Source organism: Excalfactoria chinensis, chromosome 2 (assembly GCF_039878825.1).
Source record: "Excalfactoria chinensis isolate bCotChi1 chromosome 2, bCotChi1.hap2, whole genome shotgun sequence".
In the NCBI taxonomy this organism is placed as follows: Eukaryota; Metazoa; Chordata; class Aves; order Galliformes; family Phasianidae; genus Excalfactoria; species Excalfactoria chinensis.
Genome location: NC_092826.1, coordinates 89,825,435 through 89,943,563, shown reverse-complemented (window position 1 = coordinate 89,943,563; position 118,129 = coordinate 89,825,435). Strand labels below are relative to the sequence as shown.

Genomic DNA, 118,129 nt, shown 5'->3' with positions numbered 1-118,129 from the left:
GTAACCAGCAGGCAAAGTTCTGAGATGGTAAATCCTCAATCCACTGAACTCAAGCTAGTGTGTTGTCTTGATCTGGTGAGTTTTTCCCTGGTGGCCACAAACATGGTAGATGTGCGTGACCCTGTGTTTAACCACATTTCATATGTCTAACCATATATTTTTGCCCCAGATTTTTTGTGTGTGGATAGTCCAGTCCTGGGTGGCCCACCGTGTAATCCAAAGAGTGAGTCCCTGGTACACAGCCCAACTATGTGCGGATATTCAGGATACCATCACCAGCTTTCTTGGTTATAACCATCCACATGGCTCGTAGTTCTGCCCATTGGCCACTTTGACTATCCCCCTCTCCAAAACAGTTTCAGTGAAGAGACAGTATGGCACTGCTCTCCACTTGCTTGGATTACCCTTTCTGGACCCATCCATATACCAGGCATCTTCAGAAACTGAATATTTTCATTCCTGAACCAGACTCTTCTCTGGTGGAAGGGCCATTGTCTCTTCTGTTGCATTGCTGTGAGAAGTCACTGGGCCTAGGATCATCTGGAACTCTTTCAGCAGTGATGGGGACAGACTACTACTCCGGCTGAGATAGGCAACCTGTTGTGCCACTGCTCGTACTTGGGTCACCCCTGCCTTAGAAAGGAGGGTCAGACCTTCAGATGCTTGGTTTACTGGCTCCATTGCCTGTAGTGCAGAGTAGGCAGCCGATAACTATTTCAACCATACTGTACCTCTCTTCTGCTCCATGCCAAACCTGAGACCAGAACACAACTGGGGTTCAAATGGAATTTTGGTGCTGCCACAGCCAAAGCCGTCCTGAATTACATGGACATCTAGTTCAGCTGGAAGGGTAGGATTGAATATACCCAGTACTTGGTCCTGTTTAACAGCTAGTTTTGCTTGCTGGAATGCCTTTATCTGTTCTCCCCCAGTCTCATGTTTGGCCTTTCTTTTTGAGTCATGACAAAGGCCTCAGCAGCTGTGCTAAGTGGCGTATAAAGGAACACCAGTACCCCACTATACCCAAAAGCGCTTGCAGCTGTCTTGGCACAGTAGGGACTGGGAATGCCTGCACCTTGTCTATCATTGCACTGGGTAGTACTTTGGACTTTCCTGACCAAACTACTCCCAGAAATTTAACAGCTGTTATTTGTGAACGGCTGTTTTCAAGGATGAAGTACAGGAGGAGTAAGATTTCACCAAAAATCCTGAGGAACACCTTGAGAACTCAAATAGTGCTACTGTGCTGCCACCAGGGCTGCTGCCATCATCACCTTAGGTGAAAGCTGGAGTTGAAACAGTAGGTTTAGACAATCTGAAGTAGATGCAAAAACAAACTGGAAAGGCAGAATAAGCTAAAGTTGGTGTCTAAATTTAACATATGATGCATCAGGCATTGGTACTATAGGCAATACCAAAACCAGCATGCATGCTCTGTTGAAGGCAGCAGCACCTTAGTGAAGCAGGGCATCAAGAAGGGGAGAACTTCTCTTTCTGTTGGGTTCTGTCTGCTAAGGCAGAACATCCAGAAAAAAAGGTGGGAGCATGTGGCTCACGGAGCAGCTGGGAGACTGTTTATGGGACCAATAAACAGAAGCTGATCCTCAGGTGCCAAAAAGACTTTTGAGATCCAGAAGAAATTGAAATGCTGCAACTGAAAGATACTGAATTGACTGCAAACAACCCCACTGAAAACTGTTCTGCTCAAATTAGTACTTATTTAAACTAGAAACAACAGTTCATCCCCAGTGCATTATTTGAAAAGACCAACAAGAACATAACAGTGTTTGCTTCTTTTATTATGGAAGATATAAAAATGCAGGGTGTAGTGAAGCTATCATTAGAAGTTTAAACTTCTTCTGAACCAACTTTCTATTTACATTCACAAAATTCCCCAAGTGGAACAATATCAAATGTAAAAAACACATTATCAGAATATACCATATATACAAGTTCAGAGATTTCATACCTCTGTTACTCTATAAATGACTGTAACACAAGTTCTACCTCCTTTACACAAGTATTTAATATTAAGTTGATGAAGTTACTCAAGGAAAATAAAGCAGAATCTGGCCAAAATTCTGCTATCTGAACAGCTTCTTTACAAATATACTACAAAACAATAGAGCCGAGTTTCAGCCAAGCTCAATCTTCTGCTGTAATGAAATGCCCATGCTCCAAATTGAAATATCTTCTGATTATTATTGACATTAAATCAGAAGTGTCTTGGAAATCAAAACCATACTAGCTTTCAAGATCACTGATGAGTTATGCAGGCCTTTTTATTTCTTTTAAAACTCTGCCCTCAAGCAAAAAAGCCAAATAAAACAGCTGAGTTTGCTTTGTGTGATCAGACATTCTGTTAAGAAGAAGATACCACTTCGTATTGTTCTTAACTGGAAAGAATTTCTGCTTTGCAAAGTAAGGCACTTCATGTCTTCAGACAGGACCATTTAACTGTTTTAGTGTAGATCCATTTTACACAAAGAACTGACTTCAGCTAAGCCACTTGTGACTGCAGAAGGGACGCTGTTAAGAACTGTTGCTCTCCAAGCATGGATGACCCCAACAATACCCACTGGATTGCTTGAACCCAAGTCACACAGTGAATATATGGCTGCCAGCTGCACACCCCATGGAACATCTGCAAAGAGTTAACACAAATTAGCTTCTATCAACTTGAATATGCAGGGAAACTGTTAGTTCAAAAACTGGAATAAAAACATTAACAGTTGAGATGTCTACAGCCTGCAAGAAGCAAGAAGACGATCTGCACAAAAATTCCTTAGCATCTCATTTTATACTTGCATTTTCCATTTCTCTGAATTCACTGGGTTTTTAGCATTCAATGGACACAAAGGATTTGAGCATCCAGTAATTGTACTCTAGTTCAGGGTGATCAAACTCTATGAAAACAAACAGATTTACACAGAGACAGAAAAAGACACTTACAGATGTGTCCATCCACTTATGTGGAAAAGCCTGAGACTCAAGAGAGAAGCTGTAGGTCAAATAATTCCCTCACAGCAGTGAATGTTTCACAGCAAAATGAACTTAATATTGAGAATAACAGTACTGCACATCTCTGATGCTCTTCCTGCCTCACTTTGTCTCAGTCAAGAATTTAGAACCATATGAGCTGCTCAAGTAGCAAACTAACTATTCTTGCTTGCATCAAAATGAATCAGCTGGTACGTTGGATAATTTCAAGTTGTCTGAAAATACCTCTGAGTAGCTCCCTGACTGAAAAAAATACTAATAACCAGGCTTCATTATCTTTGGAAGAGCCGAGGACACAAACTGAAACCTGTTTGTACCTTACTAACATAAAACTGTACAAGCAGGCTGTTTTGGCATGAATGTTCTAATTTGTGCTCATTTCTGTTTCTTGCAGATTTTATATTAAAGTTCTTCTGAACAGACATTACCTTCCTCTTTTGCATGCCGTACAAAGAGTCCAATTACAGAACTAATATTCTTCACAGCAGAAAGATATCCTTCCTTCAAACCTATTTGTCCCAATCGACCTGAAAAAAAAAACAAAAAACCCCCAACAAAATAAAAAACCAAGAACCTCCCTCTTGTTATTGCATCTGTCTTGGAAACAGCAGTTGTCCTAATCCTCTTCTGACTACAGATCCTGAGGTATTTTTCATGCAGTTGGACAGAATAAAACTCTCGAAGAATGCAACTTCTGTTAAAAATTATGTAACTAAAAACATCTACTGGAAACCAAAGTTCATCTGTTTACACCGAATGCCATCCAGAGAGCTGGATACAAGAGCAAATTAAGAGCAAATTAAGGAATTTAACTTAGCAAGTGGTAAAGCCTTATTTTGTATACTTTGTTATAAAAACATATAGCTACCAAGGATATGTTTTTATTTCAAATACATAAAACATGTATTTATATGATATTTACTATCATGAAATCATAGTAACATCTCTCAGAACCAAAGTACATGCTTTTCACAGGCTGACAAACAGAAAATATCCAGATAGGATTGTAACAACTTGTCTCCTAAGATGAAAACTTTTGAAGGAAATTTTTTAAAAAATCCAGGAAAATGCAAAAATACCTCAAAATACTTTCCATGCTGAACTGATATATTTTTCAAGGACATACATTAAGCAGAAGTTCAAACAAAAATTTAGATTACTTACCAATTAGCCTGAGCGTCAATGCTACAATACTATCAGGAACAGATTGTGCAGTTTCATGGTCTTTTCTCTTCTTTATCCATTTATCCATAGAAGGCCAAAGCACTTTGCTGTGAAAGAGGAACTGATTTGAAAATTTGATATTGCATAAGGGGGTCATATTTATATAACAACAAATGATTCTTCTGCTTACTGTGGATTTCCCTAACTCCATTTATATCTTTAATTCACAGAATCATAGAATGACCTGGATTGAAAAGGACCTCAAAGATCACCTGGTCTCAACCCCCTGCTATGTGCAGGGTCACCAACCACCAGATCAGGCTGCCCAGATCCACATCCAGCCTGGCCTTGAATGCATCCAGGGGTTGGGTATCCACAGCCTCCTTGGGAAACCTGTTCCAGCGCATCACCACCCTCTGTGTGGAAAAAATTTCCTAGAGAGCAGAGTGAGGGGAAGAGTAAAGCCCATCTCTAGACAACTTTATTCTGTGCCACTTTAATTTCCCATCTCCTGGAAAGCATGTTTCTCTGTGTCCATGGAAGAGTGAGACAGAGGCAAAACAGACAAAAAGGCAGCAAAGCCATCACTACTAAGCCGCATTCAAGAAATGTTTTGATGTTGTATTGAGGGACATGGTTTAGTGGGAAACATTGGTGATAAGTGTATGGTTGGACTGGGTGATCTCAGAAGTCTTTTCCAACCACGATGATTCTATGATTCTAATATCTAACTTAAACCTCCCCTGTCTTATTTCAAAAACATTCCCCCTTGCTCTGTCACTATCCTCCCATGTAAACTGTCACATCCCCTCCTGTTGTTATGCTCCCTTCAAGTATTGGAAGGCAGCAATGAGATCTCCCCAAAGCCTTTTCCTCTCCAAGCTAAACAAGCCCAGTTCTCTCAACTTTCTCCCTATGGGAGAGGTACTCCAGCCCTCTGATCATCTTAGTGGTCCTCCTCTGGACTTGTTCCTAGAGCTCTGCATCTTTCTTGTGCTGAGGGCCCCAGGCCTGGATGCAGTACTCCAGATGGGGCATCACAAGAGCTGAGTAGAAGGGGACCTCCCTCTCCCTGCTGGCCACCCCTTTTTTAATGCAGCCCAGAACACAATTGGCCTTCTGGGCTGCAAGCATGCACTTCTGGCTCAGGTCCAGCTTCTCATCCACCAGGACCCCCAGGACCTCCCAAAGTCACTTCATCTTCAAGGGAGATCTATGCTCCAAGCTTCTACAAATCTCAGTAACGTAAAGAAAGTTTTAAACCCAAATAGTATAATATAAGTTAACTTCCTGAAGGAATCATTCCTGTTCAGAGCATTAACTCTGCCTGTCTACTATTTCCTTGCAACATTCTGCATCTCTACATAAAGTCGTGAGGCTACTGCACTGACTTTTTACATCTGTATTTATATATGAGTTGTACACCACACTACTTTCAAATGTCAAGATATTATACAAGTTTCTTATATCACTGAAACAATATGTTACAAACAGGATCTAATGCTTGTTTTGGGAAAAAAAAAAAAAAAAAAAGGTTAAAAACACAACCAAAAAACAAAAACGAACAAAAACCCACCAACCAAACAACAACAAAAAAAAAAACAGGTAAAAATACTTCAACAAACTGCTTGCCACAATACCTTATAACACTGTCATGTGTCCAATCCCATTTAAGGTGAGAGCAAAGTAAATCAATAGCAAATATGTACTGCCAAGCATCTTCACTCAGATCTTCTCCATACTGCTCATTCAGCTGAAATTCTACCTTTGGACATGACTGCATTTCTAAAAGCAGGTTTGAGACCATAACACCAGCATCTAAAGATGAACCCTGGAATTGCAGAAGTTTATTACCTTAATGCATGAAAAGTTAAAACCCAGAACCATACTCTTTACAAATAATAGATTCTGACTATGTACAGAAACCAATGGAGACATCTCACACCAGAAATTCAACTTTTGAGCTTCAGTTAACACAAACAAAAATACACCGAACTAGTATCTTCTAGTTTTCAGTATTCTTCTTGATGCTTTTAATAAGAGCATAGTAAACAAACATGACCACAAAGCATTCTCTTCCCTCTGCTTCCACAATTAGGACATTTTTATTTCTCCTGACAACACCTTAAGGTGAGAAGAGGCCTTGTCCAGTGTAAGATTACACCAGCCATGCTCACTTCGAGATTTAGGAAAAAAATAAATAAATATGATGCTGAAATTTGTTACTGATTATTTTTCATTAGGGTTTAATTTCAAAGCAAGTACTTTCAATATCTGAAGTAATAATGACTGAAAATACATCATGTAAAATTAATCTGCTAATTAAAAAGCTAGGGTAAGGAAATTTAAAGACAAAGATCCTTTGAAAACCTTAAGAAATAAGACAAAACATCTAGGCACATAACATGAACATACTGGCTGCTTAATTTCTTAGTGCATAAGATCATACAAATGGGGGTATTCTGCAATGTCACTAAAATTGGTGTACTTCAACTGGGAACAAAATCTCTATGCTATACAAGCTTTTCTGTCATACATAGGGTCATTTTATTACTGAGATCATAAAATTACAGAAGGCTGGAGAAGACCTCTAAAATGATCAAGTCCAATCATCCAACCAACACCACCATGCCCATTACACCACATCTTTAAGTGCCATATCTACACTTTTCTTGAACATTTCCAGGGACAGTGACTCCACCACTTTCATGGGCAGCCTCTTCCAATGCTTGACCAGTCTTTCAGAGAAATTTGAACTAACATCCCTTGAATCTCCACAGCACAGCTTGAGGCCATTACCTCTCACCCTCATTTCACTACAGCTTCCCTTCACGTACATAAGTGACTCTGAAAGTAGTGCCTTCTATTTAGTGCCATAGAAAGTACAACAGATACAAAGAGCACAATGCTACAGTTTGATGGAGCAAGTTCTCAGCAACAAAACACTGTTCTTCCAACATCGTCACCACCATTAGCTATGCATTTTCACCAGCAACGACCAAAACCTGTTTGCAATACTCATAAAAATCTGCATTCACGTAGATGACTCACTGTTGCTGTCATTATTGCTGAAAGGCATCATCCACCATCTCACTGTGCTAACTGTTTGGCTTCCATAAACATTCAGTAAGTATCAATGAATAGTGATGTTCCCTGTCGCATCCAATAAAGGATGGAGATTCTCCTTGGCCCTTCTATTGCTATTCACTTATTCGTAACAGTTTTTGCTCTCTTTTACAGTGATGGACAGCCTAGTTCTAGCCAGGCTTTTACCTTTCTAATCATTATAGCAATATCCTTGTACTCTTCCTGAGTTGCCTAACCCTTCTTCCAAAAGTGGTAAACTTTCTTTTCCCCCTTTAGTTCTCAAAGAAAGCTCCAAGTTCTGCCAAGTTGGTCTTCTTCCCTTCCAGCTTGTCTCAAAGCATGTGATTGTTATGTATGTGATTTTTTATAACACACTGTCAACCGTGAACCAATGAAAATTTCCCCCTGTATTTCCATCTAGGAAAAAACAACCTTGCAGAAAGGTTGATGTGATTAGCTCTCATCAGTAGAAGCTCATGAGATTGTTCTCCCCAGTTGCAGCAGCTCTCATATTTTATGGAGCTCCAAGCAATGAAGTACGTAGTGAGAGTATACAGAATTAATGGTTCCAGGGACATTTACCGAGGCATATCTATATGTATCTCTACTGGCATAAGACTGAAAGCAATAACCTAACAAAAAGGAGAGTACAATTTCTTTGCAAGTGGGGATTGTAATTCTGCTTAACTCTGACTGAACTCTGATGTATAGCTTTGCGATACATCTTAACAAAAAAGAAACATGCACAAACCACATCCACAACCTCCTATCTCATTCCACTTCAAGCCTGTACCAGAACAGAGCATTTATAGGGGTTGTAACTCTACTCTTACCATACCAAAAAATACATGCTTTTCCAGTGGATATAACACACAAAGGCCACGCTGATAACTGTAAACCTACTTGTAGTTTTGATGACAGATATCAAACAACAAGCTTAGGACTGAGAAAAGGATAACTATGAATCAAGATTACTTTTTTCACTTGGTGTTTTACAGAACTATAGCTCTTCCACCAAGCAAGCCTGTTATTAACACTGGACTTCATAACTACTAGGGCACGAGCTTTCAAGCAAACACCCAACCTTATACAAATTCCTAATCCAAAAGCAAAGCATCTCCAGCTTCTCATCTGCATGATATAAATTTGCTCCTACTAATATCAAGGATGACCCAGTTTTTTCACTTTGCAACATTCCTTTTAGGATGGCAATATGTGCCTACTTAAAACTGACAGAAATTAAATGACTTGCCCAGGATTACACATGAAGTTCTGTCAGGCTTGAACTTCATTGTAACTGCTTGTGAAATTAGGTTTGTCAATATTTTTGGGGGGCAATAAGTGGTTACTTACAGCATACCTCTCAGAAAGACCACAAGTAACTGTGATAAACAATTACCAATTCCAATAAAAGACCGACAAGCTCAATACATACTGAAAGAAAAGAATATTCCACAAAGTAAACCAAACAAAAAATGACCTAAAGGAACATGGGGAAAAAAAAAAAAAAAAATCATGGTTCCACAGAGGCATACAATTCCCTAGTCCAAGAACACTTCAGTTAAAGTATAAAATTGATGTTTACCTTAAATGCTTAATATAGGAATTAGTAATAATATGGAAAACAACAAAAAAAAAAAGTGTTGTGTTTTTATAGGGCTTAGATAACCACAAAAAGAAAAACTTAGGTAGCATTAGTTGTGCAATTTTACAAACTCCGTAGGAGATTCACTGAGCATCTTCACACCGTTCACCAGAAGCTTCTTTGTTTCATACAGCCTGCAAGAGGAACAAAGCAGATGAAAACTGATACTCTTAGTGAAAGAGTTACCTGCTCCCAGCTGAGATAGGCATTCATACAGGCCAGGACGCTGTCATTTGCATTCTGCCTGATAATTAATTGCATAGCTTTGTTTATTGCACCTTGGAAGAAAAATATGTCAGGCCATATATTTGTGATGAATAAAATCAACTTCACTGAGTCTGGAAAGTCTAAAAAGAAGAAAAAAAAGATAACAACATAAGTTTTCAACATTTATTAAAAGCAAATTAAAAGTATACTCAGATATTAAAAGCTAGGACACTCTATAACAAGGTAACAAGGAAAAAAGGCAGAAGTTACTTAACAACTGCAGTCCAATGAAAGGGAGTCATACTGTCACACCTCAGACCTTTCCTCAAATTGGGATGGGAAGGGGGGAATCAAACAAAAAAGCCACCTATACCACTGTAATTGTTTGGGTTTTTTTTAATCTTTCCAAAAAGAGTGTTTTAGTCAGTAGGCCACCCATGGCTTCACCAGACTTGGCTGAGTAACAATAGTGACCACAGATCTTTTGTCTTTTAAGCTTTGTCTTCTTTTATTCTTCTTAATGCTGTTTAGTTCACTAATAGAGTGGTCTTGCAACACAGAAAGTGGATTCCTTTATGATGATGTTAAATTGGAACATGTACTCCAGAATCCTGCCTAGTACGCAGGAATCCTAGAAATGGATACTCAGATCACTGAATCAAGCCACAGGTAGTCAAGAAAACAAAAAATAAAAAAGAAGAAGAAAAAAGGAAGAGGATGACAAGAACAGCAGAGGGGAGTTATTTAATGCAGAATAGCTGAAAGGAGAACATAACAGAAATGGATGGAAAGGAAGTCAAGAGAACAAATGATGCAAGTCTAAAAAGGTAGTATTGACTACTTATAGTCAAACTGACAGATGTATTGAAGAAACATAGCTCACTCTTATAATGCCAAGTTTCTGACAAGAATTAACAAGTGAAATTATATTGACGAGAAAGCCTCAAAATGAATGCATTGGTAATCAAATCAAAATAAATTCTGGATGCCATCTACAGCATGGGAGAAAAGATTATCAGGAGTAGCCAACACAGGTTCATCAAGAGGAAATCATGACCATGATAGCCTTTTATGATGGCATGAGCAGCTGGGTAGATGAGTGCAGAGAAGTTTGTGTTGTCCACCTTGATTTCAGTAAGGAGTCAGTAAGACACTGACTCATGTAACATCCTCACAGGTAAGCACAGGAAAAATGGGGACAGATGACTGGACAGTGAAGTAGACTGAGAACTGGCTGACTGGCACAGTTCAAAAGGTTGTGCTCAGCAGCATATTCTAGTTGGAAGCCTGTAGCTACTTGTGTTCCTCATACAGTCAGTACTGGGTCCAGTCTTGCCTAACATCACCATCAGTGGATGAAGGGATAGTGTACCCCCAAGCAAGTCTGCTAATGATACAAAGTAGGGAGGAGCAGCTGACACACAAGAATGCTATGTTGGCATGCTGTGAGACCTAGACAAGCTAGAGACCTGGGTGGAAAGGAACCTGATGAGGTTCAAAAAGAGCAAGTCCTGCACTGGGTGAGCAACAACTGCAAGCATTAATATAAATTAGGGACTGACCTACTGGAAAGGAGTTCTGCAAGCCCAGGTGTCCTGGCGGATAACAGGTTGACCAAGACCCAGCAGAGTGCTCTTGTAGCTGAGAAGGACAGTGATGTCCTGGGATGCATTAAAAAGATCTTGGCCAGCAAGCCAAGGGAGGTTCTCCTCTCCCTCTACTCTGCCCTGATGAGACCACATGTGAAGTACTGTGTTCAGTTCTGGACTTCCCAGAATCTCCCCTGAGCCTCTGGAAGGGGAGACAAGAAATTACTAGAGAGTGTCCAGTGGAGGGCTAGGAAGATGACTAGCGGCCTGGAGCATCTGCCTTATGAGAAAAAGCTGAGAGACCTGTGACTGTTCAGCCTGGAGAAGACTGAGAGGGGATCTTAATCAGTACTTATAAATATCTAATGGATGAGCAAGACCAGGCTCTTTTCAGTAGTGCCCTGTGATAGGGAAAGGGGCAATGGGCACAAACTGGAACACGAGGTTCCATATGAACATGAGGAAAAACTTTAGCTTCAAGGTGAATGAGCACAGCAGAAAGCTGCCCAGAGAGGCTGTGGAGTCAGTCTCCTTCTCTGAAGATTGTTAAAACCCACCTGGACACTTTCATGTGCAACCTACTCTAAGGAACCTGCTTTAGCAGGAGGGTTGATGATGTCAAGAGGTCCCTTCCAATCCCTATGATGATGTGAAATTAATGAAAAAACCCTCAAGATATGTTTATAACTCTTCATATTCAAAATTAATAATAAAAACACAAAACATACACAATAGGAATTGATGTAATTCTAAGTAAAGAACAGAAAGTCACTCAACACAGTTTGTATTTAGCTACCGAAGTGCAGATCTTACTTCCTCATCCCCCCAAAAAAAGTGAACTTTAAGAAATTTGTAAGGGCCTACAAAAAGGTAAAGTACCAAGATAGTGCAGAAGAGAAGGCTTAGTTGTTAAGTTAGACTAAGAAAAAGTAAATGTAAATGATTTTTGACACAGTAGAGCAATAAAACAAATAAAATGAAAAAATAGAAGGATGACGACTGACGTTGATATAAAGAAAAGGTAGGTAAGAAAACAAGAGTTACAAAAAAGAAAAAGGAAAAATACTTAAGAACAGAATAAAATCATAATCCTTATTTTAAAACAACAGTTGTAGCATTTAGCCCTGCAATGCACCCCAGTGTTTTTGTTTTTTTTTTTAATCTGAATTTTGCACGCAGATACCAATATACTGTTTTGGATCTCCACATGGTCACAAATTTTGAAGTTAAGTGAAGCCCCTTCAAGAGCTACTACAGTTTTCAGCTAGTACAGTGATACTATTTACATGTAATTATCTTTGTTACTTTACTACTCATGATAATGGGAACAAATGCAGAAAAACAAAAAACAACAATCAAAACCTCTCAACCAAGCAAGACTTAGGACAATACATGATGACAAAACATTAAGGAGGGCATGTTACATACATGCACTGGTTTTGATCTAGGTGTTGTTGTCCAACTCCTAATACTGTTTTAAGCCAAAGCATGTTTTGATTAAAAAAAAATAATAATAATTTTAGATATCAGTCCTTATGCAGTAAAAACAATAATAAGCAAAAAGTAGAAAATCATCCTGGCATCACAGTATCATTTTGGAGATGGAAGGGCAAAAAATGAAAGCACAAAGTATTTATTTGAAAAATGAGTTTATCAGTATGAGTGCCAAGCTGAGACACAGAGATACAAAGGTAGAGGAACTGAGTAAATTTCTGCTAGAATGGTCTATATCTATGTACTGTAGATGAAAGGTCTAAAGAAAGCACTCCTTCCACAGAAGGATTTTTCTTTTTTTAATATTCACTTTTACAGATAATCATTCTGGAACATTACAGTATGGACACATCGCATTGTCAAAAATACAAGACCACCAAGGCACACTATACCTTCTTTCAGTAAGCTATAGCAGAAGAGGCGGGCTCTTTCCAAATCTCCCAGCTGTTGACAAATTCCAGTATAAACTCGACAAAGAGCCTGATTGAAATTGTAATTTGAGGCTGTTTTCTGAGCCTTAAGCTTACTGAGAATAACATGCAGCAGCGACTCTGATAAATGCTATAAGGCATAAAAAATAGTTATTAGACTGTATTATATTTGAGAATGTTTATTAACATCAGAACATGACAAGAGAACTACCTGTAAGAGTATTGTTTGCATATATATTAAAATACACATAATTAAATCAGAGGGAACCAGCAAATGAAAGAAGAAAAGTGAGTAGAAACTTCCCTGAATACACATGCCTTTAAAGGATACAGAATGGGACTACTCTTCTTTAAAAATGAATTGTGTAGTTGTTTGCATATTATTTGTAGTTGTTTGTGTATATTGTGTAAAGATTATCTTCCGTAAACAGAAAGTGAGGAGAGCAATAAAGAACCCCAGTAACTTAATGAGAGTGAACGGAGCATCCTAACTTGGCTGCTCCCAGAGCTGCCTCGGGAAGACAAGCAGCCCATGGTTCAGGTGCAAGTTTTACCAGATTATTCAAGCAGAGGTACTCCACAGATCATCTGATGTTCCCTTAAGGGAAGTAGGGAGTGAGGTCTAACTGTCTACAGGGATATGAAATACAAGACAAGAAGAATAGAAGAAAATTTGGATTGTGCAAGACTTACTAGGAGACATTTAGAGTGCTGAAAATATGCAATAGAATTGAGAAGCTTAGGAACCAGTGCTGGAGAGGCCTTGAGTTTAGGATGGGAACCCACAGACATCAAAAGCCTGAATGGTGGCTTCTGGAGAAACCAGAAGTCCAACCATGTGTGAATCTGAGGGTCAGATTCTGGTAATGTCATAGGTCTAGCTACTGCAGCAATATGCATTCTTTTGTACCATTCTATAAGTTAACATGCACAAGACCATGTGTTTAAGGATGCCTCACACAAGAGGGGAGAAATATGAGCCACCTATTAGACAGACTAAATGTCTAAAGCTAACTACAGAATGGACCCAAATTGTGTGGGTGTTTACATTGTATGTGCATCCACCTATGTAGGTTGCTCTGATGCCTTCTATTTATCTCCACGGAAACAACAAATACAAAGAGCACAATAACACTTTGACAGAGCAAATTCTCAGCTACAAAGTGCTATTTTTTTTCACCATAGACACAACCATTAGCTATGAATTTTCACCAGCAATGAACAAGAGTCTGCATGCTGCCCTCATAAAGATCCATACTGGTGGAGATGAACTTTGCTGTCACCACTGCTAAAAGGCACCATCCACCACTACTTGGCCTCCATAAATGTTCAGTAAGCACTGGTGAAAGCCAGTGTGTGCAATTTTTTCCACATAGAGGAATTCAATTACACATCTTTGCTTCATATGCAGTTCCACATCAGATATCATTTTGTCATACTGCCCCTCTGCTGCCATCTGTCACACAGCAACAAAATTTAACAGAATATTGGCAGGAAGGATCAACCTCTACAACCTTACCACAAACAACTGCCCAAACATCACTACCTCTCTGGGCAGCCTACTCCAGCACCTTGCTACACTCTCAGTGGAAAAACTTATAGAAGTTTATATGTATGACTATCTTTCAACATTACACTTTCCCATTACCAGTTGCCTGAACAATGGAAAACTCTACTACTACATACTCCTTCATTTGCATAGCAGCCACTACTAAAATACAAAACTCAAAATGATGCTACTTACCTTGTTTTTTATACCAAATTCATTGACAACTTCTTTCTCTTCATCTCTCATTACTGGAATCTTTGAGGTACTGCCCAAATGACTTTCAATTACTGGTAACAAGTCAAAGCAGGATTCAGCAATTTTCTTCAATGCCAAATCAACTTTCTCACAGCCTGGATCAATGATCTCCTTTACTGGTAAAGATGTTTCTAAACTGGAACTGTGTGTTGAATCACTGATGTCACAGCTCTCGTCATCAAAATTCTCTTCTACTTCAGAGATCATATTTTGACTATTTCTGATAGCAGCAATATCAGTGGGCTCCAGTTTTGGTGGTTCGCTGTCTAACCTCAGCCTCTTTGCACTTTTAGGCATAGGTACTGGCAATAACGTCCTTTTTTCAAGAAGACTCGATGAGCTTGAAATCAATTGCTGATTTTTCATATTTTTGTCTTGATCTTTCCTACCATCAGATTTCAGATTGCTCCCAGTTTTAACAAAAGCAGTTGATGTAGATGCTATTGTTTTGAAACCACCTATTTGAGCCACAGGTCCTGGGGAACTCTGGCTATCTGAAAGAGCACATAGATTAAGCTGAATATTGCCTTTTAGAATGTTTAGCGTCCTTGCCCTTGCAGATAGCTCTGGATACATAGTGTCCAATATTTTCACAGAGTTCTCCTGAGGAGCAACAGGAGCAGCACCATCAGCTGCACACAGAGGAAGTCTTCCTGGGACAGGAAGTGCATGCTTTGGAATGGAAGTACAAAATTGCAAAGGTGAGGAGAGAATCCTTTTACCTACTGTCATTTCTGAAGGTGACGGAGAGGAAAACAAAAGGGCAGATTTGACTGTTGGTGTATCTGTCAAGGGAGACATCAGAGGAGGAACAGGGGATTCATGTAGTGGTGATATCAGTTCATCAAGAGGGGAAAGCAAAGAGGATCGATCAGCTGAAGACATTACTGAGCCCATAGAACGTGTAGTAGCTCTTGGAGGAGTAGCAATCAAAGGCAGTAGGAGGGGAGGCAGAGGAGGACCCATCTCTTGCCTGATTTTATTTATTGTCTCAGATAAACATTTTGTAGGCATAGAAGTGTCAGCATTTGCAACAACTGGCTCAGTTACCTTAGCTTCAAGAGAGCTTGCTTTTCTTTTACCTTGAAACAGTTTTTTTGATAGCCTGCCATGCATTACTTGGACAGCTGTCTTGGTTGAAACACTCAAGACTTCAGATTGTTCTTGCCCTTTGCAATTCAATTTATTGGTCTTTTTAAGAGCAACATCCACACTAGACTCTGACTGCAGCATACGCAAGTCCTCAAATACCATCTTTTGTGGCTTAGAAGCCTGACTAACCATTTGAGAATCACAGTTTATGTCAGATGGGGATGGATTTGCAAAATACTTAACAATAAGGTTTTTTCTATCACTATCCAGAAAGTCCTTCCAAGTTGTACCACTAAAACAAGAGGGATGTAACCCATCTAACATTACATTAATGTTATTTTCTCCCGAGTTGCAAGCAGAGCAATTTTGATTACGATTATATTCTTCAAAAGTTGAAATGTCCATATCAACACTGTGCGGTAATCTTTGCACATTTGACTCAAACTTCTTAGAATAATTTTCTTCTATGAAACTGCCAAGTTCTAACATTCTTGTATTTAATTTACTGTGTCTTACAGCTATTTTGTAAGCTTCTGAGAATGTGGTTAACATCTGGCATAGTGGAAGTCTACTTTTTGAAGCACTCAGCATCACAGGGCTTCCTTTGGATGTCTCAGTTTTTAACAAATCTTCCCTACTGTCACTCATCCATCCAGTTATGCTATTATCTACCCTGAATTCACTAGCACCATCAGTATTTTCAGAGGCATCTAATGTACATCCTCTTTTCAAAGCAGAATAGTCTTTAGGATAACCCTCCTCAACCACAACTGTCTTCTCACTTGCCTCATTTGGAGAGGAGCCTATTTCACAATGTATATCCATATCCATTACTGCATCTGGTTTTAGACAACTGTCTGTCGCTGTACTTCCTGAGTGCACTGTAGAATGAAATTCATGCGGTTGGTCAACAGCATCAGCGACTGCACCACCTTTCATAGCATCCACTACAATTCTTGTTGATGCTCTCAGTTCCTTTCTGAACATGCATTCAGAACATTTCACACAACTGACGTTTTGTAGAGGACAGTCCTTCTCCTTAGATTCATTACTCTGTTCTGCAATATCAAAAGCATTTTTAGAACTTTTAATGCTATTTTCCTCAAATGCCTCAAAACAATTCAACCCTTCGCTTTTCCCCCCAGCCGTTAATGAACAAGTTCTAGAAGAATCTGTCCTAGCCTCCCGTGTAAAAATCTTGCATTCTGATTCTTGACAAATACTGTTTTGAAAGGTTAAAGTATTCTTTTTATGAGAGTCTGCATGCAGGATTTGTAATTCAACAGATGTCTCAGGTTCTTTATCTACTGGCAGCTCCTTCTCTCCTGGAACTTCCCCTTCATTTTTGTGCACGTACTTCTCAGAGCAGGAGTCCAGTTCTTTGCATATGTTAACCTTTTTAGTAGATATGATCTCAGCATCTTTCTTAAAGCCTTCAAAAGAACAATTAAATGCACTGCTCACAATGCAATTTTTGTCTCCTTTTTTTTCCCATGTAGGGGAAACATCAGAATTTTCTGTTAAATCTGTTTCAACAACTCCGGCAACTTTCTGAAGACTGAAATTCAGATCACTAGGCACTGCAGATTCCAAGCCATTTCCCACTTGAACAGGGAAACCTGTTTCTTTTGAGTTTATACAGTCTGTCTTCAAGTCCATTTGAGAACACAGAGCAAAGCCACTATTAAAATCCATTTCTGAAGAAGGCTGTTCAACAATCACTGAAACATTATCTTTCTTCACAACATTCTTCTCCTCCTCACATGAACTGGGACAAGCCTCAATCAACAATTCCTTGCTTTGCCTGTTGAATTCTGCTTTTGTTTCATCACATTTAGTATTTGTAGCTACCAAGACCTGATTCTGAGGTTTTCCAAATTGTGTTTGAGAAGTAAGATTGCTTTCTACTAAGACAGATTGGATGGCATCCACTTCTTCTAACAGTTTACTGCTTTCCCCTATAAAATCTTCTTGATTAACTTTGAATTCAGTCTTTTGAGATTCAATCACTATGAAGTTCTGAGTTGTAGACAACCCACATTCTAAGGTACTAAACAGATTTTCAGGCTGTTTAATTTCACCATTTCTTTCTGTAAAATCCAGCACAGACGATTCACACTTCGCTATGCTGCTTTCTGCATCAGTAATGCATGCCACCTTTGGAACCTCAGGTATACTTTCCAAATCTGACTTCCCTTGGAAAAAATTACTATAACTTTCTTCCTGATGATTTTCACCTTTTAAATCTTCTCTTCCCTTCTCATATAGTAGTTTTCCATTTTGTGCACTATGAAGTAGGCCTGATGATTCAGCTATTTCAAGAACACTTTCTTTGTTCAATTTCATAGTTGGTTCAGCAGATTTGGGTTTGATTATATTTATGTCTTGAATTCTGAGCTGTCCATCATCTTCTGGAAAGGCCGATGAAGCATTTCCCACCACACATACTTTTTTGTGTATATCATCCGTATGCAGCGCATGTTTGATTCCTTCAACAGCAGACACAGGTAAGTAACACTGAGAGACCTGATCTGTCTTCAGTTCACGTTTTCTGACTATTTCACGCTTTAGTGTATGTATGCATTTTTTCTCCAGTATCTTTTCATTGTCACGTCTTATTTCAGAGCACTGAGAGCAAACAGAAATCTCAGTAGATTCAGTGCATTCATCTGTCTCCATAACTATTCCCTCACCATCACACTGTATTATTAGGCTTTCAGGACACTTGGCTTTACAGAAAGATTCAGATCTACTGAAATTGCACAGTACATTTTCAGAGAGCTCTCTCTCATTGTTAGGCTCTGCACAGAGCCCTTGCATCTGTACTGCAGCTGTTGCTTCCTCTCCAGTTACCACTTCTTTTATATTTTCCTCAACATTATCTACCATATTAGTTAACTTTATTGCATCCTTGCATTCATTTTCAACTATCTCACTCTCTATCAACATACCAGATTTCTCCTCAGAATCTTTTCTTTGAAGTACAAGGTATTGCTCAGAAGGCAAATGAGTAACATTTTGGGAAATTGACACTGCCTTAGGAATTTCTCTTTCATGTTCCACTTTCATTAACTTCCCATACTTTTCATGTGTACCATCATAATCACCAGTTCTGACTAAGATCGCCTTCTCCTCTGTTTGCTCAAACTCACTACATCTTTCTATTTGATTTTGAAGGTTGAAACTGTGTAGCATAGAATGCATTGAAGAGGCCCTTTCTTCATCGTGTATCTCCTTGATATCTCCTTTCCATTCTTCGTTGGTTTCTAATTCACATGCTGTTGCTTCCATTTGATCTCTCTTCATCATTTCCATATTCTCAGAATTCTCCTCCAAACAGTCTCTGTTAGACTCTATATTTGTAATTGAAGTTGCAACTTCACATTGTTTTGTATTTCTCTCCTCTTTGATTAATGTCTCTGGGCCAATATGAACAATCTTTTCTGTTCTACTCGAGTTATGTGAAATTTCTGCATCAAGACTATGTCCATGTGGTTTGTTCCATCTGTTATATTCCTCATTCAGTTTGAATAAATTACAACAATTTTGAGGTTGAACTTGGTCTTCTTGTAAAACACACTCCACTGCAGAAGCAGTGCAATCAACTTCTTCATCACTAGAATCTGTGAGTTCTCCAAACAAAACATCCTTTAAGGAAAAATACAAAGTTAGTTTTCATTTTTAAGAGCTCTACTTTTCTGAGCAAACACACCAATGGCCCTAGCATGCAGTGGTTTTGAGAGATTAGGCTGACCAGCAGAATTACATCTTTCTACATCACTGTTCTTCACAATAAACATATTTGTGAAAATGAAAATATGAAAGCATATTTGTGAAAATGTATACTTTTTTGCTTACCAAATCCGATTCCAAGATTACTTAAAAGTAATTATTAAAATATAACAATTAATTTAAAATAATTTAAAATAACAATTTGAGTAATACATGGCCAACTTCACTTAAATATACTTCAGAAAATTGCCTTTTGCAGCCTTCTACAAGCAGTATGCTAGAATGTGAAAAAATACGCATACAAATCCAAACACTCAGAAATCATTTTAGTGTAGGAGTAAGCAATACTGGTATTCCAAAAAGCCCAAGAATATCAACTTGTTATTTCTGTTGTAATTATATGACCAAGTTAATGATGAGTTGTCAGACATACCCTCGAACTTACCTGTGTAGCTACTGGTGAAAGCTGTACTGGAGAAAGTAGAGCAGGGAGAGGCCTGACCCAGTTCAATATATCCATCACATTCCCACCTTGGCCTTTTTGTTCCTGATCAGAAAAGGCTGAACTACTGTGTGTTCTATCCCTCTGTACTATTGCATCTATAGCATTATCCTCACAGCCTTGCAAATAATCTTCAGTAGCCTTGTTCTTGAGACAGTCACTTCCAAGAAGCTCAGTATTCATTTGAAATTGCAGAGCTGTTACAGAATTTTGCTTTCCAGCACTTCCTATTGAAGAATGCCTAGGCAGTGTTTTGCCATCACGCTTCCCAATTTTTCGGCGGGTCTGCGCTGCTTCTAAGAGACAAAAACATTGTTAAGAAATTATGACATTCTTCTTCCCCATTTTTTTTATACAGTTAATACAATAAGACTGCATTATCATCTTTTCAAGTGATACTCTCATAGATGATTAAAAAGAAAGACTTAAGATGACTTCCAGAAACATTTTTCTCATGTTTCCATGAGATCACATTTTACTATTCACTAATAGCCTTTTTCTCATGAATAGGCTATATGTATGTACAAACCCAAAAAACACTTTCTGACTTTGATCATTAAGACTATTTTCTCTAGGTTTTCCTACCAGAAATGGCTATACGAGGGTTGCAGTGAAGGTCCACACAGTCCAACAATTTATTTCCAGTTTTAGCCCAATAACTGATCTTCCAGAAAAGCAAGATAAGCATGCAGTAACATTCCTTATTCAAGCTCTAACTTTCTGCTTAAAGCAATCTGCAGCTTTGAGCCAGAAGCTGTGCTTTCATATTTAAAGCATAATGTGTAGGTCAATTATATACTGCTATAAACAGAATTCTTACCACACACCTAGCTTTATGATTTAATACACATGTTTTTAAAGCATTCATTCTTGAAATTTCAGTTTTCGGTCTATTTGTATAATATTCTGTCTTTAGTGATGTGACTTAGTTTAAACTGAACCCTTAAAGAAAACCCTCCTAGAAGAGAGGCAGTTAGTTTTATGTTTGTTTTTTTGTAAACATACCTATGCAAAAATGAGTTTGTAACACTCATAAAGATACTAAGAGGGTGAGAACTCTTCCAAGATAAAGACAGTTACACCAGTTTATAAAGTTATTCTAGCAGCAAGCAAGAATGCACAAATGCTCTCTGCGGTTCTCTCCATTATAGCTTTGTTTTGTTCCTTTTCAAACCACATAATTTATTATTACACAGTAACCCATTTTTTATGTATGCAGATAAAAGATATTGCCCTATAAAGGCCTAAACAGCAATGACAAAGAACTCAAAATACTGATTATAATTGTGGTAAATAGTTTTAACAATGGAAAGATGGCCTGGTTTTATTAAATTTAAATTTTATGATTCTACAACAAGAAACACTGATCTCTGATAAAAGCATAAAAACCAACAATCTCAAAAAATCCAGTGCTCCTCATGAAACTAGAACCCAATCTGTAGGATTTTCAATTCTTATATAATATTTGCTTTGGTGTTTGTTTTTGTTTGTTTTTGTTTTTTAAAATAGCACACACGCTAATATTACTGAACACAGCAACAGCAGTTTCCAAGCAAAGAGATAAAGCCTGTTCCCTGTACATCCATGTACCCACTCCATTACACATGCACAAAATGGTTTTGAACAGATTTATAGACTGATTTCATTGGCACAACTTCTCTCCTTCTAGAAAAGCAAGAAATAATGCTGTGCTTCGTTATTGCTGCAGCTGTTTCTCCACTGCTAGAACTTATACTGATACTCGTCAAGCAGCACAACTGGTAGTACCAGATAAGAAAGTACTAATTCAATTCCAAAGGTGAAAATGGTCCCCCCGAGGTCTGTCTCTCAACAACCTCTAAGCATGTTCTGATACATTGACTCTTCCTAATACTTCCATATGAATTTCTGCATTATACACTACCCAGTGCACTACGTACTATACAACTTAATATAATATAATATTAAGGTAGGAATATGAGAGGTGTGTTCTGACTACATCGATTATCAGCTGCTTTGACTAATTCTAAGAATTCAATTTCTGAACTGTAGCAGTAGATTAAAAGTCAGTTTTTGTGTACAGGAGCATTTCAGCCCACCTGGCTGTAAAATCAAAATTGGCAATGGTTTTCAAATATTCTAATCACACATGTATTCGATCGAGCAATCTCGAAGTATTTGAGCTCAACCAAAAAGAGTTACACAAGTAGTACCCAATCTGATGATGTTCCAGTATGGCTAAAATCAACACACTTGTATGTTAATATATTCACATTTACTGGAACCTACCTTCTGTAACAAATGGTGTTCTTTTCCCGGACCGTGTCTTGTCCTGAGCAGAAACTGAATAAAAAAGTTACAAATATATTTGTCCTAATTAAAAAAAAGAGACAGCTTCAAGAGAATTTCAAGGCTTTGTAGGCCATCTTACCCAAGATGGGATCATTTTCCTGCTTCTTTCCTTTCTCTTTTGCACTGTCAATGCACATCCAGAGTTCTTCCAACAAGAACTTTACTTTTTCTGTTAAATGAAACATTTTTATAAAGTGAGGAAAAATTGCTTGGAGAACCAAGAATTTGTTTTTCTGTTCTTACATGAAACAGACATCTCTATAACAAAATACACAAGAACATCAAGAAAACTGGGCACTCCAAAGAATATTAAATTAAAAATTAAACTATGAGATTGGATCCCAATTTATTACAATCCAAGAGGCAACAAAATCCTACCAAGACTTACAAGCTCTGACAATGTCTATCTTTTTCATAATAGTTTGATTTTGCCAACAAATTTCATATACAAGTACTGCAAAACAAGAAATAGAAAATAGAAGTTATTCTTTTGCCTGAAAATTGCTTTCAAAATATTCTAAGCAATTAAAAAAAAAAAAAATTAAAAGAATTTAAAAAAATCAATGCTAGTGTTTTTAGAAGTGAAAAAGTACAAGTTTGTCCTCTTATCTCAGTACTTTAGAGGAAGTTTTGAATGTGTAACCTTCATTTTGAAGTTAGGTTTGGATAATTTACAGGAAAAATATTTTAGATTATTAGAAAAAAAATCATAAAGCTTATCAGTTGGATAAGACAACTGTTTATTGTGGATTTCTACTTTAATTTAGCAGAGCGTCTCGCATGGTTACAGACTGCACTTCTATCTTGTCTCTTTTGCCAAGCATACTTCCCCTATGATCTGGATGATTTTCAAAAATAACGGAATTGTTTCTATTTTTCTTACTGTTTGCTTTGATTTCTAATTGCAAATCAATCTGCCACACACTACACATGGGAGTACATGTAGTCATTTTAACAAATCAAGTATCTTCCTTATTGCAAAACTGAAGGTAGTCTAGCCATCTATTACATTATTCCCCTCATCAATATAACATATTTCTATCAATCAACAACATCTGCTCTTAAAACAATTCTGCCATTCTCTTAACTATGTGCCACCCCGAGAAGTCCAAATGCTCTTTAAAAAAATAATAAAAATAAAGTAAATTCAGGAAGGAAAATAAACAAATCTCTATAAGGCATAATATTCATAATGGTTTGGTCTGCACAAAGAAGTATCTTGCAAAAACCTTACCTTTGTCTATATCTGTTGCAAAGCCTTCATTTGAACTCTGGGTCTCTGCATGTTTAACTGTTGAGAAGTGGGGAAAAAAGAAAGTGTTCAAATGAAACATTACCACACAAATCTGAAGGTCATAAAAGTTGAATACATACCCTTCCTGCACTTCTCTTTAAGTACACCATCAAGTTTTCCCTGTAAAAATTGAAAAATATTAATTATTCATGCAATATACTGGCTTTGGAGACCAGCTCTAAATTAGACTGAAAGCTAAATCCACATTTCAAACGTCATACTTCATTTTGAACATTTACAATCTCTTAAAACTGCTGTTTATTTGTTCATTATCTCCACATGTCATTACACTGTTTCAATGTCTGTATTATGAATAATTTCCTTATCTTCTTCCCAGAAAACTCAAAAAGTTGGATTGACAAAACAGGAAAGTTATACCTGTGCCTTCTTTAACTCTTTTTCAAGTTTTTTCTTCTCAATTTTCAGTTGTTTTAAGTCTTGTGAATGCTTTGTTGCAGCCTCTTCAAAAAAACAGAATCAAAATTCACGTTAAATATAAAAACAAAATAGTTAACTAATTACATTTATACAAGTTACCAATTTGTAAATCACATTATGAGGAAAAAACAGACAGTGTGAAATAAAAATCTACCCAAGTTACATTTTAGCACATTAATACTTCAAACTTAATGTACAATTCATGTGCCTGATTATGTTTTGTCTGCACATTTAATATTAAAGGGAAAAAATTAAGAATGAAGTGAGTGCCTTTTCATCTGCTTCATTCTGTAATTTAGAACAGAGGTTCTGGCTTAATGGTGAAAACACTACAGCCAACTGCATTAGAAAAATGTAGATAAGCATTACCACAGATAGTGCAGACAGATGTAGATAAGAATGCTGTAACTCTCAATGTCCAGCATAAACCTTCGGAGAGTGCAGAATCACAGAATCACAGAATCACAGAATGACCCGGGTTGGAAGGGACCTCAAGGATCATGTAGTTCCAACCCCCCTGCCTAGCAGGGCCACCAAACATACGCCTTTACTAGATCAGGTTGCCCAGGGCCCCATCCAACCTGGTCTTGAACACCTCCAAGGACGGGGCATCCACAACCTCCCTGGGCAGCCTGTTCCAGGACCTAACCACTCTCCTAGTAAAGAACTTCCCCCTAACATCCAACCTAAATCTTCCCTCTTTTAACTTAAAACCATTTCCCCTAGTCCTGCTATTATCAGCCCTTTCGAAGAGTTTACTCCCCTCCTGGGAGTAAGTTCCCTTCAGGTATTGAAAGGCTGCAATGAGGTCACCCCGCAACCTTCTCTTCTCCAGGCTGAACAAACCCAACTCCCTCAGCCTGTCCTCATAGGGGAGGTGCTCCAGCCCCCTGATCATCTTCGTGGCCCTCCTCTGGACCCTTTCCAAAATCTCCATATCTTTTTTGTACTGAGGGCTCCACACCTGGACACAGTACTCCAGATGGGGCCTCACAAGAGCAGAGTAGAGAGGGACAATCACCTCCCTATCCCTGCTGACCACCCCTCTCCTGATGGAGCCCAGGATCCCATTTGCCTTCCGGGCTGCCAGAGCGCACTGCTGGCTCATGTTAAGTTTCTCATCTATTAGGACCCCTAGGTCTTTCTCTGCCGAGCTGCTCTCAAGGACAACTCCTCCCAGCCTGTACAAGTGCCTGGGGTTCTTCCGGCCCAAGTGCAAAACCTTGCACTTTGCCGTATTGAACCTCATTAGGTTCACCCAAGCCCAGCTTTCCAGCCTGTCAAGGTCCCTCTGAATGGCATCCGTTCCCTCCACCGTATCGACTGCACCACTCAGCTTGGTGTCATCAGCAAACTTGCTGAGGGTGCACTCCATTCCCTCATCGATGTCATTAATAAAGATGTTAAAGAGCACCGGTCCCAAGACAGACCCTTGAGGGACACCGCTCGTTACCGGCCTCCACCTGGACATAGAGCCATTGACCACCACCCTCTGTCTGCGGCCTTTCAACCAATTGCTTATCCATCTAGTTGTCCACCCATCAAATCCACTTCCCTCCAATTTGGAGATGAGGATGTGATGGGGGACCATGTCAAAGGCCTTGCTCAGGTCCAGGTAAATGACATCGGTCGCCTTCCCTTCGTCCACCAACGCCGTCACTCCATCATAGAAGGCCACAAGATTAGTTAAGCATGACCTTCCCCTGGTGAAGCCATGCTGGCTGTCTAGGATCACATGCTCGTTCTTTATGTGATCAAGCATGTTGTCCAGGAGGATCTGTTCCATAATCTTCCCAGGCACGGAGGTGAGACTCACCGGCCTGTAGTTACCCGGGTCCTCCCTGCTCCCCTTCTTGTAAATGGGAATGACGTGACCCTTCCTCCAATCATCCGGGACCTCACCTGACAGCCACGACTTCTCAAATATGATGGAGAGTGGCTCAGCAACCACCTCAGCCAGCTCCTTCAGGACTCTGGGATGCACGCCATCTGGCCCCATAGACTTATACTCATTCAGTCTAAGGAGGCAATCTCGGACTTGCTCTACCCTTACAGTGGGGAGGGATTTACCTCCTTGGTCCCCACATAGAGGTATGGGGGTGCAAGACTTAGGGACGTGAAAAAGACCAGAATCCTGGCCACCAGTAAAGACTGAGGTGAAGAACTCATTCAGCACCTCAGCTTTCTCTTCATCTGTTGAAGCCATTTCTCCTTTTAAATTTACCAAAGTAGGTACGTCCGTTTTGGCCTGTCTCTTCTGGCCAATGTACCTGTAGAAGGTTTTCTTATTGTTTTTCACGTCCCTCGCCAAGTTCAGTTCTGCCTGCGCCTTGGCTTTCCTGATCCCACGTCTGCAAATCCGGACGGCATCCCTGTATTCTTCCCAGGTGACACAGCCTTGTTTCCAGAGCTTGTACACCCCTTTCTTCACCCTCAGTTCTGTCAGCAGGTCTTTGCTGAGCCATGCCGGTTTTCTACCTCTCCTGCCCACTTTCTTAATCAGGGGAATGGAGATCTCTTGTGCTGCCAGGAGGGCATCCTTGAAGAGCAGCCAGCTCTCCTCAACGTCCTTGTCTTTGAGGGCAGCACGCCAGGGGATCTTGGCCAGCATTCCATTGAGTAGCTTGAAGTCTGCTCTTCTAAAGTTCAGCGTCCTGGTCCTGCTCTTTGCCAGGCCCACATCACTTGAGATCACAAACTCAACCAGGGCATGATCGCTGGAGCCCAGGCATCCTCCAACCTTGACGCCTCTGATGATCTCCTCAGCGTTGGTGAGCAGCAGGTCCAGCAACGCTTGACCTCTGGTCGGTCTGTCCAATACCTGAACCAGAAAGCTATCATCAATGGATTCCAAGAGCCTTCTGGAGCTCTTGCAGCTCGCCGTGTGGTTTTTCCAACAAATGTCCGGATGGTTGAAGTCCCCCACCAGGACAAGAGCCCGTGAGCCAGACGCCTCACGCATCTGGAGCAAGAAAGCCTCATCAGCAGCCTCCCCTTGATCAGGTGGCCTGTAGTATACCCCTAATACCAGCTGACCTTTATTAGTCCCACCTCTAATCCTAACCCACAGGCTCTCAACCTGTTCTTGACTGTTTTTCATGGGGAGCTCCTCACAGTTTATCCAATCTCTGACCTAGAGAGCGACTCCCCCACCCTTCCTACCTCGCCTGTCTCTCCTAAAGAGTCTATAGCCATCGATGGCAGTATCCCAATTGTGGGAGTCATCCCACCATGTTTCTGTGATAGCAATAATGTCATAACTTTCAGAGTGCATCACAGTTTCCAGTTCCTCCTGCTTGTTACTCAGGCTCCGTGCATTAGTATAAAGGCACTTCAGAAGGGCAGAAATAAACAGTTGCATGGCAGGTAAACAGGGACTGAATTTGAGGTTCCTGGGGAAATCCACAAGCAAGAGAGATACTCAAGAGCTTGATGAAATATCAGCTCAATGATTTATACACAGAGAGCAGAGACACATGGAACTTGTCTTCTGATCAGATCAGGTCACAGAACACAGCAAATCAAAAGCAAGCACGCTGAAAGGCAGCTCAGATGGCAGTCCAATAAAAGTAATTATAGGGACAGAAAAAATCTGGATTGATAAAACATACCAAACACAAAAAGAACAAATCAAACTGGAAAAAAATGCAAAGTTCCTCACAGTATTTTGTTCTAGCTCTACCAGAATTTGCTTTTAGAGTTGGAGGGTTTAAAAAACACGCTGCATTTTAGAAGAACTTTAAAACATTAATATAAATAAAAATAATGTAACTATATTCCACATCAGGATTTGGAGGGTTTCTAAAATTAAGATCCAAGTCACTCGGTTTGTTGTGGCTAGCTAACAAAACTTTATGTTTTAATGTACACGGAAATTCAAATTGTACCCATGTGTGCCACATAGGAAAATGTTTGCCTTGCAAACAGTTCATCAAGGAAAGTATTGGAATGTTTTAAGCATATCAACTCTCCGCCAGCAAAAAAAAAAGAAGGGAGAGTATGAGGAGGGGAAAGACTGCAATGAGAAAAAAACAACAACAAAAAGCAACAATCAAATTGGTAGAACATTTTAAATTTAAAGAAAGTGCCAGGAGCACTACATATTGAAATATGAATATAAACATTGTCTAGATGAATCCTGCCAAGGTTATTGGTGTGCTGGAGCACAAGCTTTATCATCGCTAGGATCCCTAGTTCAAGGAAATTGATCCAATTAGCTTGAGAAGAAGCAGTTTTGAAGGGAGTTAAGAGCAATTTTTCTATACCTACAATGTCTCAAGACAATGGAACCACTCTATTAGGTAGTGCACAGTGGAAGGAAATACGTGCTTCTAACTGAATAAAGAAAATGATTTTTCACCATGAGAGCTGTCAGGTAGTGGATCAGATTGCCTGGACAGGCTGGTCAACCTCCATTCTTTGATGTTTTCAAGTTCCCTTCTAACTTACTCTAGGTCACGAGCCTACAATACCCTACTGAAAACATCCTGCAGATGTAATTCAGAGACTAAGCATCACACTTGCCTTGCTCTCTGGGACTTCAGAATTAGTGTTTTTCTTTTAACTTTTCCAATTACCTCTTTGGGTACCAAAAAGAATTAAAAGACAGAATACGACAACAACACTGGTAACACAGCATAAAAAGTTACCTTCAAGTTTCTTCACTTTTGCTTCCAGTTTCTTTCTCCTGTTAAAAAGAAGGCATTAATACATAATTTTGTATACAACTACACTGCATGAAAAATCACCAGAAAATAAATACAGACATTTCAGAGAAAACCTACTTCATAGACTTCAGGCCTGTGTCCCTGAATTTGAAAGCTTCAATCAGTGACACGCTGCTGACATTCCCAGATCAACAGATATATCTGTAACAGCAACAGTTTACTTACGAGAGCCAGTCCACTAATCCACGTATATAAATATACATTCCACTAAAGCTTTGAGCAAAAGAAAGTACTCTAAGAAAACTGGCTTCAGCTTTCTGCACTTCTGGGCACACAGTGCTGTGTGGGGTCTTGGTTGGTAAGGTTTTGGAAGCAGGGTGGGGTAGCCTCCTTGAGAAAAGAGTAGTTCCAACCAGCTCCAAAACAGATCCACTGCAGACCATAGCTGAGTTTATCAGTGACACTGGTATCATCTCCGTAGCAACATACTTAAGTAAAAATAAATAAATAAATAGAAGTTCTCCCCAGTGCAACCCAGGATTCTTCTGAATTGCTTACAGCCTACTGTGTTGCTTTCCCAGCAGACATCTAGGTGGTTGAAACACCCCAATGAGATGAGAACCTGCAAGTACAATGCTTCTTGTAGCAGAAACAAAAAGTCCTGGTCAACAGACTCCCCTTGATCAGGCAGCCTGCAGAAGACCCCATCTACCAGACATCCTTTCTGTAGGTCCAGTCCTTAATTGTCATCTACAAGCTCTTAGCTTCTTTGTGGCTGTTGCTCAAGCAACACTTTACAATCCATCTCTTTCTTAATGTAGAGCAACACCACTCCCCCTCCTGCCCTGCCTATCTCATCTAAAAAGCTTGTAGTCCTCAATTGCAGTAATTCACTTGTGCCATTTATCCCACTCTGTTCCCATTATAGCATCAAGATCATAGTTTTCTAACTGCACCATGATACACAACTCCTCCATCTTGTCTCCTGTGCTATACACATCGGTGTAGAGGCACTACAGCCGGGCTATCAGCTGCATAACTTTCTCAGAGTAGCCCTCCCACATTCACTTGGAACAATCCTGAGGTTTTTCTCTGCTACTTCCTAGAGCAATAGTGTTCCCTGGCTCTTCTCTGTCATTCAAAAAATATAAACCCTTCCTTTCCTGAATTAATTTAAAAGCTCTGCTATCAAGTTCAGGCAAAATACTGCCCAGAATACTCTTGCCACACTTGGTCACTTGCATTTCATCTGACATTGACAGACTGGTCTCTCAAAGCTGCATTCAACATCATAGAACCCAAAACCCTGAAAGCAACACCATCCACGCAGCCAGTCATTCATCCAACCTCTCTCTCTCCTTCCTGGGTCTCAGTCTCCAAATTAGAGGATAGAGAACACCACCTCTGCTCCCAGTCCCTTCTATATCTCTCTGAGAGACATAAAATCTATTCTGTGGACTCCTTATTCCCCTTGATGAATCCATGGTGACTAATCCTAATGATTTTCTCATCACAAGTCTGGAAAAGATTTCCAGGAGTAGCTGGTCCACTAACTTTCTAGCAATCAATGTGAGGCTGAGAAGCCTGTATCTCCCTGGGTCCTCCTTCTTGCCCTTCCTGAAGATAGAAGAGACAAACATGGGACAGGACATAAATCTATATTTATGTCAGCATATTGAAGTCATCAGTTTTCTTCTGAGACAGTGTCAGCAGTGGTGTTGCTACTCTCTGCTGCTTAGATAGGAGGCTACAAATTCCTTCAATCTTATATATACAAAAGAAGAGCCGTCTGGCAGAAGTGAAAACAGCAAGTGACAAAAATATTAGTCAGCTATGGCACACTGTTGTGTTTGAGGCTATCCATGTGTTTCACAAGGCATGTAAAGGTACAACATTATTTCATAGGAGAAAAACTGACAGTCCCTTAATTGTCTCTGTGGATCTTCATTGGAACTCTCTCCAGCATGCTCGTGTCTGTATTGTACTGGGGTGCACAGGACACACTCCTACAGGTATAGCCTCACTAGTGCTAAAAAAAATAATAAAAAATAAAGAAAAAGGGAAAAAAAAAGGAGGGAGAATGTCTTCCCTAAATCTGTTAACAACACAAAATTAACGCCAGTTTACAAGGAAGAAAGAAGTAACCAGTGAAGTCCCAGTGGTACGTATGCTGAAATATATCAGAAATAAAAGTTGTCAAGAAAAAAAACAACACCAAAAGAGTCTTTTATAATTAGACAGCAAGCATTAGTGTTGATAAATGCAAAGTGATGCACATGAAGTAAAGTTACAACTACAAATTCACAGCATCTAGCTGTACACAAGCTGATCTCCTTTTAAGATCATCAGTGCTTTCCATACAACACTGACAATTCACTGTTCCCAGCCACAACTGATTTAATGCTGGGAGTATGAGTTAAAGAGCAGTAAAGACAAATTCTTTACAGAGACAATAAACACTTAAGCTTCAGCTAAGGAAGCCTGTGAGTGACTGGTTACTTTAAGAACAAATTCCGGGAACTACCAAGGCACTGTTGCACAGTGTCATATACTACATGAGCAAAAATGACTTCTCTGCTTTCTGGGGCCACATCCTTTTTGTTTATTTCCAGCCACGATAGTTCAGTGTCTGCTCAACTACTTGCTTACAATAATTGTTTATAAAAGCAAATTACACCTATAATACCTGATAATGATTTATGCAATGGGCCCAGATGCTTATCAAGACAGGGAAAATGGATGGCAATAAGAAAAAAACAACCAAGAAAAAGAACCACCTAAAGCAGAGATATTACTTTCTTCTCCAACTTCATCTTGCTCTTAAAATCCTTCACTAAACAACTACCAGAAGCCACTTCAAAACAGAGTACTACATAATCTAATATTACTTTCTAGAGTATTTGCTATGCAGTTTAAGACAACTCTCCCATCAACTCCCTGTTCTACCAAACTACAAGCATTAACATGTTAGCAAAACGAAAAAGGTAACCAGGTAAGGTACAAGATCAAGATCTGGAAGAATAAGTGGAAAAGAAAGGTGGAAAAATACCAAAAATATCACTTACGCAGCATCACTTTTAACTATTTCTTCTTTAATTCTAACACATTCCAGTTGGCTCTCCTGATAAATCTTGAGAGAACTCTGGAAAAAAAGAAAACTTTATTAAAGCATGTCCTTCCTGGGTGGGGGGAGGGTGGGGACGTGGAGAAAAAAATGAAAGTAAAAGCATAGCAGACATTTTAGCTATTCTAGTGAGAACTGTTGCATAGCCAAAAAAGTATACTCAATAAGAAAAGAAGCACACTGAAAGGTCTCCCATGCACTTAAAGAGCAAAAGCTGTAACAAAAAAAGAATCTATCTTCTGAGCATATATATCCAACACCTCATCTGGATAGGAACTCAAAGCTGCAGTTGAGAGCAAAGCTAACATGCACCACTCACATAACCTGGCATTTGCTCTGGAAAAGCAATCAGGAAGTCAGCTATTGTGCACAAGACACTTGAGCACAGGGAACATGCTGGAGGAGTTAAAGGCATGTGCATGCCTACCAGGCTATGATGTCACTAGCATCGCTAAAATGTAGTGAAATGACTCTCATGACAGGAACGTAGGAATAGATGAATTATATACTCTTTAGCAAAGGCAGAGGAGATGGTGTCGTCCTCTTACATCAATGACCACCTGAGCTCCACTGGGGGATATATGAGAAGCTGACAGAGAGCTAATAGGATAGGGTTAAAGGGAAAGCAGGGGAAAGAGATATCATAGTGGGCGTCTGCTACAGGCTGCTTGATCAGGAATACCAAGTGCATGAGGGCCTCTATAAACAGATAGGAGCAGCTTCACATTCATAAAACATGGTCCTCATAAAGAACTTCAACCACCCTGATGTCTGTTGGAGGGACAACACAATAGGGCACCAGAAATTGAAAAGCTTCCTGGAATATACTGATGATAACTTCCTCTTCCAAGTGGTACAAGAACCCACAAGAAAAGGTGCTATGCTGGACCTCATTCTCACCAATGAGGAGAGGCTGGTGAGTAACACTAAGGACAAGGGCGGGCTTGGCTGCAGAGCCCACAAAATGGTGGAGTTCAAAATTCTTAGGGTGTCAAAGAAGATGCACAGCAACCTTGCTACTTTGGACTTCAGGAAAACAGACTATGAACTTTTGAGGGAACTGTTTGGCAGAGTGACATGGGAGAAAGTCCTGGAAGGAAGAGAGGCCCAAGAAAGCTGATTGGTATTCAAGGACCAGCTCCTTCAAGCTCAGAAGCAGCACATCCTGAGAAAATGGAATGCAGGCAAGAATGACAGGAGGCTTCTGAGGATCAACAAGGAACTTCTGGACTTTATTAAGCTCAAGAAGAAAGCCTACAGGGAGTGGAAGCAGGAACGGGTTACCTGGGAGGACTACAGAGAAGTTGATCGAGCAGCCAGAGATCAGGTTAGAAAAGCAAAAATCTAGACAGAATTAAATCTAGCCAGGGACATAAAGGGGAACAAGAAATTCTACAGGTATATCAGTGGTAAAAAGGTCAGGAAGGACGCGTGCCCTTTCTGGAAGGAAACTGGAGACCTGGTCACATGGGATACAGAGAAAACTGAGGTGCTCAATGATTTGTTTACTTCAGTCTTCACTGGCAAGGGCTCTAGCCACACCACCCAAATGGCAGAAAGCAAAGGTAAGAACTTAGAGAACAAAGACCTGCCTTGCTGTAAAAGAAGATCAGGTTTGAGACCACCTGAAGAACTTGAAGGTGCACAAGTCCATGGGACCAAACGAGATCCATCCTCAGATTCTGAGGGAACTGGCAGATGAAGTTACCAAGCCATTATCCATCATGGCAGCCTGGTGAAGTTCCCACTGACTGGAAAAGGGGAAACATAATCCCATTTTAAAGAAGGGCTAAAAAAGAAAATCCAGGGAATTACAAGCCAGTCTCACCTCTGTGCCTGACAAGATCATGGAGCAGATCCCCCTGAAGGCCTTTCTGAGACACAGGAAAAATAAAGATTAGGTGTTTGGTGGTAATCAACATAGCTTCACCCAAGGGGAAGTCATGCCTAACAAACTGGATGGCCTTTTATGATGAAGTTATGGTGTCAGTGGATAAAAAGCAACTGATGTAATCTCCCTGGACTTGTGCAAAGCATTTCATGCTGTCCCACATGACATCCTGGTTGTCAAATGGGAGAAAAATGGATTTGATGGATGGACCACCCACTGGATAAGGAACTGGCTGGGTGGTCACACTCAGAGAGTTGCAATCAACAGTTCAATGTCCAAGTGGAGACCAGTGATGAGTGGTTTTCCTCAGGGATTGGTGTTGGGACTGGTGTTATTTAATATCTTTGCAGGCAAGGTGGACAGTGGGATCAAGTGCACCCTCAGCTAGTTTGTGGACAACAGAGTGGTGCAGTTGACACAGCAGAGGGATCTGGACAGGCTTGAGAGGTGGGCCCATACCAACCTCATGAAGTTCAACAAGGCCAAGTGCAAGGTCCTGCAACTGCGCTGGGGCAATCTCAAGCACAGATACAGGTTGGGCAGAGAATGGCTTGAGAGCAACCCTGCAGAGAAGGATGTGGGAGTGTTGGTTGATGGAAGATTCAACGTGAGCCAGAAGTGTGTACCTGCAGCCCAGAAGGCCAACCGTATCCTGGATTGCATCGGAGTAATCAAACCAGCAGCTCGTAAGAGGTGATTCTGCCCCTCTGCCCTTGTGAGTCCCCACCTGGAGTACTGTATCCAGTATGAGATCTCCTGACATAAGGACGGCATGGAGATGTTGGAGCAGGTCCAGAGGATGGTCACAAAGATGATCAGAGGGCTAGAGCAACTCCCCTACAAGGACAGGCTGAGAGTTGGGGCTCTTCAGCCTGTAGAAGAGAAAGTTCCAGGGCGACCTTTCAGTGGCCTTCCAGTACTTGATGGGAGCCTACAGGAAAGCTGGGGAGGGCAGGTAGTGACAGGATGAGGGAAAATTGTTTTAATCTGAAGGAGGGCAGATTTAGACTAGATATTAGGAAGAAATTCTTCATTGTGACAGTGGTGAGACACTGGAACAGACTGCCCGGAGGGGCTGTGAATGCACCCTTCTTGGAAGCACTTGAATCCAAGCTGGACTGGGCTTTGAGCAACCTGGTTCAGAGGAAGGTGCCCCTGCCTGTAGCATGGGTGTTGGAAATATAATCTTTAAGGTCTCTTCCAACCCAAACCATTCTATGACTCTATTAAGGCTTGCTGAGAGAAGACAAAGATTAAATGCAGATCTAACGCAGAAGAAAAACTACATAGAGCAACACAAAAAATGTTATTTCCCTACAGGCAAAAACGAAAACACCAAAAAACTCCCAAACAAATCCTAGAGCTCTGAGGTGTTCTTTTTTTTGTTTGCTTGTTTTCTGGCAGAAATAATAGTTAATGTCTAGTAAATAAGTGTACTTTGAGGATTTGAACAGTTAAATTTTCTTCTGCAGAATAATTAGGTAAGAGGCAGGAAAGAAGTCAGGAATAAACCCAAGTAGCTAATAATGTAGAACCATACATTCAAAACTGTAAAACAAACAAACAAAATACTAATTAGTTCAGACAGATTCTTTGCATCTTTTTAATAGTATAGTTTAAGAAGAATTCAGTAATCTAGTAATCCAACCTAGAATAGAAAAGGAATTTGAATATAATTCCTCCTTTCCTAAATAATAACAACCAAATAATATGATTTAAAAAAATAATAATCATAGAGCAAAAGTTCAGGTAGTTCCTACCTGAAACTTGCTGCCATTTATTTGATTTCACCTAAAACCAGAGCTCCTTGTCCCAACAATCTAGCAATAATTGGGCTCATTACAATTTGACTCACCAAGATAAGTATTAAATGTTTGCTTCTCTCAACAGACTAAGTGCAAGTTATTTAAACCTTACAAGCACACCTTTTTCTCTTCCAACTCTGCTTTCAAGGAACCCAACTCCTTCTGACCCTTTTCCAGAGGCAGGATTTTCTGTAGCATCTGCTCCACTTGACAACGTAGAGCAGAGATCTCCCTGAAACAGGAAATATAATTTAAATTATAAAAAATTCCAAAATTGTACAGGTACTTTTAAAACTAATTAATCAGATCAAGCTTACCTTTCAGCAAATTGAAGCTGTAATCTCTTGTTAAAGTAGACATTTAAGATAGTTCATTCTACATCTTGAAGTATATTTCAGTCCAATCACCACTTGCAAAACAAAATCTAATGACTTCCAACCAACAAGCAAACATTTCATTTTGCAAGTCTAGCATCAAAATTCACTTCAACGTGTTTTAACTGAATAAGCAGAACTTTTTTTTGAAAAAAATGAGTAATTCTCAGCAATGCAGATTTGAAGTAGTTCATATATTAGACACAGACAGATAGTTTTGAAGCCCCATTCATTTTTTTAAGTCCACCAAGTCTGCTCTTTACTTCAGAAAGGCATGCTCTCTTCACTTAAGCCTTAAATAAAAAGGCTCAGGCCCTCTTGTGAGAAATGTTAATATACCACCTCCGTGAAGACACTAATAGAAAAATAAAGGATATCAGTGCATTTCTGTTGATACTCCGTCAGCAAATGGCTGCAAAAAAAGATAAAAAATATTATTCATAAAAGTCAATTACACTATTCATTTTCTAAACTGATTTTAACAACACATCCTAAGATACTTTTCCTTTTACTTTATAAACAAGTGCAAAAAACAGATGCTCAGTTTCTGTTTTCAGATAGAATTCGATATTACTCCTTGATTTCATTAAGCCATTCAAATCTCAAATCAGACTTCCAGAAATTGAAAAGAAAATACAACCAAACTAATAATTACATAAACTTACATTTTAATCACATACAGTGATTAACTCTTTACAGCTTTTATAAAAAAAATAGAAAACATACAATTTGGTAAAGCAATGTGTATGCATTTGTGTGTTTATCACAAAATTAAGCCCTAGTTTTCAAACTTAATATCTTCCAGGGAAAAAACACACAAACGGAAGAAAAACAGTTCAAAAGATTCTATGGCTTTAATCTTTATATTACTATTATCCTAGAAGTCTTAAGTATGTAAAGGCTACTCTGACCAGTGGACAGCATCAGGAGAGCTATTTTATCCTTTCTTCAAATTTAACAGTTTTTACGAATGGAGAGAAGAAAGAGCAAGAATGAGAAGTACAGTGGCAGTTATTCCAGAGAGACCACCATTACTTTCTCATGCAGCAGGTAAAGACCCATCAAGTCAGCCAAACAAATAAAGGGGCTGAGTTGCAAGTAGACAGAGCAGAGGTAATTCACATAGCAAAGGAGTGCACAGGCAAGAAGGAGGAGGACACAAAGTCTGGACATAGGAAAAGTTCTCTATGGGAGCACAGAGAGTTTAGAAGAAAAGGGTCTCAAAGTAAAGTGGCAAGGGCTCTCTTAAATGTCTTCTGGAAACTAGATTAGCTAAAGCCTGATTGACATGTATCTGGAGAACAATAATAAGAAACGAACCATTGTAATTAGGAGATAAAGCAAGTATATCTGGCCATGGTATGGAGCATCACAAAACATACCATGGTACTTTCATACAATTTTACACTGATGGTTGTTGAAAAGTGGGGGAAATGGTCCCAGAAGAGAAAGCAAACTATAAGAAGCATTTTGAAATGTTATTGTTCTAACCATTTTACAGCATCACTACACATTCTGGTATTTAATTCCAGCAGCATTTCACATCTCAATGCTAGGATGAAGTTTTCCTGGAAAGGTTCTTATACATCTGTGCTCGGCTTTCAGTTCTCACACGTGGTTAGCAATCTATAAAAAATCAATAAATCTCTTCAAAGAGCTTTCTCTGATAGCTACCTATTCAGAATAATAATAAAAAAATCCTACAGAACTACACAAAACATCCTTGGTTTTTGCTTTCATTTTTTTTACAAAAGACATTTTAAGGTATAAAGACGCCTTCAAATCTAGATTTCAGATTCGTTACTGAAGAAGTTTCTTTTACTTTGAGAGTTTATTGTTGCGCATTAAATGAACATCTACATCCCATAGATCATATCTGGTTTGTTAGTTAAGAATAGCAAATATATATACACAGTACACAGGATGCACACTTGTACTTACTCGCCATGAATCATTTTTTGCTTCAGTGCAACTAATGCAGCTACATATTCATTTATGTTCTGTAAGGAAGAGTATCAAGCTGGTAAACATGTTTCATTCCCAAAACAGTACCATGCACTGTAAATGACTCCTAATCTGACTAGGAATGCTTTACATTGCAAAATAATCTGCCTTTTTAATTTTCTCTTATAAAACAGCTTACTTATTTACTAAAAAAATATTAAAGCATACATACAAATATGCATTAAGAATGCAGACTCACACATGAAAATATGTATAAAGAGGAAAAAAAGTTCTTTAAGCTTTGCACAGTAGAATATGTAGAAAAATCATCATAATTTATCTCTCAAAATCAAATTAAACTCGGGAAGAGTATTTTGAATAAACTATACCTAGTTCTTTTCAGGCTACAAACATCCCAGATACATGATTCATATCAATTCTAGGTGCACCTGAATGATCTGTCCCACTCTATGAACTCTCAGCAGCGTCTTCCTCCCACTTAAAGGGGAAACAAAGACCGTTCAAAGAGTCATACTACATAACGTTCTTGCAAAGGCAAATATCTTTCTTCCACTGCATCGAAGCAACCTCATAAGGATACTAGAAATTCACTAGGCGTCTCTAGCCGAACTGCAATTCAACTGCAACGACAGGAGATATTTTTCTACCAAAAACATGCCGCATTTCGCTCATTTAAGCTCGCTTCTGCTGCTACCTTACCAGAACCCGTATGCCACATTCACTATCCGAATTCACGCTGCCCCAGAAGGGATGTGGAACCCAGCGTTCCTCACCCCACAATGGCCCGGCCTACTCCCACGACCGCGTCCTTAAGCAAAAACCCTGCCCAAGCGCTCCAGCGCTACACGGACCACAGATCATGGCTACCTGCTGGAGAACACCACAGTTCTTGCAGGGCACGGCGGCGGCGGCAGTCCCCGCTGGCGGCAGCTGTGTCTCCCCAGGCATCATAGTCCCTGCCGCGCCCAACGCCCCGCGGATCCACCGCCCCCCGTGCACGCCTCCCTCCGCACAGCTCCGGCGGCGACGCGGATGAAGCGTCACGAGCCGCGCCGCCACCTCGACGAGGACCCGGGAGTGACTGCGACGCTGCCTGACTGGTGGCAGCGAAAAGACGGAATATGGCGTCCTCTAAAGCGGGCGTTCGTCGAAAGGGCCCGGTGAACAACATCGTGGCACGGACTGAGGAACGGTGCTATTTTGGTTTTTCGATACGTGCATTCCTGCGCCGCGCTGCTGCCGTTCGGGCGCGAGTGTAGCCGCTGTCAGCGCAGGCGCCGATGTGGAGAGGCCTTTTTCGCCTCGCGAGAGAAGGAGGTTGGTCGCTGCAAGCTACAAGATGATGATTTTATTTAACTCGTGTTTTTCAGCTATAAGAGGAAACAGATGCTGTCCATAAGGGGAAGCAGAGAAAAGCTGTTTTCTGCTTTGCCTCCGCAGGTCTCCATCCATCCTTCTCCTAGCTCTCCTTTTTTAGGGCTTTCTGATGAGGTTGTTTGATTCAGCACAGGCCAAGTTCCTCATTGGTCTCAGACACCACCTCCTGACTCATACAACAAATAGTAGAGATAAGGGTCTAAAGTTCATTTTCAGGAGTAGTGATTCGTGCATAACAGAAGAAATAAAAACAGAAGAAACAGAAGAAAGTAGCAAAGTGATCATGTATCTAACAATAGTTAGGCTAATCATCAAAAATACAAATCCAATTTACAAGGTTAGTCCCAATCTGTGCCAGCCATTTTCCTTACCTGGTAAGTCCCAAAGACTGTAAAAAAGTGGCAAACCAGCATCTGTGAGGAAGCCCCTTGAATCAGACCTTTGGTTAGGGTGATTGGAACAGTTCAGAAGTCTGACCATTTTTTTCATCTTAGCACGAGCTTCTACAGAGGTGGTGGCATTATGAATAGCAATACATTACCCCTCAGCCAAGTTTAAGATGCTGCATATTTATTTTCCATTTGCACCTGTGCCCAGCAATACTCCATTCCAGATGCAGCACCCAGCATTCTTCTTTGTCAACTTTTATGCCATTAATTTTGTCCAATGCATCTGGATCCCTCTGCAAGTCTTCTCATCCTTCCAGGGAGTCAACAGCACCTGTCAACTAACATGCTGAGGATACATATCACTCCTGCATCCTGATTATTGATTGAAGATTATGTTGAAGAAAACTAGCACTAGAATTGAGGCACTGGTTGTCAACTCATAGCTTCATTCTTTAAATGCCTTTCAATAGAACCTAGGGTAATTTCCATAACTTTACCAGATACTGAAGCTAGACTAACAGTTTTCTAGTTTCCTTGGTCTTTTCTCATGCTGTTACTGTAGATCAATAAAACACTGAGTAGATCACAGTATCATAGTATCGTGCGAGTTGGAAGGGACCTTAGAGATCATCGAGTCCAACTCCCGGGATTCGAGCCTTTCTGTGTAGCAGAGCAGCATTTCTGCCACTTGCGGCACAGGGGGGATTCAAACCCTGGGTCTCTGGTGTTGCAAGCAGCACCTTACACCACTGTGCCACCAGAGGCACATAGATGAAGCTGGTCAGAGCAAATAAGGTTTATTAATGCATCCATGACATGGAGAACTTTTCTGTGTGTCCATGCTTAGATCTTCCTAGTCCAGGTATTAAATGGACTTACCCAAGGTGAAGCCTTACTGGACCTGGAACTCACCACTGTGGAGGAGGGCATTAGAGAGATTAAGATTGGAGGCAGCCTGGACTGTAGTGACCATGCCCTTATGGGGTTTGTGATCCTGAAGAATGCAGGCCTGGCAAAAACCAGAGTCAGGACCCTGTGCTTCAGGAGAGCAAACTTCTGGCTTCTCAAGGATGGGATCCCCTGGGAAACTGACCTTAAGGGCATCAGGTACAGAACAGAGCTGGCAGCTCTTTAAGGACACCCTTCTGAGAGCACAATGGCTCTCCATCCCCCAGCAGAAGAAGTCAAGCAGGAGAGGCAGGTGACTGTCATGGCTGAGCAAGGGCCTGTAGCTTACACTGAGGGAAAAGAGGGAAATGTTCGGGAAGTGGAAGCGGGGATGTGTACCCTGGGAAGAATACAGGGCTATTGTCCTTGTTTGTAGAGATAGGATTGGGAAAGCCAAGGCACAGATAGAGCTGAACTTGGCAAGGGATGTGAAAGATAAGAAGGGTTTCTACAGGTACACAGGCAGGAAGAGACAGGCCAAAGAGAGTGTTCCCCCTCTGATAAAAAGTAATGGAGAGCTGGCTTCCTCAGACATAGAAAAGCTGAGGTATTTACAAGTGCTTTACCTCAGTCTTCACAGGTGGTCAGGCTTCCCATATCTGCCAAGACCCTGAACCTCTAGATGAGGGCATGGGGAGAAGATTCCATCCCACTGTAATAGTGGAACGTGTCTGAGACCTCCTCATGAAATTGAATCCATGTAAATTCATGGGGCCAGATGATATTCATCCTAAGGTTCTAAAAGAGATGGCTGATGTGGTTGCTGAGCCTCTCCCCATCATGTTTGAAAAATTGTGGCTGTCTGGTGAAGTCCCTGGTGACTGGATAAATTAGCCCCATTTTTAAGAAAGGGAGAAAGGAAGACCTGGGGAAGTACAGGCTGGTGAGCTTCACCTCTGTGTCTGGAAAGATCATGGAGCAGATCCTCCTAGAAGCCTTGGTAAGGTGCATACAAGACAAAAAAGTGGTCTGAGACAGCCAGTATGGCTTCACCAAGCCTGACCAATCTGGGGACCTTCTGTGATGGAGTGACAGCACTGGTGGACAAGGAAAGGGTGATGGGTGTCATCTTCCTGGTCTTCTGCAAGGCCTTTGACATGGTCCCTTACCTTGTCCTTCTCCCTAAATTGGTGAGGTGTGGATTTGAAGGATGGACTGTTCGATGGACAAAGAATTGTTCTGTGTCAGAGTGGAGGCCAGTCACAAGTGATGTCCCTCAGGGATTGTTCTTGGGACTGGTGCTCTTTAGCATCTTCATCAGTGATGCAGATGATGGTATCAAGTGCACCCTCAGAAAGTTTGCAGATGACATCAAGATGAGCAGTGCCATCGATACACTGGAGGGGAGGGGAGCCATCCAGAGTGACCTGGACAGGCTGGAGAAGTGGGCCCATTAAAACCTAATGAGGTTCAACAAGGCCAAGTTTAAGGTGCTGCACTTGGGCCAGGTACTTATAAGGACTGGGGGAAGATCTTGAGAGTGAACACTTGGGTGTCCTGGTAGACAAGAAGCTGGACATGAGTCAGTGGTGCATGCTTGCAGCCCAGAAGACCAACTGTGTTTTGGGCTGCAGTAAAAAAAGAGGTGGCCAGCAGGGAGATGGAGGTGATTGTCCCCCTCTACACAGGTCTTGTGAGGACTTATCTGCAGTACTGCATCCAGGCCTGGGGTCCCCAGCACAAGAAAGATGCAAAGCTCCCAGAACATGTCCAGAGGAGGGCCACTAAAATGATCAGAGGACTGGAGCACCTCTCCTATGAAGAAGGGTTGAGGGAGCTGGGATTGTTTAGCTTGGAGAAGAGAAGGCTTTGGGAAGACCTCATTTTTGGCCTTCCAGTACTTGAGAGGAGCATATAAACAGGAGGGGGAATGACTGCTTACAAGGGTTGAGTAGTGATACGACAAGTGGAAATAGTTTTAAACTGAGGTCTAGGTTAGATATTAGAAAGAAGTTTTTCACTCAGAAGGTGGTGATGCAGTGAAAAGGGCTGCCCAGAGAGGTTGTGGATGCCCATCCCTGGAGGCATTCAAGGCCAGGCTAGATGTGGCTCTGGACAGCCTGGTCTGGTGGTTGGCAACCCTGCCCATGGCAGAAGGGGGTTGAAACTAGATGATCATTGTGGTCCTTCTCAACCCAGGCCACTCTACAATTCTCTGATCTTCCAAAGATGAATAGCAATTCTATTACTAATATCATGTGATATTAGCATACTAAGGTAACACTCCATCAGTATACTTTCATTCAGTTTCTGATTTGTTTGGGTTATCAAGACCCCCATATTTGTTCTGACCAGGTGCAGTTTAAACTTGACATTTTAATTTATTCAGTCCTGCTTAGCCAGCTATACTGCAAACAGTCTTTTATTCAACATCAACTCTGAGAGGGTCAGTCCTTAATTTTTTTCCTCTCTTTATGCTGCTCTACAAGTTACAGGTCTCTGTTACATCCCCACTTACATACACTTTTTTTTTTTCCAGAAGATTTGTAAGTCATATTCTGTACAGAAGCCATTGCATTCTTTTAATTCTCTTTTTCTTGCCCTTTCTTGAACCTTCCCCCATTTTTCTTTTGAGATGGGGGATTAGGCCACGTTTGTGCACAATTTATCAATTTATGGACTGTCTTGATGTCTTCTCTATTTTATTTTTTGCTCCTTTCTTACAAGTCTTTTCTTTCACACTACAGAGAAGATATATATATTTTTTTTCACAGAGAAGGAAGATATATTTCACAGAAAAGATATTTGCATACAACTATCTGTAATAACTGTTGCAATAGGTGAGGGTTGTTCTATTTTAAATGTGAAGTTAGGACTGTTTCTTCCCATGTGCACTCCTTTACATTTAGCTTTCCTGGATTCCATCTATCATTTTTTGCCCAAGTACTCCTAAGACTTTTCTGATTGTAGTTCTTCTCAGTCTGCCTACAGCTCTCTAAAAAATATCATACCACAAACATACTTTGACACTGCTTCCAGATCCTTGGCAAATGTGTTGCACAATTAGGTTCTGGAATAATCCACGTGGGTCTTTACTCTTGAATCCCTTTTATTGTGGAAATGGACTACTGACTCCTACTTTCTTATTTCCTGCCTTTTAACCAGTTATTTCTGTAGTTACTTGTTTCCTGGTCGTGTAATTTTTAAGAGCTTTTAATGAATGATCTTTTGAAATACCTTCTGAAAATCCATGTTCAACTTTATCTCTCTTGGCCACAAGCTTATCGACTCCTAAGAATTTCATTAGAGATGTAAGGCAGTTCTTCCCTTAAGAAAAGCCATTTTGACTTATTCCCATCTTTAAGCATACACCTGCTAATTCTAATCTGTCATACAGTTTTTGTTAAATTCCCTGCCATAGACATCAGACCTGTAGTTTTCCAGATTTTCTTCTGGCATCCTTTTAAAAAATTGACATTACAGTTAACACATCCCATTCTCCTGCTGCCAAAGCAGTTTTATATTAATTGCTGTGTATGAAAGTTTGTAGTTTGGCCTTGAATTATTTAAGAACTGTTCAGTATATGAAATCTGGTCCCTATGATTTGCTACTATTCATTTTGCTTATATGTTCAGTATCCTCTCATAGCGACCCTTCCGAGGCAGAACCCCTGGTGAGTCTCCCCATAAATAAGAGTCTGTCTTTGGAATTTCATCTAGCTCTGCTGTACTGAAAGCAGATGTAAATAATTACTTTAGACTTTGCATTACTTTTCTCAGTATGCTCCTTTAAATTTCTTTCAGTTTTCCTGATGGCACAGACTATCTGGTAAGCTTCCAGAGCCTGAAGTGTTCTAGAAGGCATTTATTATTTGATTTCATGCCTTATGCAATTGTTCCTCAAACCCCTGTGGCCTGCCTCATGGCGTGGTTTACATTTCATCTGTCAGAAATTAGGATTCTATTTTCAATTTTAGACCCAAATTTATCTTTTGGAGGGATGCTTCTGAAAAGCAGTCCATAGCAACAGGCTCCCTTGTCTCTGCTGCTTAACCACCACAAGTTCCTTTTCCCCTGATAAACATTTGCTCTGAGTCTCCAAAACGGTATCCTTATAGTCTCCCTGTTGCTACCAGTTATTTTAGCTACCCCTCTATGCAATTTCTTCAGTTTTAGGTAGTTTGTTTTGTTTTGTTTTGTTTTGTTATTTTATTTTATTTTTTTCTTATTTTTAATGAACACACATATCGGTGGACTTTTTTTGGCAGTCTGTAAGGGTCTTATGTAATGAATGAAAAGTCAATAGAAACATCTCTGTGCTGCTCTCTCTGTGTACACAGCACCTTAGAACTCTTGATTTGCCTTCTGGAGGGACACACATTACTGAATCATACTGCTTCTACTGAATCATATTGCTTCTTGCCATGGGGATTATGACCTCAAAAGCATTTGGAAACACCTAAGAAGAGCTTCTTTGAAGTGTAGGGACTCCAGTAGATCCTTTGCACAAGAGGATATTGGATTTATGCAGGAGACTTACACCGCAACTGAGTGGCTGGAGCCTATTTAATCTTTCTCACCAAAATCTCAGCTTCTTGGTAACCTAGTTCTGATCATGTCAAGGGATTTCCTTCCTTCTTCTTCCTCATCTCTACATCATTTTCCCCCTCACCTCCCAGTGGAAATGCTATTCACCAGGACCCCTGAAGCATATAGATCTGTGGCTGTCAGGGTCTCTAGGGCATCTTCTCCTGTATTCCCTTACCATCCTGGAGGTGTGTCTTTATGGATTCAACACTAACTTATAAAATCAACTGCCAGGTCTTGAGAATCCTCAAAGGGTGATTTTCTCTCCTATCTTGAGCTGCTTTAAAATTCATGCTCACACCCTTAGTATCTGCTGGTTACCTATGTTGCAGGTATGCTTGTTCCTACATTGTCTGATCTTCACAATTTGGCTTGATTTCTGGTTTGAGCTGCCCTCTTGCTACAGGTTTGCTGTCATTCTGGATTGTTGCCTGAACTATAATTGAATATTATTATTGAAATTATTTTGCTCTTCTTGCTTTTGTATTGTGGAATTTGCTGACTTCTCAGCTTTCAGCTCTACGTTCATAGAATCACAGAATGGCTTGGTTTGGAAGGAACTTCAAAGATCATCTAGTTCTAACCCCACTACCATGGGCAGGGTTGCCACCCACTGGATCCAAGTGCCTATATGTTCCATGTGGAGCAGTGTGTCCCTGCTGCTTCCTGACAGTCATACAGGTCAGTTGGCCAAAAGTAGTCACTGAGAAAAGATACGAGTAATAAATGGCACAGGGAAGGAGAGAGAAATATTAAAGGAAGATGAAGTACAAAAACACATATATGTTTCAACCAAATAAGTTTTGATGGGATGATCTGTGGGAGATGGAGAGGTCAGCTTGGCCTTGTTGAATGTCAACTGTTTGATAATGAGGCTCTGGAAAGCAGACAGAAGGTCTGAATAAACAGGGATGTTTTGTACCTAGGCATAAGATAAACTCTCTGCTGATTATGAAGACTTGTTATGGAACTTGCTTGCTTTCTAGCCAATGGATTGTTAGTGGAAATTTACTGAATGTGTGTGTTAGAATATAAAAAGGCTTGCTTAGAAGAATGAGAGAGAGAGGTACTGCATTATGATCATAACCATCACAGCAATAAAGAAATTTTCCTGGCATGAGAACCCTGCATTGTGTTGCTAACTCATGACAAAGATCCTTGCTCCTATCCTTGCACTGAAAGGAAGAAAAGATGAGGAAAAGATAAAAAGATGATTTTGGCCAAGCTAAAGAAGAGAATAAAATCACATGCCTGTACAGAAATGCTGGACGATTGTCAGGCTATCATGAGTGAATGGAATTTGCCCAGTGCAAAATTAAGGAAAATCACAACACAGACCTGCTGAGATAAAAAGGTGTAATCAAGGAAAATGTGTGTTGACCTAGTAACTGACATTTTTGCAGCAGGACACATAGGTGCAAATTATTGTAGTGCTATCCATACCACAACTGTACTTTTTGATGGTAACCAAAGAATGTACACTGAAGTGGTAGTGCTCTAGCATATACGTAAAGTGGTATGTAGTAGTTCTGTGTGAATGTCCAGATCATGTCTGTATAGTAGTGAGGGAGAAGAACATGAGTCAGAGGTCTACCTCAAGTTTCTTGTCAGCAGTAGGAAGACCATGCATTACCTCTGAAAGGATGCATTAAGCCTGCTGCTGCCGTATGGTCTTCTTTGTCAGCTTAGGTGAGACAAACACTTACATAAAGCAAAACATTTCATATTGTATTTGTAATCCAAGCACATAGTAGCATCTTCATAAGGTTGTTGCTGTAGGGGCTTGTGTGCTTTCTTTGTAGCAGTGGCAGGAGTCTGGGCTGCATATCAGTGACTAGAGTTTCTGCAAAAGAAGACCACACTTTCTTTAAGACCTTTGAAGCCATGAACTTTGAAGACTAGGATGGGAAGAGCTATTCTGCAAATGGAACTTTGATCTGAGAATTTCATGCTAGGGCTGCAGAGAACGGAATGCAGACTATACCTCAGACGACGTTCCTCAGAGGTGCCATTTTTCTGAGCTGCAGTTGCTATGGTACTCTGAAGTTACTCAGTATCTGAAAAGATCAGCAGCTTTGTAAGGACTCCATAGCTAGCTACATTGCAGTGGTAAAACTATAGAGCTGCTCTGCAGACGTACTGTAACCATGACACTGTAAACCTCTGCAGGGAGGTGTGAATCATACAATGGTTATGTTCGTGTTGAACGCTGCAGTATGACAAAGCATGTAGTTCTATGGGGTAATCGTAGCTGGAGCATTACAAGGTTTGTCTGCAGCACGGACTGTATTATGGAAATCCACTTGTAGGCTTTCCAGCAGAAGCTAAAGTTCCAGCACACATTTGGGACAGCAAGTACATGCCACTACCACCTCCATGCAGGACACAGTAGATAGCCAGATGCTGTATTCCTACTTTACACTCTCTTTCTAGAAAAAAACACCTCTTTTGGGCACCGAGCCCAAAGCAAAGGACCATTCTTTTCCTTCCCTTCTGCTTGACCAATAGACTCTGAAACACAGACGGTAAAGGGAAGGGCCACAGCTGTGAAGCTCATCGCCAAGCAAGCAGCCAATTTACTGCCAGCACTAGCATTTCTTTGTTGTTATCACGTTTCCTTTTTTCCTAGCTTTCAACCTCAAAACTCCCGATTTTCTCTTTATTACAGCCCGCTTTGCCCTGCGTACCTGGAAGACCGCCCGGCCCCGCCCTTGAACTAGCGCTCCCCCCAGTCCCCCGGCCCCGCCCTCAGCCCTTCGCACCACCCCCTTCTCGGTCGCTCGTGCCCGCCTCTTCAGTGCGGCTGCGCGTGCTTAGCGCCGCTCAGCCGAGGGGGAGTTGGCGGCGCTTGGACGCGTGCGCGGCCGCCAGGAAGCTGGACCTTGGGGTGGGGGCGGGAGGAACGCGTTGGCATGGCGGAGGCGCGGCCCAATACAGGTAAGTGTGGTTATCGCCTTCGGGCGAAGTCGGGGAACGGGCTGGTGTGCTGAGCTGGACGCGGAAAGGAGGAACGCGCATCGCTCTGCGGTAACGTTCGTGGGCAGAGGGCAGAGCTGCGGTGTTGGCAGCCGAATGCCGGCAGTCAGGGGCGTCTGGGCTGGGGCACCACCTGTTGTTACGTGCCGCCCGCCCGCACCGCAGCGTTGTTGACTCCGCAGTGCTGAAGGTGGCCGGGCTGTGCGTGTTCCGCAGGATGTGCTAGGGAAACTTTGGCCAGGAAGAAATATGTGAGTTTCAAGTATGTGACGAGCAAACGGGACCCCCCCCCCCCCAAAAAAAAAAAAAAAAAAAAAAAAAGCAAAAAAAACATTTGATTTCTGAAAAACTTACCGCTTCTCGGAGACCGCCATTATCCCCCCTTCGCGCCCCGTGCTTACCATGCTCTGCAGAGGGCGGTGCTACTGACCTGCTCTTGTTTCACAGGCATTTATAAGATTGTGGTATTCGGGGTGTTTCCGTGTAGAGCCTTGCAAGGGTTCAAGAGATGTCTAAGGTGCGTGCTGCTGGTGAGCTCTCGTCCTCTCCAGTGCCCTATGGGTGACAAAACAGAGCACGTGCCACGTGGAGGGGGGGGTTTAGGAACCCAGCCTGGGGTGGGATTGAATGCCACAAGTAGAAGAAATTGTTTCCGATGCTGGCTTTTAAGTTGCGGGATCAGATTAACTTTTTATTTGCTGGATGTGGTTGCTGTGGAAGTAGAGCAACCCTTCAAGATGCATGTTCTCGGCTAGTATTTAATGACCTGTAGCGTGTTATGGGCACTTAGTACTAGAAAAATTCTTATACAGTTGTGTCTTGGGTATGTAAATAGAAACTGTGTGCCTGGAGACATTCATGATATTTACTGCTTTCATCACATCTTCTGTTTCTCTTGTGTTCTGAATAGACTTCTCAGTTAATCAGTATGGCTTTGGGCTCGCTTGATGAGCTAACTCCTCTCACTGTTAATGAAATTTTTGTCAAGTACAGAGTGCTGGACTTGAATGGCTGGGGATGAAGAAAAGAATACAAGTCTCTGCTTTTGCAGCACCCTTAAGTTAGATCAGATTTAGCATATCATTACTTTATATTTCAGATACTAACTTTAATCTTTTCTGTTCTTAGCACCCGGGCTGTGGAGAGGGAAAAATAATCTGAGTTCATTTTTGATATTTTGAAAATGGGCCCACAGCCTTGTGGGAAGTGAAATAGCCTGTGATGTGGTTTGGAGTGTAGTGTTTGATAGATTCCATTTATATATCTTTCCAGCCCTGTGCATCTAGAAGGCATATCCCAAATTAGACGCTATAGTATTTAATGGTCATTATAGATTTCTTCCCCATGAGTAGCTGCTGTTGCTTTTGAATGTAGCTTAGTGCTTTTACTTTCACAATGGCAACTAGTTCTGTTTTCTCGTACGGCATAGTATTAAAATAAAGGTATCAGGAGGTCCGTTAAAGTGCTGAACATATTATAAAGGTGAACAGGAAGTGAAAACTCAATGCACTTAGCCTGTAGGAAAAAAATGTCCTGTAGTAGATACTGTTAGACTTTTGAGGTTGTATTTCTCATCCCAACTTAATATTTCTCCTGTGTCGTCTTCAAATGGACTGGACAAAACGTCATCTTCCATTTAAAATGTGGATGCATTGAATTTGGACAAAAACATAGCAACACACAAAAACACACTTTGGGTGCCAGCTGGCTGTCAAGCAGCTCTGCAGAGGGGAATCTTAGCTTATTATCTATAGAGGTCTCTACGAGCCAGAAATGAAGACTTGCTTCGAAGGTGACAAACAGTAACCCCAACTACCTTAGAAAGAATGTTGCCAGCAGATCAAGGAAGATGATCCTTTCTCTCTACTCAGCACCCATGTGGCAGTGTCTGGAATGCTGCATTCATCTGTGAGCTCCCTGTACAAGGAAGGCAAAGGTTTACTGGAGACTCACATCCAACATAGGGCCATGGAGTTGAAGGCATTTGAGCATTTTCATAAGAAGAGGGTCTGACAGAGCTGGGTCTGTTCAGTCTGGAGGAGAGAAGGCTTGCACAGAGGGAGTAAAGAATATGGATACAAATTCTTCTGAGTATTATTGAGTGAAAGGCTAGGCGGTAACAGGTAAAAGTTGATGTAAAATCTTGTCTGAACACAAGAAAAAGTCTTTTTAATGTGTGGGTTATCAAACCCTAGAACACGTTGCAGAGAGGCTGTGAAATATATATCCTTGGGGGGACACTTGAATCATGATAGGACAGTTTGAGAGGAGTGCTTGGGCTGTCGATGGTCTGGAGAGTTTCTTTCCAACCTCAACTATTTAGTAATTCTATGATAATGATATTTTGTGTGTTATTCTTTCTCAAATTTCTATTAAGAATTGTGGGAAGGGAGCATATCTCATTATTAAATCACAGAATGGCCTGGGTTGAGAAGGACCACAGTGATCATCTAGTTTCAACCCCCCTCTGCCATGTGCAGGGTTGTCAACCACCAGACCAGGCTGCCCAGAGCCACATCTAGCCTAGCCTTGAATGCCTCCAGGGATGGGATATCCACAACCTCTCTGGGCAGCCCTTTTCACTGCATCACCACCCTCTGAGTGAAAAACTTCCTTCTAATATCTAACCTACACCTCCCCTGTCTCAGTTTAAAACCATTCCCCGTTGTCCTGTCATTATCCACTCATGTAAGTAGCTGTTCTCCCTCCAGTTTGTACACTTCAGGTACAGGAAGGCCAAAAATGAGGTCTCCCCAGAGCCTTTTCTTCTCCAAGCTAAACAATCCCAGTTCCCTCAACCCTTCTTCATAGGAGAGGTGCTCCAGCCCTCTGATCATCTTAGTGGCCCTCCTCTGGACATGTTTTGGGAACTCTGCATCTTTCTTGTGCTGGAGGCCCCAGACCTGGATGCAGTACTGCAGATGAGTCCTCACAAGATCTGTGTAGAGGGGGACAATCACCTCCATCTCCCTGCTGGCCACCTATCACAATTGGAATGAACAGTGAGTTTTGGACAGGCAGTTCATTTTGTATGAAAATGGATTGCCTTTCTTGATTCTTTAAGCCTGAAACAATGTAACTGCTACTGAAGAAGAAATTCAACTGTCTGTCAATCTGCTCCTTCTCTTGAAATTATAGCATGCTGTAGGTGAATACTGTTACATAAAATGCCCCAAGAAGACAGAAAATATTAAGGTGACTGTTCTGGGGGCGTTAAACCTCTTCCTCACAAATTGGAAAGCCTGAGAATTTCCATAATGTGCTATTTGTGGTGGGTTTTATTTTGTTTTCCTGCTGCAGTGTAATACAGGTGCTATAAAATCTGCATGGACTGTTTTCTTTATTGCATGTACATTGAGTTCAGCTGATCAGACTGGAGATTTTGTATCTGGATACGTGCAGATCTGAAACAAGTAAATGTATAAACACTCTGTATTGTCATTGTCTTTAGATATAATTATTCTTTCAGAATTCTAATTGTTTTAATTTCAGGATAGATGTGTTTAGTTTACTTGGACTTCTGGGAGTGAGGATATAAGCAGAATTTGAAATGACTAGTAATTGCTGAATTGGCTGCTGAATTTTGTGGTAGATACTTTTCTTCAAGGCTGTTTGTCTCCACTTACAGATAGTGCTAGTACACTTGACCGCAGTTGAGGACGATGGTGTTCAGTCAATACAATAATGAGTAATTATGGAAGGAATATATCTTGCTTGAAACCAATACATATGAGCACAATATTAGTAAGCAGAGTGTTCTAGTTGTGTGCTAACATATTTAAGCGTTGGGAGGATCTTTGAAAATTTCTACTTCTATTATATTTTCTGTCTTTAGATTAAATTCGGTATTCAGTAACTATAGACAGTTAGCCTCACCTTCATCCCTGGAAATGTGATGGAACAACTTATCCTTGGTACTGTCTCTAGGCATTTTAAGGATAAAAAGGTTGTTAGGGACAGTCAGCCTATCTTCACCAGGGGGAAGTCATGCTTAACCAACCTGATAGCCTTTTATGAAGAAGTAACCAGGTGGATAGATGATGGTAAAGCAGTGGATGTGGTCTGTCTTGATTTCAGTAAAGCATTTGATGTTGTCTCCCAAAAGCATCTTTACAGCTAAACTGAGGAAATGTGGTCTAGACGATTGGGTAATGAGGTGAACTGGCTGAAGGAAAGAAGACAGGGAGTTATGGTCAGTGGGACAGAATCTAGTTGGTGGCCTGTGTCTAGTAGAGTCCCGCACAGAGGTCAGTACTGGGAGCAGTGCTATTCAGTGTATTCATCAATGATTCAAATGAAGGAATAGAGTACACTATCAGCAAGTTTGCTGATGACACAAAACTGGGAGGAGTGTCTGATGTGCCAGAAGGCTGTGCTGCCATCCAGTGAGGCCTAGAGAGGCTGGAGAGTTGGACAGGGAGAATGTAATGTAAATGTAAAACATATCAAGGGCAAGTGTAGAGTCATGCATCTGTAACCTCATGTACCAGTATAGGTTGGGGATTGAGCTGTTGGAGAGCAGCGTAAGGGAAAGGGATCTGGGGGTCCTGGTGGACAGCAGGATGGCCATGAGCGAGCACCATGCCCTTGTGGCCAAAAAGGACAGTGGCACACTGGGGTGTATTAGGAGGGATGTGGTTAGTAGGTCGAGAGAGGTTCTCCTCCCCCTCTACTCTGCCCTGGTGAGACCACATCTGAAATATGGTTCCAGTTCTGGGCCCTTCAGTTCAAGAAGGACAGGGAACTTCTTGAGAGAATCCAGCACAGAGCCACAAAGATGATTAGGGGAGTGGAGCATCTCCCTTATGAAGAGAGGCTGAGGCAGGTGGGTCTGTTTAGCTTGGAGGAGACTGAGGGTTGACATTATTACTGTTTATAAGTATGTAAAGTGTGAGTGTCATGAGGATGGAGTCAGGCCTATCTCAGTGACATTCAATGACAGGACAAGGGTTAATGGGTGCAAGCTGGAACGCAGGATGTTCCAAATAAATATGAGGAAAAAAACTTCTTTGCAGTGAGGATAACAAAACGCTGGACCAGGCTGCCCAGAGAGGTTGTGGGGTCTCCTTCTCTAGAGACATTCAAAACCCACCTGGATGCATTCCTGTGTGACCTAATCCAGATGTTCCTGCTCTGGCAGGGGGGTTGGACTAGGTGATCTTTTGAGGTCCCTTCCAATCCTTGACATTCTGTAATGGTCATTTCTTCTTTGCTCACCTCAAAACTTTGGAGATCTTAGTGGATGACAGTACAAACAGATGTACAGCTTCCTACTGCTATTAATACAGCTTTACCCCAGACCCTGATATCCTTTTCTATTTTACCTCTGCTGTGTCCTTTGAGGAGCCTCTATAAGCCAAACCCACAGAGCAGTGACCTGATAGCACAGGAGGAGTTCATTGTCTGCATTATCATGTCGCTTGGAAATTACGAGTGCTTGTCTAGTCAATGATCAGAAAGACTGGTACTAATCAGAGTAGTATGTTTAGTTTCAATTTTGTGTTTACCTGAAACATCAGAAGGGAAATCTGTGTGTTTTTTTTTTTGTTTTTTTTTTTTTTTTTTGGTTTGGTTTGTTTTGGTTTGGTTTGGTTTTTTTTTTTCCTCTCTTTGCTATCCAGGAGGTATAACTGAATTTAGGAAGAGAAGTACCACCTCTGAAACCTAGAATCTTTTGGCCATTAGGTTTTTGGTTTTGCTTTTTTTTCTGACAGGATTACTTGTATATAGCTTTTTGTTTTGCATGTTTATTCATGATCATCTACTTAATACAGCATCTGCAAGATGCATTAAATCACCTTGTGTAATGTTTCTTCAGTTTACTTTAGCTTGCTGAAAGTATGAAACTTGGATTATTGTATGGACTATTAGCTCTGGGTATTTCTTTTTTTCATGGAACTTCTGTGGATGTGTATGTAAGTATATCAGAAGATATTTGAGTCATTGTTAGTTATTGATTATTGTATGTGTGTGTATACTGCTGTTTCTGGTCATGACAGAGCGAGATCAGTTGTACTTGATAGAATTTACCACTTACATGCAATTATTAAAATAACTTAAAAGCTGGCAGTAAGAATAAGATTTCTATTCATGGATAACACATCATCTTTTTATATTACTCATATTTTTAGAGGTGCATCTAAGTATCTGGCTCCTGGTTTCCCATCTGTTTCTTCAAACTTATATATTATTTGGGAGATGCTTTTAAGAGCACCCATGCAGTAGAGAAATGTTTGCTAATGTTCAGACATGATGTCCTGTGTCTGTGCTCAATTGCCTCTTGTTATTTCTACAGTACCATTTAATAGAGCTTATCTCTGTCCTTGTTACACCCACCCTTCAGGGCTACACTGATGAGCTCTAACTTGAGCTCAAGTGTCTGAGCTCTCTCAAAGGTGGACGGTACTCCAGACCATTCATCATCTTCATGGTCTTTGGCTGGACTCTCTGGTATGTTCAAGTCCCTCTTCTACTAGGGATCCCAGAACTGAAAACAGTATTCCAGGCATGGCCTAATCAGTGCAAAGTAAAAGGGGAAGGGTCACTGCTGTCCACCTGCTGGTAGTAATTTGCCTACTACAGCCCAGAATACTGTTAGATTTCATAGGGGAAAAAGCACACCGCTGACTCATGCCCAACTTGGCATCCATCAGGACCCCCAAGTCTCTTTCTGCAAAGCTACTTTCCTGCTGGTTGGCCCTTTGTATGCCTTAGTGCCTGGGGTTGTTCCCTTCGGAGATGCAAAACCTCTTGCTTCCCCTTGTGAAATTACTTGAAATTCCTGTCAGCCTGTTTCTTCAGCCTATTGAGGTCCCTCTGTGTAATAGTGTGACCCGGTGGCATATCAGCTATTCAGTCAACTATTCCCAGTTCTGTGTCACCAGCTCCATCATAGGATCTGAACTGGACACAATCCTTACCCCTGGAGTACACTCCTTGTTTGTGATCTCTAGATAGACTCTGCCGCTGATCACCACCCTGTTTGCCTGTCCTTTCAGGCAGTTTTCAATACTTCTCACTGTTTGCCCATCCAGTACAAACATCAGCAGCTTGTCTGTAAGGGTTCTGTGAATGACAGGCCTTATATAAGATGGTATATTCTGCTCTTCCCTCAATTGCCAGGCCAGTCATTTCATCATAGAAGCTAATCAGGTTGGTCAGGCATGACTTCCCCATGATGAATCTGTGGTAAGTATTCCTGATGCTTTGCTTGTCTTTCCTGTGCTTGGAAATCTTTTCCAGGATCAGCTCTTGCATCATCTTCCCAGGAACTGGGGAGAGGCTGAGCAGCCAGTATAGCAGAAATTCTAAGTCAGGGTCTGAAACAGTGATTGAGCACCTGGTGGGAAGGCAGAGCCAACCCAGGGGAGCTCATGTGCATACAACGTAGCTGAGTGACTGGAAGGGGTAGAGCCTTCTCAGATCTCATATAAGGTTTGGCAGTGGAGGCAAAGGTATCTCGTTGGAGATCCCTGCCTACCTGAGGCTTTCCAAGGGTAAGCAGCATTTTTCCCTTGTTTCTGTGTCCACGGCTGCTGCATTTGGGCTTATATTTATTTGCTGCAACCTAGGAGTTTGCTACTCTTCTATTATTGCTGTGCTTTCAATTGCATTATAGGGTTGTGGCATATAGTTTTGTGTCCCTCTTCTTGAAGATGATAGTGATGTTTGTTTTCCCTCTAGTCTCCTGGCACTTCTCCAAATTACTGTGATTAATCAAGGATTAATGAGAGTGGCTTCACAGTGACATCAGGGAGCTCATTCAGCACTTTTGTGTGCATTCAGTCAGGGCCCATGGAAGTATACATCTTGCCTGTTTAAGTATTTCCTGCCTTTATCTGCTTCCCTTGAGCATGGGTTCCTTGCTGCAGTTTCTCTGTCTTGTCTCAAGGAGCAGGGATTCCAGAAAGCAAGTCTTTGTAGTAAAGACCAAGGTCAAGGCTTTCAGTACCTCAGCCTTTTTTCTGTCCTGTGTAATAGGTCTTTTCCTGTTGTTCAGAGGTAGGTATGCATTTTCTCTAGCCTTCCTGTTAACACCTGTGTACTTATGGAAGCCCTTCTTGTTGTCTTCTCATTCTGATGAGATTTGATTGCACTTTGGATCACTTAAGTTTCCTAACTTCATCCCTGAATGTTTGGGCAGTTTATCTGTGCTCCTTCCAAGGGTTGCCTGTCCTCACTTCCATCTTCCTTATACTTCCTTTTTGTGAGCACCTTGTACAGCTATGCGATCTGCCTGGCATTTCTGGACTTACCTTGATCTTAGAGGCCCTGATTCCTGAATGTCCCTGAGCTTTCTTGGACTTATTTTCAGGGCTTTATTCCACAGGACTCTTACAAGCAGATCCTTGAAGAAGTTGAAATCTGCTGTCCTAAAGTCCAGAGCCACTATTTTGCTTTTCACCCTACTTGCTGTCCTTAGATTCACCGAAGACAAGATTGCCTTTGGCCTTTCCGTTGCTAAGAAGACCCTTTGAGTGGAGGATGTGGATCACAATTGATCTTGACTGGATTTCTAACATAGGTCTCATTGTTTGGTGCATAAAAACGACAAAAGAAGTCCTCTCCTTTAGAAGAGTGGTTCATTTTTGTTGTGTCAGTATGTGGCTGTCCAATTTTTGGCTTGCCTGGGCAATACTGAGTCTGCAGGAATTGCTGATTATGAAATATGTGGTATAGTTAATGCATGTATGTCAGGGACCTTTAGGTCCATGACGGAAGAATGATCCTGATGATGGAGCTAAGTATTCTGACAGTTTTAAGGGAAGTGATGTTTGCAGCTACAGCCATTTATTTTGTTTTGTAGGGAGCTGACCTTGCTAGTTTATCTTGTTTTGCAAGAACTTGTTTAAAAGCAGGTGTTTCACTTGGGTTCCGTATCGTGTGCTGGACATGAGGATGCAGCATGCAAGATGGGGGTAGGGGGGGTTGGAAAAGCACACAAAAAAAACCCCTGCAGACCCTGGAGAGGATAAATCAGGAGGGAAGTTGTGGTGATTGAGTGAGGAAAAGTACGATTTGAAGCAGGGGATGCCCTGCTGACACTACCTATTGAATCCACTGCCAGCATGTTCCTTCACTTACTGGTGTTTCATGTCTCTCAAGGTAAATAATAATGTGCTTGCTTAGGGAGCTTCTGTTTTACCTTACTAGGGTTCATATTGCTCTTGCTTAGGGAGTTCTGCTTGCCACTTACTGGGGTTATCTAAAGTGAATGCCTGTGTGTGTGCCAAATAAAACTCATAATCCTCTGTGCTGCCTTGATTGTGTGCTTGCTTGCCTCTGCTTCTGAGACACCTTGCCTCTCAGATCCAAGAATGCCCTGAAATACATGTGTAACATGTATTTAATTTAATGTTCTCATAAAAACACATTAAAAACAGAGCAACAAAAACTTAAAACAAGTGGGATTTATGACCCGTTTCTGTGAAAACTGAATAGGTTTGGTTCAGTGGAAGTAGTTGCAGTTCTTAGTCAGTTCTCAAACTTGTTCATCAGAGATTTTTGATGGCATTTTACTTGTCCTGTGTTTAATCCATAAGAACATTCACAAATATTTTTACTACCAAAAAAGAGATGGCATGAATAAGGCATGATTGTTAAGTGAGGGGTATTTTTCTCTGTTAAGATAGGTCTTAAAAAAGTCTATTAAAGAGACATGACAAAGTATTTTGTTCAGTTTATGTCAAATTAAAATAGGGCAGCAAATATGTTATGAAATTGATGATTTTTTACAGCCTTCGCAGGATTATGTTTAGCCAGCACATAAAAATGCATGCAGTTATTTGTCTCAACTTTATCTTGCCACAGTTTAATTCTAGTATTGTTATGGTTTGAAACATAGCACAGATGAGTTTCACCTTGAAACACACGTTGATTAAGCAAGTAGTCAGATGTACCAAAAATGAAAAATGACTCACAGTTTTAGTGTTTTCAGTTGTGGCACAAATTTTCCTTCTTATTCCATAAATGGCTTGACTTCATTTCGCAACCTGTCCAAGCTTTGGGCTTCCAGCTTTTCTAGGCTTGTCATAATTTAGATGGAGACAGCCATCTTAAAGTCAGAGAGAGACTTTAAGACTTTAAGACTTACTTCTGGAGGGGTGTCCAGTCTTCCTAGACCCCTTTATTTGACAGGTCTGAATTCTGAGTAGATCAACATCCACCTTCAGGACGTTGAAAGTAGCAATTTTACTGGACTTGACCAGGACTCTTGAACTCTACTATTTTGTAGGTCATTGCTATCTTTGTTTGAAGACAAGAGAATCTGTATATCTCAGCTATAGTTTCTAAAACTTATTAGTAATTGTCCTTTCTAGTGTGGAATTGTTTAGGCCTCGGCCTGTATGGTAATCTTATTTTTAAGGGATGTTTATTTTTTAAGTCTTCTTCTGCCTTTATTATTTGTACTTTTTAGGTGCGTTGAATGTGAACCCTGATGCCGATGATTCCATTTCAACAGAAAGACTACCTACAGATATCAATTGGATGAAGAAAGATAGGAAAGAATGTAGTAGGAATCAGAGTAGAAGAAGTTTATTATGTCCTAGTCTGCCTGAAAAAGTTACAGATTATGGAAGCTCTTCCACAAAGCATTATGATGTTTATAATCCAGAAAGTCGGTATGGGAATTCTGAAGACTTTCACCAGTATTTTGGTACCAGTAGAAGTTCAAGGAATCGCAGCTTTCAAAGTCAGAGGTGGCACAGATCAAGGAATGATACCACATGTACTAAAAGTAAGGTAAGACAAAGCACTACAGAAGCAGCTGCATGTCCTGGAATTTCAGATGCTGCAAAGCTACCTGGAAGAAGAGCGCCTATTAAAGGATACAATGAATTTATCTCCTCGGAGAGTGACAGGGAAGTAGCTAATGCAGATAGCAGAGGAGCGAAGCCAAAGAAAACACACCTCATACATGCATCTGGAAGAGGTTTCAGGGAGAAGGGAAAGCAAGTACATGAGCGAGAAAAAAGAATGAGCTCTAAACAGAAAGTAGAGCTTTTTGAAAATGTTCCATCTTTGGATTTGACTCAGTCAGACTCTTCGGAATCTTCTGCTGGAAAGGCATTCAGTGAGGCACCAATTGGTAGTGGGGATGAGCAGAAAGGCTACAATTATGTACACAAAAGATATCCCCGAAAGCCTATGTGGAATAAACCCCTGATAGAGAAAGATTATCAGAAGAAACATGATTCTCACCATAGCAAAAATACAAAAGTGGGTAAGAAGTCATCTTTTGCTTATACTCCAAAAGACAAAAATGAGAGGAAGAAAGAATTCTCTGATCACAAAAATGATGAGAATGTGACCAGTGAGATCAGAAATGAATTGCTTGAGTCCACCAGATGTAATGGAAGAAAGTTCTTGCTAAAGGGGGATCAAGTACCTTCCCTTAATTTCAGCTGGACCCAGTACTGGAAAAAGCAAAGTGATATACCAAAAAACAAAGAAACTCATACAGGTAACCTTTATAAATTATCTTGTACTCAAGTATTAAAGATTCAGTCTTAAGTAGTTTAATCTGTCATCAAATTTGACTAGTTGATGCTGCTTATTATTTCACATGAGCTTAGTATTAGTATTTGGGTAAATGTGGGATTTCTGATTAGGCGGGTGGTTTGTAAGTTTAGTAGAGAAGAACATGTATGTTATTAAATATTTTTCTACTCCCAGACTGCAAGTGATGGCCCATCAGGCATCACGTTTAAAGACAAAAAAAATGTACATGGAAGGGTTCTGAACATTGAGTCTTGAGAAGAGCAGTAGTTGTGAAATTCACTTTTACATAATTCGTCTCCTGTTTTATGTAAGAGCAGGAGCATCTCAGGACAACTGTGTTCTGTTTGTAACTTTTTTCTTGCTATATTTTTTTTAATGGTAGTATGAAAAATTAATTAGAAATAGAGAATACATCTGACTATTTTGATTGCATTTGATAATGGAAAGTGCACTCTTAGCTTTTTGCTCCCTGGTTGGATTTTGTGTCAGCTCAAATGGTTAGGAACATAAAAGATGAAATGTAAACCATTTGAGTTTCTTCAATGCCACAGTCTGGTTTTTGTTTCGCCCAAGTTCCCTGGTCATGCTCTTAGACAAACTTATGAGTGCATTGAGAAAGTCCTGGTGTATGCATGGGTTCCTATTTCAGATGCAGTAACGAAGAAGAGAGGTTTGTGTCCTTTTCCTGTTGAACAAATGTTGAAATGTATATTTAATTCATTGTTGCAAAGCATCTCAACCTGATCTTCTGCTGATTAGAATGATAGAGATGCATAGACTAATTTTTGCTACCTTAACTAAGCTGTTGAATCTTGTGATTTTGCTTCTCAGCATCTCTTTTCTTTCAGAGCTTAGAAAGTAATAGCATAATCAGGAAGTGTAAGTTGACTCCAGTAAGAGGCTCTCATCTCTTGAGAGATGCTCAAAAATCAGAAGTTTCCTTGATCCTTTGTAATGTTAAAAATATGCAGGAGCCTGATGATCTACTTGAATCATTAAATGAAAGATGTCTCAGTCTTTCTCCCGGAATTATTCTTAAATGAGAAACATGTTATGTTATAACCTGAAAAAGGTAGTGTTTTTTTTACAGGAAGTTTAAGGATCTTTCCACAGTTGCAGCATTTCTTTGCTTGCCTTAGTTGTGAGCTCTTTTGGAAACAACTGTATACTGCCACCGTTGTTAGGGACAGTCTTTCTAGCTGTTTAAAGGACAGCCATAATCTCTGTGGGCAATTTATGAATGTTTCTGTCTTCTAGTATTAGTTGTGTAGTCTTCCAGAGAGGATGATAATTAAATTTAATTTTGAGACTTCTGTAGTTAGTTAATAAGCTTCAAGATTTTTGTTGTAAACTTTACATGAAACTAGACTTTCTGTATAAGGTGAGTAAAATGCTTCTTGCAAGTTTAGAACTATAATTTTTTTTGTAAGATCACAACAATTGCCATTCATCGCCAAGAATTACCGATGTTATGGGAGTCTCACACTCCCTTTCACTGCTCTAAAGTTTGAAAAATGTGTATCTAGTATCTTCTAGAAGTAAGCTACTACTTTACTTAAAGTCACAAAGGAAAAAGAAGTTATGTTAAAAGTTACATAAAGTCTTGGAACTTTATTTCTTACATAACTGAAGCTTTGTTAAGCTTTGTTTGCAAGTGATATGTTTTATTTGCAGGGTCTTTAATTGAGCAGCTGACAACAGAGAAGTATGAATGTATGGTATGTTGTGAGGTTGTCCGAATAGTAGCACCTGTGTGGAGCTGTCAGAATTGCTACCACGTATTCCACCTGAATTGTATTAAGAAATGGGCGAGATCACCAGCTTCTCAAGCTGAAGGTAGGTGTTCTGATGTATACACATTTTTCTCTCAAATCTGTATAATAGTAAAATATGTTTTCTATATGTAAAATGAATTCTAAATGCTTTCTGATCAAGGTAACTAGTAAACAGAAACCAAGTTTTAAATCAGAAATGTTTTCCAGGGTTCTTTGCATGCTTCATATAGTCCTCTTGGCTATTTTCTTTCTAGTATTCTGACTAAAACTGATTTCTAGGTTTGGATTCAATGAAATCAGTGCATCAAGATGCAAAACTGTCTGTTTTCCTACACACAAAGAAATCCCATTCTCTTATTCAAACAAAAGCAGTACTTAAAGCATTAGTTGCCTGATTTTATATAATCACTCCTTAGTTCTGTTCTCAAATAAGAAGCACACCTCAAAACTGTCACTAAAGTAATATAGGGAAATGACCCAAGTCTTCTGGCTTGTTTTCCCTAATCTTTGCAGCCAGTACAGCTCTCCGAACCGGCTTAATGCTTGATCAGAGCAGTAGCTGTGCAAAGGAGGTTTTCCTTGTTTGACAAGATAGCTACTTTGGGTGCTTTGAATATTAACAGTGTTTTAAGTAACCTTATGGTTTAGCAATTTGCTGTTTTCACAAGAATTTGTGAAGTATGTATGGTACTGGATCCTGTGTGTGAGAGACCTTGAGGTATTCACAAATAGAAGTTAAAGATACTGTATCAGTAGAACAGATTCTGTAGCTACTGTAAGGATTGATGCTATGCTGTCAGAATTAAGAATTTTACTTGATTTTGTGACTAACAATTTTGCTTCAGTGTAGTTTCTTTACAGTAGAATATTTCAATATAGATTCTACTTTTCAAGCTTTATATAATGTTGATGAATTCAACAGAATTCCAGCAGTAATTATTCTGTATCATAAGAAAAATAAGACAATCATCTACCTAACTCAACAGCATTATTTATTTATTTATTTTTGTAAGAAAACTGATGTTTTTCTGGTGGAGATTTATCTTAAATGTGCAGAGCCAAGAAGGAATGCTAGGATGGGTCATCTAATCTCAGCACTAAACTTCAGAGCTGCTCCATTGCGTGTCTGGCTTAGTGAGAATCTTTATTTCACAGAGATCAATATTGAGTGTTCTTTCCTCGGTGTTTTTGAAGCAATTGAATGTTTCACAGTCACAGAATCGTGGGGTTGGAAGGGACTTCCAGAGATCATTAAGTCCAACCCCCCTGCCAAAGCAGGTTCCCTACACCAGGTCGCACAGTTTGGCATCCAGGCAGGTCTTGAATATCTCCAGAGAAGGAGACTCCACAACCCCCATGGGCAGCCTGTTCCAGTGCTCTGTCACCCTCACCATAAAGAAGTTCTTGCACACATTTGTGTAGAACTTCCTATGCTCCAGTTTCTGTCATCCCCCAACCTGTACTGGTGCATGCAATTATTCCTCCCCAGGTGCAAGACTCTACGCTTGCTTTTGTTAAACTTCATCTGATTTCTTACTGCCCAGCTCTCCAGCCTGTCCAGGTCTCGCTGAATGGCAGCACAGCCTTCAGGTGTGTCAGCCAATCCTCCCAACTTCGTATCATCAAACTTGCTGACTGTCCCCTCATCAAGGTTATTGATGAAGATGTTGAACAAGTCCAGACCCAGCGGCGACCCCTGGGGAACACCGCTAGTTACAGGTCTCCAACTGGACTCTGCATTGCCAATGACGACCCTCTGTGCTCTGCCAGCCAGTTCTCAACCCACCTCACTGTCCACTTATCTATCCCATACTTCCTCAGCTTTGTTATAAGGGTGTCATGGGGGACAGTATCAAATGCCTTGCTGAAATCAGGGTAGACTACATCCACCACTCTCCCCCCATCCATCCAGCCAGTGGCAACATCATAGAAGGCTACCAGGTTGGTTGAGCATGACCTTCCCTTGGTGAACCCATGCTGACTACTCCTGATAACCTTCTTTTTTTCCAGTTGTCTGTAGATGGCATCCAGCACAAGCTGTTCCATCACCTTTCCAGGGACAGACGTGAGGCTGGATGGCCTATAGTTATCTCCCATACAAGAGACATTATTGTCATAATGACCTACATATCTTCCTAGCCAGATATGACAGAATTCGATAAGCATCTTTATGAATGTCTTTACACTGCAGTTTGTATTTTCATGAATGTTTCTTTCCTTATGCTGACATTACTCATTACTGCCAAACAGCATACTCCTGAAACACAGAAGTGTGTTCTATTAAATGTAATAAAGTATTTAATATAATATACCAACTTAAAGAAGTAGTGTCCTTGTTAATAGCTAGGTATAGTGACTATTTAAATAAAGCAGATTATTCTGATTTATATGACCCTAATTTACTCATGTTATGAAGCGATACTAAACCGGTCTTCTGTAGGACGTACCAAGTCCTAACATGAGGTGACTGTCTATATTCTGTAAAGTAGATTTTTCTTCTTATAACAGTATATATAAATAGGAAAAATAGAATTTTAAAAAGTTGTTCTTGCTTCTTTGTAAAGTAGGAGTCTTCTCAGCTCAAATGAAGTACTGCTGCTGTGATATTATATGAATTTTTATTAACCTGCTTTTTCAACTCTTACTCTCAAAAATAGTTTTGGTTTTTCTTTAACCTGCTTTATAGCTCTTATAGATTCATAAGTTAGATCTCTTAATTACTTTATATGCTTTTCATCTTTTTTATCTTCAGACAGTAACAGTGGTTGGAGGTGTCCAGCATGTCAGAATGCTTCTACGCAAGTTCCTAAAACTTACACTTGTTTCTGTGGTGAGTTTCTTGATTGCTTTTGCAAAGAACAACTTGTGTTCTTTTGATTCGTTGTTTTTACTTATTATTTAATTAATTTATTTATTTAATTCTGATAATGTTGCATCTTTGCCTACATCCTTGAAATTTAACTTTGTTTAATACTGTCGAAATTGGAAGGCTGCTACACTAGGAATCATGCCTGTGTCTGGTTCTTAAAAGATCCAAACTAAAGAAGAATCATATAGTTATATAAAAATGCCTACTAGATTTGGGCTACTAGCCTGAAAGCTTTCCTTCTGTAGGTCTGCAATAACTTGTGTTATGTCTTATTTCTGTGACACAACACACTAGAATACAGTTTAAGCATGTAACTGATGTTACTATAAGAATTCAGATCGACTGTGTGAACTTTTAATATTTATTTAGCAAGTCTGTCATTTATGTTGATCAGACACATGCAGATTCAATAGAAAAGGGTATTTGGACTATTCAGAGTTTTATGTGGACATGTGATTAATTTTTTTCAGTTAATGTGTCAGTAATAAATTTCAACCTACTTCCCACTAAGTAGGCCATTTTGAGATTAAGCTAGTAACAGGGAGTTAATGAACTTGCTCTAAAGAAGCTAAATTTATCTACATTTCTCCTTATCTGAACAGTTCAGTGTGTCAGTTAAGAGCAGTGTAACTACAGGTAAGATAACTGGTCAATGGCAGTTGTTTGAAATGTGTGAAATCCTAAAAGAATAGGTAGAATGCAAGTTGTTTTTTTCCAAATGAAAATTATTATTTTTTTTCCCACTGGAAGAATGCCCAGGTGAATTAAGCAATCTATGTTGTTTATTCAGTTTTCTAAATTGCTACTTACACTGATAAATGAGATAAAGTGATTTGTCACTTAAAAAAAAATCTCTTACTTGTTGCAACTCCAATTTTGTAATACTGGCTCAGTTGCTAGTAGATAGATTCATTTGACTGTGAGGTAAAACACCACTGTAATTAACTTTAACTCTGGCAATCATGTATTGTCGTTAGAGATACAAGATTTGCTAAGAATATGTCTCATGAATTAAAATGTAGTTTCAATAGTTATCTGAAATAACCAGAATACTTGAGGATAACTTAAAGGATATATCACTTCTTAAAATTTCCTGCTGCATTCATCAAAATGTCAACTTTTATTGCTTAAGTTTTTATAGAGTCAGATTCTTTTTAGAGAAATGACTTTTGTAATTTGCATAGTCATTTCATGCTACCTTCAGTTCCCATTTCCTTAGTAGCTAGATCTTTCTTATTGAGTGGTGTCTTTATTTTTCTGTGTTGAAACAGAAAGGGAATTACATTCTTAAGTTCTCTTGTGTACTAACAGCCTGACCAACTAAAGGAGGATTTTCATTTCTTTGTGTTCTATTAGTTTAGTTTAAAGTTATATATCTGCTAATTAAGTGTCTGCTGAGAGCACAGAAGAAAACAATCTGGTGCATGTTAATCCAGTGTAATTTACTTTTAAAAATGTTATGTACATATCAGCAATAAAAGATGAAAAAAAGGGCATAACATCTCAAAAAATAAAAAAAAAAAAGAAAGCCTTTTTTTAGTCAGTATTAAAACTGAAAATACTTCTTTCTGGTTTGATATTTCTCCCAGGTTCAATATTGCACTCAAGTCAGTAAATATGTTTTTGGCTTTGACGTTTTTTTTTTAGGTAAGGTACACAATCCAGAATGGAATAGAAATGAAATTCCACATAGCTGTGGGGAACTTTGTGGAAAGAAGAGGCAGTGTTTGGATTGTCCACATCTTTGTAACATGTAAGTAATTGTAACGTGAACATATTGAGAATTTGTTTTGCAGAAAGTGAAGGTAAGCACTTGGAGAAGGAAGATCTGTCTGCTATAAGTGAAGGTCAGGTTTGAGACCAGGCAAGGAATCTGAAGATGCACAAGTCTGTGGGACCCAGAGGGATCCATCCAAGGGTTTTGAGGCAGGTGAAGTTGCCAATTCACGCTGCCCATAATGTTTGAAAGGTTATGGCAGTCTGATGAAGTGGAACTGGAAAAGGGGAAAGAAGTGAAGGCCATTTGTATGTGTAAAATGAGTTCATAGCAGAGGATGGGCAGGAAGGAGGTCAGCTCCAATAGCAGCGTTTCCATCATACTACAGGAACTCAACCAGCAACTTAATTTGTTTCAAGAACTATTGTTCTCGTCAAGAAAATAGTGAGTAAAAGTAACTTAAATGTGTATCCAGTGGTCAACAGAAATTTTAGGTTCCTTGTTTTCTGTAGAAAGAATTGTATGTTTTGATCTGCCAGCAATGGTTCTTGGTTTGACTGAAAGTCCATTTAATTCTATTGTTGTTCTTTTCTTTAGCTTGCAAATTGTTGAGGTTAAGAAGGCATTTTATGTATTCATCTATTTGTTCAGACCACCAAACTTCTGAAACATAATCCTTGTGGAGATCTTAATCGGTATCTGTATCTTGAATTTGTTTTATTGACAGTTATTATATTTCTGTGAAGAGAGGCAAAGAAGAGGAATTTGATTTGTAGTTTTGGCTGTATTCTTGGATCTTTTTCAGTAGTACAGAAATAACATTATATCCTTAAAGCTAACTGAGTTTATTTTTTTATAGTATAAAAGTGAATTATACCTTCTTCTGCCTTTTTATATTCTGTTTTGAGAAATTTTTGAGGATTGGTCAGAAGCAGTTTTTTTCTACTTTGGATATATAATCAAAAGCTTTTCAGTCTTTTCAACAATATATTGACATCTTGCAGTTTCTTCAAAATTTTCTACAAATCAGTACTTCGGAACTTTTCATTTCATGTGTACTATTTCATAGCCATTTCAATCTTGAACAATTCAATTGTTTGAATTAATTGAATCATTCAGTCTTGAATGGAATAATGTTTCTTTATTCTTTCATACTTCTTTCCCATATGAGAATGTGATACTAGTATTCTTTTCAGACTGTTATTTCAGCAATACTGCTACTCTTGTAATTCAGCATCATACTGGATGTTCTTCACTGTGGTTTGCATAGTAGGGTTTGAAGCGTTGTTGATTGAAACACAGATCAGTCTGCAGACTAGACTTGATCTACTCTGGTTCAGTGAAATACACTTCTCTTGGAGAACCTTGATGTATCTCAGGAGAGGTGCGAGTCTGTGGAGGCCCATTATGCCAGGCTGCAAGAAGTAGGTAACTTAAATCCTTTAAGAGCACCCACACCACAGTTGCTGTCTTTCGAACTTTTTACGGTGCTTAGAAGAAACAGATGTTGTTTTTTCTCTCCTCTCCTGTCACAGCCTGCAATAGTGATTCAGTTTCTTATCTGAGAAGGTTTTGCTCAAGGGTGCTAGTATTGTGTCTACTGCAGGCTGTGCATTTGTGCTCCCTGGCAATCTGGTCTGCACTGAAAGCTGTGAAGGTACCTTTTAAAGTCCCTATTTACTTCCTGTTTCAAATGTTACCATTCAACTTGTTCCATGTGAGTAAAGTCATGCTGAGATTATACGGTCCCTGAAAGTAAGGAAATTATCAAAGGTGCAAAGAATGTGTGTTCTGTATCTCTTGTTGGAAATGCAGTTAAGTGGAATGGATGCTTTTTGTTTTATGAGCAGTTATCTGGCTTGAGGTTATAGTCTGCAGAGGAATGCACTTTTAGCTTCAGTGCAGCGTGTGGAACTGAACTTTACAACCCACGTAAGGTTATAAAGCAGGTATGTTAATTACAGTGCTGGGAAGCACTGGGGATGTTTCTACCATCACCGCTTCAAATATTACATGATTCAGAGTCCATTATATTTCCACAGATAGTACATATTCATCAGTTATGCGTGAGATTATTAATGTATACACGCCTGTGTGAAGTAGTGATTTATGAGGTCTCCTAGTCTTCTGTTCCATGGTCTCTTCTACTATCTAGCATCTTTTCAGCATCTTAATAGTCCAACCAACAGTCTTTTACTTCATTCAAGGATCTTCCTTGTACTCTAGATGAACTTTCTTCATCAACACATGCTCAGTAGGAGAATGCCTATTTTAAGTAATTTATGGGTATCAAAATCGTAACACTTGCTCACTCAGCAGTCGCTCATTATTTCTGGACATCTGCTTGTCCTTGGATAGAGATATGTTTGTTAACCTGTCATTTAATTATGTGTACTGGTGTGTAAAATATCAGGAGGATAGCAAGGAGTATCTTGACCTAATCCTAGAGTGAAACAATTTGGCCTTGTGTGGAGGCTCTGGCTTTCAGTATCGTATCTCAGCATCTAAAAGCTCTTTCTCTGTGGGTCTCCTACGAGATCAGAATAGCCTTACAACATGCTCTCTAGTCTATAATACATCAGTACTATTTACAACATCTTAAAGCTATTACAGTTATGCAAGCAAGAACTAATCACATAACATTTTAACAACTATATTTCTAAAATATGCTACTAAAGTATTTGGTATTTCAATTTTTTTTCAAGTCAGCTATTTCTAAGACAAGTTACAAAATATATTGTGCTTTACTTCAAGTGTTTCAAACATTCATAGAATCACAAAATGGCCTGGGTTGAAAAGGAACACAATGATCATCTAATTTCAATTCTCCTGCTGTGTGCAGGGATTGCCAATCACTAGACCAGGCAGCCCAGAGCCACATCCAGCCTGGCCTTGAATGCTTTCAGGGTTGGGGCATCCACAACCTCCTTGAGCAAACTGTTAAAGTGCATCATCACCCTCTGTGTGAAAAAACTTCCTCCTAATATCTAACCTAAATCTCCCCTTTGTTAATTTAAACCATTCCCCCTTATCCTATCACTATCCACCTTTGTAAACAGCTGTTGCCCCTCCTGTTTATATGCCCTCTTCAAGTATTGGAAGGCCACAATGAGCCTCCATGGAACGTTCTCCTCTTTGGAGAGCTCAGTTCCCTCAGCTTTTCTTCATAGGAGGAATGCTTCAGACTTCTGTGTATGTTGGACACTTCTTTTCATGTGGAAATTGTAGTGTGAATGAGGATGCACTCTACCACCATCTGCTTTATCAAAACACTAGGAGAAACCTGGTTACCTCTCACTGTTTCAGAGCAATTGAGTCAGAGGTATGAAACTTTTATAATCTAAATGGATCTTTAGCAGTTTCTCAGCTCAAAGACTTCAGCAGATTGAGAGATCTAGATCATGGTCTATGTCCAAACAGGGGTTTTTATCAAGAAGGTGCTCAAAAGTATACTTGTTGTCATCAGGGCCAGGAGGCAGTACTATTGTACTTGCAAGAGTTTAGGTACTCTCAGAGAACTATCTTGCTAATATTTCTTTGTTTAGGTTATGGGTCTGCTCCCACAGATTTCCACAGGAATTTAAGGTTTATGTTTTTAGGCTTTTGGACAAATGCCCTTCTGTTCAGTGAGACCTTAAATGCTTTTTTTTTTTTTTTTTTTTTTTTTTAAATAATCTGTTTTCATCCAACTGTCAAGACTTACATCTTGCATTCTGAAGTGAGGATCAGTTTGTGGGAGTAAACTGTGCATGCTCTTCTCAAGTCTGTGTGGCTGATTAACATAAAGAATCTGTCCACTGTGAGTCTCTGATGTTCTCAATATTACCCCTTTTTTCCAGCATTCTGTGAGCCTTTTTACAGTTTGGTACATGGTGCTGCCATTTTAAGGCTGTTTTTGTGTATTGCCTTCCAGTTGATCAGACCTCTGTATGCAGTCCTCGAGTTTCTGGCAGAACTACTTTTGAATGAAACCTATTAAGTACTGCATTTACTGGTGGAACTTAGGTTTCCTAAGATACAGACTTTATGAACCACAGAATCCTTGCTCAGTTTGTTGTTTGTTTCTTGTTTATCTTTGTCTCTTGCATCAACAATTGGAGTTGGGAGACTTAGATCTTGATACGTGGTTTGCTGCTTATGTCAGAGCTCTTTATGCAGAGTTTAGCATCAGAATCTGAATTGTAATATCATCTGGGTTTTCAAAAACCACATGTAGTCTATCAATACTACAGAGTTAATTGATGAGACAATACCAGGATTTCCTATGCAAGCATCATTCCCTCTTCTCATATGTGACATCAGAGGAACGTTATTGTCATAGCTTTGCAGTAGGATGTTAGTATTTCCTCCCTCTAATGTATAGATGAGGAGAGTGTTATACTGTAGCCATTGTAATGGTGATTTAAGCTGCAGCCTCTTTGCTGCTACTGGAGGCTTTCTCAATTGCAGGTTTTTCTGCTGGGGGGCTTCAACTATCCTGACACCTGCTGGAAAAATAGCACAGTGCGCTTCAGTCAATCCAGGAGGCTCCCAGTATGCACTGAGCTTAACTTTTTGAGCCAAATAATAGATAGCCCTACGAGGAGTCCCCCCTGCAGTACTGGACCTGTTGCTCACCAATGCAAGTGAACTGATAGGTGATGTCAGGTTTGGAGGCTGCCTGGGCTGTAGTGGCCATGCAGAGGTGGAATTCAATCACTTGAGGGATATTAGACAGACAAAATCAAAATGCTAAATTTTAGGAAAGCCATATTCCAGCTATTCGGGGGTTTAGTAAACAAAACCCCCAGGAAACTATCCTCAAAGCCAAGGGAGTGGAGCAGAGCTAGCAGATCTTTTTAAGAAAGCTTTCCTTAGGGAGCAAGAGGTCTCACTCTGTAGGTGTAGGAAGTCAGAAAGGCAAGAGACTGGCATAGCTGAACCAGGATCTGCTGGTCAAACTATGGAGCAAGAAGAATGTGCATAGGCGGTGGAAGCAGGGATTGGTACACTGGTAAGAGTATAGGGATGCTACTTGACTGTACAGGAATGGGGTCAGAAAGGGCAAGGCCCAACTGGAAGTTGACTTGGCAAGGACTGCTAAGAGGAAGAAAGGCTCCTGTATGAACATAAACCAGAAAAGGAATGTTCAGGAGGGTATAGCTCCCTAGTGAGCAATACAGACAAGCTGATGACAATGGACAAGGAGAAGACAGCTCAGCAACTTATTTCTCTTAGTCTTAACTAGCAATTGCTCTTCCCAAAACACTAGAGTGGACAGGATGGAAGATAGCAACTTGTGGAGCAAGATCAGGTTCGTGACCACTCGAGAAACCTGAACATCCGTAGGTATATGAACAAGATGTATCTTGGAGTCCTGAGGAAACTGATGAAGTCGCTAAGCCACTCTTGATGATATTTGAATGGTCATGGCAGTGCGCTGAAGTGCCTGGTGACTGGAAAAAAGACAGTGTTGCAGCCATTTTTAAGGTTAGAAAGGATAACCAAGTTGAAGCCATCAGACTTACCTCACTTCTTGTCTCATCTCTGTGCCAGGGAAGATCATGGAGTGGATCCTTCTGGAAACTGTGCCAAGGCACATGGAAGGTAGGGAGGTGATAAGTGGTGCAGTGGTATAAGCTGCTGCTTGCGGCACCAGAGGGCCCGGGTTCGAATCCCCCCTGTGGTGCAGGGGTAGAAGTGCCGCTTTGCTACACAGGGGGCTCGAAACCCGGGAGTTGGACTCGATGATCTCTAAGGTCCCTTCCAACTCACACGATACTATGATGATACCCAGTGTGGCTTCACCAAGGGCAAGTTCTTCCTGACCAAGTTGGTGGCATTCTGTGATGGCATAATTGTGTTGATGGACAAAGTAAGAGCTGGTGATGGCGCCTGTCTGGACTGTAATGCTTTTGACATATTCCCTGACAACATCCTTCTTTCTAAATTGGAAAGATATAGATTTGATGGATGGGCAGTTCAATGGATGAGGAAATGATTGCAAGATCTAACCCAGAGAGCTGGTGAATGGCTTAGTGTCTGGATGGAGGTGGCTTAATGTCCAGATGGAGAACAGTGAAGAGTAGTGTTCCTCAAAGGTCAGTACTGGGAAGGATGTTCTTTAATATCTTTATCAGTGATATTGACAGTGGGATTAAGTGCACTCAGCAAGTTTGCATATGACACCAAGTTGTCTGATGAGCTTGAGAGGCCTGAGGGATGGGTTGCCACCAAAGAGGCCTAAACAAACTCAAGCAGTGAGCCCAGGAGAACCTCACAAGATTCAGTAAATCCAAGGGCCTTGCACCTGAGTTATGGCAACCCCTTGATACAAGCTGGAGTGTGAAAGAATAGAACACAGCCCTGCTGAAAAGGACTTTTTAGTACTGGTGAATGGCAAACTGGACATGATAACTTGATAGCAAGTTATTTTATATCTTTAATATAGATGCTTAAGTCTGTGTAGGACTGTCCTGGGTTTTCCCCGACACTTGTCAAGAATACTTTTAGTTCCCAAACTGGCAGTTTTTCACATTTATAACATCTTCCATGTGTTCTTTCAGCTTGAATCAGTACTGTTTCCTTAGGTTTTGTGACCTTGATGGTCTTGGATTTCACATTTTGTCAACTTTATTATCGTAAGGGATGTCCAAAATTTGTGCTCAACTTTCCAAAATTAGGTTATAGAGATCATTTCTTCAGACTACTCTTGTCTACAACCGTCTTTCTCCAGTCTGTTGATCAATTTGATAATTATTTTCTGTTGAAGTGCTGGTTTTAATAGTAATTTATATTATGGATTTTTTTGACTGTGCTTATGTTCATTCATTTTAATAGTTTACTGATTCCCAACCATGTATTTTCAATCCAATTTTTAAGTGCAGTGGTTTAGGCAACATTGTTTATGTTAATCTACTTTCCATAGTGTAGTTCTGGGCTTTTTATTTTTCTGTGCTATCACATCAGTTGAGCTTTAACTTTTGCCAAGGTGTTAGCATTTCATTGTGCTACTGACAAAATTGAGTTGGATTGTTGCATAAATATGGTATCAATCTAATTTGGTGAAAATGAGTGAGGCTAACTTACTGTGTTTTAATAATAAATCTGTAAGTAATATTTGCTTAGGTTTATTGGAGCGGCTTAGTGATGGTTAATATAAATAGCTCAGCAGGCATGCAAGCAGCTCCACAAAAGGAGAGTAATTTGATAGCCTTTTGCTTACGTCAGCTGCGGCACGCTTTAGAAGGAGTTCTCTTCACATTTAAATATGCTGAAAACCATTTTAGTTTTTAAGGTTCTTCATCAGTCCAACATCTAGTTTAAAATCGAATAAAATGTTCCAAATAATAAACATAACAACAAACTTAAGCTTTTTTTAAGAGTTAATTATCTGTTTAGACTTTGAGATTTCCCTGCCAACTGGCATTATGCAATAACTTTTAAGAATACTTGAAAAAGATCTTATGAAGGCAGTAACTGAAACTTTGTGCTCTGTTAGTTTAAACTGTAGTGTCCCGTTAGGTCTCTGGTGCTGTAGTTTTCTTCACAACAGTTGTGGAAGATCCTTTGGGGCTGTATTTAAAAAAAAAAAAAAAAAAAAAAAAAAAAAAAAGAACAAAGTATACTTGTACTGTCAAACGGATATACGCTAATTTTTCTTAAGTCTCACTGTGTCTTTCATCACAACCTTTCTAGTAGGTTAGTTCTCTAGAGCAGCACCAGCAATAATTTGTGAAAGAAATCATGCTAATAACAAATGATGAAGTTTCAATAAAAGTAAGACTGTGAATGCACTGGAATATAACTTAATACTGAGGTCTTAGGCATCTGTCTTCTTTGCATTTACTTTGTAATGCTAAGTCACAGCCTGAAACAGATTGAGCACCTGGTGGGAAGGCAGGGGCAACCCAGGAGAGCTTGGGTGCATGCAGTGCACCTGAGTGACCAGAAAGGGCTGGAGACAGGATCCACCCCTTCCCATATCTCATTTAAGGGTTGGCAGTGGGGACAGTGGTATCTCTCTGGAGATCACTGTGTGTCTGAGGAACCTTATAGGCTTTCTGAAGGTAAGTAGCTTCTTTCTTTCTGGACTTAATGCTGTCACATCTGAGTGGGTCCTCACTTGCTGCAGCCTGGGATCTTGCTGCTCTTCTGTCTTATTGCATTTTCTATCATATTTCAAACACGGTATTTAAGTATTTACTTTTTTTTGTCTGTTTTAAACACATCAAGATGTGGAGGTATCATCTGTCTTTCTTTACTGTAGCTTCTGCATAAACCAAATCATACTGTACTTGCTTGCTAAATAAGAAGCGTGTGAATGCATGCATCTTGATCAATCCATGAAGACTTCAGTTTTTAAAGTCAGAAGAAACTGTAGCAGGGGAATTTTGGTGTTAGAATTGAAGTTATTGTTGATCACTGAAGAAAGTGAATGCGCTAATGGTTTGCACATGTACTTTCTGAGCGTTACCCCAGTGAACACAGTTGAACTGATGCAGGCCATCTGCTGAAATGCAAAATGTGAAATGCATGAGTAGCAATATTATTGACTTGACAGCATCAGGAGTATGGAATATTTTCTTCAGCCTCACTGTCTTAAAACTTTTGAGGCTGATGCAACTGTAACCACTTCTAATACTTTTTTGAGAGTTAAAATGATTTTTTTATCCTGCAGGAGTAAATTATCTGCATACAGAGTTTTGAGAATCTACTGGTTCCTAAAACTTTTCTGTATTTTTTGGTAACTTTGTTTTATTTCTCCAGGGGTGTAATAAAGTTAGAGATGACTTCACAATATTTATTTGCTTTTTTGTTTCATTTTTAAGCCTGTGTCATCCAGGACCTTGTCCTTCATGCCCAGCCTTTGTGACAAAAACATGTGAATGTGGACAAACAAGGTGAGAATACTTCTATTATGTAAGCAAAAGCTTACATAATATTAGTTCACTAGCAGTGTTTTTCTGTACTATAATGTTTGTCTTTTTTTTTTTCTGAGCTTTTATATGCTAAAATCAGCTAGAGAAGTTTACATATATGCATGTGTATGTATTATTTCTTTTAAAAGAAGCAATTACGTTTAATCTTAAGAAAAAGAACTTGCGATATGAAGCTGATTTGTTTAAGCAGTCTGTGAATTGATGCAGTTTTTTGCATCTGATGTAGGCGGGGGGAGTATTCTTAGTTGCAAAAAATGTTCTTTAGGCTGCACCACTATTAATACTCATATTGCTGTCTTCATTGTACCTAGTGGACTTCGGACCATTTAAACCTTTAGGAAAGATTTGTGTAATGGAAATATCTGCTTTTGGCCCAATGCATAGCCATACTTCAAGTTTCAAGTTAAAAAATGCCTTTTTTTGGTTTTTCCCTTGCATTTTCTTGACAGAAGTCTATTATGCTTTTTAGTAAGTTCTCTGTGGATTTAAGGTAACTGACAGAATGTGGTGTCATTCCTCTTCAGTCATTCAGTTCGCTGTGGCCAGTCAACAAAAATTCATTGTTCTAATGTTTGTGGAAGTACTTTAAACTGTGGCAAGCACAGATGTACTCAGGTGTGCCATGCAGGAGAATGTTTACCTTGCCAACTAAAAGTGCAGCAAGGTAAGTATCAGAATGCCTTATGCATATCCACCCATGATTTATGTATACTATGAAGACAGGGGTGAGGGGGAAGGGAACTTTGCCATGAGGCAGGAGCTTTACTTTGAATTAACTGAGATCTGTTGCTAGAATATTTTGAGATTGGAAAATTAGAATTGCTATATATTTAAATAGGAAAATAGCTAGAAGAATTCTGCTGTGAGGTTTAGGATGATGTTCTATGAAGATGGGTGCAACTAGACTACTTTAGGTTGAGAAGGCTTATGAAGGACTGAGTCTTTCAGTAGCTAAGAGGAGGTAATTAAGAAGATGGAGTCAGCCTGTGCATGTATGTTAAGAGGACAAGACAACAGGCTGAATTGAAATGTTCTGACTGGTTGTAAGGAAAAACTTTTTTTTGTGTGCGTGTGCGAACTTGGAGTTTTTTAGACCCAACTTGGTAAAACAGTGAATAATGTGATCTGATCACATTGCTGGCTCAGCTCTAATGGTTTGAATTAGCTGACCATCTGAGAGACCTTTCAACCTGAATTGGCCTGTGATCCTACTTAAGATTATGTCATTCCAAGACTTTTAAACACTATGTAAAGAGTAGAGACAGACAAATCACCTTTCAACAAGCTACTCATGATTGCTGCTTAAAATTTTCTAAACTCACTTGTGGAAAGGAAGCTGTATCAAGTGTGTGTTCCAGTATACTAAAGCAAATACAGTTTTTCTAAATAAAGGACAATTTCTCACATCTCATTTTTGCATTTGCTCTGTTTCTGTGTTTTGTCACTGGCACTTCTGTTGTTTTCTATGCAACATTGCTTTCTTTTAGTGTGTTACTGTGGAAAAAGCTTTAAAGAAGTATTGTGTGGGACAAAGGAAGAATTTTATGATGGATTTGGGAGTTTCTCATGTCAGAATACGTGTGGCAAGTAAGTTCACTGTAATTTAGACTTCTGAAAAATAAAAGGTCATTTAATTCATACTTAGTGATCATGTCACTTTTTTTTTCCACAGAACATTAAATTGTGGGAGGCACAACTGTACACAAGTATGCCATCCCCAACCTTGCCAGCTCTGTCCACGGCTTCCACAAGTAGTGTATCGCTGTCCCTGTGGTCAGACTCCTCTCAGCAAGTTACTGGAACTAGGATGTATTGAGCGTAAAATATGCACAGATCCTATCCCATCATGTGGAAAAACATGTGGCAAACCTCTTTCCTGTGGTAGCTACGGTAATTAGAACTTTCTGCATCAGAGTATTAAAAAAAACAACCCTCACATTATTTAAAAACAAACAAAAAAATGATTTGATATCAAAGATACTTCTTAGGATTTGGGTATTAGCCAAATTGAGTATGAATGCTACTGCAGAACCTGCGAGATAGGCTGTATTTGTTCAAAGTGATATTTAAAATCAGGAAATGTACTTGTCTAGAAGTCATCAACAGTAACTAAATCTAAAATTTTGTTTCCATAGACTTTCATACTGGTAGAGCTGTAGGAATTTCTTGCTGTTCATATCTGATGAGGTCTCTCAGAAGCCTGCCTAGATCTTCATTGTTGATATGAAGACTGGTAGAGATAAATGATTTCACCTAGTACCTTCAGGTACTTCTATTAAGTACTCATTTACTGTGACCACAAAGAGAATTGTTAGGCCACAAAGGGAAATGTGATATTGGGCAGTTCAAAGGAAGAAGTTATTTAGAGAACTAAATTGGCTCTTCAGTGATTGCATTAATTAAATAAAGGTAAATTTAACTGAGATTGTATGAAGCTTCAATTTTATGAGACCGCATAATTAATCATAACGTCTTGTACTTGAAATTCCGCTAAAATGCAAGTTATTGCAGTTAATCAAGGAAGTGAAAGATGGAGGTACACACACTTGTTCACCTAGGGTGAACAAGAAGAAAGAATTATGTACTTAAAATTTGTGAAACATCTGTAAGATATTTATCTTGCAGATTTAAAAGACACATATAAAAGGTATCTGTGCATTATCAATGTTAATTGTAGACTTAACTGTTTAGTCTACATATTCAGGATCCAAAGCTCCAAATAATAAAAAAAGTGAAATCCTTAAACTCTTTTGTCTGAGTCAATATGTCAAAATGGAAACCCAGCTGCAAAATGTGGTGGTCCTGATAAATACCTTGTTGCTGATCATTAATTTTATTTATTTTAATCTTTTTTATTTTAATTTTGATAGAGTTGCTTCATACATGTGAAAGCCTGTGCCACGAAGGAGATTGCAAACCGTGTTCTCAAACATCAAATATTTACTGTAGGTGTGGCTTCAAAAAAAAGGTGAGTGCATAGAGCATGACCAGGAAAACAGATAGTTGGTGTTTTTTTGTTTGTTTTTTTTTAAGCTGTGGAGAAAATGAAGCTGAACTGGTTAAGGAAAAAGGAAGCTAAGAATGTATTGTGCCTCTGCAGTTAAAGGGGTGTCAACTATGTTAGAACTGATAGACAGACACATCAGCTGGATGGTGCTGTGAAAGGCTAGTATAGGCTAGTTGCCGTCACTACAATTTCTGTAGAATTACTGCAGTACTTACTGAATTTTCTTTGTTTAAGCTGGCTGCAAAGCCTGTATTGTCCTGCAGTAATTATGTAGTGCAAAGAATGATAGTTTTACCAAGAGTAATGTAAACCAAGAGAAAGGTAGTGTTGGAGGAAAAGCTAATTGATGTATAGTGATAGCCTATAGGTTTGTAGAAAATTTTAGAGATATTAATGGTTTTTAGTCTCCTTTCTTTGTACTTTCATGTAATGATGGCAGAATATCACCAGTTGTCATTAGCTTACTTTTAAACTGGGCTATTGTGCATAACCATAGCTTTGAAATCTCAGAAAAGAAAATACTTCAATATTTTCATGTTGAAGTATTTGATCTGAGTAAAAAAATTTCAGTCATGAAATTAGACTTTTTGTTTAAAAATGTCAGTCTTTTTTTTTTGTTTGTTTGTTTGTTTTAAACATGTGATCAAAGCACAAATTTTTACTTTATTAGTACTCTTGAGGAGGGCATAGTTGTTTTTCTCAATGCAAGTTCCTAGTTTCCAGGGACAAATGTGTTCTTATTACTTCACAGTGTTATCTGTGTTACTTAAGTGAGGAATCATAAACTACAAATTCTTGCTACTGAATTTCTAGGATAAAAAGTCAAGTGTTAAAATGTCAGGATTAAAAATATGTAAATTAAAACATGACCTAATGCAGAAATTTGAGAATTTTTCCAGCTTTTTACTTTCTTGTGTCCTAAAGTGTTAGATACCTGAAAACTTTTTGTCATATGTGACTAGGTTACTTTCTAGATGAATAAGTTGCAGTTGTTGCAATATAATTGTTCTCTTTGTTTCCTAGGAAGTCCCATGTGCTCTACTCAGGAATAAAGGTAGTATTACTTTCTAATTTGTTGAGTATATAATATGAAATAGTTTTGAAGTCTTAAAAAATGACAGCTCATTAGTTTTGGTTTTGATTCAAGAAGTTGCCAAATATCTGATTTAATAGTAGTTTTCAATTTCTTATAGTGATTTTGTATCTCTACTGTATGTTTCTGTCTTGGGTATTTTTTTCTGTTACAAAATCTTAGAGGGTGGCAGAACTTGAACTCATTTAAGTTTTTCCTCATATTCTGTTGAGTTCTGGTTGTTCAGGATTTTCCTTAGCAATTTGTTCTTTATCATGATATGTTCTTTGTTGTTTTTTATTCTCAGTTTTTAGAGAGATTAAATGTATTTTATGTTAAATAAAGCAGATGATGTGTTTACATTTTTAAAGATGTAGAAGTCCTGAAAGCTGTTCTGAAAGCTCTGTGGCCTTCAATCAAATCATGAGTCAATCTTTCAATTTTGTCTGTGTATCAAATTAAAGGATTTGATTATAAGATTATTTTGTCAGCATCACTTGACTAGAATTCTTCCTCAGGAGTAGTCCTGTAATTTGGATTATGGCAGCATTTCATGGAAAAGGGAATTGCTAGAGCTGCTAAATGTAAATACATAAGCATGTTGTGGTCCTACTCTGTGTAGGACTGTAGTGTTTTCACCCCATAAACACAAAATGGTCAGTCATAGGGCACATTCTGTTATTTGTTGATCTTGTGGATTAGCAGGGGAGATCACTTTAGAGAAAGGAACTGAAAGAACGAATGAACGTTTCTAGCCATTCCCACCACTCAATTTATGGAAGAAAGATGGGAGACCTGGAACAGTAGTGAACTGTGCCATAGTAGTAATCCACTGTAACTGGCTAAACTACTGTTGGAGGAGTTCTCTAAAGCGCAGTCTTTGCTTCCTTTGCCTGACTTCTGTAATGGTTGTTGACACTCAAGAAAAGAGAGGATACTTGGTTGGAGAGTTCACAGATATTTACTGTATACACAAAGAATTGTTCATCCTGCTTTAGTCACTGATACTGGGAGTAGTTCTTATGCTATTTAATCGTTAAAACTGAAGAATCTCAATCTAGAGACATTTCAGTTGATGGATCCCTGTTATACTGAGATATTCATTTACAAAGTCAATAACGTAGTAGTATGCATACTAAGTTGAACTTTTAGCTATGAAAACTCAAGAACGCTTAAGAGCTCAGAACTAGCTGTTCACATTGCTTGTGGATGGTATACTCAGTGTATCAGGAAATCCTATATTGTCTATTCTGTTTTCAGTTTATGGTATAAAGAATAATGTGAAATAAACTGCTCTCCAAAAATATTCTTGAACAAGGGCTTGTTTAAAGTAAGGCAAGTGTTTACATGGGGGATTAATATGGAAGTGCAACTAATTTACATTTTGTTCACTAACTTCCCATCACTGCTCCTCTCTAGATTAGACCTTAGAACAGCTTTTGCCTAATATTGTGACTTTAGATTTTATTCTTAGTGTGAGTAGAGAGTGGACCATGATTTATGTTGTGATTATTATATTTTCTTAATAGCTGCTATTACATTTATGTGTGACAAGCGATGCAACAAGAAAAGGTCATGTGGACGACACAAGTGTAATGAAGTTTGCTGTGTGGTAAGACCACGTGTGGTTTTATAAACACTGTAAAGAAGTGTTTGTATTTTGTTATGAAGTTAAGACTTTTTGCTTTTGTGCCTGTGCATTTTTAGTCTCTATTTCCACTACAAGTCATGCTCCAAAGGTTTGTGTGTACATTTATTTTGCAGAATTCATTTTATGGGCATTGTAAAAATGTACTTCAGCTTAAATACAATTAAAGGTGATAGATAATGGCCTCAAGTTGTGCCAGAGGAGTTTCATGTTTGATGTTAGGAAGCTTTTTTTTCCCTGAATGAACGATCAAGCAATGCAACAGGCTGCCCAAGGATGTAGTGGAGTCACCATTCACATAGGTGTTCAAGAAACATGTAGATGTGACACTTAAGAACATGGGTATAGTGGTGATAGATGATGGTCGGTCTTCATGAATTTAGCTGTCTATTTCTTTCATTTGAATGTCTGACTGCGACTCTGCATTCCATGTGAAAATTTACAGACATTGTATTTATGTCAACTGAAAATGGAGCAGTAAATACACAAAGAAATTGATGGCTTTTTCTTTTACAGTCTTGAAACCTATTCTCAAATTCCTGAATCAAAATGGACAGCCTGGCTGCATATTTTTTTTACTGTCCACAAGACTGTGTTTACCCAGCGCATCAAAAGGCATGAAGTTATTTTTCTTAACTTTAGCTTGCCATTCAAATGTTTTTATGGTTCAAAACATAGCACAGATACTTTACACCTTGAAGTGCATATTTAAGTCTTTTAAAAAAGGGGTCATATCCACCAAAAATGAAGAAGACTCACAGATTTAGCATCTTCAAGTTCCAGCACAAATTTTCCTTTTGATTCCTTAAATGATTTATGTATGGCAAAAGCAGGTGATGACAGTGCCTTTGAATCAGATGCAGGTAATAAAGAAGGAAAACAAGCTCACTACTTCGTGCAGCCAATGATGGCTTAAGAGGATTGTTATCTTTACCTAGAGAGATGCTGCTCCCTCAGCTGGTAACCCTTAAATGCGGGTGAGGAGGAGTGGATCCACACTTCACCCCTTCTAGTCACTCAGGTGCGTTGCTTGCACCTTCAGCTCCCTAGGTTAGCCATCTACTGTCTAACCACTGGTTCAGGCTATGACCTGCAATTTCACTGCATTCCACCCACCCTTTCACAGCATGAACGAATGATTGATCAGGTTGAAGGTAAGCTCCTGCTGTTGTGGTGACCCAAAGTACAATGCGCATTGGGATGTGCATTCAGTACCTGTCATGGTATAGGGTGTTAAGGCACTGAAGGCTATTGTTGACAGTCTTTTTGTTGTTCTGTTGGGCCAGTACTTGATTTTTTGGAAAAAAAAACCACACCCCTAGAAAAACTAGTAGCTATTCAGGCTTGCACTTGCTGGTTCCCAGAAGGTCAACAATTTGACCAGCAAGTGTCACTATGTTTCCTTAGCAGTGCTGGAACATATTGGGGTGGTGTTGCTCCTACTGCAGGTCCTGTGAATTTAACAGCTTCATGGGGGGTAGTATGGATGTTTAATAGGTGCAGGGAGGGGTAGATCTAGCCCCCATGATAAGATGCAGGCCTTGTTTCTATCTTGAGTCAACACCTCCTCTTGAACTGGGGCATGTCCTGGCCTTTGGTACCACACCCTTTGGCCTGATACTATGGCTGGATCACTATAATCAGGTACCTAAAGGGAAGGGGGAGGGGGTTAATTTGTCACCTGGACTTGATTAATGTTCCCTTTGTGATGAAGATCAGGGTGTCAACTACTGTCTCTGCTGGCTATGTATATATTCTGTACAAAATACAGAAGGGTTTACTGATCCCCTGACCTCTTAATAGTCTTGTTGGGGAGACAACAAGTTACATCTTTCTTGTTAAGCCTGCTCCCATTGGATGATATGTTGGTGGCTTCACTGTCACTTTTAGGGGGAAGTTATCCTCAACATATTCCAGGAATCTCTTTATTTCTTCTGTTCTTTTATATTGTTCTTACAGCAGATAGACAATGACTATCCCCCATGTGGACCAGACCCTGTTAAAGTGAGGCTCTTCCTATGTATCAGCAAAGTGTGTTATCTGCTGCTTTAATCCTAGCCTGTAAGCTTTCAATCTGATGTGTCCCCAGGCACTGCTCCATGCACTCTAGTTGCTCTCTCACGTAAGGGGCAATCATCTCTCCTCCTCTTGTAAACCAGTCCTTCCTAAGAGTCTATAGCCCCTAGTTGCAACATGCTAGTCAGTGGAGCCATACTATTACATCTCCATCATCCCAAGACCAGCCATGCAACTTCACTAAGATCTGTTTAATCATATTTGTTAACCAGTGTGGTTCAGAAAGGTACCCCAGCATGTTGAATTCCCAGGAGGGATTTGAGTTATTTATGTAGGTTGCTTACGTGGAGGTGCTGAGCATGATCATACATCTGCCCTTTTTTTTGTTGTTGATGTTGTTAGTCCCTTCCTGTCACATCACCCTATGTCTCTTTCTTGTCAACTCTGTATGTCACTCCCTCACCCATCATTAGTTTGAAGCTTTAATTATGCTGTCAGCCAATATATTGGCAAAAAAATATTTGCCCTACTTGGTGAGATGGATCCAGTCACTCCCAAGCAGATAGTAGTCTAAAGCCTGGATTCCATGATGATCCCAGAACACAAAACCATGTTGCCAACACCAGTTTTGCAGCCAGTTACAGATGCATCTTATTAATGCATTATCCTATTAATTTTGCAGTGCCTTTGATGCAGTCCCATACCATATCTTTATCTCTAAATTGAAGCAACCTGGGTTCGAAGGGTGGGCTATTAGGTGGACTATTAGGAACTTGTTGGAAGTTGGCAGCCAGAGGGTTGTGGTAAATGGCTATATGTTTGCGTGAAAGCTGGTAATGAGTAGTGTCCCTCAGGGGTCTATCTTCAGATTGGTATTCTCTATCGTCTTTATCAATGATGTAGTTAATGCGATTGAGTGCACCCTTAGCAAGTTTGCAGATGACACTAAGATGAATGGCATGCTTATTGCAACAAAAGAAAGAGATGATATCTAGAGGGACCTTGACGTACTTGAACGATAAATCTAATGAAGTTAATCAAAACCAAGTGCAAGGTGTTGCTCTTGAGTCAGGGCAGTCCCAGGTTATGCATACAGACTGTGAAGAAATCTTTGAGAGTAGCCCTGTGGAGAAGACTTAGGGGTTCTGGTAGATAAGCAACTTAATATGTGCCAGCAGTGTGCACTTGCAGCCCAAAAGCCCAGCTGTATCCTGGGCTGCATCAAAAGAAGCTCGTCTTGGCAAGGGAACTGGTTGTCATTCTCTACTCTACTATTTTCTGGTAGAGAAGCTGGCTGCCCATGGTTTGGATGGGTGCACGCTCCGCTGGGTGAAGAACTGGTTGGATGGCCGGGCCCAGAGAGTTGTGGTCAATGGAGTGAAATCCAGTTGGCGGCCGATCACAAGCGGCGTCCCCCAGGGCTCGGTGCTTGGGCCGCTTCTGTTTAACATCTTCATTGATGATTTGGATGAGGGGATTGAGTGCACCCTCAGTAAGTTCGCAGACGACACCAAGCTGGGAGGGAGTGTTGATCTGCCTGAGGGGAGAAGGGCACTACAGAGGGACCTGGATAGACTTGATCGATGGGCCAAGGTTAACGGAATGAGTTTCAACAGGGCCAAGTGTCGGGTCCTGCATTTTGGTCACAACAACCCCAGGCAACCCTACAGGCTTGGGGAGGTGTGGCTGGAAAGCTCCCAGACGGAAAGGGACCTTGGTGTGCTGATGGACAGTCGGCTGAATATGAGCCGGCAGTGTGCCCAGGTGGCCAAGAGGGCCAATGGCATCCTGGCTTGTATTAAGAATGGTGTGGTGAGCAGGACTAAGGAAGTCATCCTGCCCCTGTATTTGGCATTGGTGAGGCCTCACCTTGAGTACTGTGTCCAGTTTTGGGCACCTCAGCACAAGAAGGACATGGAGGTACTGGAGCAGGTCCAGAGAAGGGCAACGAGGCTCGTTAAGGGCTTGGAGAATCAGCCCTACGAGGAGAGGCTAAGGAAGCTGGGGCTGTTTAGTCTGAGGAAGAGGAGGCTGAGGGGAGACCTTATTGCCATCTTCCAGTACATGAAATGTTCTTACAGTGAGAGTGGGGCAGGTCTCTTCTCACTAGTGACATGTGACAAGACGAGGGGGAATGGCCTCAAGTTGCGCCAGGGCAAGTTTAGGTTGGATATTAGAAAGAACTTCTTTACAGAAAGGGTGGTTAGATACTGGAATGGGCTCCCCAAGGGGGTGGTTGAATCGCCATCCCTGGATGTGTTTAAGAGCCATTTGGATGTGGTACTCAGGGATATGATTTAGCAGAGGTTTGTTGTTGTGGTATTGTTTCGTGGTTGTTTTTTAAGAGATAGGCTACTGGTTAGGCTGTGGTTGGACTAGATGATCTTCAAGGTCTTTTCCAACCTGAGTAATTCTATGATTCTATACTCTATTCCTCATGAGGTCCCTCCTGGGGTAGTGAATCTGGGGCTCCCAGCACAGGAAAAATGGAGCTTGTGTAGAGGGTCCAGAGGTGGGCCATGAAGATGATCTGAGGGCTGGAGCAGTTCTCCTAAGAACACAAGCTGAGGGAGCTTGGCTTGTTCAATCTGGAGAAGAGAAGGCTACAAGGAGATTTTATTTCAACCTTCCAGGATTTAAAGGGATATTACAAATAGGAAGGAAATAAACTTTTCACACAGGTAGATAATGATAGGACAAAGGGGGAATGGCTTTAAACTAAAGGAAGAGAGATTTAGGTTAGATGTTGAGGAAGTTTTTCACTGAGAGGGTGTTGAGATGCTGGAACAAGGTGCTCAGAGAGGTTGTGGATACTCTGTCCTCAGGGGTATTCAAGGGCAGGCTGGATGGGGCCCTGGATTCTAATGCTTGATCTAGCAGTAGACAGCCCTGCTCGTAGCAAGGGGTTAGGGCTAGATGATCTTTGAGGTCTCTTCCATTGTAAGCCATTCTATGATACCAGTTTCAGGATCCTTGTAGGCAGGAAGTCAGTCCAAATTAGTTGATCCACCTTGACAGATCAGTGCCTTTGTCACCTGAAGGAGAGAGTTAGCCATTAAAATAACTTTTTATTTCTTCCTTGCGATTTTGCAATTGTTGGGTTATGACTTCACAGAAGAAAGAAACCTATTGATTTTGTAGTTTAATTTTGCTTTTCTTTTGTGCCTTCCCACAGGACACGGAACATAAGTGTTCTTTGGTTTGTGGTCGCAAACTCAACTGTGGACTTCATAGATGTGAAGAACCTTGTCACCGGGGCAGTTGTCAAACCTGCTGGCAAACAAGTGTGTACAATGAGTCTTTTTTTATTTTATTTTATTTTTATTTTTTTATTTTTTACATGTGATAGGAATGTATTAACTTTAATTAGTCAGTGTTGGACATAGAATTTAATTAGAACCTGAAGATCTATAGTTTGCTCTAACTGTTTCTGTGAAGATCATAGAATCATCAAATTGCTCAGGTTGGAAAAGACCTTAAATATCATAAAGTCCAACCATGATCTAACCATACTACCTAACTCTAACAATCCACTTCTAAATCATGTCCCTGAGCACCACATCCAAACAGTTTTAAACACATTCAGGGATGGTGACTCAACCACCTTCCTGGGGAGTCTATTCCAGTGCTTAACAACCCTTTCTGTAAAGAAGTTTCTCCTGATATCTGAACTAAACTTACCTTGGCTCTCCCCTCATCCTGTTACCAGTGAGAAGAGACCAGCCCTGCTTTTGCTGTTATCACCTTTCAGGTATTTGAATAGAGCAATAAGGTTTCAGGCTCCTCTTCTCCAGACTAAACAGCCCCAGTTCCTTCAGTTGCTCCTCACAGGGCATATTCTGCAAGCCCTTCACAAGCCTTGTTGCCCTTCTTTGGACCTGCTCTGGCATCTCAATGTCCTTTCTGTACTGAGGTGCCCAAAACAGTACTCAAGGTGAAGCTTCACCAGTGCTGAGTACAGGGGCAGGATGACTTCCCTAGTCCTGCTTACCACACCATTCTTATACAAGCCAGGATGCCATTGGCCTTCTTGGCCACCTGGGCACACTGCTGGCTCATGTTCAGCCAAATGTCCATCAGCACACCAAGGTCCCTTTCCATCAGGCAGCTTTCCAGACACTCCTCCCTAAGCCTGTAGGGTTGCCTACGGTTGTTGTGACCAAAATGCGGGACCCGACACTTGGCCCTATTGGAACTCATACTGTTTACCCTGGCCCGTTAATCCAGTCTATCCAGGTCTCTCTGAAGTGCCCTTCTACCCTCCAGCAGATCAACACTCCCTCCCAGTTTGGTGTCACCTGCAAACTTAGTGAGGGTGCACTCAATCCCTTCATCAAGATTATTAATAAAGATATTAAGTAGAAGCAGCCCTAGTACCAAGACCTGGGAAAATCAGTTCATAAATGGATACTTATGGTGCTAAATGGCATGAAGTATACAGAAGAGATTCTAGGACAAAGTCTACAGAGCATTGCCCTTTTGATAATTTGTCTGAAATTTTCCCAGCACCATGTGCAGATCTGGGCAAAAGGATGAAATCTGATCACAGACGAGAGAGTGATAAAAGAATGAAAATTCAGAAGTTTCTTCCAAATCAGAATAGAGTCAGATATGTAAAGAAAGAAAACAAGAAGCTGTAGAAAAGATTTCATACAAATGTGAGAGGCAAAATTTGGATGGTGTGCTTTTGGAAAGGGAAGTCAAGAAATCTCCCTGTTTTTAAGTCAGTGATACAACGAGAACAGTTTTCTACTTTACAAGAGCATTACTTCTGCTCTAGTGTAAGATGTTGTCAAAGAACAACTCTCTAAAAGCAAGCATATTTGTTATGAAATGATTGTAGTCCAGTTATCTTGTAGGAGGCTCACTACTGTGGTTCTTAATATTTTTTTTTAATATAACATCTGCATTTTCTTTTAGTATTTCTCTTAGTAGAGAAGTACAAATACAGAGTTATATCTCTTTTATGATTTCGTTTTTCAGGTTTTGATGAATTGACTTGTTACTGTGGGGAATCAGTGATTTACCCCCCTGTTCCATGTGGCACTCAGCCACCAGAGTGCAAAAAAACATGCACCAGGCCACATGACTGTGATCATCCAGGTAAGTCAAGCTATTCAGCTTAAAAAAGAAAAATTCAAATGTTGTAAAGCATACATGGGTCTGTTTGAAAATATATTTGCGTGTTTGTTAGCTATGTTTGCAGTGATTTAATATTTTCAAAAGTCTATACTTAAAAGCTAACTAAAAATTTGCTGTGAATAACTGTAGTGGTACTTTTAACTCATAAAACAACACATTCTTTCTGATCCAGATAGCAATGCTCAGACATTATTAATAGTCACAACACATTAAAGTGTGAATGTCTGACCTTTTGGCTTGCCTGAGCTGCACTGGGTAAAGAGGAATTGTTTGGGGCTGCATATCCATGAGTTTCTCCACAAGTAATGCCTCTTATTTATTTCCATGGAAACTGCAGCTTATACAAAGAAAACAGTCACACTTTTTCAACATAGTCATTACCATTAGCTATGCATTTTCACCAGCAATGAACAATAGCCTGCATGCAAGCTCATAAAAGTCTGCTAGTGGGGGCAACCCACTGTCACCGCTGCTGAAACAAACCACCCACTGCCTCACTATGTGCACGTCCACTGCATGGTTTCCATAAACGTTCAGCAAATGTTGATGAATGTCAGTGGATGCCATTTTTTCTGCATGGAGGAATTCACTGACATGCCTTTGTTTCATATGCACTTGGATGTCAGACTTCATTTTGTTGGACTGTCCCTCTGCTGCCATCAGTCACATGGCAACAGTGTTACAGAATATTGGTGGGAACCTTCAGCCTCTTCTGCAATACTGCCAGCATCCACCTTTGATGTCGTGGGTTGACATAATAAGACAGGAGACATTACTTTTGGAGCAGCCCTCATAAAAATGTACAATATCATAGTATCATATCATATCATAGTATCATAGTATCGTGCGAGTTGGAAGGGACCTTAGAGATCATCAAGTCCAACTCCCAGGTTTCGAGCCCCCTGTGTAGCGAAGCGGCACTTCTACCCCTGCGCCACAGGGGGGATTCGAACCCGGGCCCTCCGGTGCCACAAGCAGCAGCTTATACCACTGCGCCTCATTAATATAGAGGTAACAAAATATTTCAATTTTCAATATTTTTCTTAAAACGTTAAAAAAAGAGACAAAAACAGAAAAGCAGTTGGGCAGGTGACCTTGTTTTATGAAACTAATACAGTCCTGCTCAATGGCAGTGGTTGCCATTTGCACTGAGATCTCAAGATGGTTCACAAATGTGCATAATGCCAAAAAGCAATGGCATGAGTAGGGTGTAACTGGGAAGCAAGGGATATTTTTCCTCTGGGAGGGAGGTCTCCCCATGCCCTGATTTTAGTCAACACATTGTTGACAGTGCACTGTTAGTTTGATTGTTGTTGAGCAATGAGTGTGTGCCTGAAACCACTGGTGGTGAAGAGCTTCCAGCTTCATAGTGGTGAGTGGGCTGCATGCAGCCTGCCAGCCACATGTTGGTTATGCCTGCATTAAATGTTTCATTTACTTGGAGATAACATGCTCTATTGAAGGAATAGAACAGTAGTGAATGGTTGGTTTCTGTATTCCTTGAAATTATATTGACTGAAAACCTGTGCTGTAGCACAGGTTAGACAGATATGCTTTGTTATATTCTGTCTAATAGTGTAATCCTGCTCAGAAGTTACAAATGTTTTCTATTCTCTGCTATTTAGTTTTGAAAAGGCAGAAGAATATTCACCTACAAATCTGCCATTGTAATTTTTAAAGACTATTTTAAAAAACAAATTATCCTTGCATGAAGAATCTTTCCTCTCATAAGTTGTGTACTAATGAAATACCAACTCAATATATTAATTCATAATGTCTCTTTTAAGGTATTTGACTGAAGTATGGTAATAAAACTGTTTTTTAATCTGTGGCTGCAGTGTACCATTCATGTCATAGTGAGGAGAAGTGTCCACCCTGTACCTATCTCACTCAGAAATGGTGTATGGGCAAACATGAAGTAAGTCTTAGTGTTTTTGTATTCTTAATAACATGTAGCTTGAAAATAGTTATTGAAGTTCAGGATGTACTTCTATGTTTATGTAACTTAAGGGATAACCATGTGATGTTTCAGTTTCTGAGACTATTGAGTTGTATTTTCATGGCTTCTTTGAAATGGAATACGTTACTGGAGTTGGTATTTAATATGATTAAATAGGAAAAGTTATTTTTTATGCCATGGGTATTCTTACTAACTGATATTAATGGATTATGACATAAAGAACACAGTCTTTGTCCTAGGTGTTTTAGTATTATGTTACTTGTGTGAATAATGCCAAATAAAGGTGTGAACAATAGAAGTGCTTTGAGTTTCGTTGTTATAATTATTGATTTTCTTTTGTGTCATCTTTCTCCTCCCCTGTTTCAGCTGCGAAGCAATATTCCCTGTCATCTCACTGACATTTCCTGTGGACTTCGCTGCAATCAAATGCTAAAATGTGGAATGCACAGATGTAAAAGAATCTGTCATAAAGGGGAATGTCTTATAGATGAGGAGTGTAAACAGCCATGTGTTATTCCAAGACTGTATTGTAATCATCCCTGTATGGCTCCTTGTCATCCTTCTTCATCCTGCCCAACAACATCCTGCTCTGCAAAGGTGAGATGCTCACTCAACATTAACTGCAAATTCACTAGCAAGTAGTATAATTTAACTACCAGTCAAAAACAATAGTGATAAAAAGTGACGTTTAATAGCACAGATGTAACGCTATCAAATAGAAGCTTAAAATATTGAGTGATGGAGTGAAGTGTGTTTGTTTTGTTTTTAATTGTTTATCATTAGAGTAGTCACTATTCTAGTAGAAGTGCAATTCACCTCTCTCACTTCCGTCCCTGAACAAAAAAAGAAGGAAAAGTTTAAACCAACTGTTGTCTCGTGTCATGCAACAGGTTGATCTTCAGTGTGAATGTGGAAGAAGAAAGGAGAGTATGATTTGCTCAGAAGCATCTAATACTTATCAGAGGTTTGTACTACAGTAATTATTTTACTTCTGTTGCTGGATCTTTACAGTTTGATTGGATTTCAGTATTGGCAATATATCTCATTCACAAAGTTTTTCACCCTTCTTTAATTCTTACACTTACAGATTCTTTTTTTCCTGTTCCTCTGGGCTTCCATACCAGCCAAGCTGTACTGCATCACATTTCTCTTTTCAGTGTCAGTCTGTAACTGTGTTGGCATGTCACATCTTGAATTTCCTATCTGTGGAATTCTAATTCAGACAGCTGAATGTAGGTGATGGAATCTAACAGTCCATGTGTGAGTTGCTGTTAAAATTCCCATTAATGTCTGATGGAATCTAGTCACTGCAGATGATGGAGCCTAAAGAGTGATAAAGCTGAAATAGGCAGCTAAATTTAGATAGTTGAATAACTTTTTAGATTTCACTGACTGTAATGAGAGCTTTGGTTCTTAATATCTAAATCTTGGTTTTCAGTATGCAAGCTGAGTCCTACTTAACTCTTTTTTTTTCCCAATAAATTGGTCTCTTAATCCAGTTTCTAAACTACATTTATTTTTCTTATGTCAGAGGGCAAAGAAAACAAGAGTCGAGTTGAACTTTGGAAGTTATGAAGTAGAAGTACCAAAATATAGACAATAGCTTCTTACTCTGTGGCTGTGATTGAGAGGGAATAGAAAAAAATAATTTGGGGGGCTGAAATGCAACAAAAATTGTGCTTTATGTACCAGTTTATAGGAGAAAGCAGACATAGATACTACTTATCTTTCAAAGAAAGCTTCCTAATGATTTTTTTCAGCTCTGTTACTTGAGAAACTATCCCACCTTGAGAATGTATTGCTTTTCTTACTGATCAGGGCCCAGACTTAAAGTTTTCAGAAGGTGGCTTAGCATCTACTTAATAGGTTCTAAGTACTGTGAAAACACACTCATCAGAATCATTAAAGAACAGTAGTAAGTAGGCTTACAGGAATTGTGTGATTTTTCTGATTATTTTTTTTTTCCACTACTAATATAAGCCAAAAGATTGGCCCAACATGGAATTGGCATGAGCTTGTCGTTAATGATAAGCTGGATGGTAACTGTGATACAAGATACGTCTTAGAAGCCTGTTACGTTTCCACTATTTGAGCCTCAAGCACTCCAGAAATTCTCATACAGGGAAAATGGTGTGTGTGAAGTCAGTGAGAGTCTTTGTGTGTATAAGCCAGGTCAATAGGAAGGAAATGAAGTACTCGTCAGTTTAAAGCATTTATATCTCTTGGTTCACACATTTAATTCTCTGACTTTGCATTAACTGATATTACCAACAAATTAACCATGTGATGTTAGCAAAAACAGGGTTTAATGCTTGCTAATTTTATAGGATAACTCTAACTGTTCAGATTGCAGAAACATTTAAATACTCCGGTTTTATGGGAGTTAGGTTTGAATTTTTCCACCATCTTCATTTTTGAGAAAAAAAGTTATAAAACTAAACTACTCCTGTGGTACTGCTGTGGGGAGTTCACCAAGTTAACAGTGTCCAGGTTTCTCGGAAATGTTACTGAGAGCGTTTCACCAAGTTCAAAGCTGTTTAGTATCACACACAATGTGCCCAAAGGAACTGGAAAAGGGTCTCTGGAGCTCTGTCTGTATATGTGATATAGATGCTATTGTCCTGTCATCTAATGGCCTGTTACTTCATCACAACCTGATAAATATGAAGCAAGTAGTGTATCTCAGTGCTACTATTTTTAATGTAATGTGATTATCCTTCTTGATGTGTGAATAGTTGTTTTCTGTATGTTGTGTGAAGTGTTTGGTGATTATCATATTATTTTATCTGAGAATCATCAGGAAAGACAGTTCAGATGATAGAATTTTAGATGTGAGATTTCAAGACATATGACTCACTTTAAAATGTACTGTATATTTTATTCATAGAAATTTTAGCAAGAAAATGAGTCTAGAAAGGCTTGCTGTTAATGGGAATGATGAAGTTTTATAAAAAACTTAACTGATAACTGAAACTTATAAGTTTCAGTAGGCATTTCATTTGGCTTGCATCATCAATATTTTCTCTGTAAGCTTTAAAGTAATTATAAATTTTTAGGTTGTAGTTGCATACAGTTAAAAAAGAATCACTTTTGTGATTCTGTTAAACCTACATCTTCAGGTACAATATTAAGCAAGTAAGAAGAAAGAGTATTCACATTGTCTAGTTTAGACTTAAAACTGTTTCTCTGAATTATTTTATAAAGAAGCAAGTAAATGAAAGTAATCTTTTAAAACCTATGTTAGTAGATAAATCTTCTAAAACTAAGTGATTTAGAACTAGATTCCAGATCTGTAGTCTTACAAGGAAGCATGCTTATTTTCTTCTTCTATCTGGATATTTAAATGTTGAACTTTATATACTATTTCCAAGATCTAATGAAAACGAATACTCTTCTTTTTCAGAATAGCTGCTATATCTATAGCCACTAAGTTAACGGATCTGCAGCTTGGAGATTCAGTGGAAATCAGCAGACTTATTACAAAAAAGGAAATGAAGCAGGCCAGGTAAGGACAGGCTTGTAGAAACATGGAATCCTTGTGTGTACATGAAGAATAGGTGACTTGGAAAGTGCACGGTATTATCAGTAGAATCCTGGTTAAAAGACTTCTAATAACCTGGCTCTATTTTAATACTGCTGTTAGAATGTTTTACTATTTTTTATTTGTTTTTGCTTTGATGTAGAATGAACTCTCTATCATTGCTTAGCTTCTTGTTATAATTGCATATTGAACTGGGCTGTTGTCTCTTGTCTTGGCTCTGAATACTACTGAAAAGAGCCTGAGTCTGTTCTCTTTGCACCTTCCCCTTGAGGGATTTAGATAAGTTGTTAAGATCTTTGCCGAGCTCCTTCTCTAGACTTAACAATCTCAGTTCTCTCAACATTTCTCAGCATAGGACAGGTACTGAAGTCCATTCATAATCCTTTTCAGCCCTTTGTTGGACACCCTTTGGTATGCTGAAGTATCTCTAGTACAGAGGAACCCAGGACTGGATGCAGTACTCCAGGATTAGCTTCACCGTTCCTGTGTAAAATCTGTTATATGTATTAAAATCTAATCTGTTATTAGCCCTGTTATCTGATATTATACAGTATGTTGCTCTTGTATGTTCTTCTTATGTTTAGGCTGTGATAATATGACAGTAAAAAGACTAGTTGAAAAGTGTGAGGGGAAGCTGTGAATCTAATTGTATTTTTTCTTAATTCAGGTTGCAGTGTGATGAAGAATGTTTAGCTCTTCAGAGGAACAGGTGGGCAACAACTTTACTTACCTTTTTCCAAAAAACTCCAGATTTAGTAAGTTAATGCAGTGTGGAAATGTGAGCCTCCTCTTCTCCAAACTAAACAACCTCAGCTCCCTCAGCTGCTCTTCATAAGGCCTGTGCTCCAGACCCTTCACCAGTTTCTGTGCCTTTCTCCGGACTCACTCCAGGGCCTTGATGTGTTTCTTGTAGTGAGCCCAAAACTGAACACAGTACTCAAGGTGCAGCCTCAACATGGGTGAATACAGAGGAATGATCACTTCACTTTTGATGGCAAACCTACTTGTGATACAAGCCAGGATGTCACTGCCCTACCTGGGCACGCTGCTGGCTTATGTTCAGCCAAGCATCAACGAATAACTCCAGATCTGTTTCTTGTACGTATTCTTCCAAGCCTGTAACATTGTCTGGAGTTGCTATGGCCAAAGTGCAGGACCCAGCACTTGGTCTTGTTGAACCTCATCCCATCGGCTTCAGCCCAGCAACCCAGCCTGTCCAGATCCCTCTGTAGGGATAATAACTTGAGGCCATTCCCTGTAGTCCTATTGCTAGTTACATGTGAGAAGAGGCTGACCCCCAGCTCACTGCAATGTCCTTTCAGGTAGTTGCAGAGAGTGATAGGGTCTCTCCTGAGCCTCCTCTTCTCCAGACTGAACAAACCCAGTTCTCTCAGCCGCTCCTCATAAGGCTTTTGTTCCAGAACCCTCACCAGCTTTGTTGCCCTTCTCTGGATGCACTCCAGGGCTCTGATGTGTTTCTTGTAGTGAGGGGCCCAAAACCAAACACAGTGCTCAGAACTCAAAGTGTGGCCTCCCCAGAGCTTAGTGGTGGGGAGCCGGGAGTGGACAGTGACGTCCCTGGACCTTCTGACTGCACTTTTTCTCATACAAGTCAGAATGTCATTAGTCTTCTTGGCCACCAGGGCATACCAATGGCTCATGTTTAACTGGGTGTCAATCAACAACCCCAGGTCTGTTTCTTCCACACAGACTTCTTGCCACTCTGCTCAAAGCATGTAATATTGCTTGGTGTTGTTGTGGCCAAAGTACAGGACCTGGCACTTGATCTTGTTGAACTTCATTCCATTAGTCTCAGCCCATCAATCCAGTCTATCCAAATCACTCTGAAGTGCCTGCCTACACACAGGCAGACTGAGATTTCCTCCCAGCTTGGTGTCATATGCAAACTTGCTATGGATGCACTCAGTGCCCTCATCCAGGTCATCAATAAAGGTACTAAACAAGACAGTCCTTAATATTGACTGCTGGGTAGCACCACCTGTGATCAGCCTGTTGGGTTTTACTCCATTTGCCACAAATAGGGATCTATATTGAGCTATCTGAAATTTAATAGTATAGTATATTGAAGAGTCCTAAACATTAGTATCGAACATATAAAATCTGATCTTTTATATGCTGTTTATCTGAATTGGTAACTCACCTCTACTCTCCAGGGAAAAAATGTTTCAGGTTGTTTTTTGTTTGTTTGCTAATGTGTGGTGGTTTTGCTTTTTTTTTTTTTTTTTTTTCCTTCTACTCTTGAAATTAGGCGCCTTGCTGATGCTCTTGAAATAGATGGTAATTCTGACCCTTTTAATACTCGTTCTTCTGGACCAAAGTATAGTGACCTTCTAAAAGAGGATGCCAGGTATGTGTTTTGATAATGGGTGTCACAGATAAACATTGTAGAGAGCAAGATGGAAAACTGATCATGATTCTGTTCTCTTTCAGAAACCAAGATACAGATTTTCCCTTTCTTACTGTTAAGTATCTTGTATATATTTCCCTCATGTGTGCTTTTTTTCTTTTGAGTACAATCATCTCATCTAGACTTCACCTTGCTATGGTAAACAAACATTTTTAGTTTTGTGTTTTTCAAATTACTAATGTTTTCCTGTTAGCTATTCTCTACACATACTGCAGTGTTCAGAATTGACCAGAGTCCTGTATTATGTTCCAGATGCCTTAAAAAATAGTTGCAGTACTTCTGTATTTCCTTTATGAAGTATGATTGAATCTGTTGATTCATTCTACAGTTTTACTTGCATTTCCTTCTTAGCTGCTTTATATTGGTAAATTGATTCTCAAAATAAAGTGCTCAGGCTATTCTTCTCACTGAGTTGTGGCCCTAAGCAAAAGGATTTGGTAGTCTCAAATGATTTTGCACACTGAAATATTGAATTTCATTTATCTTGCTACAGTCTGCAATATAAATCAGTTTCTCCCTGAATTAGCAGATCTGCATTTACGTCAGCAGCAAACTTCAGATTGTAGAGCTAAGGCTTCGATGTTTTTTTTCTTGATCACTCTTGATGGTCTTTCATCAGTTGGTCAGACATTTGACTTTCCCTCCAAATGGCAATATCTACAAAGTATACAATTTACAGATTTTTTTTCTGGCAGCTCAGAATTCTTTAAGTTCTGACCAGTGGAATGACTTGCAAAAGGCTTCATTCTCCTCAGCCTAATCATGGAATCTCCAAGGTCATCCATTCCAACAGTCTACCTATCACCACCAATATTTCCCACTAAACAACCTCCCTCAGTACATGAGCACCTCCATGGGCAGTGACTCCATCACCTTCTTGGACAGCCTCCTCCAATGCCTGACCATTCTTTCAGAGAAGATGATTTTTCCTAATATCCAACCTGAACATCTCCTGGCACAACTCAAGGCCATTCCCTCCATTCCTGTCACTAGTTACCTAGGAGAAGAGTCTAATGCTCCCTTCATCACAGCCTCTCTTCAGGTAGTTGTAGAGAGCAATAAGTTCTTATCTGAACCTCCTTCTCTTCAACAGTCTTCTAATGGATTTGTTATTCTTGGCCTTTGCTAGCACCAATGTTGCTTGCTTCATGCTTTTTTCCACCCTTCAATGTGAGTTCAGACTTTTGTGTAGCTTGGAGTACACAGAATGTACTTCCTTGCATATTGACCTAGCACTCCCCTTTACTTAGGTTAAAACAGTTTTGTGAAGCTTGCTGCCAAACTTGGATAGACAAAACCATGCAGAATTGAATATAGCCTTTTTATATTTTCATCATGGCTTCATCTGTTGACATCAAAAGAAAATTTGAAGCACTAAAGGAAAAATCTTGCCTATGCTTTGTGAGCCTTAGTGGCAGAGGTGTGGACAGCCTGAAATAATAATAATGTTCTTAACATCTGCACATAGAAGATACATCTTTTTTGGATGGCCTTAGCTGTTCCCTGATACTATTCAGTCTGTATACTGATCTCAGGAATGTCCAGATATTTTCTCAAGGGTATCCCTTAAGAAAAATACTTTCATTTTAGGGAATGCTGAATCCCTTGAAAATTCTTGACCTAAATTACAAACTCTTGGAATCTTCTCTGTCATTCCATATAAGAAGCAATTGTTCTGTCTCTCCCACCATCTGCATTGATATGTTGTTCCTGTAGGTTGTCTGTAGTCAGAGGGCTGGAGTTTGGGGCTCAACTTGCATCATCAGGTATCTCAGGGTTACTCTTCTGTGAAGTGCTGTATGAAAGATTCGGGAAATAGACACAAAACACCTCATCTCTGATCTCATGTGTGGATAGTCACAACTCTGCCACTGTGTAGTATCACAGAATGTCAGGGACTAGAAGGGACCTCAAAAGATCACCTAGTCCAGCCCCTGCCAGAGCAGAAACACCTGGAGCAGGTCACTCAGGAATGCATCCAGGTGGGTTTTGAAAGTCTTCAGAGGAGGAGAACCCACAACCTCTTTGAGCAACCTGATCTAGTGTTCTGTTAGCCTCACTGTGAAGTTTTTCTTATATTCTTGTGGAACCTAGATTCCAGCTTGCACCCATTAACCCTTTTCCTATCATTGAATGTCACTGAGAAGGTCCTGGCTCCACCCTTCTGACACATTTATAAACATGAATAAGGTCAACCCTCAGTCTCCTCCAAACTAGAGACCCATCTGCCTCAGTCTCTCCTCATAAGGAAGATGCTCCACTCCCCTAACCATCTTTGTGGCTCTGTGCTGGATTCTCTCAAGAAGTTCCCTGTCCTTCTTGAACTGAGGGGCCCAGAACTGGAAACCATATTTCAGATGTGGTCACACCAGGGCAGAGTAGAGGGGGAAGAGAACCTCTCTCGACCTACTAACCACATCCCTTCTAATATACCCCAGTGTGCCATTGGCCTTTTTGGCCACAAGGGCATGATGCTGGCTCATGGCCATCCTGCTGTCCACCAGGACCCCCAGATCCCTTTCCCCTACACTGCTCTCCAGCAGCTCAATCCCCAACCTATACTGGTATATGAGGTTACTCTTGCCCAGATGCATGACTCTACACTTGCCCTTGATATGTTTTATTACATTTCTCCCTGCCCAACTCACCAGCCTGTCTAGGCCTTGCTGGATGGCAGCACAGCCTTCTAGCCTGTCACTCTTCCTAGTTTTGTGCCATCAGCAAATGACAGTATGTAACAAGCCAAAAAGGTAGTGAGGTCCAGCTTCTGCCTTTTAAGGAGGTAGTGGAAGAAGACTTACACTTTAGTTGCTTGTAGACTATCTCTTTGGATTTCTGTTGCCATTTTTTTCTTCTGTGGACATTTAATCTCAAAATTTCAATGTTCATGGCTGTAATTTAATTCAGTGTTTACTTCTGGACTCTGGATTTAAGTATGTTCTGAATTGATCATTTTTTTTTTTTTTTTTTTCTTTAGCTACTGAGTTTAATTGGCATTCTTTCCAAAATCTCATGCTGCACATGCTGACTTTGTTTCATAGCCTAGATGTCTGCAGTGACCCTTGTTTTTAACAATAAACATTAAATCCTACAGTCTGTTTTTTGGAATTCTCTAAGTTATGTAATACTTTTCTCAGGATTTTTGATAACTTCATTCAGTGTCTTACTCATTTGATGAATGGGGACCTGTTATAAAATTTCGAAGGTTTTCCAATGATAGGCTGAGTCCATTTTAGCATTGATGTAGTGATTTTGGTAGACAAGCTACTCAGCATTGTTATTTTGCATATTTGCTTGAGACCGCTTGAACCTTTGGTCATACCTTCACTTCAGCAGCCGTAGCTTTGGTTGATGAAATTCAGTCATAATTCACAAAATAACGTCTTGCTATGAAGCGGTGCCTTTGAAGAAGTAATTTTATTTATTACTAACTTTGAGGTAGAAAATCTTCAGGTACCCTTTTTTGTGTGAAGATGACGTGCTAACAAATTTTAACCTTACACTTGAAGTTAGTTTGCCTGCTCATTTAAAAACAGAGTGTAAAGCTCACTCTGACAGATTCAATCTACTGTGCTTAATTAGGGTAAACTAATTACAAAAGTCCTTAATATGTCATTATCAACATTCCTTGCAGTTAGTCTTATTCTATTGTTTTCATTAATTCACCAACCAGTGCACTTTTTTTCTGTTCTGGAAAATAAGTTTCACTCTGTCAAACCAATACTTATGTCTAATTATGTAATCCACATGAATTGCCTTAATGACAGGTAGTAGAAAAACACTGAAATGACAGATTTAAAACCTTCATTTTACTGATCTGAAAATTTAGAGTTGTATTGTCAGATAGTAGTGTTGTGTTGTAGAATTTTATGTTGGATTCCAAGGCTTGAGGGGAAAATAATTTAAGATTTTCGTAGCAGTGGTGGCACAAATGAACACTTTAAAATGCCAGTTGAGTTAAACCAAAGTGCACTCTTAAACTCTTGTATTTGCCTCAGTTAATTGAGATCTTTAATTTTGTTGTTGGTAAAAATAACGTTAAAAAAATAAAGTAATTGCACCTTTGTACATTAAGTTGCCTCATTTACCTAGTATGTTGTTCTTGCAGGAAAGATTTAAAATTTGTCAGTGATGTTGAGAAGGAGATGAGAATGCTTGTGGAAGCTGTGAATAAGGTCAGTATTTGGGTGTTCCTTGAGTTATTGAAAGGAGCAGTTTTGCCCAGTTTGGGAGGAATCTGAATAATGTTAATACTAAGCTTTAACACTAGTAGCTAAGAATTAACTCTAAATAGTTTTTGACTCTTAGAATGCGCATCTTTGATTATAAACAGAAAAAACTTGGGATACACATTATGGGGATCACTTCTATTGCAATAAAGTGGTTGTTTGTTTTTCTGTTTTGTGGGTTTTATGTTTAAATTAAGGTTCAAATAGTGCCAGACTTCAATGCATCAGTGTTAAGGGTTGTGATAACATCTTCATCAATGACCTGGACCCTCAGTAATTTTGCTGATGTAATGCTGGGAGGAGTGGCTATCACACCAGAAGGCTGTGTTGCATTTCAGTGAGACCTGGCCAGTCTGAAGAGTTGGGGGGGAGGAACCTTTGAAGTTCATCAAGAACAAATGATCTGCCCGTTTGAGGCCACATCTGGGGTACTGTGTCCAGTTCTGGGCTCTCCATTTCAAGAAAGACAGGGAACTACTGGAGAGAGTCCAGTATCTTGTAAAGATTACTAGGGGACCAGAACATCTCTTATGAGGAAAGGCTGAGAGACTTGGGACTTTTTAGCCCAGAAAAGACTGAGGGTGAGGGATTCCAATCAACACTTAGAAATATCTAAAGTGGATGGGTATTCAAAACCTGCTTTTCTTTATAGCCTACTCTAGGCTTTAGCAGGAGGATTGGGCTTGATGATTCCTATTGCTAGTTACATGAGAGAAAAGGCTGACCTCTACCTCACCGCAATCTCCCTTTGGGTAGTTGTGGAGAATGATAAGGTCTTAGCTTAGCCTCCTCTAGACTAACCAATCACAGTTCTCTCGGCTGTTCCTTGTACTTTGGACCCCTTACCTGTTTTACTGCACTTCTCTGGACACACTGACAGGATGTCATTAATCTTCTTGCCTACCTGGAATCGCTGCTGGGTGATGTTTTGCTGAGTGTCAACCAACACCCCCAAATCCTTTTCCTCTGTGCAGCTTTTCAGTCACTGCTCCAAGCCACTGCCCCCAACTTGATGTCATCTGCATACTTCCTGAGGGTGCACTCAGTCCTCTCACCCAGGTCATCAGTAAAGACTGAACAGTATGGGCCCCAGTACTGACTCCCTAGGGAACACTTCTCATGACTGGTCACTGGCTGGATTTAACTCCATTCAACTCCACTACTCTCCTGGCACAACCAGCCAGTTCTTAAACAAGCCAAGAGTATACCTGTCCAAACTGTGGGCTGCTTCTCCAGGAGAATACTTTATGAGACAGCATCAAAGGTTTTGTTTAAGCTTAGGTATGCTATGTCATTAGCCTTTCCTTCATCTGTTAGGTGATCATAGAAGACCTGATCATAGAAGAAGATCAGGCTGATCAAGCAGGAGCTGCCTTTCATGAGCATGTGCTGGCTGGGCCTGATCCCCTGCTTGTCTCACGGATATTCTGTGATCTCCCTTAAGGTGACCTGTTCCATAACCTTCCCTGACACTAAGGTCAGGCTGACAGGCCTGCAGTTCTCTGGATTCTCCTTACAACCCTTCTTATAAATAGGAATCACATTAGCAAGTTTCCTGTCCTCTGGAACCTTTCTGGTTGACCAGGACCACTGATAGATGGTGGAAAGTGGCTTGACCATCACCTCTGCCTGCTGCCTCGGCACCTTTGGGTAGGTCCCATCTGGCCTCATGAACTTGTGACAGTCTGGGTGGAGTAGCGGTTCTCTTGACTATTTCCACATGAATCATGAGGGGTTTATTCTGCTCCCTGCCACAGACTTCCAGGTCAGGAGGCTGTGTAACCCAAGGATAACTGGTCTGACTCTTTAAGGACAGATGTAAAGAAGGCATTGGGAACCTCAACCTTTTCATTATCCTCAGTGATCATTTTCCTTGTCACGTCCAGTAAAAGATACTCCTTTGTTCTCCTCTTAATATTTGTGAAAACATCTTCTGTTGTCCATTACTGCAGTGGCCTGGTTGAGCTCACATTAGGCTTTTGTCTTTCTGATTTTCTCCCTTCATGTACTAGCAACTTCCATGTACTCTTCCCAGGTTGCTTGTCCTTTCTTCCCCGTGAGTTAAACTCTTTTTCCTGGAGTCTCAGTGAAAGTTCCCTGTTCAGCTATGCTGGTATTCCCCCCAGGCTCATCTTGTGGCAGACAGGGGCAGCCTGCTCCTGTGCCTCTAAGACTTATTTCTTGAGGAGTGTCCAGCTTTCCTGGACCCCTTTGCCCTTCAAGACTTAATCCCAAGGGACCTTCACTACCAGTGTTCTGAACAGTTACAAGCCTACCCTCTTGAAGTCCAGCATAGCAGTTTTGCTGACCCCTATTTGGACCACCAAGGATTGAGAACTCTTATTACTCTGCCCAAGACAGCTCCCACCACCACATAAAAGGCAAATAGTTTGCTGTTTAAGTTACTATAGTGATCAAGATGAACAACTTAAGGTTACGTGGGAACCTCAAGGATGAGTTCTGCACAATTCTGTACTTCACACTCCTGGGAACTGCTATTTTGCAAGGTAAAAGCAGTCCCCAGGAGACAGATTATATTTCAAAGGGGAAGAGTTTTCTTTTCTGAACAACAAAGATGAGTGACAGAATTCTTAAGCTTTGGAGTCTGTGTAATACACATGCAGGTTTAATATCATTCTTTCATAAAGTCTTTAGAAGGCAAATCAAAATGTTACCTGAGGACTTGCATCAGAATATTTAATGTTGTATGAAGGCTGCTTCGAAAGTAATGCCTCCTGTTTTATTAAGTTGGAAGATGCAATGCAGTTCCAATTCAAGTTACGGCAAATAATTTTATGTATTTTGATACGCTGGCTAAATACAGTTGTGTGAACAGAGAAGAATATGCAGCTGTGCTTTCCATTCTGGTAAAGGAATTTGAGAGCAGGTTTCAAGATTGCCAAAAATATAATGGTTTTTTTTGTTATGTTTTGTTTTTTTTTATATTTGCAATCCCATTTTTGGTCAGCATAAATACATTACCTGTATATTTTCAAACGGAATTTGTATGATTACAATCATGTACTCAACTTAAAACTTTGGTCATGTCTCTTTACTTTACTTTATAAGATCATCTTAATAGAGGAAAATGTTCCTCGCTTTGCAATCACACCTTATTCACATTATCACTGTTTGGCAGTGCATACATTTGTGAACAGCTGTTTTCAAAAATGAAGTACAGGAAGAATAAAAATTCATCAAAAATCTCAAATGATCACCTCGATAACTCATTAAAATTGCAACCACTTCCATCAAACCAATGATTGATGTGTTAGGTAAACAAGGTCAGATATCCCACTAGTTTTGTGTTGCTTTTTTGTTTAATTGAAGATTAAAGTAAGTTTTGTTACTTATATACTTTGAAAATATTATACGTTTTACAAAGGCTTCTCCGGAAGTAATGCCTCCTATTTTACTATATTGGGCATCAGAGGCAGATGTTGGTGGAATGACAATAAAGGTTGAACCTTCCTGCCAATATTCCATTACCTTTAATTGCCATGCAACAGGTGACAGCAGGGGGGCGTTCTGACTGACATGGAAGGCATATGAAAAAGGGTGGAATTTAATTCCTATGTTTAGAAAAAATTGCAGTCATTGACAGTCATCAACACTTGCTGAATATTTATAGAGACTAAGCCGTGCATGTGAGCACACTGACATCATGGTGGTATGTCTCAGCAGTGGTAACAGTGACAGTGGATTGTCTCCCCTGGTACAAATTTTTATGAGTGCATGACTATGTTGAGCAGTAGTGTTTTGTAGCTGAGAATTTGCCGATCAAATAGTGTTATTGTGCCCTTTGTATCTTTAGTGGTTTCCATGGAAATAAATAGGAGGCATTACTTTCAGAGCAACTGTGGTCGAGACAATTCCTGTCCACTCAGTGCATTCCAGGCAAGCCAAAAGGTTAGACACCCATGTCCTAAATCCTTTCTGGTTAAAGACGTGACTTATGTTTTTTATTTCTAGATGTAGAGCTTACTCCCTTGTATTAGAAGTGTTTAGACTATCAAATGTTGAGGTAGCTCTGCCTGTATTGGTGTTATGTCTTGTACACATTACTGTTACTTATATTTACATATTTTTGCTTCGATTTATTTACATTTTTCCACTGCTCTTTGGATACGACTTCAACTTAACTGGATAAATGAGCAATAAAAAGGATTTTTACTCTCTTCCTTATTTACTGAATGGTTACTCTACACATTAATACAGTTAAACTCATCTGGCATTTTATGACTTTGCTTGCCTCACAAACATCTGTTTCCCTAAATTCACCTGCATGTACTAATCTAGTACAGCAGAGTTGTCACTGTTGATGTATGTAAGCAGAAAAGACAGAAAATATTCGTATCATCCAGCTCTGTCTGCATAAAGGGAAAAATTCTGATGTTTTTTTTTCTTTTTCCCAAGCCCATAATTATCACCACTCTTCTAAAGGAAGTAATAAATAGGTGCAGAATCTGCAGAGTTCTCTTCATCTAAATGTTTGTCTAGAACCTGTAAATGTTGTAGTTGGTGGATAGTTTAATACTGTTTGTTGATAAGCAAAGATTCTGTCCTGACTGCATGCAATGCCTCTTGAAAGTAAACATGGAAAAGAATGACCACAATTTCAGGTTGGCTTACTATTCATAATGTAGCTACTGAACAGTTGAGTGGAGGCAGATATTAACCATCCATTTACAAGGCAGCTACAATGCATCTATCCCTGGTGTTTATCTTCGTCTGTTATATATGATCTTCCATAGGTGAATTTAGGTGACTGCAGCAGATTAGTATTTTTTCTACGGAAAGGATTAATTTTCTCCTCATTCTGCCTTGTTCTGTAAGATGCAATAGTTGAAAGTCTTGCCAAGTTTTGTAGTAGAGGAAAAGATTATGATGATTAGGGTTGTTCTTAAGTAGGATTCCTCTTTTACTGCAGTGCTGATTACTGTAAAACTTCTTTAAATTAACCCCCCAAAATATCAATAATCTATGTGTTGATTTCTGCAGTTTAAATGATTTCCAAGAGCATTTTTTCTTTTCCTTAATGCAACCAGTTAAAGCTTAAAACAATAGTTTCCTGGACTGTTAGAAAATAAAAAGTACACAGTACTGCACCAGTTACTTCTGGCAATACCAAGATCAGACTTGAACTAACATGTGTATGTGGTTTAAGATTTATCAAAATTGTCCTTTAGATTCTGAAGTGAGTTTTTCTGCATCTTAGTGATTTAGAAAAGACTTCTCATGTCATTTGTAATGTGACTACTTTTTGATGTAATTCTGAGTAATTCTCATTGTGTAATCCAGAGTTATCTTAAACAGATCTTTGTATTTGAATATCTAATGTAGGTTGTCAGAAAACATTCCAGCCATACCTCTTCCTTGTACCAGGAACCAACAATAAAGTCAGACCGGGTTCTCCAAGGCCTTTGTCAGTCAAATTCTGAAAAGCTTTCTTAAATTGGCTGCTTCTGAAGACCTTCTACTTCATGTAACTAAAAATGTTTTTGCAGCTGATCAGCTTGTAGTTTGTCATTCTTGCTCTTCCTGAGCATAGGCACAACAGTTGTTTGTTTTTTTTTTTATACCCAAAACTCCACAACTTTTCAAGGATGATTCTGGTCTCTTAGTGTCATTAAATGCCCTGCATCCAGTCCCATAAACTCGTAAAGGTTCAGAATTCTGTAGCAATCCCTGACTCAAACTTTGTTTTAAACTTGTAGTTTATCTTCCCCTTGAATCCTATCTATCAGCCCAAAATCCTGTGATACTTTTTAGGTGACAGATAAGGCAAAGGCTGAAACAGGGTGTTTTGAGTCATTGGAGCAGACTGAAATATTGGGTATCTTATATGATGTTACTAAGTCACACCACCCTTTAGGAGGGAGGGACAAATATTTATTGTTTGGTTGTTTTTTTATTTTACTTTTTATGTAGCAGTCAGTGTCAGATCAAGCATCAGTGTTTGTAAACTGAAACTAAAAACACTTTCATGATATCAGTAGACTTTATTATGTGACAGATTTTGCAGATGAACAGCTGCTTTGGTACGGGGAAGCGATAACTAAATCTGATGCATTTATAGCAATCTGCAGTATCTGCAGTATCTGCAGTATCTGCATTGTAGAAAGCGACCTCCAAAATTCAGAAAAAAATACCCTGCTTCTTTGGGGTGTAAGGAGAGTGAATGTATTCAGAATTTGTACATATGTATGTGTGTAAATGCTTCGAGGTGAGAACTAAATTGTCATTTTTAGTTGAGTTTTTATCAATACTGAGTTATTAGCATTTTGTTGTACTACTTTTTGTCACAGTGGTAAAATTTTCAAGGTAGAAGCAGTCTTTCTCTCCCATTTCTTTGTTTCCTCCTCACACCCCCCCCACCTTTCTTTGCTAAAAGAAATCTTTATCATATTCTTTTTCTTTTGAATTCAGGGCAAGTACACAAAGAAGAGTCATTGTTTCCCACCAATGAACAGAGATCACCGCAGAATCATCCATGAATTAGCTCAGGTTTATGGCATTGAAAGTGTGAGCTATGACAACGAGCCAAAGCGTAATGTTGTTATCACTGCAGTCAAGTATGTAATTAATCTTGTTTTCTAGGTACTATGTATGTGTTATTGCTTAATTGAATGATTTTACTTGCAATGCAATTTGCAACACGCAGCAGTTTCTGTTAAAAATTTTAAATGCAGTTTTAAATTGATAATTCAATAGACTTCTATTTCTCATCATCAAGTACATCTTCAGTAAAACCCAGTTTAAAAATAAGAAAGAAAGGAAAACATTTTTGGAAGCTTGTCTCAGCACTAATTTATTTTCTTTTTGTCATGAGATGAATTTAAGAGAAGTGTCAAAGATAATAGATGTAATAAATTCTCATTAAAATTAATGGCTGAGTAGAGAACTCGCTCCTAAATTTGAACCTTCTTTGGAGAAGCTTGCTATTGGAACTATTCGAGTTTATCTGAATCTGCCACAGGAATTCCTATTCTCCCTCTAGACAAAAGGCAAAAAAGGAGCTGGAGTTACTGCAAGAGATTTCTAAGCAAAACTGGCGATACTTGGAGAGGGCCTGTAAAAGGAAGTTCATAGTAGAAGAAGTGAAGCATGCCTATTGTATTGGAGAGAGCATGACTTTCTTGATTCTGTTACGACTGAGTGGTGTATTTAGTTTAACGCTTTAGTTTAGCACTGTCAAATTGTGGTTCTTTAACAACCAGTTTAACTAGTTTTTAACTGTAGGTATTGACTGTAGTTAATAATAAAAAATATTTAACAATAATTTTTTTTATCTTTCCTGCTATTAGAATCATAGTATCATAGTATCATAGTATCATAGTATCATAGTATCATAGTATGGTGCGAGTTGGAAGAGACCTTAGAGTCCAACTCCCGGTATTCGAGCCCTCTAGTGTAGCAGAGCGGCAGTTTTACCCCTTGCACCACAAGGGGGATTCGAACCCGGGCCCTCCAGTGTTGCAAGCGGCGGTTCTAACACCGTGCGCCACCAGAATGCCATTATTTGCTTCTGAAGCTGTTGATGGATTGGTTGCTTAGCTAGAATCTTGAGTACTTCCAATAGAGTTGGGTCATTTCCGTAAGATTTTCCTCCATGAACCCACATTGTGCTAAAGGAGATTGGTAAGACAAAGCACACCTGAAAAGGCACAAGAAAGAAGAAAGAGGCTAAGGGATGATGAGAAATTAATGAAGAAATGGAGAAGGTGTTAGAGAAAGGAGTGGGATAGGTGATGATGCTTTGAAAGCAAAGATGTTATATGCTGCAGATTTAGAATGGGAAGACTTCTGTGGTGTTAGGAGAAGTTGCACACTTGGTCCTTCCTATATGTTACTTAGGGAAGAGCATGCAATACAGAACAACCATGCTGCAGTTTTACTTCTGGTATTCATAATGACAGTGAGTGCTCTACTGAGAATATTTTTCAGCTGCCTGGAAATGTTTCTTCAGTGGATTCATCCAAAATTATTTTCACTGACTTTTTCTTTGTTCTCTTCAAAACGTTAAAAGTCACTGACATCTCAGACAAGTGATAGCTCAAGTTTCAAATTTAAGTATTTCACAACATCTTATTCAGTTGCAGGGCTAATAGACAACAGAAAGCTCAAATGGTTTTATTCAGTTTGTTACATCTTGTTCATAGTATTCCCTTACCCATGGCTTCTCTGGGTATACATAAGTAGAAATGATGGTAGACAAAAAAAAAACAAAACAACAGCCTTTTTCTTCACTCTTTTCCCATTGTATTACTGAAATGGTAACAACAACTTACAGGTTGTGTCAGAAGAGTGAGAAGGTCTCCATGATTCTAAGAAAACTTCCACCAACCAGAATATAGGCTAGGAGCAAAGACTATATATCCACTTTGTCGTTATCCTCTGCCCCTAGTGTCATTCCACAACATCAATGAGAGCCGATCATATTAGCTGCATTGGAATCACTGACATGCTGCATTAGAATCACTGACATACAGCTTTGCCAGTCTTGAACTACATAGAGAACATTCCCAGTGCTGACTGTTGATGTTCATCTGAATTGCTATTTCCATTCCCCATGTAATGTCAAGTAAAGTCTCTGAGTGAATCCTTGCAAGTGCCCTCCTCCATGTTTTCCTGCTAGTCACCTTTGCAGTCACCATCTTGAGAACTTGCAGTACCAGATTCGTTCTGAACCAAGATTCCTTTCACGTAGCAGTACCTTTTTAAAAGGTAATGTCCAGACTGGTTTTGGCACAAATGGGAGGAGGATTTCCTCACCAAGCTGACATATACACATCACTGTAGCTGCTGGTGGTTTCCTGAAGTCTCTTACCTTAGTTTCCTCTACAGCTTTAGGCAGTGTCATAAGGTACTTGTCTGTTGTTGCATCATGTCCAGTGTTCAGCAGCAACATGTGTGGACTTGGGATGTCCGCTGATGAGAGACTCAACACGAGCCAGCAGTGTGTGCTTGCCAACTTCAGTTGCATCAAGAGAAGCTTGACCAGCAGGCAGGTGATTCTGCCCCTCTGCTCTGGTGAGACCCACCTGGAGCACTGCATTCAGTTCTGGGGCCCACAACAAAAGGCCGTCAAGCCGTTGGAGCAGGTCCAGAGGAGAGCCACAGAGATAATCAGGGGGCTGGAGCAGCTCCCCTACAGGGGCTGGCTGGGAGAGTTGAGGCTCTTGAATATGGAGAAGGCTCGCAGGGGGACCTTATAGCAGCTGTCCAGTACCTGAAGGGGGCCTACGGGAAAGCTGGGGAGGGACTTTTTAATAAGGGTTTGTAGTGACAGGATGAAGGGGAATTACTTTAAACTGGAAGGTGGTAGATTTAGACTAGATATTTGGAAGAAATTCTTTACTGTGACAGTAGTGAGACACTGGTTGTGGATGCCCTTCCCTTGAGGCATTCACAGCCAGGCTGGAAGAGGCTTTGAACAACCTGGTCTAATGGGAGGTGTCCCCACCTATAGCAGAGGGGCTGGACTAGATGATCTTAAAGGTTCTTGAGAACAGTCATAAGACTAATCTTCTTGGTGTTCCTTCCAGGAACTGCATTTAATCGTCTATATACAAATTAATTCTGGATATTGCTGTTTATAAAAACATATCTTTATATAGTTTTATATAGACTTAACCGTTTTACATTGTTAAATTTTAATGTATAATTATGTAGTTAGATTTTTATTTTAATAAGTTGTGTCTGTTCTCTGATAAAATAATTACTAGGATATTTTTTCCCCTTAATTTCCATGTAAATACTGTCTTTAACTCAGAAATGCACAAAACATTATTGAATGATAACAAGTATAACTATGAAGTGTTTTGGTCACTTTAAATGTACATTCAGTTACTCCCACAACTGCTTTCTAATCTTGTTTATCAGCAACATATGTATGTTGCTTCAAAAACAATGCCCTATTTATTACCATGGAAACCATCAAAGGTACAAAGGGCACAATAACACTGTTTGATAGAGCAAATTCTCAGTTGCAAAACACTATTTTTCAACATAGTCACCACTATTATCTATGCGTTTTTGCCAGCAGTGAATAAGAGCGTGTATGCATTGTGGAGACCTGTACCAGTGTCAGTAACCCACTGTCAGCACTGCTGAAACACACCATCCACTACCTCACTATGCTAACATCCACAGTTTGGTCTTCATAAACACTTAGCTACCATCAGTGAATGTCAGTGGATGCATTTTTTCTTCATTAGGGAATTAATTTCTACCCCTTTGCTTCATCTGCACATCCATGTCAGATGCCATTTTGCCAGACTGTGCCTTTACCTACCATCTGCCACACAGCAACAAAATGTAGTGGAATATTGGGGGGAAGGTTCAACCTCTATTCCTATCTAAGCAACATTTGCCTCTAATGTCATGGGCCAACATAGTGAAATAGGAAATATTACTTTTGGAGCAGTCTTCATATAAGACTGTTAAGAGTAGTAAGAGATACTTTTTGGAAATAGGACCGGAGAGTTATGACTAAGATGTCTGAAATCATAGCCCAAGTACAGAATGCATCTTCTTTCTTTCTTTCTCTCTCTCGTCTCTTGTCAGAAAAGATAACAGGCGCAAATAAAATGATCAGGAAGAAGGTTAATATATAACAACTATGGAATGGGTTTCTTAGAAAATCACTGACTTACTGTGTATGAAAGTAAACAACCTTAGAGTGTATATATGTAATTGAAAATATCATTATTAATCCTCTGTTTTATTTGTGTGTATACTAGTGGTTTCAAATACAACGGTACTTTTGAGAATAGAAGTATGGGAAAGGCTAACGTAACATTAAATTATAAAGTCATAAATAGGCATTCAGACAAATGTTTCTTTCCAGTGGGAAAGAGGAGGCTGAGGGGAGACCTTATTGATCTCTTCAAATACCTGAAGGGTGATTGACTGCGATGACAGGGGGTTGGTCTCTTCTCACTGCTGGCAGGTGGCAGGATGAGGTTCCCCTCATGGCCTCAAGTTGCACCAGGGTAGGCTTAGGTTGGATATCAAGACAGACTTCTTTACAGAAAGGGTTGCTAAGCACTGAAATAGGCTCCTCAGGGAGGTGGTTGAGTCACCATCCCTGGGTGTGGTGCTCAGGGATGTGATTTAGGGGTGGGTTGTTAGGGTACTGTGGTTGGATTGTGGTTGGACTTGATGATCTTGAAGGTCTTTTCCAACCTGAGTGATTCTATGATTCTACTATTCTATGGTTTTGATTAAGTTATGAATGTAATGTAAAAAGGAGGACAAGAAGTATTCACCTATTCTGAAATGGAGAGACCAAGCTAATTTAACTCTCCATCTAAAAGGGAACTAGCAGATAGTATTTAGAGGAGATTCTATATCGTAGAGGGCAGTGAAACTTTCCTTAGAGGAGGAGGCATTCCTATAGAAATAGGAAAGCTTTGTATTTAAGTGTAGCATGGCTGCAAAATAGTTAGGTGTTAAAATGCCAATAGTGTGGGTTCAGAGGAAGCTGCAAGAAGGGTTAAAAAAATGTCTTAGACAACATCTAAGAATTTTAGTTTTTTCAGTTTACTTCCCTCCGCAAATGATGAGAAAGAGGCTGTGAGTTGGAAATGTGGTAGTAGAAGGCTTTTCAGTCTTGTAGTTAAGTCAGCTAGCACTGACCAGAAGCTGAAACAAAGAAAGCTCACTCTAAGAAAGTGATTCATAAATTTATAGGAGATTTTAAGATTTATCCACAGCTTGTTATTTTACTATATTATATATATTATATTAAATATTACTATATATTGTGTATTATATTGTTATATTAAAATATATCATGTATAACAATATAATTATAATATATATTTTTATATATATTAAATATATATTTATATATAGTTTGTATGGTAGTTACTCAGATTACATGCCTTTTTGGAATAATCTTTCAAAGCAGTTTCTGGTTGTGTTTTTTTTTTGTTTGTTTGATTTTGTTTGTTTGTTTTATTTTTAATATCCTTCCCCTTTCTCCAGCCTTTGGACATGCAGTACAGTACTGAAGTTGATTGTGATATCAGATAGACTATACATGCTTGGGATGTGATATAACTTTGAGAAAATACTGCCCTACGCTATGACAAAAAGGTGGCCCTTGCATTGCAGAATGCCCTTGGGCATATGGTTCAATTTTTATGTGGTACTGTGTGGAGCCAGGAGTTAGGCTCAAGTGATCCTTGTGGGTCCTTTCCAACTGAGAATATTTTGTGATTCTATGAAAATTAAATATTTTTATGGATGAAATACAAATATAAACACTGACATCACAACTGCTACTTTTAAATTTAGAATTTTTGTCCTAATTTCTTGATGTGTATAACTTCCTTTTTAATAAAATAATCTTTTCTGTTGTTTCTCTAGAGGGAAATCCATTTGTCCAAGCAATACCTTAACTTCTGTGCTAGATAAAGAAATGAAGAGCAGGCCTCCACCTCCTATTCCACATTACAAACAAACAGATAAGTAAGAAATTTGTTTCAAAAATGGTGTTCATCAATTTTGTGCTCAGTTACTTGAGAGGGTGTTGAACTTCAACTATGTAATCCCCAGGTCTTTGTTTTTCCCAACCCATGTGATACATTGGAGCTTTCAGCCTGCACTAATATATTCTTTCCACAAGAAGTAAACCTGAAATTAAGTGTTAATAAAATGTAGAGTTGACTGTGTGATATAAAAGCAGTAATAAAACAAATTTTGTGGGCCTAGTCTTTACATAAATACTAGATAGTTCAGAAGATAAGGATGTTTCAGAAGCTATGCATTCCAACAGTTAGTAAGTGTATTTTTTTCATGTGGATATGACTACACAGCTGGCTAAATGGGAACTATGCTTTTTGCAGATACTGAAAACTACTTAAGATGGAGTATATAAGGCTTCTTGGTGAATAGTCTAATAGAACAGTCTTTACTTTGTATGACCTGCCAGTGTCAGGCACCTGTAGGCATCTCATAGTTAGGAACATTTTTAATAGTTGGCCTATTCTTTGTATGTATTTGTCTCTCAGAACGCTTCTTTTCCACAAGTTATTTTCAAAATAGAATTTGAATTTTTCTCCTGTGAAAAAACTATTTGGAGTTGATTTTACATTAACTATTGCAATAGCTATTAAGTATTCAAAATGCTGCTGAAATACATAGGAGACTGTTTTGAGAAAAATGTAAATTGCTTTAGAATTCAGCATTTAGGGAAAACCAAGTGTCTAAAAAACTGTTCTACTGTGTAACTTAATAGGAGTTTCCTACAGTTTGTTACCTTTTATTTCCACTTAATTCTGCAGGATTTCTATCTTCAGTGACACTAGTGAAAGTGAATTAGATAACAAAATTGCAAAGGACTTTCACTGTTTATTTTAAATAGAAAGAAAATTTCTTTAGAATTACATAAGAAAGTCTGCTGGAAGACTTCATACAAATCTAGATTTGGTGTTACTATATTGTGGTTTAACACTGATGGGCAGCTAAGTACCGTCATACTGCTCTCGCTCACTCCCCCTCCTCTGAAGGACAGGAGGAGAAAATATCTCTTCTTACAAATGCAATCCCTGCAGTCACCTGCCTACCAAAGCTTTGCTATTTAAACCCAATGTGCATATACATTCTTTTGTTATTCTTGCTTTTAAAAATGAGCAGATTTGAACAGTGACCACTTCAGAAATATTCCGTTTGCTCTTTCTTTTAGAAAGGCATGTTGAACATTTAATCTTCGGTGCATAATCAGTTTTGCAATAAGTGTTGCTAATAAAAGGTAGTTTCTGGTAAAAGCCAAAACGTAGTTGTATTAATTCAGCAACATGCGGATGTATTTAGTTTTCCCAGAAATCACAGTTAAAGGCTTTCTGAAGTGGTGGGATATTTTCATTAGAACATAATTCAGAACTGCCATCTACCTATACAGTGTGCGAGTGTACGCTGAGACATGATGAGAATTTGTGATTTCAGTTTACTTCTGTCTCCTTTTGGTGCACGCTGAGTAATATCTAATATTCTTATAATTTCAGGAATAGTGGAAGCAGTGGTTTGTCCAAACCACTAAAAGAAGAGCCTGTAATTGACTACTTTGATGTCCAAGACTGAAGTCATTGATGTAGAATTACAACACAGACGCTCACAGGTGAAGACACTAAATTACTGCAGAAGGTGCTTTTTGGTTTTTTGTCAAATGAGTACCTGTTCAACGTATCCATGGTTTAACATCTAAAGTTAGATTGCAATACTTTACCTAAGTGCACTGCACCCAACAGTTGTACCATTTTATTTGAAAGCTGGGTTGTCTGCATTCTTTTTTATCTAACACGCTTTCAAAATGATGTGAATTTCCATCGATGCCTTGAAAGTGAGAGAACTCATGAGCCAAAAGATCACTGGGGTAATAAGAATAATAGTAATTCTTACGGATTTGTTTTGATGTATCTCATGCAATTTAAACTGAACCAGGAATGATCTGTTAAAAACATTAATGGGAATATTCTAAAAGCATTTTCTTAGTTTATTAATTCACTTCCATGTTAGTGTGGTAAATCTGGGGATTTGAGTTACTCTTCTGTGTGCAAGAAAATACGAAACTTAATCACTAACTATGAATATGTACTCTAAATGTCACTTAAGAGCACAGACTTCTTTTGGTATCTGAAGGAAAGATTTGAGGAAGGTGGAAAATTAAGGCTTATTTTGTTGTATCTCAAATTTGACATTAAAAAAAAATAGACAAGAAAATGATTGATGCTATGTTATTTGAGACACCGAACTTGTTATTTTAGAGTTCTATTTGGTTTATGTTTCATTTAGATAAGTTAGTTTGGTGGCCTTGGGTTGTTTTTTTTTTTTGCATGATTTTGTCCATGATTTATAATAAGTTTCTGTACTGTGCAAGCAGAAGGGAATATGTGAAGTTTGAGCTAAGTACATTTAGAGTTGGAGTGATATTTGTAAAATCTTTAAGAATATTTGTCTTCGCTCTTTGCCAGTGGGAGATATTTATTGCATGGAAGTACCGTGAACAAAATGCCATGAGTATATGGTATAACAAGCAGTTTCACAGGTGGTAAATTTGTTCCAGGTTATGAGGTAAGGTGGATGAGAAAGCTCTAAGTCTGATCCAGAGTGGCACAGCTCTAACTTTTGTTGCCAGGACAATGCAAGGCAGCAATCCATGCTTAGATTCACATAGTTATTTTTTAAGCAAGTTAGTGTTTGATCCTACAGGGTGTACCACTTTGCTGATTCAGTTAAATAAGTTGCTTGGCATCTTTTCAGCAAATTATTTCTTCAAATCCCATCATTATGAAGAATGTATCTATTCCCAATACTTGCAGTGTCAGCTCACTGTGGCTAGACAAAGCTTGATTTTAGTCTAGAAATTCAGAGCTGTGTTAGTATGTTAGTGTTTCCAAGCTAGTAAATGGCAATAGGGAGACTGTGCATAGTTAGTTACATTGCAACAGTTTGTTCTGGACAGGAGCTGTCTGGTGAGCTGAAAGTGTGCCACATCCAACTAATGAAGATGGATACAGTATCTATACAGTAGGTAGACCTAATAATGAAAAAAACTATCATCAAAACCAAAAACACACTTAATTGATTTGGTTGGTACTAAATAGCATAAGGCTGAAGCGTGTTAAATTTTCGCCCACACATCACATACAGCTGATGCTTCTCATCTGGACTTCTGATTTGAAATAGAAAACTTAAAAGGCTTCCATAACATTATATCCAGCTCTGTTTCATTTTTTTTTTTTTTTTTTTTTTTTAATCAAGTTACATCTGATGTGACATAAAAATATGAACTTGGTGAGATGCACTTCAGCAGTGAAGTATTCTGCTACTATCTTTAATAAAACCCAGGTATCTTTAGCTTCTCAAGTTGAAACTACTAACTACACTGAATCTGTTCATACTGAGAAGTCATACTCCTCACTATACATCTTAACTGCATGAATATCAAAGGTTTTATGTAGATATGTATATTAAACATCTTTAAATCATGGCTGTTGGAGCTTATCTGTGGTTATGCATCAAGTCATATATGGAAAAAAAAAACATTTGGTTTGAAATGCATTTCAGTAACTTAATTAAAACATGATACTACATATCTACCATACATCTAGGGAAATGATACCAAAAAGAATAAGTATGGATGTCGTTCTTCCTAGAATACTGTAACATGACCTTAAAAAGGAACTCAGCAATGTTCAACAGAGGTGTTTGCTCTGTTCTCATTTGCTTTGGCTGCAGTGTCTGTGACTTTGACATGGAATAGTACTAAAGGCTGTAGTTTCAAAATGTATGATAACTCATCCTCTTACTGCACGCGTGCCTCACGGAAAGAATTTTCAATTAGCTATTTTGTAACTCTTTCAGCAGATCTTTACACCCTTTGTGGATAACAGCGATCTTTGCATCAGAGAAGTCAGTAGCAAAAGCTACTGACGTCACTGTAACCAACACTTAGGCTTGAGTATCCTAACCTTTTTCCACAGCCCTCAGAGTAAAGTTGTCTCTTGTAAATTTACTTTTTGCAGGTGTTCTGCAATAAGCAACCTTTGGAATAACTTGTGATGTAAGTTAGAATTCATGCAACTTCATGAAGCGCTTTTAAAATTGTGTATAAAATAGATATTTTTGCATTTTGGCTGTGATATTACCTATATTGTTTAATGTGGTCAAAGTGCTCTGAGTATTAACAGCTTGGATTTAACCTAAAATTGTGTAGGATGCTTAAGTAGACCTCAGTACCACCGTTTCTGTGGCACTTCTGTACAATATCTGCCACATAATGAAATAAGCAAAGTAAGAAAAGTGTTTAGAAAAAAATAGTAAGTTATTTGATGAAAGATTCTTATTTGACTTGGTTGGGCTTTTGTTTATTTTTTGAAGTTCATGGTGTAAAATGACCTTCTTTATAAAGCTGAAATAAAAGTAAATTGAAAGTTCTGTGCTTTGAATTGTTTGCAGTCTCTACTTTGGTATTCTGAAGTTGCCAGAATCCCTTCAGGACTTTAATGGGACAGATTAACAAACGCCTGACAGGAGTCCCCTCAGGACTTGCACTGGACAGTTTCACAAACATGTAAAAAGAACAGATGTTTTATGGAAGGGATAGACATAACATATTGGGCATTGCAACCAGTAAATGCGCTAGCTGCCAGTAGTGGGAATATCTGATAATAATGCTAGCAAAATACATGATATCTCTGGTAGTCTTCTCCAAGAGGGGAGATGTAATGCTTAGAAAGAAAGTGTCCCTGTCTTGGTGGAAGAAGAGGAACACAGCTTCCTGTCTTAGCTCTCTTGTCTCCTTCAGCCTCTTTTTCCTCTTTTCCACCGTGCTACCCACAATGTACTTTCCCTTATATTCTAAACCTTACTTGTTTCCCATATTGGGGTAATGTTTAACATGATTTGGCAGAGTTGAGTACTATAGTCATATACGTTAGCATGTTCTTCTAAGAGTTCATTGTCATACAGGAGGATGTTCTTTTATAAGAAGCTGTAATAAACAAAACTAATAACCACTGTAAGAAAAAACGTGTATTAATTTGACATTTTTATGTAGGAGATGCGAACAAAAGAATAGTATCATGCATGTGGGATAGCTTTATGTGTTTTAGTAGAGAGTGTTTTTGAAGAAATCTTAAGTTGCAGTGGCAAATAAAAGTCCATGGTAAAAACTGGTGGTTGAATGTAACGGAGAGGGTTCCCTGTCAAACACTGTAGTATGGATTGTACTTTCCATTCAAAGAAAATATATTCTTATTGTCTTTAAAAAGCAGTTCAAGGAATCTCAGACTTTACTGCTTACCTGGTAAGTTAGGTGCCTCCTCATGGATACTAATAAACATTATTTCAGGAAGTGTAAATTAAAGTCTTAGCTCAGTAACTCCTTGGGTAAGTACTGAGTTAGGTTGCTGCTTAAATTCAGTATTTTCATGTGAAATAAATAGATACCAAATCAGTTTCTAATTAAACATGTTTGTGCGATTGCCTAGGAAGAACTATTCAACAACTTCAGTTGAAACTTTATGCAGTTCTAATAATTTTCTATTGAAGTATGCAATAGTTAAGCAGATGTTAGATTCACACCATTTAAATCATAGAATTACTCAGGTTGGAAAAGACCTCAAAGATCAAGTCCAACCACAGCCTAACCATAGTACCTTAACTCTATCAACCCTCTGCTAATTCATATCTCTGAGCTCCACATCCAAACGACTCTTAAACACACCCAGGGATGGTGACTCAACCAACTCACTGGTGAGCCTATTCCAGTGTTGTACTACCCTTTCTGTAAAGAAATCTCCCCTCAGCCTCCTCTTCCCCAGGCTAAACAGCCCCAGCTTCCTTAGCCTCTCCTCACAGGGCTGATTTTCCAAGCCCTTCACAAGCCTTGTTGCCCTTCTCTGGACCTGCTCCAGTACCTCCTTGTCCTTTTTGTA

At 39.6% G+C, this 118,129-nt stretch overlaps 2 protein-coding genes and 1 long non-coding RNA gene across 6 annotated transcripts; 1 reads left to right on the top strand and 2 right to left on the bottom strand.

The window, feature by feature from the left end:
- Positions 1–1,778: 1,778 nt before the first annotated feature.
- Positions 1,779–38,716, bottom strand: ICE1 (interactor of little elongation complex ELL subunit 1). 2 transcript variants are annotated; one of them, XM_072329954.1, is made up of 20 exons: positions 38,504–38,716; positions 37,613–37,671; positions 36,049–36,083; positions 35,615–35,633; positions 35,418–35,529; positions 31,543–31,619; positions 28,460–28,497; positions 23,751–23,833; positions 23,453–23,492; positions 23,313–23,369; positions 22,158–22,247; positions 22,016–22,069; positions 19,691–20,043; positions 14,362–19,161; positions 12,579–12,747; positions 9,083–9,243; positions 5,805–5,995; positions 4,165–4,271; positions 3,429–3,527; positions 1,779–2,644 (listed from the first exon to the last, which is right to left on the bottom strand). In XM_072329954.1, the coding sequence occupies exons 1-20, from the start codon at positions 38,585–38,587 to the stop codon at positions 2,463–2,465; spliced, it is 6,810 nt and encodes a 2,269-aa protein (XP_072186055.1). In that variant the 5' UTR covers positions 38,588–38,716; the 3' UTR covers positions 1,779–2,462. The 2 variants fall into 2 exon arrangements, with proteins under 2 accessions (XP_072186055.1, XP_072186056.1); XM_072329955.1 differs by lacking the exon at positions 22,016–22,069.
- A 7,951-nt stretch (positions 38,717–46,667) lies between these two features.
- On the bottom strand, positions 46,668–47,598 carry LOC140248540 (uncharacterized). Its single transcript, XR_011902852.1, has 3 exons — positions 47,565–47,598; positions 46,862–46,934; positions 46,668–46,720 (listed from the first exon to the last, which is right to left on the bottom strand). It is a non-coding gene; the product is annotated as an uncharacterized lncRNA (long non-coding RNA).
- A 62-nt stretch (positions 47,599–47,660) lies between these two features.
- On the top strand, positions 47,661–116,627 carry NFX1 (nuclear transcription factor, X-box binding 1). 3 transcript variants are annotated; one of them, XM_072329348.1, is made up of 24 exons: positions 47,663–47,814; positions 58,271–59,317; positions 61,030–61,191; positions 63,883–63,960; positions 65,647–65,752; positions 74,527–74,598; positions 75,162–75,301; positions 76,125–76,224; positions 76,310–76,527; positions 77,508–77,605; positions 78,668–78,698; positions 80,246–80,328; positions 85,556–85,664; positions 87,364–87,483; positions 89,361–89,440; positions 89,849–90,079; positions 90,373–90,446; positions 92,886–92,987; positions 93,691–93,732; positions 95,293–95,391; positions 99,560–99,626; positions 106,110–106,255; positions 112,059–112,160; positions 113,696–116,627. In XM_072329348.1, the coding sequence occupies exons 1-24, from the start codon at positions 47,790–47,792 to the stop codon at positions 113,769–113,771; spliced, it is 3,408 nt and encodes a 1,135-aa protein (XP_072185449.1). In that variant the 5' UTR covers positions 47,663–47,789; the 3' UTR covers positions 113,772–116,627. The 3 variants fall into 3 exon arrangements, 2 of the variants coding, with proteins under 2 accessions (XP_072185450.1, XP_072185449.1); XM_072329349.1 differs by lacking the exons at positions 99,560–99,626; positions 106,110–106,255; positions 112,059–112,160; positions 113,696–116,627 and adding an exon at positions 95,475–95,713 and having other exon boundaries at positions 47,661–47,814; XR_011902851.1 differs by lacking the exons at positions 95,293–95,391; positions 99,560–99,626; positions 113,696–116,627 and having other exon boundaries at positions 47,662–47,814.
- Positions 116,628–118,129: the final 1,502 nt, after the last annotated feature.

Bases quoted from the DNA above. Each gene is read 5' to 3' on its own strand.
- ICE1 (XM_072329954.1), bottom strand. From the start codon at position 38,587: ATGATGCCTGGGGAGACACAGCTGCCGCCAGCGGGGACTGCCGCCGCC. The intron at 5,996-9,082 runs GTAACTCTTTCA...CTGCAATTCCAG, and splicing joins CCTATCTCAGCTGGGAGCAG to GGTTCATCTTTAGATGCTGG. The intron at 4,272-5,804 runs GTATTGTGGCAA...CCTCTTTCACAG, and splicing joins ACACATGACAGTGTTATAAG to CAAAGTGCTTTGGCCTTCTA.
- NFX1 (XM_072329348.1), top strand. From the start codon at position 47,790: ATGGCGGAGGCGCGGCCCAATACAG. The intron at 87,484-89,360 runs GTAAGTCAAGCT...CTGTGGCTGCAG, and splicing joins ACATGACTGTGATCATCCAG to TGTACCATTCATGTCATAGT. The intron at 95,392-99,559 runs GTATGTGTTTTG...TTGTTCTTGCAG, and splicing joins CTTCTAAAAGAGGATGCCAG to GAAAGATTTAAAATTTGTCA.